Below are 106,386 nucleotides of genomic sequence, written 5' to 3' on the forward strand. Positions count from 1 at the left end.
AGGAGTTTTCCAAAGCATACTGCAAGTGATTTCCAGGGGAAAATGAAAAATAAAACTGGACATGTATTTAAAAACAAAACTATATGTCAACGTAAGCAGATGTTGGTGTACAATTTACCAGGATGGGGGAGCTAAAAAGCCTCCCTAGAGCCACCCACAGGTCATTTTAAGGCCAAGAATGCCCCCAAAATCTGTTTCTAATTTTACAGAAATCCTTTGAAATTTGGCACAGCATTCAAAAGTACGCGGAAAAAAAAATCTGGTCTTGGGTTTGGCCTCCAACTGCGAAAACAGACTGCTTCTTTTTAACTGCTCTCATAGATCCAGTGACCCACACTCCGAAGAGAGGATTTTCTTTCTTTCAGAAACATCTGGAAAAATGAAGGTTAGTAAACGGAAAGTAGATGTCTCTTAAAGAAAAAGTGCTGAACCTATTGTTAGGAGATTTTTCTGTTTAGAAGGTGATACTTTTGTCCATTAGTATTTACTTCCTGGAGGGGGCTGGGGATGGGAAATTGTGCTAAATATACTGTAGAAACATAGTTTCAGAGTTGGATAGATTCCAGCAATTACAGTCAGATCGGTGGAAGAAGACAATCAAATGCTTTGTGGGGTGGGAGCAGGAGGATTTAGGTACAAACACAGTTTTGCCGTTTCAACTTTTGAGCAGACCCTGAGAATATAACTTTTTTTTTTTTTTGGTATAGCTCTGGCTCAAAATTGTCCTTGGAGTCGTCACCTGTGTTCTACTTGCCTTGCTTGTGGTCTGTATTGTTTTACGTCCACCAAGAGGTAAGACCGTACCTTGGGTTACCCTGTCTCCTCATAATATCCAGAAACTTGTAATGTTGCTACCCATGTTCCCAAATGGTTTAAACATCTCCTGAGGCTTTATTTATCAGAGATAGCCTGTTGGAAATCACAAGGCTTTAAAAACTCAAATTATTATTAGGGTCACAGATTTAGAACTATACTAAACCAATGAAGATAGCAATATAGAGATTCAAGGTGAAATTTTAATACCCAAGACCCATCGAATCTCTCAGTATCACCCATCTCATATGCATTTTCTTTGTCTATTCTAAGTGATGTAGATTTAATGGATTCAAAAGTAATTTCTGTATGTCATCAGCCTTGTTCTCTGTTACATTTGCTTAGAAAAAAAATCATCTATGTGGGACTGAAAGTCTCAGGAATATTTGTGTATAGTATAGAGAAAATGAAAGTATTCATTTAAACAATAGAAAAATTGATTGAGTAGCCCTGTAGTACCTAGGTATTGGCTTTCTCACTGAAACACATAAATTTGGACCCAGATCAGAGAATGAGTAGGCTCTTACATTCAAAGTTGGACTAAAGAATACTAGTTTCTAAAAATGAGTGTGTATTAGGGTAATAACCAATCATGGTGGGCAGTCAGAAAACCAAAGTGTCATCAGATGAATAGCTTAGATTAAAATTTATTTTAGCCTTTCACTGGAAAGCAAATACTTTTCACTCACCCTATGAGGTAGTTTGAATTTTAAATTAAATATCCAGATAAGGATAACCTATGTATTTGGTGGCATAGGCTCCTTATATAAATCTTTTTGGAAAGAAAACCTCACCTTCTAAACAATAGGGGAAAATGCTAAAACACACCAGGATTTGGTGTTTGGGAAATATATAGATAATGCACTGTACTGGCAAAGAGATGCCTTCAGCTGGAAGTAAATTGATAGCAATAGGGACATCAGATGGAAACGGTGTGATTCTTCAAGTTAAGAAAACACACTGCCTGAATGCTCCATGAGCTTTAAGGAGTACTACAATGAAAATGGGCCTCAGAAAATACATTCCTTGCAAATATGCAAAATTTCCACAGAATTTTCACAGATTTAGAAAGGGGATAGGATTTAACAGAGGGTGAAAAGCAGTATTCAGAATGTCGTTATTAAAAATAGTTTCTCGTCTTCGATGCTTTTTGTCACTTCTTGCTGGTATCTGGTCCTAAAGGAATGTTCACAGGCTGTTTAGGTGTCCCTTTGGCACTGAGTTGCACAGAGAAAAGAAAAAGGATCAGGATTCCACCTGAGTGAGTTGGTGGCAATTTACAATTGCAGTGCTCAGGTGGTAGCTAGAACTGATTTTGACCCCGCCAAGTGCTAATCTAGTTGGAAATAGCACTTGATTTTTAATAATTCAAGAGGACATGAAAATGACCATTTCCACTTGTTCCCTCAAAATGAATATTTTGTTCTAACTCCATTCTAAAAGCATATACCTTACATACCTATAATACATGTATAGAAAAGAATAGACTATCCTTTGAGTTTGGGAATTTAGCCACCAATATCTTTTTTTAAATGAACCCATGATTTTATTAGTATAGGAAACTCCCAATGAAGAAAGTCCCTCTACCAATGCAGATGGGAACCTACTTTGAAACTTAGATTCTTAGGAAGATGCCAAGGGCACAAAGAAGTTATGTAAATTGCCTAGGATCACACAATCAGTGGCTGAGAGGTAGGATTTTGTTCCTGGTCTTCCTCACTCTCAAGCTGTTTACATCCCTCTGCTATTTGAAATTGTTCTTACCAGAGGCAGTTGGTGACACAGCAGGTAGAGCACTGGGCCTGTGAATTATAAAGACCTGAGTTCAAATTTGACTTTAGACACTAGTTGTATAACCCAGAGCAAACCATTTAACCTCAGTTTTCTCAAATGTAAAACATGAATAATAATAGCAATTCAAACTACCCAGGATTGTTGTGAGGATCAAACGAGGTAATATTTGTAAAGGCAATTAACATAGTGCCTCCATGGACTTATTTCCTTTGCCACTGTTAAAGAATATAGACATGTGTAATGATTTTCATTCACGTCAGTAAGTGTGCTGTTCAAGTTTGAGAAAGAGGAGGCTCACTCCAAAAGGGAGACATTTTCCCCAGCTCTGGCTGAGGCAAGGGTGAGGCAAAAGAGAATTTCTGAAAATTTTAATAATCCCTGAGCCTATTCATATCTCAGAATGTATTTGAACCCAGAGAGAGACTTAACAAAGAAACAAGCCACAGCAGAGGTTCAGCTAACCCCAGCATACTAATACTAAAGACCAGGTTTTACACTTCCATCCTGAGGGTTCAGTATTCCCGGTCAGTGACAAATTAGAGATCACTACAACTAAATTATATCATAGGTTAACACAAAATAGGGGGAAAATCATTTTAATTTAAAAGAGACCAAAAGTCATATGACTATAAAAATACTTAAAGGCCAAAAAGACTTAGCACCTCTGTTCTACTTCTGGATCTAGGTCCTCAGATGACAATCCATGGTTAATCTTACTAGCACAGAGGACAATAGATCCAAAGCTGAAAGGGGCCTCAGTTGCTTTCTAGTCCAATGCCAAATGCTTGTTTTAAAGATGAGGAAATTGAGAGCCAAGGACATTGTTAAATGATTTGGTCAAGGTTAGATAAACAGTAAGCACCAGAGTTACTTATGCTGCACAGCTCTTCTTCTTCTTCTTCTTCTTCTTCTTCTTCTTCTTCTTCTTCTTCTTCTTCTTCTTCTTCTTCTTCTTCTTCTTTGTTTGTTTGTTTTTTGGTGAGGCAGTTGGGGTTAAGTGACTTGCCCAGGGTCACACAGCTAGTAAGTGTCAAGTGTCTGAGGCTGGATTTGAACTCAGGTACTCCTGACTCCAGGGCCAGTGCTCTATCCACTGCACCACCTATCTTCCCCTGCACAGCTCTTCTTGCCATTACTTACCTGCAACATTCCATCTCTCTGACTGCGCAACTTGTCCACCTTGCCTAAAATGTTCTACCTGTTCTGCTTAGACAACAACTAAGGAGAAAGGGTGGGGTTTGGTTTAGTTTGATTGGAGTAGTAGCCCCAAACAGAGGCTCCCAATGTCATTAAATTCACGTCTCCCATTATTTCAAGTTGGATTAGTTTTTTAGTTTTGTTTTTTACCCTTGTGGGATTGTTTCCACCAAATGACCTTGAGGCTCAAAATATACCAAAAAATAGTACTGATAAAAGCAGTATTTTTGTATACATACAATCTGACTTGAAAATAACTGTTTTTTTAAAAACTGTTATTCAATCAAATCATAGGATCATAGATTTAGAGTTAGAAGGAATATTGAAAGAGGCCATGGAATCCCATGCCCTCATTTGATGAGGAAACTAAGACGAGGGGAGATGAATTCACTTGCCCAAAATTACACAGGGAACAAGAAGCAGAGGAAGGATTTGAACCCTGATCCTCTAGAATCTAATGTACTGATCAAACTACAGCTAACTTCTTAAATTTCAAGTCAGCCAATAGATCTCAACTCACTGGCAATCTGCATTTGAAACAGGTAGTCATGAGGAGTTCAGTAATAACTTAAGTAAAGACTTTTTGAAGTCTGGGTAAACATAAACCTTATTCCTTTTAAATTAGTTTATAAAAATTAAAAAGGAATTGTACATCATCAGTTAGTTATTTTTCCAAATTAACTTTCAAGGAAATGGTTGGTTGACTGAATGGAGTCCCCTCCCCCCAAAAGCCAATTTCATCACCCTCATTTTTATATAGAGATAGAGCATTAGTGAAATAAGTCAACTTTGGCCAAGGGGTAATTAGTAGAGGACGGTAAGTATGGCACTACTTAGGAAAATGTGAACGTAGAGTTGTAGAGAAACCAATAAGAAAGGAATAAAGTATGTTATATGTAGTGAGCCTATTTGGGTTAAATTTCTTAAATCTGTACTGCTCCCAGGAGACTAATACAAAGAATGGAAGAACTGAACTTTTATTGCCTCTTTTATCATAAACTCAGTGGAAATAGGACCACTTCTTAGACAATGTGACACAACGGAAAGAGCAAAAAGTTAGAGGACCTTGGTTCAAATCCCACCTCTGGTATTTACTGATACTACCTATGTATCCTTGGGCAAATCATATAAGCTCCCTATGCCTCAGTTTCCTCACCTGTAAAACAAAGAGATTGAACTAGATGGCCTCTGAGGTCCTTTCTATCTTTGGATCTATAAATCCTTTTGTAAAATCACTGAGGTGCTAACTCTGTAAATGGCTACACATCGGGGATGAGGTTGATGACTGTGCACAAACAGCTATTTTGTTAGTTTTACGGTGGTAGGAGATAGGTGCCATCTGTGCCCTACTCTGTGTCACTTTGTAAACAAGATAAGGAAATTTCACTTCAGTGCAGTTGTATAATCCTCATTGTATAAGAGTCAGGGAGGGATAGGGAGAAGTGATGTACCAGGTATTTGGGGACTCACCTAACTAACCATATTGTCCCCTATTATGGTGGAATATTGAAAAGGGGCGAACAACATCAGATATATTAGTAAAGTCATAACCTTTTTAAAGGTTTTGCTCTCAGCCTTTGGGCTTAGAATAATACAGTAATATCAACAGAATTCCAAGTAAGTATGATTACGAAGTTTCAAGAAAGAGTTGAAACAGAAGATGAAAGCATCATTAACTTGTTTGTGAATCATTTTTGTGAATTGTAATTTCTTGGATTCATAATTGAAACAATTTTCTGCTTTGCACTCCCATAAAAGTCAGAAAATTGCAAATAATTAAAACACAGTTAATTAGTGTTTAAGTGGCTTATGAGTAACTATGCAAAAGATGGGCCAACAAATTGAGTATAAGGGCACTGTCAAGAATTAAGTGTTAATCAAGTAAGTGCTAGATATATTTAGAAGAAGGATATGTTTTTAAAATTCATTTCAACTTCTGCTCAACCATTGGAGATCACAAATGATGGCTGCCAAAAGTATGGTTCCAGCATAAGCGAAAGATTACATTTTAATATTGAAATATTAGGAGAGGAAAGTCAAAATTCATTCATATTTATTGCATGCCTCCTATGTGCTTTGATATTATTAATATATATAAAAGAAACATAGGACACTCCTCACAATACATGAATTTGCAATATTATTATGGAGCGAGTTCTTACCTTTGTGAAAAAAATAGGGAACAACATGAAATATGGAGAACATGAGAGAAAATAATGTTTTCCTTGCCATGAAATTAAGCCATTTAAACCTACTCTGATACATAACCACTTCCTTCCCATAACCCCACACTTAAATCTTTGAGGTATGTAACGGAAAATGTGCTGGACTTAAGAGTTAGAAGAGACCTGGGTTTGAATCTTACCTCTGACATTTATTAGCTATGTGACCACAGAAAAATCATCTAACCTTTCCAAGCCTCAGGGTTTTTTTTAATCTATAAAATGGAGAGGTTAATGATACAGTTACACTTGTCCTCTCCAAATCCTACCCTGGACGGAGTGAATTTATTTTTTCTCAGACAGTAGCTACACATAAAAACAATGGCAATGGGCATTTGGGGGAGGGGTGAGGAGAGTGAGTTAAATTCATCAACCAAATATTTACTTTGAAACTTAATTTGCAAAAGTTAGCAGATATCCGATCTCAAAGGATGTTACAAAGAACAAATGAGATAACATATGAGTGCTTTGCAAATCATAAAGTGCTAAATAAATGTCAGAAATTATTATTATGCAGAGGAATTATACCTGAGGACTACTGCTATACTCACTCATAATCCCAGAAAGCCAGGGCCTGAATGAAATAATTAGTCACCATGTTGCATAAGGGACATGGCTGGCATAATTCCAGATGGCCATTCCAGGACCAAACACCTGACAAACTCCACATTCCACAGCATTTGAAAGTATCAATCTAACCAGAATTACGCTGCTTGTTTTGTAACCTGGTACATGTAGTATTATGTCTTTCAGTTAGATCTTTAAATGAAGGGAAATTACTGCCAATGTCTTCCTAGCCTAGGCTAAATCCACTTGCCACTTCTAGACCCTTTTGAACTGAGCTGACTTTATTCCATATTAGTCTCTATAAAGCTCCTTTTCTCTTGCACCAAGGAGCAGAGGACTTGGCTTGTATAAGGGAAGTCTTGATTTGCATCTAGATGCTATTTCCCCCTTTTTAAATTTTTTTTTCATTTTAAATTTTCTCCTCCTACCTACCAAGAAGGCAAGAACAACAAAACACATCGCCATGAAAAACAATTTCCACATTAGCCATGATCAAAAAAGAAAAAAAGGGAGGAAGGAGGAAAAGGAGGAAGGGAGGGAGGGATGGAAGGAGGGAGGGAGAAGGAAGGAAGGAAGGAAAAATATTTGCTTCAATCTATACTGTCCATCAGTTTACTGTCTGGAGAAGGATAGCATGCTTCATCACAAGTCCTTTGGAATTGTTCACTGGAGTTACTAAGTCTTTCAAAGTTAATTACCTTTACAATCTTACTGTTGCCTTATAGATTACTCTCTTGATTCTACTCACTTGACTTTGCCTCAGTTCATAAAAGTCTTCCCAGGTGGTATTGTTTTTTTGAAACCATCGCCATCATCATTTCTTACAGTATAATAGTATTCCATCACATTCCTATACTATAGCTTGCTCAGCCATTCCCCCAATGATGGACATCCCCTCAGTTTCCAATTCTTTGCCACCACAAAAAAGAGCTAGTAAAAATAGTTTTGTTTATATTGGTTCTTTTCCTCTTTCTTTGATCTCTTTGGGGTATAGACATCTGCCATTACCTTCTATATATACTGAGTTTCCTCAAACCTCTTAACCTCCTGGGTGTGAAGAACACAAGCTCTTTCTTCTGTCCTCCATATCCCTCCTATTTGGTTCCTAGAAACCTAACATATCCTTTGCTACAGGGGAGAAGGCCTTGAATTTGGAGTTAAAGCACCTGGGTTCAAATCCCACCTTTGGCACTTATTATCACATGAGACCTTGGGGAATGTGACTTCTGTCCTGGCAAGTTGTTTTCCCTCTTCAGGGACTTTTCTAGTTTTCTTATCTATGAAATGAGGGTTTGAACTAGATGTCCTCTAATCTACGATTCCATGATCTTAAGTAATAAGAACTAGTTACCATATTATGGAGACTTTTTCAGTCAATCCTACGCTTCTCTACATGCATTCTTTAGGAAATGTATTGCTACCCTGCCTCAGCCTAGCCTGCAATATACTCTTTTTTTTGGCAAGGCAATGAGGGTTAAGTGGCTTGCCCAGGATCACACAGCTAGTTAAGTGTCAAGTGTCTAAGGCTGGATTTGAACTCAGGTCCTCCTGAATCCAAGGCCAGTGCTTTATCCACTGCGCCACCTAGCTGCCCCTGCAATATACTCTTTTTTTTTTTTCGTGAGGCAATTGGGGTTAAGTGACTTGCCCAGGGTCACACAGCTAGTAAGTGTTAAGTGTCTAAGGCCGGATTTGAACTCAGGTACTCCTGACTCCAGGGCCAGTGCTCTATCCACTGTGCCACCTAGCTGCCCCTGCAATATACTCTTAATAAAGATATTCTACCTAACCGTTCTCAACTTATCTAGCTTGTTTTAGAGCAATTACTCAAGTGCTTCCTTGGCCATATATGTTAGTCTCTGTAATTCATCCTGCTTCTAGCATGGGGTCTCCTAATCAGCTGCCTTTCTCTTCTTTGAGACTATGGCACATCTTCTATTTTTCCCACTAGATTTCCTGTTTCTAGCTTTCTTGCACCAATGCCACTGGTGGACATTTAATTAATTTAATTAATGATGGTTAGGGTTACCCCTGCTCCCTTCCTCTTGTTCCATGCCCATAGCTTATGCTAAGGCCACTTCATTATTGTTCTACCTACATATTTACAAAGAAGCAAATAGGTGACTCAGCGGATAGTGTGCTAGGGCTAAAGTCAGGTTAGACCAGATTCTAATCCAGCCTTAGACATTTACTAGCTATGTGACTGTGAGCAAATCACCAAACCTCTGTTTACCTTAATTCACTGAAGAAGGACATGGCAAACCACTTCAGCATTTTTGCCAAGAAAACCCCATGGACAGTATGGTCCATGGGGTCACAAAGAGTTGGATGGGACTGAATAATGAACAACACATGTTTGTAATCTCTGTTGATTTGTTCCTTCCAGGTTTACAATTAGTAAAAAAAATTCATCAGCACATGTTCTAACAGTACCATGTTCTAATCCCCAGCACAGATAAGAGGAGAGCTTGGTATCTCAGATCTATTCTCATATGAAGTAGCTAGGGGATATAATGGTTAGTGTGTCAGGAAGAATGGAATTCAAATGTTGGCTCATACTTCTTGTCTATGTAGCCCTCAGCAAGTCATAACCTTTCTCAGCCTCAATTTCCCCTTTTGTAAATGAAAGGGTTAGACTGGATGCTCCCTATGATCATATATATGTATATGTATGTGTGTGTATATATATATATATACATATGTGTGTGTGTGTGTGTGTGTGTGTGTGTGTGTGTGTGTGTGTATGCAGGGCAATGAGGGCTAAGTGACTTGTCCAGGGTCACACAGCTAGTAAGTGCCAAGTGTTTGAGGTCAGATTTGAATTCAGGTCCTCCTGAATCCAGGGCTGGTGCTTGATCCACTGTGCCACCTAGCTGCCCCTAAGATCTCTTCTAGCTCTAAATCTATGGTCACTTCTTTGACCTAGTCTGGACGATAGAAGCATAACTACCAAGTTCTAGATATAAAGTCAACACAAGAAAACACAGAAAGCACCAAATTCTTCCTTTTTCTGTGAAAATGGGGGAATCCTCTACTGGCAGAAACACATTTCTCATCTGATTTCATAGCTCTTAATTTTTTTCTTATATTAATGTTCATATTCTAATTTCTTTTCTATTTATCTGTATAAATGTTTTATCATTCTGACCAGATTTTAAGTTCCTACAAAAGGAACCATGTGTAATTTATCTTTCTATCAAGTCTAACACCTATTAATGTACACTGGATATGTAGTAAGTAGTTGTTGTTGAATAAAGGAATTCAGGCGATTTTCCTAAAATGATAATAGTTTTAGAACTAGAGGGGACATTAAAGATCACCTAGTCCATCTATTTTTCTGATGAGGAAACTGAGGCCCAGAGAAGTTAATTTAACTTGCCTAAGGCACACAGGTAGGAAGGGACAGAGGCAAGATTCAAACTCAGGTCCTCTGACCCAAATCCAGCACTCTTATAACTGCTTCTCCTGCCTATCAAGCATTTCCATTAGCCTTGTGGAAGCATTAATTAAAGCCCAACCATATATAACACTCTACTAATTGTATAAGGTTACACAGTCATTAGCCCTGTTCCTGAGATTTGGCAAACTCAATGTCTACACTGATATATCATACATTTATAAAATAGAGAGTCGAATGAAAGCACTGAATGGAGGCATGAATGAACAGTTAGATACACCTATACAAAATATCAATTAAGAATAGTGTAGAGAGCAAGGACAAATATGGAAGGAAAAATGGAAGAAAACGAAACATTTTTCTCCTCAGAATCTTTTATTTACTCTAGACTACACATGTCAAGTTGGTTGTTGATACTATTTCTTTGACTGCATTAATGCAGAAAAAGCTGTCAAGTTCAATAAAAATAGATGCTAATTCAAAGGTGAAAATTTGTGTCAAGGTAAATATCGGATTAGCAATAAGCCTGTATGGGGCGTTACCATAAATATTTTTATGAAAGTCGATTCTGCTTGTAGGGTGACATTTTAGCAGACTTTTAACCATATAAAGGTGGGATAGTGGGGTTTTAAATACATTAAGCATTTTCATTTTCCCCCAAGAGAATGTGAGCTCCTTGAGAAGAGGGTCCCTTTCTTTTAGTTTTTTATCCCAAGCCTTTCAAAGGTATCCATGCATAATAAGTACTTAATAAATATTTATTGAATTAAGAGATAATAGGAATGACGACTAAGAACTAGAAATTCACTCAGTGGGTTTAACTGAGTAGTGGACTTATTTGGTCTAATGTAGAAAAGGACTATTTCTTTTTCTAGTTTTGTATTTCAACATAAAAATGGAAAGAAATAATATTCACTGTTCCCCTGGTTCGTTGCATTTATAGCATGGAAGTTCCCCAGACATGAACTGGGAAGTTAGTCTTCACAAAAAATTGAAAAATTTAGACATAGAATGTTTTGTTAGAAAGATCTTTATAGCTAGCATTAACAAACTGAAATACTACAAAATATTGACTTATACACCAAGTATAAAATGCCTACCTAAAATGCTTTCCCTTCAAGGAAGATTGACTACACTGGACTCTCTCTGGCTCTACTCCACCTCCTTACTTGGGCCTCCATGGGCACTGTAAACAGTTATATACTAGTGTAGCAGCATGCTCTAGAGTCCAGAGGAGTCACTCTTCAAGTCCCATCATGTCAATAAGCATTTACTGAGCACTTATGCTAAGCCTTGAAAATACACATATAAGCAGAAAAACAATAGCTCTTACCCTGAAGGAACTTAAATTCTAATGGGGGGAAGATGGTAAAGGTAAGCAGAGTAGATATATGGAAAAGAAAGTCTTGTGGAGATGAACCAGGAGTGTAACATGGAGAGGAATGAAGACATGGTTGGCCTGGGCATTCTCCTTACATCGGAGGTTCTGGGAGGAACCGATCAATCATGGGGAGAGACTGAAGGGGAGGAGGGTATTTCCAATGTAATTAATCCGGTGGAAGAGTAAGCTTCCAGAAGGAAGAGTTTTCTGTGGCATGAGAGAGAAAGAAAGTCCCACGGAGATGAATTAGCAAGCACACCCTGGAGAGGAATGATGACAACCCATCTGTCCTCCTTTCCCTTCTCTCCCACCTACTACTAACTGGCATAAAAAGTTTCCTGGCTTGTCAGCACATGATTTCTAAGAATCCAGTCTACCCTTTGAGGATGGAGGGATGGTGTGGACCAAACTCCTTGGAGTAAAGCCCTTTATTAATTGCTTTACAGATATTTTCTGAGTCATAGTAGAACATATGCTAAGCTCTCCATGAAGATCAATGGCATTTACAAAGACCACCCATATAAAAGAAAAGACTAGCTAGGAAAGGAAGAAGGAACATGCCCTCATGCATTATTTGCCTGGACAAGTAAGAGAAGCGAGAGCTTCTAATTTAGGACATAAAAAAAACCCTACGCCTGAGAGTGAAGTTATACTAGGGACTCTGGGATCCCCAAAATAATTATATATTTTTTAAAAAGTATTATATATTTTTTATTAATGACATGAGAGAGGAAAATAGTTAACTAGAAAGATGATTTGTAACACACTTTGTTAAAATAGATGTTAATAATGGGTACTGTTTAACATTACTATTAATTATGATTGTGCTAATAGTTTTAATGTCTCGGTTATAAAGATAGGTTGACAACCTACATTCCCAAAACAAACAAAACTTTCTGCTGCAGCAGAATCTTAATAGTTCAATGATTTCTTTCTTCATCTATCTAGGTTCCCCTTCCATATGTAGATTGTAATCACTTTGCAGTTTAATAGGTAGAGATTTTATTGCCTGATAGTCAACTCATTGATGATAAAGCTCTGAAAACCTATGCAGCTAGGAGGCACAGTAGACAGAATCCTGCACTTGAATTCAGGAAGATCTGAGTTCAAATCTGGACTCAGATACTTCCTAGCTTTGTGACCCTGAGCAAGTCACTTAGCCTCTGTCTGCCTCAATATCCTCATCTAAAAATGGGAATAAAAATAGCACCTACCTCCCAGATTTGTTATGAAAATAAAATAAAACAATATCTGTAAAGCACTTTGCAAATCTTAAAGCTCTAAATAAATATTACTATTAAATGTGACTAGTAGCATTGAAAGTTTGTTGGAGTTTACATGGTTGCACATATATAAGCTATATCAAATTGCTTACCATCTTGGGGGGGGCGGGTAAGAAGGAAGGGAGAAAATTTAAAATTAAAAATTTTATTAAAAACGAATAGGGGGCAGCTAGGTGGCTCAATGGATAAAGCACTGGCCCTGGATTCAGGAGGACCTGAGTTCAAATCCAGCCTCAGACACTTGACACTTACTAGCTGTGTGACCCTGGGCAAGTCACTTAACCCTCATTGCCCTGCCCCCCCCCCAAAAAAAAGAGAAAAATGAATGGGAGGGGGAACCTAGGTGGCGCAATGGATAAAGCACCAGCCCAGGATTTAGGAGGACCTAAATTCAAATCTGGCCTCAGACACTTGACAATTACTAGCTGTGTGACCCTGGGCAAGTCACTTAACCCTCACTGCCCCACAAAAAATAAATAAATAAAAAGTAAAAATTATAATTATATGTAATTGGAAAAAAATTAAATACTATTTAAAAGAAAGTTTCTTGAAATCTGTGTTCTACTGGTATGTCTTTGTAGATGGGTCACTACTATACTTTGATGGAACATTGGAATAAAACTTTAGTGAACAGAAAAAACAGGCTACTTTCTTCAAGGCCTCAACAGATCTCACTTAGTGTGATCTAAGTGAGATGGGCCACTGGTGCACTCATCCACACCTCATCCTTTTAAAATTCTTCTTCTTCTTCTTTTTTTTTTTTTAAGTGAGGCAATTGGGGTTAAGTGACTAGCCCAGGGTCACACAGCTAGTAAGTGTTAAGTGTCTGAGGTCAGATTTGAACTCAGGTACTCCTGATTCCAGGGCTGGTGCTCTATCCACTGCGTCACCTAGTTGCCCCCTTTTAAGATTCTTGATAATTATTCTCCCAAAGTTACTCTTCAGAGAATGTGTCCAAAACATTAGAAGTCCTCCTAATTTGTTCCTTTGTTTATTCATCTGTTTGTTTGTTTTGATGTATATCAGCACAGTGCTGAGGCTATGCATGTGCTCTCTACCTCTCTCTGCATGACCAGCCCACTTACTTTAGTCATAGACTTTCTGAAAGACAGGAGGTCATAGTGCATAGAGAGCTAACCTGGAAGTCTGGAAGACTGGGCTTCAAATCCTGCTTGACTAGCCATGTCCCCTTAGGCAAGTCACTTAACCTCTTAAGACTAAGTTGGAGATGAATTCCTGAACTGTAGCAGTAGAGGAATTTCTATGTCAGAAGTGATTCCACCTATGAAATTATAAGACCTGAACAAAATATTTAAAATTTTTTATGTCACTTCTTACTTACTCATAGGTTATCATTGGAAGTTTATTATAACCTGTTTGTGTACAGTATGTACCTCTGCATTGCCCTTTGATTCACCTGTGACTGTGATTTTTGAAAGATTCCAAGAATTGCAATCTTGTCAGATTGCTGTCGCTTCATCATAAGACTATTTGAGTTAAAAGAAAAGATTTTATCCTACAAATTACCCTGGTATCATTAAAAGCATTAAGCAGTTTCTCATATACAATTCCAGACACAATCCACATTGTAATTAAAATCTGATCAAAGTAAACTGTTTTGACTAATATACCAATTTATATGAATCTCTTGATGAACTCTGTAGTATGGTACGGTAAGGATTAAAATAATTTTTACAGATTGCTTAAAAAAAGCAAGATTACAAGTAAAGAAAATAAGCTGAAGTATCTTTATGAAGAAATAAAACTCATTATATAAGATCACAGCTATAAACCTAGGAACAGGCTTAGGTCTAAAAAAAAGGTTAGGTTTTTAAAAAATCTCTTAGACTGTCTTTACATGATGGGTGAAAATTCAGAAGTAAAGTGAAAATTTTAGTCAATTATTTATACACACACACACACACACACACACACATATACACACATATCCATACTTCCCAACATCAAAATGATTTGACTGAATTTTTCAACTTTCATCCATATGTTTCAGCATTTCAACATTGGGTAGACATAGCTCAAATATATTTCAAGTGGAAAATCATTTTGACTGCAAATTGTGTTGTGATTTTTTCCTCCTCATTACATTAGGAGCAGATTGCTATTTGTTTGTAGAATTTCTAAGAAAAATTGGATGAGGCAAATATGGAGCGTTTTTCTAATGCTATTGTTTTTGGTAAAGTGGTTTACTGTCAGTTGAATAGGGTTTATAAAACAAATGGTATGAGTTTCATGTATAACAGTTCAATTAAACAGAGGAGTTTTTGCAGTATATGATCATGGAATAAATTCAAGCTTAATTAGGATGGAGAGGAAATGTGAGAAAGCAGATTATAGGAAATTTTTTAAAAAGGAAAAATGTGTTGTTGTTGATGGTCCACTTCCTGGTTGAAAAGGAGCTAATAACCCATATCTCACTATAGCTACTGTTTGACATCACTTTCTTTGGGAAAAATATAGTATTATTAGCCGCACAGATTAACGGAACAAAACTACATTGGTCTTAACTGGTAAAATGGCTGGAGTAATCGACTGGGTGTGCTTACTATTCATCCGGTTATTTTGCTCTGATAAAGATACAAGCCCCTGTAAAATGAGGGAGTTTGATGCTAATGGCCTCCACAGTCCCTAGCCCTAAAGCTATGATTCCATCATCCCATAGGCCTTTTGGTACAAGGGATTCTAATCAAGATGCATCTTGGGGCAGCTAGGTGGTGCAGTGGATAGAGCACCGGCCCTGGAGTCAGGAGTACCTGAGTTCAAATCTGGCCTCAGACACAACACTTACTAGCTGTGTGACCCTGGGCAAGTCACTTAACCCCAATTGCCTCACTAAAAAAAAAAAAAAAAAAAACCAAGATGCATCTCAGAGTCATAGGATAACAGTAGGCCAGGACTGGAAAGGGCCTTAGAGATTGTTTAATTTAACTTGATCATTTTATGAATGAGGAAGCTGAGGATCAGAGAGATTGTTGACTTGCTAGGAAAGGTCACCCAGCTAACTAGTGACAAGGCCATCCATAAGCCATAAAGAAGGTATAAAGCTTTTTTTTTTTTACTCTGGTTAATATCATATAAAGCTATATATAAAAGTCATGCTTATATAATATATATGTATTATATATACATGTATATATATGTATAATATATATACAACTATAAAAGTCATATAAAGACTTTTAAATACAATTCAAGTTAGAGGACCTTATATCCTCATTTCTTTCCCCACTTAGATATTTTAGTGCTGTGATTTGGGGTGGGGAGAAAAGAAAAAGAAAAAGAAAGAGGAGAGGGATAGGGAATAGTTCTTTGAGGAATGATGACTAACTACACTTCTGGGGTGTATTTCTTTTTCTAAATTCAAAGAGAGTGGTGTGGATTCAGAGGACATGAGTTCAAATTCTAGCTCTGCTGCTTACTACCTGCCTGACCTTGGACAAGCTATAAATGATCTGGTCTTTAGTTTCCTCAACTGTTAAAAGGGGCTGGTTGGATGAAATTATTTCTGAGGTCCCTTCCAACTCTAAATCTAAAAACTTGGAGACTTATGAAGATGTACCATTCCTCTCACTAGTGCTGAAAATTACCCCATTATTTTTTAAAGAAAAAATATAGCTTGAGAGAATTCAAGTTTGGAATTAAATTATTGTTTGTCCTTCATTCTCAAAGAGGACCATGACGTCTAGAGGTGATGACATGGTTCCCAGTGAATTGGCTGTAAATGAAGAAGTACTGCGTAGTGTCACCAGCCTCATTGTCTTCTCCAGAGCTGTCTGGGTCCAGTGACATGACAGGACTACTGGACATGGCCCTGGGTGTATGAGGCAATTGGGGTTAAGTGATTTGTCCAGGGTCACACAGCTAGTAAATGTCAAGTGTCTGAGGCTAGATTTGAACTCAAGTCCTCCTAACTCCAGTATCCATTGTACCACCTAGCTGCCCCTTGGAATTAAATATATTCCTGTATTCTGAACAACATTATGAACAACCATAAATCCAAAGAAAAGATGATAAAGAAGGTTACTTACCTCTTGAAAGAGAGGTGATGGACTCATAGGACACAATGAGACATATATTTTTAGGAGATAACCACTAGGAGAATTTGTTTTGCTTGACCATGTATATGTATTACAAGATTTTTGGTTTTCTTCTATTTATTTCAATGGAGGGGAGGGAGGTGGGAAACAGATAAAATCATTTTTTGTTTATTAAAAAATTAATTTAAAAAAGAAATATATTCTTGCACAGTAATAATTTAACCTTGAACTGGCATGTGAGTTTCTTAGAGTAAAATCTTTACCATTTAGAGAAAAATGGGTAATCCAGATCATTTAAAGAGGCAAAATTTTGTTCCTTTTGGTTCATTTTCTCTTTCTTGCTTACTCTCTTTTTTGGAAGGGAATCTCTTTTATACATGTATTTATGCATATGCTATACACATGTACACTCATTTGTATATATATATGCTCACTTACACATATACACACATACATACACATATATGTATATACATATTTATTTATTTATTCATTAATCTAGCCCTTAAACTTTCCTTTGAGGAGGGGTAGTCTAATTGCTTTGGCCAGTTGGCATATTATAAGTGCATCTTATTTCTATAAAGAAAAGGAAGGGGATAGAAAGTGTTGGAGAAAGAACAAGGCAGATAGAGCTGGCGATGGTTTTCTTTATTGGTGTTCATTGATCTGTTCATTAATACTATCTTCATTTTGATGTTTTCTTTCTAAAGTCCACCACTCAGAAGGAAGTACAAGAGCCCTCACATTAAAGGATGTTTTGAATGGAACTTTTCATTACAAAACATTTTTTCCAAATTGGATTTCAGGCAAGTTGATTGTCTTGTTTGTGTTTTTGTCTTTCAGTTCTTAATAGGTGTAATAGGTGTTCCGTTCCTGTGTGAGTTCTCCAGGTGCCAGAACATCTTTAGCATGCCTAAAACCATATCAGTTGAAGTGAAAACAAAGGCAATTTGTCTTTTATCCCTTAGACCTCATATTAGACCTTGCTTGACACCTTTCTAATGAACTTTTTCAATTAATATTTATTAAGCTCCTACTCTGTGTAAGGTGCCAGGAACAAGAAATTTAAAGTTGGAGGAGGCCTTAGAAGTCATATTAATTTGTATTATATTTATCTTTCCATGACTTAGATCCCTCTAAGATTCACTTACCTCCACAAGGGCAGAGAGTGCTTATTATATAAATGTGCTTTTAGAGTGCTTTGCATACAGTGGCTACTTAATAATTCTTATTGCCTTAAGTTGAACTAAATTTGAAAAAAATCTAAATTAAAATAAAACCGAAAACTTTTCCCTAAACACAAAAATTCAGCATACATCTAAGTATGGATGTGGGCTAGGTTGTCTAGTAATGATGAAATCAATTGGAAGTTTGAAGTAAACTCCCATAATGATGTTTAGAATTTGGCCATGCATGATAAAAATTATAATATATAATAAAAACTGCTTTTGAGAATGGCTGATATGCACATGCTCTTCTGGTGTGTAATTATGGCAATGAGTTTTCAGATAGGGGTAGGTTTGGTTTATGAACAAGAGAATAGAATGCTACTAGATAGTTTTGGCTGTCAAAGGGATAAGTGGGGCAGCTAGGTACGCAGTGGATAAAGCACCGGCCCTGGATTCAGGAGGACCTAGGTTCAAATCCAGCCTCAGACACTTGACACTTACTAGCTGTGTGACCCTGTGCAAGTCACTTTACCCCCATTGCCCTGAAAAAAAAAAAGGATAAGCACATGTGTGTGTGTTGAAAAGGGTTAGTGAAAAGAACCTAACCTGTCCAACAATGAACTAAATGTTCATAATGTCAGTCTTTTTCCAATATATTGGTTAGTTTTGACAAACTGGTTTAACAAACTTTTAAAAGGTCATAAAGTCAGCAGCATTCAGTGATTTTTATGTTAATCATGGCTCGTTTTCCACATAATTTCCATAAAAATTGGAGATGTATAGTTGATATAGTCAAATCAGTATCCAAAGTTCACCAAAGGAATTTGTTTTGTGCTGTACTGAGTACTTCCACTGCCTGTGGAAATACAATAGTGAAAGTTAATATGGATATACTTTCACTAACAATGGAGGAGTGGAGGGGTGTTCAGGGAGGACTAGCACCTCTGGTATGAAAGCTTGCCAAGCACTTTTCGGGGTTGTTCATTCACCTTTGGTGTTCACCTGTCACCCAACTTTCACCTTTGGCTTCAAGAAGCTGTATCCTTCACAGGAGGCACACCCTGGTAAAACTCTCTTAGCAGATTGGCTAAACCAGGCTGAAGACAATCAATGGGGCTCAAACCCATGAGTGAGTTAGGGGTATGTCAACTCCAAGCATGCAAAGACTTCCCCCAGTGGCTGAAGCAGGCATTATGGAGTGCTTTGAGTTTGGTCAGACATCAAAGAAGCTAAGGGCTTCTGCATCCTAGACCATCACCAGTTATTCTGATTTTTGTCTTGCCACCGGACTTTGATGACTCTGGAAAAGAGAGTAAGGGTACTGATATCGTGCAACTTTGCCTCACCTAAAACCAATTAATGCATTAGTCAAGAAATCACCCAGTGAGGTCACTGGTCATTTCTGAAACAGACAAACAACAGCAATTAATAATGAAATGAAGTGAATGGATAAAAATGGTGTTCCAGTCACTAAACAGAGTGGAAATGGAATGAGTAATATAACTTAAGTTTAAAGTTAAAAAAGAGTGTCATTGCATTCATTTTTCAGATATGTAGGATCACCCTAAAAGATGAATAAAAACATATTTATTGATATCCTTTATTTCATAACACCTAGATTTCCTAATTTATCCTATTCCATCTCCCTCCAAGAGAGCCATCCATTACAGCAAAAACTTAAAAAAAGGAAAACACCAGTTTAGCAAAACCAACCAACATACTGAAAAAGTCTGACATGATATACAACATTCCATACCCAGATTTCTTCACCTGTGCAGAGGTGAGGAGGAAGAAGCCTGGAAGTGCCTTCTCGTATCTCTGCTTTCAGACCAAGCTTGGTCATTGTAATTTCAAAATATTCATTTTTTATTGTTTTGTTTCTGTTCCTATAAGTGAATTTTTTTAAAATGTTGTTTCCTAAAGCAGTGTGCTTATGTATCTAATGCAGCTTAGAATCCCAATCTCAATTGCATAAGAATACCTTGTTAACATTTGGACATTTCAATGGTAGCTATAACCAGAGAGGTTTGACACTAATCATAATGTATACAAACTTGTACTCTAACAAAGAGTTAGAGCTAGAAAAATCTTAATGTAGTCCAACTCTTTCATTTTGTTTTTTGTTTTTTGTTTTTTGTTTTTTTAGTGAGGCAATTGGGGTTAAGTGACTTGCCCAGGGTCACACAGCTAGTAAGTGTTAAGTGTCTCAGGCCAGATTTGAACTCAGGTACTCCTGACTCCAGGGCCGGTGCTCTATCCCCTGCGCCACCTAGCTGCCCCCAACTCTTTCATTTTACAGATGAGGAAACTGAGGACCAAGCACTTGTCCAAGTTAGCATTGGAACCTAAGTTTCTTGATTTCTAGTGAAGTGTTCATTTTAAGTAAGGTATCTCTTAAGTTACATTCTTCTTCTCCCTTCTTGTTTAAAGGACATGAATACCTCCGAAAATCTGCAGATGATAACATTATACTGTATAATATTGAAACAGGAGAAACATCTATCATCTTGAGTAATAGCACCATGGTAAAGTATCACATACATCTATACTTTTCAATAATAACATTTAAAGGTGTTTAACTTATTTAGATGCAAGGTAACCAATTTTGGTTAAATTCTCTTGTTTTCTAATCAACTTCTTTATAATTTTAGAAAAGTGTGAATGCTTCAAGTTATGGATTATCATCTGATCGGCAATTTGCATATCTAGAAAGTGATTATTCAAAGGTATTCTCTTACGTTAGCTACTTAATTTGCCTGCCTGTATGTGATTTTGTTATTATTATTCTGAAAAGCAATCAATTGGATACAAGCCAGTATTTCACAAAATAACTATGTATATATTGAATAGAATATAACTCTGAACCTTTATTCCAGAATTTTCCCTTTTCTTCATAGTATTATTCTGAGTTATCCAATGATCTTAGTTTTAACATAGGTCCATATGAGGATGAACCCAGGTACATGGTCTCAGACAAGGGTATTTGGATTTTAAATGATTCACATACTATGTTTTTTAAATTCAAAGAATGTATTGTAACGTCATGTGTAGGTATTATACAGGTGTAGATGTTGTGTAGGTATTATAAAGTTCATTTAATTCTTGGTCAAATGAATGAAAATAATGACCTTTATGACATTATTCAATAAATATTTACTTTTAAAAAATAAATAAAGAAAATTCCCCCAGTCTATTCACTAATTCAGCTTATGCTTAAGGTAAGTAATGTTATGGTATTTTGGACTTCATCTAAATTGAGAGCAGGAAAGACTAAACTAGTATCATGTGAAAGCATAACTTCATGTTTTGTGTGCTTTTTATGGGATCAGAACTTCGGAGTGTACCAAGAAGCACAAGGTGCTACAGTTTAAAAAAAAAAAAGATGCAAAGGTTATCAGTGTTGAGTATGTTATTTTTGTGTTCAATCCTGCACTATCTATATGAAAACGTTACTTTCATAATCCTGAGTTTTGTAAGATCGATTGGGGTTCCCATGATAATTATTTTCATCATAATTGTTTTTGTCTCTTTACTCAATCTGACAGCTTTGGAGATATTCCTACACAGCGACATATTATATTTTTGACCTTATAAATGGGTAAGACATGTTGTCTGTTATATTTATTGTCTATGAATGTGTGGTATTATATTGAAATATAATATATTATAGAGCATAATACAATAAAGTACAATACAGCATATTAGAGTGGAATAGGTTAGAATAATAGTATAGAATAGCTAAAGCTAACTTGTAGAGACTTCCACTGGAAATCCTAATTTGAGAATAGAACTTCTTTGTTTTGTTGCTTTTCTTAGAGGCAGATAAGTGCTAATTTTCATTAGGAAATAAAAAGAAAATATATAATTTTCTCATGTTTGCAAGCTTCATAATATTCATGCTAATTGAATACTGTTGGATTTTCATCTTGCATTCAAATCTTCCCAATTATCTTTCTCTAATCTTAAATAAATCCCTTACTTTTCTAAGCTATGCCTCAATTTCCTCGTTTTTGCAATGGGCTTTGTGAGAGCATTGATCTCTACTCAGCTCTAAAATTTTGGTTTTCTTGATTCTATATCTTCTTCCTATTTTAGCCATCTCATGTCGTTCTAATCTCTTCATCCTCTTCCCCTTTACTTTAACCCTTTTCATTTTAATTGTTCTTTGATTTAATTCCAAATTCAACTAACACTGATTAAGTATATATCATGTATAAGTCATTCAGCAACTGGAGAATGAATGAGTTTACAGGCCTAGTCATTCATTCAGTAAAAATTCGTTAAGTGACATTATATATATAATATATATTCCAGTCACTAAACAGTGTGGAAATGGAATAAGTGTAATATATCTTGAGTTTCAAGTTAAAAGGATTGCTGTTGCACTAGTCCAAATAAGGGGCCTTGAGAGATTTGAAAGAAAGATTGCATTTGAAGGAGAGATTCAGCCTGGGAATACAAAATAAGGGTAGGAGAGATTGGGGGAAGCTTTATGGAGGAATACCTAAATTGGATCTTCCTTTACTATCTTTCCAATTAAAACAGACTATTCTAAAACTGGACTATATTTGGGACAACCATCGCTATTTAACTGGAAATTCCAACCCAAAATATGTCTTCTAATTAGAAATGATTTGCCAATTATGTTTCAAAGAAGAAATCATTTTAGGGAAAAAGATATACATAGACAGTTTTCCAACACCCCTGACTATTTTTTTAGCCTATTGCTTCTGGAGAGTGGATCTGTCATATTTAAGTTTTCACAAAAAAAGAAAAGTGTAAGGGAAGGGGATGCTGATTTGACTTTTGTTATTTAAAATGGTTTTACCAGGGGCAGCTAGGTGGCGCAGTGAATAAAGGACCAGCCCTGGATTCAGGAGGACCTGAGTTCAAATCCAGCCTCAGACACTTGACACTTACTAGCTGTGTGACCCTGGGCAAGTCACTTAACCCTCATTGCCCCACAAAAATAATAATAAAATAAAATGACTTTACCTGAAAGAGGACATAGACTCTGTATATTCCTAAAGGTTTACTTATTTTGATATGATATATATTTCCCTGCTTTTTAATATAATGAAAACTATAGAGTTAGAAGGGACTGACCATATTATAGGAAGTAGTGTGCTCAATCTTAAAGGTAACTAATTGTCTATAGGGAAGCAGGGTATAGTAAAGTAGCAATGTCACTGGGCTAGTCTGAAGTCCAAAGACCTGGGCAAAAGGCCTAGAACAGTTACCTTACTAGTTAGCTGTGTGTCCTGAGGCAAATCACTTTTAAACATCTGGACTTCAGTTTCTTTATCTATAAAATGGGAATAATACTCACACTACTTGACAGGTTTGTTCTGAGGGTCAGTCAGATGACATTATTCATAAAAATTTCTATATAACTAGAAATCAATAGTTTAATCTGTGCTATTATTTAAAGAACAAAGCCTAATCTTTAAAATTTTTATTGATCTTCTGTTTTCTTATCATTTAACTTTCCCATTATAATCTTTCAACCCATTTTCCAGAGAGCTATCCCTTTTTTTTTGGGTGAGGAAATTGGGGTTAAGTGACTTGCCCAGGGTCACACAGCTAGTTAAGTGTCAAGTGTCCAAGGCCGGATTTGAACTCAGGTCCTCCTGAATCCAAGGCCCGTGCTCTATCCACTGCGCCACCTAGCTGCCTGAGCCGTCCCTTTTAACAAATAAAAAATATAATTAACAAGTTCAGCAAACTAACAAAAACAAATACAATATGATATTTATTATTCTATAGCCACAGTCCCTCATCTCAGTAAAAAAGAGAATCTGATACATTCTCATAGCTCTTATTTGAGGCCAGACTTGGTCATTATAATTTTCCAACATTCAGTTTCAATTTTTTTATTATTATTTTTTGTATCCATTTTCATCATTGTAGCCACTGTGTATGTAAGGGGAGGGGAGTCCATCCCCACCTCAATTAGTCCCAGAAAGCACAGATATCTCAACTGAATCAGTCAAAAATAAGCTAGTTGTGAATAAGCTGGATAAAGACAAATGACAAAACACAGGAAATACCTTGTGAGATGCTTCCTGGACCACATATAAAAAGTTTGGTGCTAGTCAATTGAGTGGGAAAGGATTCCACATTCAAGATCTGAGAAGTCTGAATTCCTGAGAGGGGATCACTAATGGGGGCTTTCCTACCTCCTTCCCATTCACTATTTCCACCGAATAACTACCCTATTAGGATACTACAGACCCAGCTGAGACTAGAGAAAGTCAGCTGTTAGCAAATGGAAGATCTCCCAAGAAAAGACAACTGAGAATCTAGAGATAGAATAGAGCAGATTCTGAGCTTTTAAAAATCTAAAGGTTGGAAGACCTAGATGTCTGGTCAGCTTTGGTAGCAGTGTCCACCAACCAGAGCATCATGTACCAAGAGACACACCAAGGATTGACTACATACACCAGCCTCAATTCTCTACAAGGGCACTCACTCTCAAAGCCCTGCAAAGAACTACACCTAAAGGGAACTTCATGCACTCTCCGTGAAGGGAGAAAAGGAGCTTCTTCCCACGCAGATTTTCTATACCTGCAATTTACTATCCTTTTACTACAAGGCACTTGCTCTTTAATGGAAGAGTCAGCCTCCAGTGTGGAGTATTTTTTTTTGTTAACAATTGTTCTTCCTAGAGCTGCTTAGTAAGTACTCTAGTTTTACTAAGATACACTTTCTAAAAGCTAATTAAGCTTGGCTTATAAACAGTGGGAAGCATCCCTAGGGAGAGTTCATGAGCAACAATATTAGAAACCCTGTCCTCTCAGGGTTATTCTTGGAACTCTGAGGGGAGAAGTTGTCACCCATCGTCTGGGAACCCAGTCTGTCAATATGAATGGGAGCCAGAGAAGGAGAAATAGTGTACTACACATATTTTGTTTTCCTGGTTTTGCTTACTTCTCTTTGTGTCTATTCGTTTTTTAAAATCTTCCTATACTTCTCTGCATTCATTTAATTCACTGTTTCTTATAGCAAAGAAATGTTCTATTTCATTTATTTTCTATAACCTGTTTAGTCATTCTCAATCATTTTCTTTTTAACTTCAATATTTTCCTGGTAATGTTATATGGCTGTGACACATGGAACACCACAATCTAGAGACAGTCAAAATTGTAGAGATGTGGGGTAGACATAAATAGGTTGCAGCATCTTATCAACGATAACTTACATTTGACAAGTGACATAAAAGGTCTCAATCAACAAATGTATGATCTTCTGGGGATAGCCAGTCCTATTAAGAGAAAAGAAAAAGAGATAGCTTGAGTACTATAATGGTATACACAGTAGGATAAGAATAGGTACTTGATCTTTGATTTTATTAGTATAGTAAACTCCCAGATAAGGAAATCTCCTCTGCTATTGCAGGCCAGAACTGTCTTTGCAACTTATAGTCCCAGACATTTGCCTCCAAGTATAAAGTTAAATGACATGGAAGAAAGCCTCTAATAAATATAATGAGCAGATCCTTAATAGAGGCTTCATAGCTAAGAGTCTCACATGAAGAATAGGTATGTATGGGTTGTGATCAACATCATTAAAGGGAGTATACACAAAAATGAAATTATTGATTCATTAAAGTATCTCAATATTCCTCACATCTTTTTAGAGATCCTGAGAAGAAAAAATCACAATGTTGTTTAATAGGCTGATATCTTAAAGATAAGTATTTATTTTTACTACATAGTCTAAATCCCATTGACTGATATTTCTTCATTTTATCTCCTTATGGAGTAAATATGTATAGTCATTTATTCAGAACATATATCTGAAGACTCATCAAGTTGCCCTGTAACTTCCTTATCTACATATTAAATAAATCAACACATTCTATGTTGAAGGCACTGTGATGGGAAGAGAGGGGAAAGCAAATTGTATCAGGGAATTTATAATATGTCAGGAGATGGAAAAATAAACTTACCCTTTCTCAGAGAGGCATTTTCAAATGTTTAGTCATTTTCATTGTTCTTCTCTATACCATGTCCAAATTTTCCATGTTGTGATTTACCAATAGACCTAAAAATTGAGTTCGGTTTTCAAGTAAAGTAGAAGGCAGACTGGTTCACAGTTCTGGCATCCCATGCATCTCAGCATCATGTTTAATTTTTAACTACTAAACAGTAAATTAAATCAAAAATGTTTCTCCTCAAAACCAAATTAATTGATCAGTTTTGTATCTTTAATTAGAGTCTAATTAAGATGTGAGTAATTCCAATAACCCTTGAAGAACAAAGATGACTCAACTCATCTTACGTAGGAAAAGATTCCTGAAATCACGTCTGTCATTCTAAAATTATGCACATACAAACATCAGAAACAAGAGGATGTACTGAGCTGTAAAGATGTCACCACCAGTTGGAAGAGAATTGAGGATATGAATATCAATATTTCAAAAAAGTCTACTTGAATAATTGTATAGACTACTCTTCAACATTCAGAAAAATAAGGAAGTGCCATAAAATTTCAAAAAAGGTTTACAAGCAGCCCCTTAAAGGCAAAATAAGCAAAGTTTGTCTTCAAGACCTACTTGTCTGCCTTAATGTACACAGTACTCCCATTCAACACTCTCCTTTCATGAATATCCAAGTTCCTTATGCTGAGCTTTCCAGCTTATGGTAAGAAGCCTATTCTCCAAATTTTTCTTCACTCTCTATATTCCCTTTTAAGTCATCCGACTCCACTAATGCATTATTGGTGGAGCTGTGAAATTGTTTAACCATTCTGGAAAGTAATTTGGAATTATGTGAAGAAAGTGCTAAAAATGTCCACAATTTTTGACCCAAAGTTTCTACTGCCAATAAGAGGTCAATAAGAAACAGCATACCCAAATATTTATAATAGGATTTATTTATGTAGCAAAGATATGGAACCCATGTCTGTACTCATTGTTTGGGGAATGAATAAAAATTATAGGACATGAATGTAATGGAATATTATTAGAATGGAATGCTATTAGAAATTATCAATATGGAGAAGCAAGGGGAGACTTACATGAACTGATATAAAGTGAAACAAGGACAATTAGGAAACCAATACACACAATCACCACAACAGTGTAAATGAGAATATCAACAATAATACAATTGAAACTGAATATTATAAAATTAGAATAACCAAAAGAAACATGAGAAGGAATCCCCTGCTACTTTGCAGAGGTGGGGGACTATTGGTATATAATACCATATGTAAAAATTTTTGATACGTTGGTTAGTTTTGCTGAACTTTGTTCTTTCCTTCTAAAAAATTATTTATCATAAGGTATAGGCTAGAAAATATAGGTGTTATCCAAACTTCCTGCAACATACAGTGAACACAGTGTCACCACAAACACCAGCTTTCCTTCTATGCTTTTTGGATTCTAGCTACCAGATCACTCTCTCAACCTACAAAGTGACCAACACTATCCCTGTGGTTATTTTCTGATAATCATAGAAGCCTGGGAAATGATATCTGCCTTCCTCCATAGATTCTGGGACACAGATGCTTTATCCCTCTATTCTTCTCTCTAAAGAGGGGGAAAAAGCTGTAGGCGATGAAAAAATAAAAAGTGTCAAAGATTTGTTCTTTAAAAAGTTATCTTCCCTATTCCTATAGGGGCCTAAGTTTCATAGTAACTAATCTGATAAACAAATTCAACCTAAGGTGTTAATGACTGCTAATGTATTGCTCTTTTCAGACAAGATTTGCATTTTCATAAAGTTTTCCAGCCCCTCAATTCAAAGGGAGTAAGCTAGTTGAGATTTTCAGATACAGTAGTAGGATTAGTTTGGGGTGGGGTGGGGGAGCAGAGATTGGACAATACTGGTAATCTTACTGGTGAAGGGAATTCCCAGTGAGTATACTCCTTCTACCAATGCAAAGCAATACTAACCATGCAATTTACCATCCTAGAGAATTGCTTGGAACTCAGAAAGCCGTATGGATTACCCATAGTCACACAGCTAGTGTGTGGCAAAAGAGGAACTTTAAGATCTCCTTTATTCTTTTTTGTTTTGTTTTGTTTTGGTTTTTGGTTTTTTTGTGTGTTTTTTGTGGGGCAATGGGGGTTAAGTGACTTGCCCAGGGTCACACAGCTAGTAAGTGCCAAATGTCTGAGGCTGGATTTGAACTCAGGTACTCTTGAATCCAGGACTGGTGCTTTATCTACTGCACCATCTAGTTGCCCCCTAGATTTCCTTTATTCTAAGGCCAGTTCATTTTCCACTACCCTACTCTGCTTAGATAGCTTTGAACAGGTAGGTCTTTCCGTCTGTCTCTCCACTATAAAGGCAGCATTCTGCATTGCCTCCTCATCGCCCTAGCCCAAATGCACCCATTACTACAATCTTCAAGAATTATAAATGGAAAGAAATATGACCATGGTAAACCTGGAGGCATTTCATTGTTTTCATCATTCATTAAGATCATTCCCAAAGCTTCTCTGGAGAAGTTACAATAAAAACCAGTGAACTAGTACTCCCCAAATAACACTATGACATCAATCCTTAAACCACCTTTTTTGGGGCCATAGAATGTTTGAAAGTTTCTCTTGGGTGGAGGCCTTTGTAATATGAAGGCACATTTCCCAAAATGAAAACTGGTTTTCAGTTTAGCCAGAAAGCAACTGTTCTCTTCTTTTTTTTCCTACTTGAAGTTTGACTTAAGGCAAACCCTTGTACAGATTTTCAGATAGCATCATTTTTTAAAATGTGAATTGAATATTAGCTCAAAGAGATTGGGAATTATAAATAAGGATATTGAAGATGAATTTTGGTTCTAGTACAATTTTACAAATTGCAGTCATGTACAGACATACACAGTCTCTGAAATTATTTCCAAATGTATTTTACTGTGCATCCTGGATTTCTGTGCCTTGAAAGGTAGGTTACATTATTTTATAGAATTTCAGAGCCTTAATGAGACGTTATGGACCATTAAGTCCAGCCAGTCACCATGTTTTATTGGTGGGATTACTGAGGCCCCAAAATATTAAGACATGCCCAAAGTCACCTAGCTAGTTAGGGTCAGAGCCGGAACTAGGGTCCAGAACTCCTCACTCCCAGGTCAGTGATCTTTTCAATACACCATACTCCCTCACATATGCATTTAATTTTTTCCCACTTTGGTTTTGTCTATATCTATAGATAGTCTGTTATTCATTGTATAACAAATGCTTATTTTCTTTCTAGAGATTTTACAAGGGAAAATGAACTTCCTCATCCAATTCAGTATTTGTGCTGGTCGCCTGTTGGAAGCAAATTGGTTAGTAATTGCTTAATATACAGAATAATTTTTACTGCTTAACCCACTAAAAATAGATAGTTTCAGTTTGGTGTTTGTTTAACTTACTTCCCTGGGGGAATTCATTTCAACATTTACTAGGCACCTACTATGTGCAAGGCAATAGGGTGAAAAGACAAAAAAAATTAATGGGCCCTCACCTCAAGAAACACATTATCTTCTATTAGAAAAATATCTATTTTTAATCTCTTTTGTTTTTTAAACCAGTTTTGATAAATTGAAATATCTGAAAAGCTGATAAAACCTTTGCATATAAACCAATAGCAAGTTAACACTGGGTTTCAGTAATTATCATTTTTGAAGAAAAAGCTGATTCTATTTTTCCCTCGATATTATACTTAATAACAAACTCATGTTCTTCTCTAGGCATATGTCTATCAAAACAATATCTATTTGAAACAAACCCCAACAGACCCACCTATTCAAATAACATCCACTGGGAAAGACAATCAGATTTTTAATGGAATTCCTGATTGGGTCTATGAAGGTAAGCTAGTATAATTGTTGTGGCTGTGGTTGCTTTACCTCTTATTTGAAAATAACTTCATGAGATCAGTAGAGCTGTGTTCCATCAATATTTAGGTGGGTCCTGGGCTGAAGTGGCACCAGGTGATATAGGGAATGAGAGGTAATTATTTGATAAGTGGCAACGTGGCATAATGATTCAGAAGGCCAGACTTGGAGTGACATTGGGTTTAAGTCCCACATCCAACTCATGCTGAATATGTAACTCTGGGGAAGCCACTTAACCTCTCATTGGCCCCAAACAATTCTCTAAAACTATAAATTGCAAAGAAGTTGCTGATCTGCAGTGATAAAGAGGATTTCCTCACTGGGAGTTCCCTATAACAATGAGATCCCAAGTTCCAGTCAAAACCCAGACCCCAAGATCTGTAAGCCTATGTTAGACTTCCTCTCCCTAACATTAAAACAGAGAGTCAAGGAGACTTAGCACTATGAATTATTATTAATGTCATCAACATTCACAGCAGCTGAAAATACAGATTATTTACATTAGAAAGTGAATTTGGTCTATACATTTTTCAAGTATTTATATTGAGAAACATTTTCTGTTTTCTTCAAAAAGGGGAGTAAACCTCTCAGTATCCATTTTCTCCTTTATAAGATGGGCATAATACCCATAGTACTTACCTCACAGCATGGTCATGAGGATCTTGTAAATATATAGAAAGCATTTTGCAAGTCTTAAAGTACAATGTGAATGACAACTACTAAAAGATTATTATTACTACTGTCATCACCATCATTATTATCTGGCTCGATCAATAAAGCAATCAATCAATAAACATTAAGTGCCTACTATGTGCCAGGGATCCTGCTAAGTGCTGGGTCCTTGAGTGGAAGTCCGTACTTTATTTTCCATGGTTCTCACACATTCTGCCCTTCTTTCCAGGGCAAATGCTTCCAGAAGAGACATTTACACCAAGAAAATTCTGTTGAAACCTGAGTGTAGAATCATAGAATTAGAGAATCTCAAGTTTGAAAGGGGCTTGTAGAAATATAATTAAATCCAGCTCTTTCCTGTATGAGAAATCTATCTAAACTACTGCTGTCAAAAGAAAGCTTACAAAGCAATTCCACAGCCTCCACTGGGAATCCATTCTTACCACTTTCACTAAGGCCCCACATTCCAATGGAAGCCTGTTCCCCTCAGTTCTGGCTACAGGAGAACTGTTAAAACTAGGAACTGTGCCCATAGAGAAATCACTGCTGCTGAAGTTGATCCACTATTAATAAAGAGAATATTTCTGGTTTTGGTATGGTGTAATACACAGAGTAACAGACCTGTAGTCGGGCTCACATCAGATAATGTAAGTAAGGCATTTTGGAAACTTTGAAGCCCTACATAATAGTCACATAAAATAATCTTTGTAATATAATATTAGTTGATATTTCTTGGCTGTAACTGGATTAAATTTTGACATGGGACGCAAGAATAAAATATTCCTGTTTACCAAAAATATTGGATTTTTAAACTGCTGAACCTGTTTTATGTAACATGTCAGTCCTATAAGTGAATCCTTTTAGTCAACAAAGAGCTATTTGAAAATATCTGTAATTATTTTGAAAAGTAAATTATAACAGTAATTAATATAGAGGTGCTTATTTTTCAGAGGAAATGCTTGCTATAAAATATGCTCTCTGGTGGTCTCCAAATGGAAGGTTTTTAGCATATGCAGAATTTAATGATACAGATATACCAGTTATTACATATTCTTATTATGGTGATGAACAGTATCCTAGAACAATAAATATCCCCTACCCAAAGGTATGTTGAATGCTTTTAACAGACGCTTTTATTCCCTTGGTGTAAACACGAACAATAATAACCATGAACGAAGGTGGGATCAACACATTTGGAAAACTTCTTGTCCTTATGTGTTGCAAAAGCAATGGGGTATTCTTTGTTTAAACTTCTAATACTTTGGACATCTGGGTGTGCTGCATGAGGTTCCCTTTGCAACATACATCTTGGGAAAGCATATGGTCTAAATTATTGAGGGGAAATAAGCTAAATTTCATTTTGGTCCTTTTTAACTTTCAAGCTCACAATTCAAATTCCATTTTTTTAACCCTTCTTCAAGTGTCTTACAAATGTTAATTGAAGAGGGAAACATAAATGCTGACTTCATTAATTCTTCTCTCAGGCAGGCACTAGCTTAACTCTCTCTAGATAGTGCTGTCTAAGACAGTGCTATAGACCATAGGAGAATCAGTTTCTTCATCTATGAAGTGTATGTGTTGGGGATGATGGAGACTAGAGAGAGCTAAAGTAATCTCTAAATAATCTCTTTAGTTTAAATATTCTGTGGTTCAGTTAATTCTCTGCTTTGATGTTCCATCTCAGAGAGGAATATTGAATAGAGGGTCCAACAGAGTCATGACTAGGAATTTTTGAGCTCAGATTTTGTTTAGTCATTTTTCAGTCATGTCCTAGTCTTCATGACCTCACTTGGGGTTTTCTTGGCAAAGATACTGGAGTGGTTTGTCATTTTCTTCTCCAGCTCATTTTACAGATAAGAAAACTGAAACAAACAGGGTTAAGTGACTTGCCCAGGGTCACACAGCAAGTAAGTGTCTGAGGCTAGATTTGAACTCAGAAAGATTGAGTGTTCAGGCCCAGCACTCTACCTACTGTGCCACCTAGCTGCCCTTCAGGTACTACCACCATAAACCCAAACCAGGGGAAATGGAATGAAAGACACTTTAATTGAGGGAGGCAAATATTACAGTATAAGAAATTAAAGACACTTGAATGCTGATGTGAGAAAAGTAGATTAGATGGGGTAGAGAAGGGAAGAAGTCATTTCCCTCAAGTGCAGATCTGACCACATTATTCCTCTACTCAATCAACTCCAGTGGCCCCATGCAACCTATAGGATAAAATAGGAACCCCTTCAATCAGTTTTTTTTTCAAGCAGCTTTTAAAGACCTATATACAACCTGGGCCAACTTTTTCTTTCCAGTTCTCTGGTCCTTACTCCCTTTTCTTTGCTCTGTGATCCAGTGAAAGTGGCCTTATCTCTATTCCTCACACTCAATACTCCAGTTCCATCTCTTTGCCTTTGCATTGTTAGTCCCTTATTCCTGGAAAATTCTACCACCTAACCTCTAACGCATACAGTCTCTCACCATCTTGATTAAGCCTTTTCTGATCCCCCAGTGCTTGGTGCCCAGCTTCCCAAACTACCTTGTATTTAACAGAAAATGTGTGTGTGTGTGTGTGTGTGTGTGTGTGTGTATGCATGTGTGTTGGAGAAGGAAATGGCAAACCACTCTAGTATCTTTGTCACTAAAACCCCCAAAAGGGTCACAAATAGTTGGACACGACTGAAATGACTGAACAACAAGAATATATTGGTTCACTCTATTTATATATGTACCTATTGTCTTCCCCATTAGAATGTAAGCTCAGTGTGAATATGGACTGCTTTGTTCTCTGTGCTTATCTCCCTGGCACCCAATTTAGTGCTTGGGAGTGAGAGTTGCTTACTAAGTACTTGTCTCACCTCATCTTATTGTTCCCTCTTTTGACTGTTTTGGGTAATTATTATTACAGATCTAGAGTTGGAAGCAATTATAGAGGTAAATAGAGATCATTTTGTAGTTGAGGAGATTAAGGCCTATAAAGGTTAGGTGAGTTGCCCAAGATGGCAGAGGTGGTAAGTGAAAGGGCTTTAATATGAACCCAAGTCCAGACGCTGCACCTTCAGCTTCCATGTGTAGTGTTTCTATACTTAAGTACTACGAATGCTGGCAATGCCCTTTAAATCTGTGGCCTGGGCAAAGCCCTAGTGACACTACCTTCGTTATAATTCTGAGCTTCCTAGAAATCAAAATAGGAGAAGAACTGAGCTCCTCATAGACTTCACATTTAACTATTATAAGGGAACTAAAAAAATTAAATTTCCTGTTAGATATGGAGACTGAAATGTATTTGGAAGAGCTGTTCTTAGTAGTTTTCAAAGACTAAGCATTCAAAGTACACTGTCATGGGGTCAATAAACTACTCTGGGCTCTCAAGATTAACATTTTTTTTAGGCTACACTGTCCCCGAGTACCTGTAGTAACAAAAATAATTTTTTTTAAATCTCCCCTTTTCCCCTGAATCTTATGTGGATTTAAGAATAAACCCACTCTGTCCTGAGACAAAGTACTTGAAATGTAAGGAAGTTGAAGAGGTACTAAGAGTTTTGTGAAATGATGTCAGCCAGGAACTGTGTGCCTAGATTGGGGAGTCTCTGAGAGTAGGCGTAGAGATCCAGGATGAGAGGCTGGAAACTAATGGTGCCTTCAGGGGATTGAATATGGAAGCACATGTGGCTTCGGTGACATCAGGAAGGGTTGAAAAAGCTGAGACAGCAGGAGCAGATCAGGGAAGCTGAGCTTTGCCAAGAAGAGAAAAGGGATTGAAATCGAAGAAGAAATTGGGGCTCAAATAAGGACCTTGTTTCCTTGCCGGTGAAGAGCTTTGAGAAAAGTTCAAGTACCAGAAGTGGGGGTGGGGAGTGAAAAGGGTGGACTTGCAAGGAAGGGCAAATTGATCCAAAGGATTCAGGGGTGGGAAGATTTAGCCGACCTGGTCCTGAATCCTAAATCCTGAAACAGGCTGAGCAATGTTTGAATCTGATTCAAGCCAAATTGTATAATGTGAGACTTTATATTTGAAGTTTATTGGATTCAAATATGGTTTTTTCCTCCAAGATTCCCTCTAACTAAAGTAAAATAATTTGAGGACTTGAAAAAATGTCTGTGTATGAAGAATAGTGGGCACTGTGAGGGAAGGACACAACAGGAGGGGTAAAAGGAAAAATTTGTGTATCCTGGGGCTATCCCATTTTCTTTTACTGAAATTATTATACTTTGAATTTTATTTAGGAGGAGTTCACACTTCTTTTTTGGGAAGTTGCCGCCTAGGCTCTGTAAGCCTGTGCTAACATCTTAAGAGTAGAAGACAATCAAATGACTGTTACCACAATTTTCTTTTTAATCAATCAACAAGCATGTATTAAGCAACTCTATGTGCCAGACATGGTACTAAACACAAAGGAGACCAAGATAAAATTGTTCCCATCCTCAATGAATTTACCTTCTCTCAAAAGACAGCATGTATATGTAAGCATATGCCTTCCAAAAAAGTATATGTGAAATAAATTCTTCCTGAATATTTTGTTTGGAGGCAAATCTCCCCTACTCCTAAGGGTGGTAGGTAGCAACAGCGGGACCAGCCAGGTATCCTTCTGTCTGAGAGCTGTCCTGGGGTGAATTTCATCACACAAACACAAAGCATCCTTATTTTAGTCTCCCCCAGTCACTGAGGAGAAATGTTTTCTTTTTGCAGGTAGGGAAAGAATAACAGTCAGTGTGAAAGAGTCCACTGGGAGGAAGAGATTGGCTATGGTGATACATAAAGAGAATCTTCCTTCCTCATTTTCCCCCCAAAATGAGGCTTTCCTACCTTAAGTATGAAAATATAAAAAAAAACTCACTCAAAGTTGTCACCCCAAGTGACATCTACATATACACTTTTTGATACAGTCTTCCTCATTGTCCTATAAATAAATGTAAATGAACCGTGTTGGGGGAGGGAGGTGATAAGAAGGTGGTGTTATAATGATGATATTATATGCTTCACTTTGGCTATCATATTGAAACATTCTTAGTATCCTTAAGCACTTGTGAGAAATAGAATTTTATCATCTGTAATTCATTGTTTTGACAGGCTGGGGCTAAAAATCCTATTGTTAGGGTATTTATTATTGATACCACTTACCCTGGATATGTAGGTCCCAGAGAAGTGCCAGTTCCAGCAATGATTTCATCAAGGTACTGTATTCTCTGATTCTTCTTACTTTTATTGAAGTTATTATGCTTTGAATTTTGTTGAGGAGTTCATACCTCACTTTTGAAGGTTGTAATCTAGGGTTTGTCAGTCTGTGTTTACTGCATAAAGAAGAAAACCAAATAAATCCCTGTAACCACTAAACTTCTTTTCAAATAATCAATCAATCAATCAGAAAGAATTTATTAAACTCATGATATTCTAGGTACTGTACTAAGCAATGAGGATACCAAGTCAAAACTGAAAATATTCATGGTGTAAGAGTTTAAATTCTACAAATAGAGGCTACAACATATGCATATATAAAGTATATTTTTAATTATACAAGATATATACCAAATAAATTTTCCCTAAGCATAGCACAACTCTGAGTTAACCCTCTTCCCCCTAACTTATGCTTGTTGGTTGGGTTGGGGTGAGGGACTATCCCAAGTTCAAGGTACTCTGTGAGTTGCCCTTTGAAAATTATAGTTCATGAGCCCCTATCAGTATGTTTGTCATTAGTAGTCAGTGATAAGACAGAATTAGCTCAAATTAAAACATTTGCTTATTGACATTGCAATAGCAGTAGTAACAAAACATTTTCTCCAAAATCTTGAGGTTCACTCTTTCACACCTACACAAAACATCAGTGGGAAGACTAGATACCTACATAGATTACACTAGTATGGAGGCATAGACATAGGGTTGTATTCATGTAACTTAGGTAATTCACACCTTTGATACTGCAAGAACCCTATATCCTTTATTTTCTTGTAGTTATCTTCATTCTATTCCAATTTGAGTAAAAGATTTCTGATGTATGGGATACTCATCTAAGCTCATTGGGTCAGCTCCTTAGTAGGCACAGGGAATCCATAGCTAATGAGGGAAGGAGGAGAGAGAAATGTACTCCCTCCCACCAAGAGCTGAATTCTTCTTTCAAAGCTGGTTCTCTTCTTGAAGACCAGAACTCACAGTCCTCACATATGTCTTCTGTTTCAACTGAACCTGCTGGACTTCCTGGAGAGTGCTTTTTGCTTTTTAAAGGGTTGCCAGGAGTGGGGTTAAATCTTTAGCTGTGTTCTTATTCCATCATTTGAAGAGATAACACTTTTAGGACCTTAATACCTTGTTGTCTCTGTTTTGTGCTCCTTAAATTATGCAATTTTATCACTTGGGCTTAAGGGAAATCAAAATAATGAGGGGTTATCAGATTCCCTTACTCCCCCCCTCCCCTGCTTCCACCGCCATCCCTTGGCCATCCCATGCTATGTAAGTATTTTGTGAGACAGAATAAGATAGTGGCTAAAAGGCTGGTCTTAGAATCAGGAAATCTTATGTTCCTCCTACAGATACTAATTGTGGTTCAATAAATAGAGTGCTGGACCTAGAATCAGGAAGACCTAAGTTTAAATCTTACAAGATACTTACTGGATAAAATGAGATAGTATTTGTAAATTGCTTCAGAAACCTAAAAGTGTTATATAAATATAAGCTTTTTATTATTTATTATTTGATGATGGACAGATCACTTTGCTCCTAACTGCCATAAGCAACTATCCAAAAATATAACTTTCAGAAAAGTTGGTAATCTAGATCAGTGGGCATAATTTTCATACCAGGAATTTTCCACAGGTATTAGATAACAGATTTAGATTTTTTAAAATTAAGACTATGCATTTTGATGGTAATTTTTCATAAAACAATAATTAATTGCTAATTAATGATTAACTACTAATCATTAAATATCAACCATCCTATAAAACAAGTAAAAAGATCATTGAACTAAGAGACAAGATACCAGGTTTCTAGGCCTGATTTTGCCACAAACTAGCTATATGATCTTAGGCAAGTCACAAATTCTGTAGGCCTCAGTTTCCTCAACTATAAAATGAGAGTTATACTAGATGATGCCTTATGATTCTAAAATTCTGTGATTTTCCACATCTGTATTCTCTACTGTTCTAGCTACATACAAAACAATTGCAGTGCTCTTCTTCAATTCAAAACATTTGAAATGTAGAATTTGAGAATTTCACATTGAAAAATTTGAAAACAAAACTGGAAAGCAAAACATTCAGTACCCCAACTATTACACCAAAATAACTAATTTCTTTGATTTCTTTTTATCTGCTGAATAAATCTGCAGTTTTGACATTATTTATTAAATTCTTTCCCCCCAAAAAACAACTCCTTGAAGGCAAATCGTTGGTGTAATATAGTGGTGTCAATTTCCAATAGAAAGGGATCCTGATCCCTGTGGCAGAATATTGACCTAAAAACCACAAATTAATATTATCTATGTTGTAGTATGTTTTTATTTAGTTAGTAAAACATTTCTCAATTACATTTTAATCTGGTTAAGCCTCACTGAGGAGTTTTGTTGGCCTAGTTTGACATCTCTGGTATAATAGATATAGCATTGGACTGAGACTTAGGAAAACCTGAGTCTGAAATTTCCTCTCAGATATTTACTAGCTATGTGGCCCTAAGTCATTTAACCACTCTTAGCCTCACTTTCTTCATCTGTAAAATGAGGATAATAAAAATACCTGCCCCATGGGATTGATGTAAAAATCAAATAAGACAACATATGTGACACACGTTGCAAACCTTAAAGTTCAATATGCATGCTAGCTGCTATTATTGTTGTTGCTGTTGTTATCATCATCATCGTTATGTTCTTCATTGGGCAGTTTATCAAAGAGCACAGTGCATGGCAAAAGTTTCCTATGGACATCAATTTTTCTGGCTATGCCACTTAGTCACTGTGTGACTTTGGACAAATCATTTAACTGTCTTTGGACCTTCTTTTACTCATATGCAAAAATGAGGAGGTTGAATTATAACACAGTTTTAAAACTGAAAGGGAGGGGCAGCTAGATGGCACAGTGGATAGAGCACTGGCCCTGGAGTCAGGAGTACCTGAGTTCAAATCCAGCCTCAGACACTTAACACTTACTAGCTGTGTGACCCTGGGCAAGTCACTTAACCCCAATTGCCTCACTTAAAAAGAAAAACAACTGAAAGGGAAGTTAGAGGTCATGTGTTCTGATCCTCTCCCTTTCTAGGTGAGTTGAAAGAAAAAACTTTAAAGAATAGCTGACCTTTTCAAACTCACATAGGTAATTAGTTGCCAATTAAGAATTTCAACCCAAGTCCTGTGACTTAAGAGCCATCTTGCTTTCCACTTTCCCACACTACCTCTAAGATTCGTTTCACCTTTAAGTTCATGATCCTTTGATCTTGTCATATTTAATACATATCCCATAACACCATCTTTTCAAAATGGCTATGCCAACAATAGTTAGATCATTATGTTCTCCTATGCTTATAAATATGATCTCACAATCTGGACCAAATGATGATAACTGTCCATTTTGTTTTATTTACAGTGACTATTATTTTAGTTGGATCACATGGGTAACAGATGAACGAGTATGTTTGCAATGGATAAAACGAGTCCAGAATGTTACAGTGCTGTCTATATGTGACTTCAGAGAAAACATGCAAAACTGGGAGTGTCCAAAGGTATAGTATATCAAAACCATTGCTGTATTTTCTTAAAATGAATATGCAAAACCGGAGATTTCTATAGCTAATGTTTATTATGCGGTTAATTTTAATGCTATGATTACTTGGCACGCTGCAAAAAAAAAAAAAAAAAAAGAAGGTTCAGGCTACAAATTCACTGTTATTCCAAAATAATATATAACACAAGTCCATAGCTATACTTACTCTAGCTGCTATATATTAAGCTAAAAATAGAATATATATTAAAATGGAATTTAGAAAGGTAATGAATGAAGAGATAAAATGTACTTGGACGGTTAGGACTGAAACTAGAGTCAGAAATGAAATCTTATAGAATAAGAGTAGAAAATAAAAGACAAGAAAAAGAAATTAGGGTGAGGTAGGAAAGAATAATGACAAATACATGATAATGATAAAGAGGATTGGGGAGGAGATGACATGAAGTCTCATATAAGTTTATAAGTTTGATTCAAGAGAGAAGAAGAAGAAGAAAAGGGAAAGACAGGGATATAGGAAAACCTGGAAGCAGAACGCTGTTGATAGTTCATGGAATCTTTAATTAGAAAGAAATGTTTCATTAGGCTAAATGGAATAAACCTTTTTGAAGTAAGAAAATAAAACCACTTTGAATCAAAATAAATCATTTAATTCCATCTAGAAAACAGGATGTGTTTTACAAGGGAAAAGTTATCAGAATACTATATAAAAAATTTCAGGTTCTCTAAAAGTCAAAGTGACTCAAGCTAATATATATATATATATATACATATATATACACACACACACACACATATATATATATAATCATTACTTTGCAAGATACCTGAATAAATTTTTTTTCTTAAATTTTCTATAAGTGTTTTTTAGCTCAACATTAAGTGAGATAAACATATTTCTTACACATGAGCCTCACTACTATTATGGTCTAAGTTTAAGCTTACTCCTCCCATGGATGCTGTGTGTGTGTATTTGTGGGATGGAGTGAATCAAGTTCTTAGGAGAACATTTTGTATTAACTGTCTCTACTATGTTATCTGAGAGTGGTAGTAGCTGCCCTGTGGGGATGCAACCTGCCAATTTGAGCAGAAGTTGGGGAATGCAGCTATTTCTTCTTTTCCTTCTCCTTCTATTTTTTTCCCTAAAAAGCAGGGACAATTAACTTTTTGTCCCATGTAGTTTTTATTTTAAATTTCTTGAAATATAGCTCTGAAAAGACACACTTTTTAAAAGCCCATTATATTTTAGATGGAGCTACAGGACTATATCTTTAAACCCAAATCACTCTGGCTTTCATCAAGTGGCCAATAATAGCCCCAACCCACACCTCTGTGGCTCATTGTTTAGGTTTTGGTGGCTTCCAATGAGTGTAAATAGCAATTGTTTTCTTTTCTGGTCTCACTCTCCATCCATGTCACTGATCTTCAAGAATGAAGGATAAACAACAACAAAATTGAAAGATCTTTGTTTCAACAAAAATTTCTTGACAAGGAAAGGGTATAATTGCTTGTTAGTCCGAGGTATTTTGAAAACACGCATTTCTCCTATTATGTGTTAGCAGAAATATTTATGATTTTCCTTATGGAGCTTATAGTGTGTTAAACATAAAGACATTTGGAAATATTGATGGTATTTTGGAGTTTGCATATAGATGTGTGTGGTCATTTAGTATTACATTTATTTAAAGCCTTCAGGTATGCAATAAAGACCAAAGTTTCTCAGAAAAACATTTTAAATTATAAAAATGTGTAGCACCTTTAAAAAATATTTTTCAAAGACATTTAAAACTTTTATTTAATAAGTAATAAACATTTTGAAAGGTTCATTTTAATTTTATGTCCATAAAATAGACACTAGAATTCACTAAAGGTCCCATGTTTAAGTAATGTCTATTAATGTTCAATTCATTAAATAATTCATCTTCAAAATGTAAATTTTCTGTGATCAAATCTTTGGACAGATCTGAGACAAGGGTCTTCAGGGACCCAACAAACGTTTAATTGAGTAATAAGGATATTAAGCCAATAAAGGAATTTAAGGGTTAAATGACCAATAACAATAAAATTCCATGGTTATATCTGAAGCAAAACAGAAAAGAAAGATACCAAGATAAATCATATCACAAAGTTTGCAAAATTGGCTCTTTTTCTGGGTAATTTAATCATTTTATTAATAAGACCAGCAGGTTATTAATAAAAAGATGATCATTTGGCTGTCTCAGACCAAAGGCCACAACAGTGGTTCTTTATTTTTATTTTTTTTTCTTTTTTTAGTGAGGCAATTGGGCTTAAGTGACTTGCTCAGGGTCACACAGCTAGTAAGTGTTAAGTGTCTGAGGCCAGATTTGAACTCAGGTACTCCTGACTCCAGGGCCAGTGCTGTATCCACTGTGCCACCTAGCTGCCCCACACAACATTGGTTCTTAATAAAAGTTCTAGTTGCTCTTCATCCTGGAAGTCAGACTGAGATCACACTCATAGGGCAAAAAATGTCAAAGTGATCAATTTGATGTTACTAATCTCACTGAAATGTCTTACTGTGTATAAATATGCTTTATAGATGACCTCATATATGACACTGATATATTAAAAAAAATTTTACTGGAACATTTTCCATTTTATGGTTATGTATAAAAATAAGATGACTTGTAAACCGTCAGCTATTTCCTTCTTCATAGTTCAGAGACTGAGGAAGGAAACAATCTAGCATGGTTCCCACTGTGAGACATGGCTATTCTCTAACTATTATTTAACTACTTCTCTAAACACTTACATTGTATTGGATCTCCACAGGACGTTGAAATGGACATGAGTCCTTGCCCTTTAGGAGAAAAGACGTCAAAACATTGCAGCTACAGAGAAAAAAGTAATGAAATATCTATAGTAAGAGTCAACATTTCAAATAGAATTATACTTCAAATGACTTTTTTTAATGCTCATTTAGATCATCCTCAAATTCTTATCAGAAGTTAGTCACCTAGTAAAGTGCCTTGCACACAGTCAATGAAATTGATTTAATTTCCATTTTTAAGAATGTTAAATCAAGTGATCATCCTTGTAATGAAATCCTTAATGTCTTATTTTGTTATTCAGAGCCGGCAGCACATAGAAGAAAGCAGAACTGGATGGGCTGGTGGAGTATGATTTTGCTCTTTACCTTAATATTTTCATGAAATTTGACAGATACTCAGCTATCAAAGGAATTTTTGAAATGTATCCAAACTGGCACTACTTGTTTTCATAGACACATTTAAAGGTAAAAAGCACAAAGGAAGTAATTCCTTAAGTAATTTTGTGCCAGAAAATTTCAAAATTTGAAAAGTACATTTTCAGAATGAGATCTCAGGGTCTATATTTTAAGTGCTATATTGGAAGTAAGAAAGATCTTTCATGCCCTAAAACTAATTCCTTCACCTAGACATGCATTTCTAAATTCTTCTTCCTGAACCCACCCAAAAATATTTTTAAAAGACAGAAAAATTAACAGAATTAAAATATATGAGATCCTTGGCATTCATCAGATATCTGAGATTTTTTTAATGGTTTTGATTGATAATAAGGTATAAAAAAGCAAATGGGATTTTTATAGCAATGTGATTAGACAAGTAATTTATAGAAAATAATTTTTCTTAAGAAAGCTCTTTCTGTATTAAATTCCATGCAACCTGGACTGAAAAAAATTTTTAATGAAGCCCAGAAGGAAGGTAGGCACTCTAATACTCATTACTGCTCAAAAGTAGCTTTTGTGTTTATTGTGATCTTTTTTGTCTAGCTTCTTTTTATAGTTTTTATCCCTGGATCTAAATAGATGGGGAGGGGGGAAGGGGAAATTGTGTTATAACTATCTCCATTGTATCCCATTGGAACTCACCAATCCCTGAAAAGCAGTAAAAGATAGGTTTGAACTCACCTAAAAAAAAGTATAAAGATGCTACCCACTCCCACAGAAGTGGGATTATAGTCAAATAATAGCTGGATAGGAAGGCTGCTTATCTACCACATGGACACATTAGGTTTCATAAAGGAAACTCTCAGTACCCTTAACACATTAACTCAGGCTACATAGATAATAAAGAATTATAAAAATCATTCATAGGGTGAAATGCTTTGTACAAATGGAAATATAACAGTTAAGGTGGCAATTAAATTATAAATGAATCTCTGCCAAAGTTCATTCATGTCATTTACTTATACCTTCAGATTTAATTTTTCCCATTATTTTCCTATTAAAAAGGGCACTTTCACAAAAAATTTTTTCAATTCATCTAGAGGTAGATATTTGTATATATAATAAATTCTATTTAATATATTTACAATATATCCCAAATGAACCTATGGGAAAATTATTCAGAAAAAAAAAAGAGCTACCTTATCTCAATTCATACCCTGAAACATTATGACAGAACTCCTGGCTTTTGTCAGAGTACCTGGGTTCAAATTCTGCCTCTGAAATTTACTACCTGTGTGAGTTCACACAAGTCATTTAACCTACCTGAACCTCAGTTTCCTCATCTATAAAATGGGACAAATGGACTTGCTGGACTTTGAGGTCCCTTCTAGTTCTATATCTATGTTTTTCTGATCTTAAAATGACTGTAGGGTGACTTTTGTCTTTGAATCCCCAGTGCCTAGCACAATGCTTTGCATACAGAAGACTCTTGTGCTTGGCACGTGGAATGAGAAGAACTAAGTGAAAGGATGGGTTTCTTTAAGAGGATTATATTCTTGGTCATTCTCAAATGGACTTCCTAGGTTTAGCAGACAGAGAACATATACATCCTAAGTAATCCTATCAGAAGCTCAGGATACAAGAGTATCACTTTATTAAAGACAATAGAATATAACTTCATCTTACACATTCCCATTTTTAGAACTTTGCCATATAAAGAATGGAAAGAGTTGTACTGATTGCTGGTTGACTATACACTTGAAAATTTCTTTTCATTTTATTTCTTCTATTATTAGAACATATGAATTGTGCACATGGAGTCAAATCATGAAGCATAGGAGTTAGGGTCGGAATGACCCTAAAAATTATGTAGTTCAGTCTCCTCATTCTATGGTTAACATGGCTGTTTTTAAAAAAAATTAGTCACACTCTTAGAATTTATATACACAAATGAATGCTTTGTCTTCCAAAGCTAGAGCCTACATACTCTTATTACAACTGTGTCTGTTGCTTAAAATATTTCAGAACCCCTTTTCTAGAATATATCCTGTGTGTATTTGTATCCAGACAATCACTCACATAGTGTTGTGCTTCCTTGGACATAGTAAACTTTGTTGAAAGAATGTTTGGGGGCAGCTAGGTGTCACAATGGATAGAGCACCGGCCCTGGATTCAGGAGGACCTGAGTTCAAATCTAGCCTCAGACCCTTGACACTTAATAGCTGTGTGACCCTGGGCAAATTACTTAACCCCAATTACCTCACACACAAAAAAAGAATGTTTGAAAGAATGATTTACCATCAGATTTCAGAGCACATTCTTTGAGAGGCAGTGGGATTAATGGGAAGAGGATTGGATTTGGAATTAAGAAAGACCTGAATTTAAGTTCCCCGCATAAACCACTTCATCTAAATCTCAGTCTCTTCTATGAAATGGAGATAGTCGTGCCTGTGGTGTGTACCACAAAAGGTTATTATAAAACTTTAATGAGATAGAGTATGTAAAGAGCTATAAGGGGGCAGCAGCTAGGTGGTGCAGTGGATAAAGCACTGGTCTTGGATTCAGGAAAACCTGAGTTCAAATCTGGCCTCACATATTTGACACTATCTGTTTGACCCTGGGCAAGTCACTTAACCCTCACTGTCCTGCAACAAAAACAAAAAACAAAAAAACAAAAAAACAAATAAAGAGCTGTGTATATGGCTATAGTTATTATTCTTTCCAATATCTTTAGGGATTACAAATTTCATTCTTTAACTGTAGATTTAATTCTTGGAAAAAGACAAAAGTCATTCTGAGTCCAATCTGGTGGACACAGTAGATGAGTAATAAAGCCAGGTAATCTGGCCATCCTGATGGCCTGATTTTTTTTAAAAAACCAGTTTGAGGGTGACCTATTGTTAAATCTACCTGACTGAGACATAGTAGCTCATGATTTCCAGGAGTGAAGGTCACTAGTGAATGTCTACATGTACCAGGTCCCATGTCTCATAAAAGCAAGTTCCTGGTGGTTCCCATGTGGGTGCCTCCATTTCAGGTGGTCTGGACATGTGCCAAATCCCTGTTACATCAAAAAATATCTTGAAGAATGGCAACATTCTTGGAATACGTGTATAGCTTCCCAAGAAGACCACTTTGAAAGAGAGATAACTTATTGCATGTACAAATCCTCCTATGTTTGTTTAAAAAGAAGTTGCATTTTTACATATATACTCCATATGTCATTATCTTGCATTTGACCCTGTTCACAGCCCAGAAGAATTTTTATTTTTATTTAAGCAAATTTGAAGTATCTTTTTAAATATTATATCAACATTTTGGGGGGAGGCAGGGCAGTGAGGGTTAAGTGACTTGCCTACGGTCACACAGCTAGTGTCAAGTGTCTGAGACTGAATTTGAACTCAGGTCCTCCTTAATCCAGGGTGAACTGCACCACCCAGCTGCCTTTAGATCAACAATTTTTAAACATTTTTATTTTGAGTTCAAATTTTCTCCCTCCCTCCATCTTTCCTCCAACCAGTAAGAGGGCAAGAAATATAACATCCACTATACATATGAAGTCATGCAATGACTTCTGCAATAGCAATGCAGTATTTCTGCAATAGTCACCTTCTGAGGGAAAAACAAGGAAAATAAAGAGGAAATATGCTTCAATATACAATCTGAAAGCATCAGTTCTCTATCTGGAGGTAGATGGTACTTTTCATCATGAGTCCTTCAGAGTTGCAGTGGATCATTGTATTGATCATAGTTACTAAGTCTTTCACAGCTGATTATCTTTATAATATTGCTATTGCTGTGTACATGTTCTTCTGGTTTTGCTCACTTCACTTAGTAGCAGTTCATATAAGTCTTCCCAGATTGTTAAATATTTTATTTTTCCCAATTGCATGTAAAAATAATTTTTAACATTAATTTTTTTAATTTTGAGTTTCAAATTCTCATCTCTCCCTCCCCTTGCCCCTCTCCAAGATAGTGAGCAATTTGATATAGTTCAACTTATGCAATCATGCAAAACATTTCTATATTAGTCATGTTGTAGAAGAAAACACAGATGCCTCTCCTACCCCAACCCCAAAAAACCATGAAAAAAATAAAGTGAAAGGTAGTATACTTCAATATTCATTAAGATTCCATCAGTTCTTTCTCTGGAAATGGATAGCATTTTCTTCTCATCATGAGTCCTTTGGAATTGTCTTGGATCATTATATTACTGAGAATAGCTAAGTCATTCACAGCTGGTCATTGTAAAACATTGCTGTTCCTGCATAGTGTTCTCCTGGTTCTGCTCACTTCACTCTGCATCAGTTCACGTAAGTTTTTTTTGTTTTATCTGTTTTTGTTTTTTGTGGGACAATGAGGGTTAAGTGACTTGCCCAAGGTCACACAGCTAGTAAGTGTCAAGTATCTGAGGGTAGATTTGAACTCAGGTCCTCCTGAATCCAGGTCTGGTGCTCTATCCACTGTGCCACCTAACTGCCCCCACATAAGTTTTTGCATGTTTTCTTTTTTCTGAAATCATCCTGGTCTTCATTCTTAAAGCACAATATTACTCCATTACAATTATATACCACAACTTGTTCAGCCATTCCCCAAAATGATGGGCATCCCCTCTGTTTCCAATTCTTTGCCACCACAAAGAGTTTCTATAAATATTTTTGTACAAAAAGGTCCTTTTCCCTTTTAAAAAATCTCTTTGGGATACTGACCTAGCAGTGTTATCACTGGCTCAAATGGTATGCACAGTTTTATAGCCCTTTGGGTATAGTTCCAAATTATTCTCCAGAATGGTTGGATTAATTCAGAAATTGACCAATAGTGCATCAATGTCCCAATTTTCCCACCCCCTTCAATATTTGTCATTTTCCATTTCTGTCACATTAGCTAATCTGATAGGTGTGAGGTAGTACCTCAGAGTTGTTTTAAATTGCATTTACCTATAGGGATTTAGAGTATTTTTATATGACTACAGATGATGTTGCTTTCTTTTTCTGAAAACTGCCTACTCATATCCTTTGACCATTTATCAATTGGAGACAAGATTTTGGATTTCAGAAACTTTTTTTTTTTGCGGGGCAATGGGGGTTAAGTGACTTGCCCAGGGTCACACAGCTAGTAAGTGTCAAGTGTCTGAGGCCAGATTTGAACTCAGGAACTCCTGAATCCAGGGCCAGTGCTTTATCCACTGCGCCACCTAGCTGCCCCAGATTTCAGAAACTTTTACTTACATTTATTGTCTTAAGGAAACATGCAAAGGATCATAGATTTAGATGTAGGAATCCCTTATAAGTCAACAAGTCCTGCATTCTCATTTTACAAAAGAGAATAATGAATTTCAGAAAGGACTGGCTTAGAGACTCATAGGGAATCAGAACAAGGATTCCAACTGTAAACCCAGTACATGCTTCTCCTCCATCGTATTATGTGTGTATATTCACATATATGTACATGTGTGTATGTGTGTGTATATATGTACATATACATATACTATGTTTCATCAACATTCTATTTATTATCAAACATTTTTAAATTGTCTTCCTTGATATGTCTTTAGGATGAAGCATGAAATTTTGCAACTGGAATGGATCTTAGAGGTGATTGAATATAAAGCCCTCATTTTATGTTATATTACATTGGACAGATGAGAAAATAACTCAGAGACATTAAGTTACAGGTGTATGGTCAGACAGTCATATCATAGAGTCAAGACTTGAAATCAGGTATCTTGCTTGCTGGTTCAGGGCTCCTTCCACTAATGATAATGATGATGTTAGCTAGCATTTATATAGCTGTTTAAGGATTGCAAAGCACTTTTCAAATACTGTCTGATTTTATCTTCACAGCAACCCTGGAAAGGTAGGTACTATTCAATTTTACAGATGAGGAAACTGAGAGAAATAGAATTTAAGGGATATGTCCAGGTCACATAGCTATAATAAGTGTTTAAGACTAGATTTCAACTTAGGTCTTCCTGATTCTATTCTGTCATGGAGCTCTTTGTTATCCAAGATCCCAATTTGGGGTTAGCACAATAGCAAACAATTCAGAGCAAAACCAGCTACTTTCTTCATGTTGTACTGGTGGAAAAACAAACCACAAAAATCTAGGTTATTATTTTTTTTCCAACTTTTTAGTAGGTTATTTTATTATGTGGTAACAACATAAGAAGAGGGAGGAATTAATCATGTTATCTAGAATGCCATCCCTTGAATTTGGAGAGGAGGCAACTAGGTGGTACAATCATTAGAGCACTGGCCTAAAGTCAGAAAGATCTGAGTTCAAATCCAGCCTCAGACTTTTACTAGCTGTATTACCTTAGGCAAGTCACTTAACCCTCATTGCCTCAATTTATTCATCTGTAAAATGAGCTAGAGAAGGAAATGACAAACCATTCCAGTATCTTTGCCAAGAAATGGGGTCATGAATCATTGGACATGACTGAAATAACTGAACAATAACAACAAAAAAAGGACTTGAAACCTAATGTTTAGATCGATGAAATATTTTAGATAATTTAAGCAAAACACTACTTTTGGCCTATACGTTCAACAAAACCCTTGGGTTTAAGCAAAGTAGATATTTTTCTGGATGTTTCCAAGTCTCATTTTGATTGGATATAGATTGAGGTTAGCCATTAATTGGGCTGAAAGAACTAGGACTTTTACCTCTCTTGTTTCTTTCCTTCACTTATATCAACTACAATCTTGAGCCATACCATACGTAAGCACCCCTACTTAGCAAGCAAATAATAAATAAAGGCTCATAAACTTTTATATCCAGATGCACAAATTATCAAGAAATTTGACCATGATAAATGACTCCATTGGAGAGGCTGTGTCATGGTTTGTTTTGGGTAAGATCTTGATCTGGGTGCTTATCTAGGGCACAGGTGTGACTCACTGGATAGCCACCTTTAATGCCAAATCCATTATGGACTCCTGCTCTCCAAATGTGAACTCGGAAATATTTCACACTCTCTTTACTGCACCTGATTTACTTGCTTGGCTAACATATTGTTTACTTAGATGTGTGCATTGGAAAGAGTGAAGAAGATAACACAATGTTTGCTTAACATAAATGCTCTTCCTGTTTTTTTGATTCTTAATTCTTTGCACTAAGGTCTACACCATTTTTTATTTAACAGCATTATGAAGTTATAACTAATTTTTTCACCTGCTCAGAGAAATAACTCACTGAAGGGACTACAAAAAAACCTTTAGCTCATCTTTACTACCAAATGTCCAGAAATATTTTGAGACCATTTAATATTCGAGTCAATGCTTTTTTCTCTTTCTCTTTTTTTCCTTTTTATTCTTTTGTTTTGTTTTGTTTTGTTTTTTGTGGGGCAATGAGGGTTAAGTGACTTGCCCAGGGTCACACAGCTAGTTATGTGTCAAGTGTCTGAGGCCAGTGCTTTATCCACTGTGCCACCTAGCTGCCCCTCCTTTTTATTCTTATTATAAAGGATGGCTCTTTGGATGTGAGAGGCATTATATTTGGAAATGAGGGCAATGTAAAAACATAAGATAGGAACTTTTAAAATAATTTAATAGGGGGCAGCTCGATGGTGCAGTGGATAGAGCACCGGCCCTGGAGTCAGGAGTACCTGAGTTCAAATCCGGCCTCAGACACTTAACACTTACTAGCTGTGTGACCCTGGGCAAGTCACTTAACCCCAATTGCCTCACTAAAAATAATAATAATAATTTAATAGTAAAATGTTTTGCATGATTACACATATATAACCTATATCGAGTTGCTTACCTTCTCAAGGAAGGGGAAAAGGGAAGAAGGGAGAGAATCTGGAAATCAAAGTTTTAAAAATTGATGTTAAAATGTTTTTACATGCAATTGGGGAAAAATAAAATACTAAATAAAGAAAAGAAAGCGAATATTTTTAAAAGAATTTAATAGTAAACCATTAGTCTTGATTTTTATGATGGAGCCAGTTTTGAAAGAGCCTCTAATTCTTGAGATTGTAAAATCTCTTTTAATAGTTACTGATTATAATGAAGTCATAAATAAGTAATTTCCATGATTTGGCTCAGTGGGGATTGCATATTGCAAATGAAGACTGACCATACCAGATGACCTCAATCATGAATTGATAGCCACAAAACTGCAATAACAGACATTTCTTGGGTCAGTTAAAGGATCACATAATCTAGACATTATGGGAGCATCAAGTTATAGATGGAAAATACCTTAGAGTTCATCTAATCCAACTCCATTACTTTCTAGATGTAGACTTGAGATTCAGAAAGGTTAAGTAATTTTCCCAAGGCCAGAAAGGAAGGAAGGAAACAGGTTTTAATAATAACTGCCTACTATGTGTCAGGTACCATACTAAGGACTTTACAAACACTATCTCATTTGATCTTTGAAACAATTCTGAGAGGTAGGTGTTATTATTATCCCCATTTTATAGTTGAAGACACTGAGCTGACAGAGGTTCAGTGACTTGCTCGGGGTCACATAGCTAGTAAGTGTCTGAGGCTGTATTTGAACATGGGTCTTCCTCAAGATGTAGCTAGCACTCTGTTCATTATAGTGCCACCTAGCTGCCCCCCAAGCTACTACTGCATAGGCAGCAAATGCAGATTTATTGCTTTTAGCCTCCTAGCTTTGGATTTACTCGGTAGGTGGTAGTCTTAGCATACAAAATGTTATCTGTGGGCCATTTTGTTACTTAGGAGACATTCATTAAAAGCTAACCAGAGGGGGCAGCTAGGTGACAGCTAGGTGGCGTGGTGGATAAAACAGTGGCCCTGGATTCAGGAGGACCTGAGTTCAAATTTGGCCTCAGACACTTGACACTTACTGTGTGACCCTGGGCAAGTCATTGCCCCATCAAAAAAAAAAAGCTAACCAGAGAAGATTTTTTTTTGAGGGGCAATGAGGGTTAAGTGACTTGCCCAGGGTCACACAGCTAGTAAGTGTCAAGTGTCTGAAGCTCGATTTAAACTCAGATACTCCTGAATCCAAGGCCAGTGCTTTATCCACTGCGCCACCTAGCTGCCCCCAAAGATTTTTTTAAGTGAGCTTAAAGACATTTTTTAAAAATCATCTCTGTCTGTTAGTCAGAGGATGAAGCTGAATCTTTGTGTGTGCATGTCTGTGTGTGTGCATATGCATATTTATGTACTTATATCATAGCACATACTATTTCATATTATAAATGAAAAGGTACTTTAGTTGATGTGCCTTAAGAATTTAGCATAAAATTTTTGCTTTGGGATGGATCTTAGAAGTCATTTAATATAAGTGCCTCATTTTATAGTTTATGTTACATTTTACAGATGAGAAAACAGCCCAGGGATGTTAAAGACTTGCTATGGAATTCAGTTATCTAGGTTATCTGTGCCAAGAAGTACCATTTTGTAACTTCTACCCAAGGTGGAACTGTCAGTCTAGGATTCCTGTGAAATGTGATATCTCTCTTGCAAAAGAAATCCTTAATCTATCCCAAAACCCAATAGTTTGGGGGAACCCTTTCATCTACCTATGTCCTATAGTGGTGGGTAATGGGATAAAAAAAGTTCCCAGCAGCCACAATGTAGAGTAAGAGCTGCCCCAGGAAGTTAAAATACCATGGAAAATGTTACCCTACCAGATGACCCTGTGAGAACTATAGCCTGTTTTCTTCAGTATTTTCATGTTTTGGTTTTTTTTGTTGTTGTTTGTTTGTTTTGTTTTATTTGAGGCTGTGTTTCTTTCTTAGCCACGCTAGAAGCACAACAGCCATTCATGGGCCCAGTCCTAATAAAGGAATCTTTAACCTTCTCTGTTTTTCTGACCTGACTGGTTCTCTCATCCTTAGGCAGTCTGGTGGTTCTCCATTTCCATGGGCTCACCATATTGGTTATAGATTTATTGCAGAAGGCCTATTGGTTTTAGCCCTATTGTAGTTCAGAACTTTTTTTTTGCAGGGTAATGGGGGTTAAGTGACTTGCCCAGGGTCACACAGCTTGTAAGTGTTAAGTGTCTGATGCCGGATTTGAACTCAAGTCCTCCTGAATCCAGGGCCGGTGCTTTATCCACTGCACCACCTAGCTTCTCCCAGTTCAGAACTCTTGATCTTTACTCAATCCGCCAGCATCATTCTCCCCGAACAACAGAGACTACAATATCTAGGCTTGTTTTAATGTTCCAAAACTATTTTCATGATGTAATTGCCATAGGCTTGTGACCAGCAAATTAAATGACCTGTAAGCCCTTAATGATAGTTGAGTACCATATTTGTTAGGTAAATGTATTTGAATCTTAAATTCACAACTCAAAGTATCAAAATAGAGGGAACATAACGTCAGGTAATTAAAGTGTCACCAACACAGGTGTTTAACATTTAGCAAGTAAGAGCAAGTTAGTTGTCACATATGACTGACAGCTGAAAAACCATTACAAAAAATTATCTGTATGTGAAAAACTGGACCTCTGATGTTTACCATGGAATACCAGGGAAGGCAATGGATTCTAATGGCTATAAAGCAAGTGCCCATTAATGAAATAGTCTTTATTCCCAGCTCTTTCTGATTTAACCATAATCTCTCTTCGTATCTTTCAGTTCTTTGTCTCAGCACCTGTTTTTGCTTATGACAGCATCTCGTACTACAAAATATTTAGCGATAAGGACGGTTACAAACACATTCACTACATCAATGACACTGTGGTACGTTCCTTCCAAGAACTAGCTCCTCAAAGAGCATTCATCTGAGGCTGCTCAAATAACACCGAGATTTACAGAACATAATGTTTGTCTTTTTATAGGAAAATGCGATACAAATTACAAGTGGCAAATGGGAGGCCATAAACATATTCAAAGTAACGCAGGATTCACTGTGAGTATTCTGTATAGCACGATGTGCGGCTTGTGTTTTTCTTGGTGTTAAGACTGAGCTAAAAATGCTACTGCCTGGTTTCTTTTAGTCTATACCCTTCGGGATTGATTCGTTCCTTGTCATAGTTTAGCATTCTATGGGCAGCTACCATGGAGTCTAAAAACCTCAGAGTTGGAAGGGATTTAAGAGGTCAGTAAGACAAGCTCCTCCTCCTCCTGGGGTATGACTCCTCTCAGCTGGAGCTCAGATAACTGGTCATATAATCTCCACTTGAACACTTCCAATGATGGGGAGCTTATTACTTCAAATGGCAGTTTATTCTATATTTAGACAGGTCTAATTGTTTGGAAGTTATTCCTTCCTGAATCAAAATCTGACTCCTTTTAATTTCAATCGATCAACAAGCATTTAAGTAAGTATTAGCCATGATTTCACACATTGAACCTATCTGAAGCCATATAGAAAAAGCTGTAATTTCATTAAGGTAGTTTTAATTAGAGGCTCTTAGATGCATTGGACCTGGAATCTGGAACACCTGAGATCAAATCCAGCCTTAGACACTCACTAGTTGTGTGACCCTGGGTAAGTCACTTAATCTCTATCTGCTTCAATTTCCTCATCTGTAAAATGTAGCTAATTATCACACCTACCTCCCAGGGTTGTTATAAAGATAAAATGAGATAATATTTGTTTAAAAAAAACACTTTGTAAACCTTTAAGAGCTGTATAAATGCTAGCAATTATTATTTTGTTTTGGGTCTTGATCTTTGTTTTTAAGGTCATGTTCACTCCCTGATTTGGAAACACTTCACCAGTGCAGATCAATAATTTACAGTCTTAGAGAATTAGCTGGGACATTGAGAATTTACATAACTTACCCATGCCCACAAGGCTCAATTGAGACAGAGATAGGTTTTGGACCTAGGTCTTTTTGGCACTAAGGCTGGTCCTCTCCATTTTGCTAGGCTGCCTTTAGAAAAGGGAATATTTTAAAAAGAAATATTCAAGAAATATTCTCTTTCAGAAAGAATGTTTGGTAGGTATCATTTCCCTTTTGATACTTTATAATCTGGGCTAATTGGCCATTATTTCTAGTAACTCCTGGTAATATGGAACTTAAATCATGGGGTAGAGAGAACAAACTATTGCAGACCCAAAGAAGAAAATACATTTGTATGACAATTCCTTCTAAGTGCTGCTGGTTTCCAGATGGCCACCCCCTGACTCCAGCTTTCCCTCTATTTCAAGGGTCCATGGCAGGGGCTTTTCTTAGCTGTTATGAGAATGGGTTGTTCTTCAGCATATTCATTCCATTTTCACTGCCATCTACTTCATTTAGGCCTTTCTTACTACCCACATAGATGACCACAAGTTTATTAACTGGTTTTCTTCTCTGATCTCTTCTATATACCATCAACTATGATAAGACATTTCTTTTATGGTGCCTTCATCAAAAAGCTATAATACCTCTTTGTGGTCTATCAAATCAAGTCCATACTCCTAAGTTTGGTATTCAAGGCTCTCCCCAAACCGGCCCTACCTTGCCTATTCAAATATCTTACACTACTCATTCACATATTATCCTGTACTCCAGTCCAAACAGTCTTCTCACTGCTTATATAAGCCATGCCTTGTGCTTTTGCTCAGTCCATTTCCTGCATCTGAAATATTCTCGCTTTTCCTCCCCATATGTCCACATCCTAGTAATTGTTCAAGTCCAAATTCAAGCCTCACCTCTGCCATCAAGTCTTTCTCTGAGATTCTAACCCACATAGAGCTCTTCCTTCTTTACACTCCTGTACTGCTTATCTGTCCCCTGCAATTGAAGAAGTGATTTGTCTAGGGTCACATTGCTGGGAAGTGTCTGAAATCAGATCTTCCTGACTTCAGGCCTAGCGCTGGGCCACCTCACACTTTGATGGTTCAATAAACACTTCAGAATATTTAAAAGTTTCAGCAGCATCATTATGATATCAATATAACCATATAATTGTACCATATAGGAGCAGAGTTTAAAGAAGATTTTGGTTCATAGAAAACCAAATAAAAATCTGCTTGTACTATGCTATCACTTGCATTACTCTGTACTATTAAAACTTTTTAATATATTCACAGGTTCTATTCTAGTAATGAATTTGAAGACTACCCTGGGAGAAGGAATATTTACAGGTAAAATCTGCTTGATTCTTTTTATTACATACATCCATAGATGTTTGAATAAATCTATGCCAAAAAAGCAGGACAACAAACAATAATTTAAAGGGCAATATGACAAAAAATAATAGATAAGTAACAAGAAAAAATAAACAAGTGTTGGGTGGAGCCATATCATCATAGGGAGAAAAAAATAAAAATAATTCAGCTCAAAATGGTACATTTTCAAAAATAAATAATCTTCAATCAATTAAAAAGTATATTCTGTGCCAAAATGTGCCAAGCAGTGTACTAAGCATTGGGGATAGAGAAATAAAAGTGCCCCTGTTTTCTTTCTTTTTTTTTAGTCAGGCAATTGGGGTTAAGTGACTTGCCCAGGGTCACACAGCTAGTAAGTGTTAAGTGTCTGAGGTCAGATTTGAACTCTGGTACTCCTGACTCCAGGGCCGGTGCTCTATCCACTGCACCACCTAGCTGCCCCAGTGCCCCTATTTTCTAATAGTCTTTGTTGATAATGGAAGAGACAATAATTACACATATAATTATATAAAAATAATGAATTATGGCTCTTGCTTAATCATTGATCCTGTCCCCTCTCTTGGACCTACAGCAGTCAGTGCATGTTTAGAGGGTCCAGAGACAGTCTACAGGGTATGTATATGTTGGGGGCGGGAGAGGGTAGGGAAAGGTAGGTAAGAGTAGGCAAATATTTTTGCAGGGCCCCGTCTATATATAATTTTTTTGTGTGGGGGGTGGGGCAATGAGGGTCAAGCGACTTGCCCAAGGTTGCACAGGCAGTAAGTGTCAAGTGTCTGAGGCCAGATCTGAACTCAGGTACTCCTGAATCCAGGACCAGCGCTCCACCCACTGCACCACCCAGCTGCCCCTGTATATAAATTTGATTTTAAAACGTATTGCAGGGGGCAACTAGGTGGCACAGTGGATAAAATACTGGCCCTGAGTTCAGAAAGACCTGAGTTCAAATCTGTCCTCAAACATTTGTCACTTACTAGCTCTGTGTGATCCTGGGCAAGTCACTTAACCCTCATTGCCCCACCAAAAAAAAAAAAAGTATTGCAAAATTAAAGGCCCTACATTAGGCATATTGATTTACTGATACATATTTAAAATAGGCTGAAAAGAGACATTTCCATATTTGTTTCTTGTCCAATCAATGCACATCTAAATGTTTCTTCAAAGTATCCAGGATTTGGGGCAGCTAAGTGGTACAGGGGATAAAGCATCAGCCCTGGATTCAAGAGGACCTGAGTTCAAATCCAACCTCAGATACTTGACATTTACTAGTTGTGTGACCCTGGGCAAGTCACTTAACCCTCATAGCCCCACAGAAAAAAAAAAGTGTCCAGGATTCAAGGTGCTCTGAGGGGGTGCAGCTCAGTCTTAGCCCTGTGAGAGTTGGTATAATTGACTGTTCTTTGGTCTCAGATCTGTCTCCATGGGTGGACAGGGCTCCCACTTTCAATGTGTAGATCCTAGGGTTAGTGTCATTAGGTATGTAGCTCTACGAGGGGTTCAGGGGCCACTCCCACTACCCACCTACTCTTTTAGCATTGAGGGGGTTTGGATCCCTAATCTGGAGAGCCTCTTATCTTGTTCAGTGTCCCAGAAAGATAGTGGAAGTCAATGAGGTCCCTGGAGGCTCCAGTGGTACCCCACTATGGTCAAGGGTATAGCCTATTCCCCAGTCAGCGGTTGGAAAGGTCTCTGCATAACCAAAGGCCAAAGTCATCAGGTCTTGGAGAAGCTGCTCCTGCTACCCTCCAAAGTCCACTGGGACAAGAGCCCTTCTTGCCAGAGCTTAAAGATATCATTGCCCATTACATGGAGCTAACTTTGGGGGAGGAATAAGGAGAATAAAAGAGAAGATACATCACAAATAAGTCATTATCTGAGCCAAGACACCCCACAGTGAGTGGTGGGAAGCAGAGTAAGGGAGCAAGGGCAGAATCTTCTGATAATTTTCTAATTTTACAGCCTGCCTAGGGCTCTTCTAATCCCACTACCTCATTTTCTGTAGGTTTCTATGCACAAATATAGAACAAGCAAGAATAGCTTTGAACTGATCCTTAAATTGTCTGAGGAGGAGGGATGACAGTCCTTAACTGGTCAACACCCTGAACAGAACAAAAGACCTAAGATCATGGAGAGAGTCACTTCCCTCCCATAAAAGGGATGTCAACTGTCAAAAGGCTTCTGAATACCTGGGTTTGAATCCAATTTCTGATGCTTGCCTATGTGATCATAGACAAAACGTTTCACTTTCCAGGACCTCAGTTCCTTCATATGAAGGAGTTGTTACTAGATGGCCTATGCGTTCCCTTCTAGCTCTCAGTCTATAATCCCATGATCATCAAGGTTTATACTGGTCCAGATACAAATCAGGCTATAGAAAAAAATGTATTGTTTAGAAATTACTAAAAGCCATATTGGCAGTAGAAAATGGAGTGGGTTTGGTGTCTTGATATTTAAATTAGGTGCTTTACATGATGCAATACATTTGGATAAAAACAATTGAAAAACTTTAGTTTCATGTTATTTTAATTTCCTCCTAGAATTAGCATTGGAAGCTATCCTCCAAGGAAACAGTGCCTCACTTGTGTTCTAAGGAAAGAAAGATGCCAATACTATTCAGCAAGTTTCAGCAACTTCGCTAAGTACTATTCACTTATGTGCTATGGTATGTAAAATAACTGGCAAAGCCAAGGGGATTGACCCTGTGTGAAAAGAGTTTTCTGATGGAATGGGTACTGGATTTGGGTTACCCAATGAAGGACTCTAAGCTACTTCCTTACAAGCCTCTAGATGGGTTTTTAACTGATCTTGAAACAAAATGCTTCGGTAACTGTATTTTGATATAATTGGTTTCCTTTGTAATCTTCTTTATTTTATGTATGTAAAATTATGATTCTAAGAAGATGTTCTTAGGCTTCACTAGACTGCCATAGGAGACCATGACCCAGAACAGGTTAAGAACTGCTCTAGAACAGACATCTTTCTTGGATTGTTCTGATTCCAGATTGCCCAAACATGAAAGATAAAACTGTGACCTTGGAAGTTCTGAGAAACCTTCTAGTCTTATATGTATGTGTATATGTTTATTTTAACTGGACCTATAAGAGATTACTTGTCTGGATTCCCAATAGGGAAACTATTCCCTTCAACCAAACAAGCCACAGAAAATCGATGGCATAGGCTGTGTCTACATGATATAAATATTTTCTTGACATATAGCATCTTCTGGCCTGCAATATTTTATTCACACATCACTAATAGCCAGTTTGACAAGCAAAGAAACACATCAGAAAACCCATAAAGAGATTCCCTGAGAAGTTAGATGCTACATGGTTTGAAAAGCAGATAGGAAATTCACATGACACAACAAGCTTCAAGTGAATTCCCAAACTGACTGCTGGGGATTCTTTAACCCTCCAATTGCTTCTCCTTGCATTGATCTATAGTAGGTCTCTTTGAGTTGACCTACAAGTTCCCAAGGACTATGAGGGATGGCATAGTAGATAGAGCACCGAGTCTAGAATCAGGAAGACTGAGTCCAAATTCAGTATCTGACACTTACTAGCTTGTGACTCTGAGCAAGTCGTCTAACCTCTGTTTGCCTCAGTTTCCTCAATTGTAAAATAGGAATAATAATATCACCTATCTCCCAGGATTGTTGTAAGGCTCAAATGAGATAATTGTGTAAAGTGCTTACATACTAGCTGACACACAGTAGGCATTATATAAATGCTTACTGCCTTCTCCCTCTTCCCTTAATAAGGAAACCAAAGAGTAGAACAAGGTGTTTCTCCTGGACATCTGAAAATGGAACCACAGGCTTGCTTGAGAATCTTGGGTTTGCTTTAGTTCCCAGGGTCAATCCATCAGCAAATTTCTATTAAGTGCCTACTATGAGTCAGGTAAGGTGCTAGGTGCTTGGGGGACAAGTATAAATCATAAAATAATCCCTACTAGTATGGTAAAAGACAAATACATATAAAAATATATGCAGCATAAATATAGAGGGAATAAATACAAACATAGACAATACAATTAAATATAAGGGAGTTAGGGAGGGAAGACACTAGCAGTTGAGGAGTATATAGAAGATACTGCTTGAGATGCATCTCAATGGAAGATGTGAGGCAGAAATGAGAAAGACAGGCATGTGAGATGGCCAGTGCAAAGACAGAGATAGAAGGTGGAAGGTTGTGTATGAGAAGCTGAGGCCAATATCCCTGGATCATACGGTATGGGATGAAGACACTACTAACCTACAATGGGCCTCCTCCTAGTCAGTTAAGCCAGAGAAGAGTTGCATACTGTAAATTTAAAGACCATTTTGACTACATGAGAGTAAATAAAAATTCTGCCTCAAAATATTCCCTTCAGTATGACAGAATATGCCAATTTGCATGAAACATTTTCACGAAATAATTGTTTTTTTAAAGTATTTTGGACATTAGACCCAGCTATTCAAAACCATGTCCAATATACTGTGATCTCTCAAGACATACCTTATTTATCTATCCCACCTTATATCTAACATCCTGAAAGAAATGCCTCCTTTTTATGATATTTAGTAAGAGAGGGCAGTGGTCCAGAGTGCTGGACTTGGTGTTAGAAAAGCCTGAGTTCAAATCCCACCTAATAGGACCATGGGCAAGTCATCCTAAATTTATTGATCCTCAATTTCCTCATCTGTAGGATTTTTAGAAAGATCAAATTAGATAAGGTATAAATAAGTGCTCTATAAACTGTAAACTCTTTACATCTTAGCTGTTATAATTCACAGACTCATAGAATTTTAGAGCTATAAGGAATGTTGGATATCATCGAGTCCCACTCCCTCATTTTAAAGATAAGGAAAATTAGTCCAACACAAGTGAACTGACTTACTCACAGTCACTCAACTAGTTAGCGACAGATTGGATTGGATTGGAATCCTAGTCTCGTGACTCCCAGGATAATTATCTTTCCATTTATACCATGTTTGAAAAACATTAGAAAATGGAACATCTAGCTATATCTACACATATATAACACATTTTCATATTACTCCTTTTTTAGTTCACCTTCATATTTATCATTTCTTGTCATGAGAAAACCCTTGTGATGTAGGTAAGGCAAGTATGATTAATTACCTTTTTATATAGATAAGAAAACTTCAGCACAAGGCCACGTAGCAAGTTAGTAACAAAGCCAGGACTAGAACCCAGCGGTCCTAGCTCAGTGCTCTTACCACTACCCACGCTTCCTGTTCAGTATGGTAATTTTATATTTGGCAAAAAAAATGAACCATGTGGAAAGCACCACCTCATCTGGTGTTTTTGCAAATACAGTAAAGTGATTCACTGTGCCAGTGCAGGAAAAACCCATATAGGACTGGAAGTAGATCTAAGAATCATTAAACCTGTAACTTTTACCTGTTCACAAAGATCAGTAAAAGAAATCTAAGTTGAAGGATCCAAGCATGTTGGCAAATCACACTAATAATTAGTTCCAACTATTAGGGCAGGTGGGTGGCACATTGGATAGAGCTTTGGACCTGGAGTCAGAATGACCAGAGTTCAAATATATTCTTAGACCCTTAATAACTGTGTGATCCTGGAGAAGTCACTTAACCCCCTTCAGCCTCAGTTTCCTCATCTGTAAAGTGGAGCTAATATTCACACCCACCTACATCCAAAATTTGTTGTGAGGATAGAATGAGATAACATTAAGTGCTTTTTTTTTTTTGGTAGGGCAATGAGGGTTAAATGACTTGCTCAGGGTCACACAGCTAGTAAGTGTCAAGCGTCTGAGGCCGGATTTGAACTCAGGTATTCCTGAATCTAGGACCAGTGCTTTATCCACTGTGCCACCTAGCTACCCTGATAAAAATGCTTTACATCCTTAAAGTGCTAAATAAATGCTAGCTATTGTCATTATTATTATTATTATTATTATTATCATTATTATTATTTCTGCCATTGGACTGCAAGCTCCCTTAAAGCAGAGACTGTTTTTTTTTTTTATCTTTCTTTGTATCTAGCCCTTAGCACAATAGTAGGCACTTAATAAATGCTACTTGACTGCCTTACTGACCGATAAGAATTAGACACTAACAGCACAAGAACATTCTAAAGAGGGAGCTGCTTCAAGAACTGTGAGTGGAAAAACAGTGCCTTTGTGGCTATGCCTACAGAGATGGAGTCTGTCGGGAGAAGGTGCTATACTGTTTACTAGGTTCTGATCTTTTTACTAATAAGCCACTTAGGGGGGCATCTAGGTGGTGCAGTAGATAAAGCACCGGCCCTGGATTCAGGAGGACCTGAGTTCAAATACGGCCTCAGACACTTGACACTTTCTAGCTGCATGGCCCTGGGCACGTCACTTAACCCTCATTCCCGCCCCCCCCCCAACAAAAAAATAAAAATAAAAACAAAAAAACTAATAATCCACTTACCCTCTCTTTCAGCTTTCTATTTCTCATCTGTAAAGTAGCCTTTGCTTAATAGGGTTGTTCAGGGTTAGTAATAGCTATTGCCTCACAAGGTTGCTGAGAGGGTCACAAGAGATAATCTAAAGATATCTCAAATTGCTATATAAATGTCAACTGTTCTTATGCCCTGCTCCACCCCTCCCAGATTATCAATGGCCTAAAGGACTCTGGAAGAACTTAAGATACTGGTGACATAATTCCATGCTCATGGGTTTTGTGAAGTCTTGCCCCAGTCTTGTAACTTTGAGGTATAATGTTATGCTAATTGCCACAACCCACAGAAATCATACAGAATGAAAATGATAGGCTAGGTTCTAGGAGTTCATGCTTATTTCTTCCTCCCCTAACTGACAAGAAAAAACAACAATCTATTCCAGTTTATCATTTTTAAGAGGGAGAAGGTCTTAAATACACTAAGAAAATCCTATTTATTTCATAGATATCTCCTCCATCCATCCCAAATAGAATTATATTGGCATTTAACCCATGCCCATCTGAAAATATTTATCCAATTAATGTGTTACTCACATAGTATTTTATTGTACAATAAATGAAGGTGGGATATCATTGACCTATTAACATTTATATATCAAAAATGAATTGCTAAATTCTATACATAGTTATTTTCAAATTGACAATCTAGTTTGAAGAATTATAACCTCAATCTGAAAAGTGTATATATTTGAGTGGGAAAATTTCAGATTCCTTTCTGAATTTTATCTTTACATTGAAGAAAAAAAGATGATGAGCTGGACTCACAGAAATTAACCAACTAGGCAGAGAAGCAAGTGTTCCAGAATGAAAATCCATCCCGAGCACTGTTGCGAAGATTATTCAATGTTAGCGTCACCACATAAAAACCATTCATCTTAACCAATATGATATGACACCTTCCCAGAAGCCCATTTGACATTTTTACTTCTGGGGTCACCTCAATAACAGCACCTTAACTCTTAAGGAGTACTCTTGGGAAGTGCATGAAAAGCCACTTTTCTCTCAATCTTATTCTTTGATGGAGCTCTGATCTCATGTGTTGCTTAAATGTATTTTTAAAGGTGATGTTTACTTCTCTGCAGGACAAAAAATAACTGCAAAATGAAAAGATGCCTGCAATCCTGAGACCAACCAAAGTTATTGTCAAATGTCAAAATTTTTGTTTAAAATCGAGCAATTCTTTAAATACAAATCATGTCTTTGTTCTGATTCTGCATATAGGCCCTGGAGTTCCTATTTCCACTCTGTATGATGGCCACACTGATCAAGGTACTTTATTTTACATGTTATATTATGTTATTTACCTTAAGCCTATAGTAGACATATCCCATTGCAAAATGCTACAGTCTAACTTTTTTTTAAATTAAGCACCAATTAAGTGCCAAACACTGTGCTATGGACTGGAAGAGAGTCAAAGTTTAGATAAAATACAATTCCTGGATTCCTAAAAGTTATAACCTGGTTAAAGGATAAGATACAAACCCAGATTAACTATAACATACAGTGATACTTGAACAGTGAAATACAGTTACAAACAAAGTCCTATGAAAGGTCCACGGGGAAAGGATGCCACAGATGAGAGAATCAGGGAAAGTATCATGATGGAGATAGCATTTGAACTGGGCTTTAAAAGCTGAGTAGGAATAAATTCATGAAGGAAAGACAGCGTCAACAACTGGGGAACAATCACTGCTTGAATAAATGCAGAGACAGGAAAATTCAGGGTGTGTTCAGGAGGCAACAAGTCATCTAGTTAGGCCAGACTACAGAGTGCATAAGGAGAAGGAGTCTAAGATAAGACTGAGTAAGATAGTAACAGATTATTAAGGAATTTATATTTCAAATAAAAGAGTTTGAAGTTGTAAAAAATAGGAAACAGAGAGCCTTCAAGATTTTTGAGCAGGGGAGTGATATGACTAGATTGGTGCACAAAGATTAGCCTGGCAGCATTATGAAGGGTGGATTGGGGTAGGGGAGGAGAACAGAATTAGGCATGTTTGTTAGGAAGTTACTGTACTAGTGCCCTTATATAGTCAATCACAGACTGTGGTGTAATAGAAAAAAAAGTACTAGATGTGGAGGTAAGAAGGTCTGGGTTCATATTCCATTTCTGCTACTTACTGCCTTTGTCAATTTGCAAGTCCCTTAGATATATGTAAAATAAGAGATTGAAATGGGTGGTCTCTAAAGTCCCTTGTAGCTCTTAAAATCTATGATCCTATGGAAATAAAATGGTATTCACATGGTGACCGTGGAAAGAAAGAGGAAGAGGATGGATGTGAGAGATAGTGAGGTACAATTAAGAGGACTTCGTGGCTGATGATATAGGAGATGTGAGGGAGAGAGGAGGGAAAGAAAAAACTGAGGTCAGAGCATAAGAATCTAGGTGAACCCTGGTACTACAGAGAGAAATGACCAAGTCAGAAAGAGGAGCAGGCTTAGGGGAAAGAATGAAAGAAGTACTATTAACTAAGAACTTACCATGTGCCAGGCACCATACTAAAGTCTGAGGATACAAATGCAAAACCCAAAAAAACCCTGCCCTCAAGGAGCTTATATTTTAGTAGGGAGAAACCACACACATAAAGTGGCTGTGTCTTTGAAGGATAAAGAAGAATGGTTCAAAGGTTCTAAGGTTGAAACTGATTTGCTAAGTTAGTCCATTAATCAGTAAGGATTTATTAAGTGCTTACTACTTCCAGACACTGTGTATCTGCAGAGCACACACAGGTCTGAAGAAGATATTGGTTTGGATTTGAGGTGCTGGTGGGACATTCAGGTAACTATATAAAGAAGATATCCAGGAATTCTGGAATGTAGAAAACAGACCAATACAGAGTATCCTAAAAATCTTCATACATAAAACTGCATTAAAGGAATACCCCCGTCCCAATATAGATTCAGGAGTCATTTGCCTAGAGGTGGTACCTGAAGATATAGGAATGAATGACTGAATGACATTGGCGAAGGAAAACATATAGAAAGTGAAGAGAAGAGGTCCAAGGACTCCTTGTGGGGAACACTCACCTCAGGTGAGGAAAAAGAAAGAGAAACTAGAGAATTAATACAGTATGTTTCCTCCGAAGCCAAGGGATGAGCTAATTATAAAATAGAAAGGGGGGAGGGACAGTTTCAGATGCTGCAAAGAAGTCAAGTGGGTGAAAGTTATTGAAATAAAGCCCTATAGAATCAGGAAGGCCTGAATTCAAATCCTGTCTCTGACTGTTACTTGCTTGTGTAATCATAAACAAATGACTTAATTTCTCTGGGTTGTAGTTTGCTTGTCTACAGAATAACATTGGACTTAATGCCTTCAGAGTTCCCTTTTAGCATTAAATCTAGAATCCTGTGATCTGGAGATTAATTACTTTTGAGGGAGTAGTTTTAGGAGAACGGTAGAGGTGTAAGCCAGATTTTAGGGGGACAGGGAGAAGAGGGTCAAGAAATAGCAGTATCAGGTACAATTTAGTTCATAGCATAGTGCCTGGCATATAGCAGTGGGCTTCCTAAATGCTTATTAAATTAAATCAAATGCCAAATAATGTCATTTGTCAAGGTTTACCAGACTGAAATGTTGCTTGAATAAATGCAGAGATTAGGACAATTCAGGGTGTGTTCAGGAGACAACAAGTCATCTAGTTAGGCCAGATTACAGAGTGCATGGGGAGAAAAAATCATAGTGACAGATTATTAAAGGACTTAAATTTCAAACAAAAGGGTTTGAAATTTTTAAAAATAGGAAACAGAGAGCCTTCAAGAACCTTTTATTACATAGCTCATGATTACACAAATTTTGAAACACTATAATCCCAATTATTTCCTCTGAAATATAATAAAAGCATAGCATAACAAAGTTAGATAATGTGACCAGTTCGTCAGTCAATAAACCTTTATTAACTGCCTACTATATCCCAGGCACTTTGTTAAATGCTGTGCTAAGCCCCAAAGTATGGACCCCAATCCTAGTATCAATCAAATTAAGGAGTTCCACTGTATGTTCCTTAAAGTTGTTCACAGCTATCATGAGTGTTCTTACTTCCCACAAAGGAAGCCTCATCTGGTTGGCATCCCTACAGAACCCATACTAGACCATAGAAATTAAAAGTAAAATTGGAATTGACTCTAACACAAAATATATTCAATAGTAGGTAAGGGTGTCTAATAGGGACATTTGTGTTTATTTACTTTTTACTTAGGACAGACACATATGTAAGATACATGCACATCCTTGTTTTGTACTTGTCTTCTCTAATTGAATGGGAGAAGGGATTATTTCATCCTTTGTCTTTGTATGCCCAGTGCCTGGAAGATATTTCTTGATTGATTGAAAAGAAATCAAAATTATAGTTTCCCAGGGGGCATACTCTCTGGAACTTACCTATGAAAGTATATGCCAAGAAAAAAAAAGAGAGAAGAAAACAAATGAGGACTTACAACCATTCTCATCTTCAAGGTTGTATTATTAGGCTTATACCAGATACGAAGGGAACTGAACTCCGGTGTTCTTCTCTACAGGAAAACAAAGAGAATTTACCTTTTCCATTTTATTAAATGCAAGAATGAACTTCAAAGCTGGCTTGAAGTATTTACTTTAAACTATAAATGTTCCATAATGCCTCAGTTATGATTTTCGTGGCATCATTTACTAAGCTGTACTGCATAAACCAAAGAGTTTAGGACTTATTTTGAAGTCTAACCAGTGATTCAAAATTTCACATATGTGCAGTGTGGGTTAGAGCATAAATATAGGTGTCTGCGTATCATTTTCTTGTTTGTTTTTGAGGCCAAAGTTGTAGAGATTATCATTCTTTTCAACATCCCATATGCCTTCTGTACCCAGTATGCCTTTTGAGCCAATGGCAACTCCATGTACAGAAGTCATGTTGAGGGGAATGAGAATTTAGAACTTGTGTGTTAAAATTGTGAATTCACACTCCTCTCTAGGTTATATAGCCCATTCTCAAATAATAACTTTTGGAATCACACTGATGTCATTTTCTTGGTTGGTTTAACTAACTCTGAAGTTTAAAATCCAGAAGTTTAATTATTTTTAAATTACCCACAATTCTACCTCCAAATCTTAAGTTTATTTCAAATATCTCAATGGATTTTTGTGCAAACCACCCCTACAATATTCGCATTTGGGGTAAGATTACGTATTGCATGTTTAAGCCAAAGAGGGCTATTTTATCAGAATGTTTGAAGTATACGAAAACTGAGGGCTATAATGGAAGCCTTTTGGCAAACTTAGATATAGTTGCAAATACTCCTCCGGTTCTTAATCCTCAAAGGGAATTTTAAAAAAAGAAACAGCACAAAAACAAAAGCCTACAGGATGTTCTTCTCTTGTGTCAATTGCCATTTTCCATGAGTCATCCAGACCCCCATTTAGAAAATGTGGCTAACTCTGCATAAACAGCTTCCCTAGAAAGCCTAGTTCAGAAGGGGCCATCTATTGCTGGGTACCCATGTATGTATTCCAACAACTTTGCAGGCCTGCAATAGGTCAATGGATTTATTCTGTTTCAAAGTTCAAAAGAGTGAAAGATAAATGATCTCTAGTGGAACAAGTGCCTCTTTTTTAGATTCTTTAAGCTCAAAGACAGAAAGGAAGTCTGTAGCAATTTTTGCCAAGAAATAGAACTTGCAAGAAAGATGTCTTTAGAGAAACATCTTGCAGATGGAAGTTAGCTCTACTTAAATATTTTAACATCAAATTTTCAAGGTTCTTTGATTTCACCAATGTGGCTACTCCTCTCACTGGGTCAGACAGAACCGGTATGGGCCTTAGATAGCTTAATGAATAGCTATGGCTGGAAAAATCCATCCCCTGGCAAATATTCTAATGATGAAGATGCCTATTTGACACTTGGATAGGTTGGGACAGACAACCACATCTGCTGCTTGGCTTATACTTGAAGCCTTTCCTGCTTAGTAAGACTTGCCAGAATCTCCACTCTACTTGGATAACTACTGAGAGCCAAGGGTGACTTCTACCCACAAAGACTGAGTAAAGTATAAAATCCACAAAAGCAATAGTGTGATACTAAGCACATAATAGATGCTTGTTGACTGACTGACTAACTGTTAAATCTTGTGGTAAGCACATAGCAGATCTTTTTAAGTTCCTGAAGTTTAACATCCAGGATCATTTGATTTCCAGTACCTTTTTTAAAGTGGACAGAAGGAGAAAATACAGTCAGTTCATGTCCTTAGGATGCCAGACAAACAGGTGGAAATGCGCACTCCCCACACCCCACCAAAAAGAAAAAAGTCCAAAAAAACAGTACAGTTTGTCCTTCCCCACCTGAAATGTACATAAATGAATACGAGTCTATTTTGGAATAGTTGGGCAGGTGCAGAGATCTGAGTTCTTCAGCATTGTCTTGTCATCATGCAAGTCCTCAAGCACTTTCAGTTCTTAGCATACTGTAAATCCAAAGAGTGGGCCTGGATTCAAGGAAAGGGAATTGTTTTCTTCATGGATAAAGTTAGTCATAATTAACATTTTTATTTTTTTCCCAAAGAAATTAAAATACTTGAAGAAAATAAGGATTTAGAGACGGCTCTGCAAGATATCCAAATGCCCAAAGAGGAAATTAAGAAACTTGAAGTGGATGGAATTAGTAAGACCTTTAAAAATGATAATGTACATATTCACCTCTATTGTTTGTGCGGTCATCACTTGCTTTTTTTATTTTAGCTGTGATAGAAGATATGCACAGTTGGAATACACAGTACACTTTGTGAAATCACTGTTGTGACAACCTTTATAGATTACTAATGATCTTAAAGCATCAGTGAATTGAATTAAATGGAATTCAATATTTAAGTTAAAAATTAATAGTACAGAGACACCTCCCTGGTACTCTCCCTGTGGTCAGCACAGTATTTCAATAAAACTTGGGAAACTAAAAAAAAAAAAAATTAATAGTACATTCTTCTAGGGGCAGCTAGGTGGCGCAGTGGATAAAGCACCAGCCCTGGAGTCAGGAGTACGGGAGTTCAAACCGGCCTCAGACACTTAACACTTACTAGCTGTGTGACCCTAGGCAAGTCACTTAACCCCAATTGCCTCACAAAAAAAACCAACAACAACAACAAAAAATAGTACATTCTTCTATAGTCCCAACTTTCTGTTACTACTTTTTTTAAATCCCTAATTTTAATTTTACTTGATATGACCTGAGAGTACTCATTAATTCCAGTGTCCTATATTAAGGAGCTAGTGGATAGAGTGAGTGCTAGACCTGCTGGCAAGAAGACCTGGGTTCAGAGCCCACTTCCAACACTCTACTACCTGTGTGACTGGTCACTTAACCTCTGTCTGCTTCAGTTTTCTTACCTGTGAAATGGGGATAATAATAGCATCTAACTCCCAGAGTTGTTCTAAGGATAAAATGAGATAATGTGTAGCACTTTGCAGATCATAAAGCAATAAATAAATGTTGGCTATTATTATAACTTGTTATCATAAAAATGTCTTGAGTAATTTGTAAAGAAGCTTTTTGTCTTTTTTTCAGCTTTGTGGTACAAGATGCTTCTTCCTCCTCAATTTGACAGATCAAAGAAGTATCCTCTACTAATTCAGGTGTATGTAGCACTTTATTTTGTTAGACAAATTTCAGTATTGAACATGTTTTCATTGAAGACTTTCATTTAATGAAAAATTAGTAAAGTTCTCTCTTCTTGTTAGCTGTTTGTGTTCATCTTGTTTTCAGAGATTTACCTTGATTCTCCTACAGATGAGAGCAAATAAGGGACTCTATGTGTGATTTTATTGATACAGGGAACTTCAAAGCGAGGAAATATCCTATAATAATGCAGATCTGCACTTTTTCTTCAATATATAGTTTTTAGAGGTTTCTAGAACATTTAGAGGTTAAGTAACTTTGCAAAAGGGGAGTTAGGTAGTATAGTGGAGAGAGTGCCGCATCTAGCGTCAGGAAGATTCATTTTCATCAGTTCAAATCTGGCCTCAGACACTTACTAGCTGTGTAACCCTGGGCAAATCATTTAACCCTGTTTTCTCATTTATAAATCTGGAAAATGAGCTGGAGAAGGAAAGGGCAAAAAAAAAACAACAAATGGGGTCACAAAGAGTGAGATACGATTGAAACAACACAACAACTTTCCCAAGGTTATATAGCTGACTAAGATGTGTCGCAATCAAGACTTGAACCTAACTCTTCCTGGCTTTCCAACCACTACCTTACATTGCCCCTACAGATAAAGTATATCTTTTTTTTAAAATGAATGGGATAGTGTTTGTAATTTTTAGATTGAATTGTTTCTGTTTCCACCGTTGAACCATCCTAATGTAACAACCTGCTGGGTAGATCACACTACCTTAACTATAAAAAGTTTCCTCTGAAAGTATTAGGAGCAATCATATCAGTCTTTTTGAATGGTATACTTTGAGAAGCAGTGTTTTCTAATGTAAAAAGCACTGGGTCTGAAATCAGATGGGTTCTAATCCTGGTTTCAAATCCTGATTTGCCAATTGCTACCTTTGTGAAACCAGTCAAGGACCTTTGTCTCTTTGTGTTCATAAGTCTATAAAATGAAAGGATTGGGCTAGACAACCTCTTGGGTGCCTTTCATATATAAATCTTATGAAATTATTAAACTGTGGAGACTAGAAATGGATGACATCCAACAGAATCATACATACTCCAAATTACTGCTGACCTGTACACAGTGTCCTTAAGACACCATATATTTTTAAATGCATATTTTAGAAAGAAACAGATGGTAAAAAGATACTTCTAAAACTGTATTTTTCTCCTGACATGCTAACCCCATAGGCTTCTACAATTCTTTTTTGGAGAGTGTTGTGTGCTCAAAGGGTTTCCATTTTTGAGCAAAAGTGTGGTCTTTATTTTAATTGTTTCATTTCTAATATAATTTTACTTTTATCATCTCTAGTGCTATTATATTTTTGTTATAAAAAATCATACTGTGTGATAGACATTATAGGAAGTAGATTTCAGTGATAGAAATGAAAGTCAGTAGAAAAAATTAATCTTACCTTTTTATTTAGGTATGGTGGTCCCTGCAGTCAGAGTGTAAGACCCTTATTTGCAGTTAGCTGGATAACATACCTTGCAAGTAAAGAAGACATCGTCATTGCCTTGGTGGATGGACGAGGAACAGCTTTTCAAGGTGACAAATTGCTGCATGCAGTGTATCGGAAGCTGGGAGTTTATGAAGTTGAGGATCAAATATCTGCTGTAAAGTGAGTGCTTTGCCATATGTCTATTAGTAGAGGCTTGATAAGTGTTATTTGCTGATTTTCGTTGCCTCTTTTTGGCCTTCCTGATACGCATTTTTCTAACTCAGCCTGGGCCTGCCACTCACTTTAAAGATGATGAACATTTCTTGCTCGAGATTAGAAAAAAAGATTCCAGGGAAGATAACCAATAAGCACATAACATTTGTTTTATATTGGTGGAAGGACAATGATATCCATCCTACTCTGATGGAAGCAATCTTGTAGATTTCCTATAGTTTGTTAAAGTGATCTCATGAATGACGGAACTGTCATCATTATAACGTCTATTTATAACTATAAAGATGGTCCACAGGAAACCAGAACATCTGATTTCTTTTCAGTCATTTCTAATTCCATGAGAGATAGAAGATAGATATATAGATAGATGGATGGATGGATGTATGGATGTAGAAATTGAGGCTCAAAGTTTTGCCACACTAAAGACTTTTAAAATGGTTTATTGTTGTTGTTAAACCAGTTATCTCTAGGGAATACCATGGCCTTAAAAATATTTTCTGAACCTCTATCTTTGTTTTCAGAAAGCATATTTTCAGAAAACACATATCATTGAAGAGTTAATCTTGGAAAGATAGATGGAGTTTTTAAAATATGCTTCAGAATCTAGTGTTTTCATCCAGACTCATTCCCAAATATAACTTTTGGCTCCTGTATTTTGTCAGAAATATTAAGAAAATAATCATTAGAAACATTATTCAGAAGCACCATGTATAAATATGCATTTATCTCTAGTTTCTGAGTTAATGTCACTGATTCATGTATCGGTAAATATTATTTAAAAAGTCCATTTTTGTATCATTCTCAGTGCCCAGCACAGAGCATTTTACATAGTCCGTGATCAAGGGATATTTTTTGAAAAATAAGAAATTATAACTCACAAAGCTAAGCTAATTTCAATCTTGGTCATATAAATCATACATGGGTGTTACAGCAGAAGACCAATAGCAATTCTATAGCAAGGAAGAGCAATTAAATTTTCTCAAATGAGATAATATATGCACGCTGCCTTGCAAACCTTAAAATTCTTTATAAATGTTAAATATTATTATATCATTATCATGATCATTAGTATTATTATTATCACAGTCAATATTTCATAGTAGATAGATAACCTCAAAGCCAGGAAGACGTATGTTCTAGCCTCACCGCTAACATACTGGCTGTGGTACCTTAGGTAGATCACTTATCTTTTAAGGGTTCTAGGCAATTCTCTAAGACTATAAGATGCAGAAAAGGTACGAACCTCCACCAACTGAGAGTTATATATAGGCAATGGAAATCACAGGTCCTGTCTCCATCTTTATTATTATTCAGTAATATTTTTCATTAGTTTACATTGGCTTGCTAAGAATTTTTAAGTTGTCATTATCATTTTCTTTTTTGCAGTCATGTCTGACTCTTCATGACTTCATTTGGGGTTTTCTTGCAAAGATACTAGAGTGGTTTGCCATTTCCATCTCCAGCTTATTTTACAGATGAGGAAACTAAGGCAAACAGTATTATTAGTTGTTTAGGGTCATACAGCTAGTACATATCTGAGGCCAGATTTTAATTCAGGTCTTTCCGACTCCAGGTCCAGTGATCTATCCACTATACCTCTAAAACAACTCCTTTTAAGTTAGAAGTCCTTAAAGTCATTAATGGCTGCCAGCAAAGGAAAAGCAAAATGCGTGTGTGTGTGTGTGTGTGTGTGTGTGTGTGTGTGTGTGTATTCCACACAAATTGCATTTGATAGGAATAACCTGGGATTAGAAAACATTACACCTATGTCTTAAGTATATTTAAAAAAGAAAAAAATTATCCTTAATATTAAAAAGTATAGAAGATCCTGATTCATTCATTTGTATTTATTCAGCCCTGTTGTGGAAATGAACTTTAACAAATATTCATGTTCACATAAATGATATTCCTCACATAATAAAGATTTTCTTGAATGATAAATGGAAAACTGGTTGGTAAATTAAGTACAGCCAATGCCTGGATACAATACTGAATCCCATTAGATATACCTGGACCTCACCACCTCAGATTCCTTAGATAATCTAAACTTTCATGGCAGTATTTTCCAGCTCTGAAGGCTTACTTTTAATAAGACTATTAACAGTATTAACAATGTTATAACCTTTATTCTATGGTGCATTGTGTGCTTTTTTGTCATTGTGGTTCACATTTTTGTATTCTATCATGCAATGGAAACCAACTTTTGGTTTACAAGTTCCAAATGTCTTGTAATCCTGAGGATTACATTAAAATACAAGGATGAACATTATGTCTCATTTGTAATTCAATAGGATCTTTCCCAAGGTTGGTAGAGCTAAAAACTTACTTGTTTTGGCAGTGTTCCTAGTATTTAAAAAAAAGAAAGGAAAAAAGAAAGAAACACACTCAACCACATGAACAAAATAAACCACATACAAAAAACTTCTTTGAACCATAGGTCATTCCACATTTTGTTTTTTATATATATTTACTTACAACTACAAGTGCAACATGCAAATTGAAGGAGAATGAGTTCTCTGGATGTTGCTCAAGGAATCCTTTGCATCTTCTTGTGTTCCTTGGTTAGTGTGGGCATTAAATGTGAACTCTATGGACCGGTCTTGGTGAAATGTGTTATCTCTGATCAATGGAAGAGCATAGGGTCACAGACCTAGATTTGACAGGGACCATAGAGACTATCCAACCTCCTTCATTTTTAGTATCAAAACCAGTAAAGCACAAATCTCATTGGTTACCATAACAACACCAATTAAGTATTGGGATTCATATACAGATGAGAGTAAGCCTGTCGGCTTAGTTATTGCATATCATTGCTTTCCTCAGTCTTATTGATCCAGAGTCTACAGAAGGCTTAATATCATTCATTACATCTATTCTTTCATTCCTTCATTCAATCACTCAATACATCAACACATTTTTATTAAGTTCTTACTATGTGCAAAGGCATTGTGTTAAGTACTACTGACATAAAGAAAAAGAACAAAAACAACAGTTTGAAAGTAGAAGATAGTGTGACATTGAACTGATTCCCCAAGGGGTTGAAATTTAGGAAGGTAGGGGAAGCTAGGTGGTGCAGTGGATAAAGCACCGGCCCTGGAGTCAGGAAGACCTGAGTTCAAATCCGGTCTCAGACACTTAACACTTACTAGCTGTGTGACCCTGGGCAAGTCACTTAACCCCAATTGCCTCACTAAAAAAAAAAAAAAAGAAAGAAATTTAGGAAGGGAGGAATATGTAGCCAGAGCAAGAGTGATTGCCTTGGACAGTTTTGAGGGAGATCACAGGCAAGAAGAAGAGTAGGTGTGAGAGGAATAAGTCATAAGAGAAATGGAAAGATAAAAGATTATAATTGAGTACAGGCAATTCAGAGATCTTAAACACTAAAGTGGAACATTTATGTGTGATGACCAGATAAAGGGTCATCCTATGAGTAGCTGAGGTGGAGTGGAGGAAAAGGTCATGGAGATTAATATGTTGAACCACCATATTTGAGAGACCTGTATGTTGAATGCCATTAAAATGAGGGCAGGAGTTGGGTTCCATTTGTTCATTAGTTCATTGTAAAGGTTTGTGCTTGGCACAGAGAGGGTCCCTGCTCTCAGGGAGTTTACAGTTTCACAGAAGAGATAAGAACTTTATATAATGAATAAATCCAGGAATTGTTTCCCAGGAGCTATTAGATTAGCCTCTTTTCATGAGCACTCAAAAGACTAAGAAGTGGAGGAACTTTATTAGCTACTGTGAGCATATAGGCAACAGTAGAGACTGCAGGATAACCCTGTGCTGTCTTTGCTGGAAAGCTATTGTCCTACAGAGGTGAAAGGTAAACCAGGGAATGTGATACCTTGAGAAGAAAAGAAAAATAAAAAGGATAGAATTATGATGATAATCCTGGGAAGGATTCAAACCACAGTGTCTCCCAGAGGAGTGTTTGGGAATCAGATACCAAGTTGCTCATAGTTAGCCAAGGATTAGAATCCCTCCATTGTCTCCCCCATAAATCGCCCAAAGAATAGAATTTGTCCTGCTGAATCTTATGCAAAATGAGATATGAGCCATAAAATTCTCACTATTCTAATAGAAGAAAAAAATTACGTCTGGCAACAATAAATATTCCTTTGCATCCCCTCCCCCCCAAAAAACAAACAAAACAGGGTGGGAGGTGGTTGGCAGGAATAGAATGATGGAAGCTAACATCCATCTGCTTCAGGACTTTTCATCAGAACCCTGAGATTTGTAATTGGTCTAGCCCTGAGCAAGATATGTTTCACAGGGGCAGCAAGGTGGCACAGTGGATAGAGAACCAGCCTTGGATTCAGGAGGGCCTGAGTTCAAATCCAACCTCAGACACTTGACACTTACTAGCTGTGTGACTCTGGGCAAGTCATTTAACCCCAATCGCCTCACCAAAAAAAAAAAAAAAAAAAAAAAGATATGTTTTACAATCTTCAAGTTAGCAGAGCGACATAATGGGTATGGCTTCTTTGGCTTTCAATATCCAAATATAATTCATAACTTTAAAAATTTATCTGAATAAATAATACGGTTACTAGAAGTTATATATTAATGATAAGGGGGAGGGGGTGAGGTGATATGGTGAGGAGGCTGGGGGGGGGGGGCGAGGAAGGAGAAAGAGAGGCAGGGAGTACCTGAATCTGAAATTAAAGTCCAGTGTACTCTAAATGTAGAAGCTAGGCGGTACAGTGAATAGAGCACTAGTCCTGGAATTAGGAAAACTCATCTTCCTGAGTTCAACTCTGTCCTCAGACACGTACAAGCTGTGTGACCCTGGGCAAGTCACTTAATCCTCTTTGCCTCAGTTCCACATCTGCAAGATGAGCTGAAGAAGGAAATGGCAAACCAAGTGGTATCTTTGCTAAGAAAACCCCAAAATGGGGTCACAAAGAATCTGAAATCCACTGAAATAACTGAACAGCCATATACCCTAAATAATAAATTCTATAGGTCAACTTCCTAATGAATGTTTTAAAACAGATCATATATTTTTTTCAGATATTTTATGTCAGTGAAGAGACTTCCCCCCCCCAGGGTAACATATTAATTCATTACTTGAATCCTTTTTTTTTTCAAACTTAATGGTATTTTTTCCAGTTACATGTAAAGATAGTTTTCAACATTTGTTTTTATAACATTGAGTTCCAAATTTTTCTCCCTCCTTCCCTTCCCTCCTCTCTCCCCAAGACAAAAAGAAATCTGATATAGGTTATATATGTACAATCCACATTAAACATATTTCCTCATTAGTCATATTGTGAAAGAAGAATCAGAACAAAAGGGAAAAACCTCAAAAAAGGGGAAAAATAGTAATGGTATGATTCAATCCGCATTCAGATTCCACAGTTCTTTTTTCTGGATGTGGAGAGCTTTTTCCATCATGAGTCCTGTGGAATTATCTTGGATCATTGTATTTCTGAGATGAGCTAAGTCTATCATAGTTTATCATCACACAATATTGCTGTTACTGTCATTACTTGAATCCTTATCCATTTTCATTTTAACATGAATGCATTAAAGAGGCAGAAATAAAGCACTGTGTAAGGTTGGTATATGTATAAACCAGGTCTAGCTTAGATGGACTATAAAGCATGTGATGAGTAGAAATGTGTATAAAATAAAGACCTCAGAGGTCATCTAGTCCAAACCCCTTCATTTTACATGAGAAAACTGATGCCCGAAAATGTTAAATGATTTGCCCGATGTCACAGTGGTAGTAACATTTGAACCCAGGTCCTCTGACTCCAGTCAGTATTCTTTCTACTATTATATGCTACCTCACTAAGCTGGAAAAGAAAGGTGCCACCAGATTGTAAATGCTCTTAATTTTTATGTAGCAACATTACTATGTAGAAAATAGGGAGCCATTGAAGATTGATGAGCAGTAAAATAACATGACTACATCAACACATAAGGAAGATTAGTCCAACAGTGACATAAAGGATATATTGGAGGGCAGAGAGGGTGAAGTTGGGCAGATCCATTAAGAGGACATAGCCCCAGTGGGTTGTAATTATAGCCTGTATCACAGTCTTAAAGTGGCAACAAAGGGGAACAGAGGGATATAAAAGATATTAGAAAGAATAGAAAGAACTCGGTGACCAATTAAATATCATAAATGGAGAAAGAAAAATCAAAGATTATTCCAAGATTTCAAACACAGGAAACTAGATGAATATTGGGGTCATTATCAGAATTAATAAAATCAAAAGGAGAAATAATAATAATAAATGTTAATAATAAATAACAATTAGTATTTATATAATACCACTTTCAGATTCATAAAGCACTTTACAAATATTATTTCACTTGATCCTCACAACCATCCTGGGAAACAAGAATTATCATCCCCATTTCACATATGACACAACCAAAGCAAGAAAAGTTTAAGTGATTTGCCTATGGTCACATAGCTAACAAGTGAGGCTAGATTTGAACTCAGGTCTTCCTGACTCCAGGTCCAACACTCTATCCCCTATGGCGTCTATCTGTACTTGAAAGTTTAAGGAAAAGTGCATTCTTATATAGTTCCCATTTTAAAAGTTGAATCCAGGGGCAACCAAGAACCAGGTAAAACATACTCTTAAAATTATCAATGAAGGGGGCAGCTAGATGGCGCAGTGGTTAAAGCACCAGCCCTGGATTCAGGAGTACCTGAGTTCAAATCCGGCCTCAGACACCTGACACTTACTAGCTGTGTGACCCTGGGCAAGTCACTTAACCCCCATTGCCTGCAAAAAAAAAAAAAAGTAAAAAAAAAATTATCAATGAATTTCACTAAGCTAAACATTGATATTTTTACTATCTTTTTCCAGTCCTTAACTACAATTTATCCTCTATATATCTTGTTTGTAAATAATTATTTTCATGTTGTCTTCTCCACCAGACCTCTGAGTTCCCTGAGAGCAAGGACTGACTATAGAATTTCTTTGTATCCTAAGTGCTTATTATATGTACTGGTCTATACATATTATGAGCCGGTATATATATACTGTTATATACACTTGGTATTTATACCAGTATCTGATTCAAAGTAGGTACTAACAAATGCTTGTTAATGGACTGACATAAGACAAGCATAATATTTCCATTACCTTCATCATCTTGAGGATGTAATAAATATATGTAATCTAAATCAATATCTATCCTGAAGTTCTTTAGGATTCAGGGATGGAAGAGCAAAGCCAAAATGTCAGTAAGTAAAGAAAGTGAGCATTTGGACAAAAAAAAATCAGATTGGACAGAAGCCTAATAAGAATTCCTAGAAAAACTAAAGAAAGAGGTTTGTTTTTTAAAAGCAAAAAAAAATTTTAATCAAATAAGAGCAGTGGAGGAAAAATGGGAGAAGAAATAAGGGTAATGCAAGAAAATTATGAAAAGAGAATTAACAGTAAAAGAGGCACAAGAAAATAATGAAGAAAATAACTACTTAAAAATCAGAATTGGATGAATGGAAAGAGGTACAAAAGCACACTGAAGAAAATATTTCCTTAAAAGTCAAAGCTATTGCCTCCGTGAGACATCAAGAAACAATAAAGCAAAGTCAAAAGAATGAAAAGATAGAAGAAAATGTGAACTATCTCATAGGAAAAACGACTGACCTGGGAAATAGTTTGAGGAGATATAATCTAAGAATAATTAGACTACCTGAAATTCATGATTAAAAAAAGACCCTAGACATTTTATTTCAAAAAATTATAGGGGCAGCTAGGTGGCACAGTAGATAGAGCACCGGCCCTGGAGTCAGGAGGACCTGAGTTCAAATCCAGCCTCAGACACTTAACACTTACTAGCTGTGTGACCCTGGGCAAGTCACTTAACCCTAACTGCCTCGCCAAAAAAAAAAAAGAAAGAAAGAAAGAAAAAGAAAAGAAAAGAAATTATATAGGAAAATTTCTCAGATATCTTAGAACCAGAGGACAAATTAGAAATTGAAAGAATTCACTGAACACCTCCTAAAAGATTTTCCAAAATGATAATTCTTAGGAATATTATAACCAAATTCTAGAGTTTCAAGGTCAAGGAGAAAATATTTAAAGCAATCAAAAGGAAACCATTAAAATACTGTGGAGCTACAATCAGAATTATATAAGATTATTTTATCTAGTACTATAAAGAAGTGGTGGGGGGGGCAACTAGGTGGTGCAGTGGATAAAGCACTGGCCCTGGATTCAGGAGGACCTGAGTTCAAATATGGCCTCAGACACTTGACACTAGCTGTGTGACCCCGGGCAAGTCACTTAACCCCCATTGCCCTGCAAACAAAAAAAAGAAGACGTAGGGGGCTTAGAATATGATATTCCAAAAGGCAAAAGAGCTAGGATTACAACCAAGAATAACCAACTCAACAAAAGTGAGTATAATCCTACAGGGGGGAAATAGATATTTAATGAACGAGAAGACTTCTGAGTATTCCTGATAAAAAATAGAAAATCTGACATTCAAACACAAGACTCAAAAGAAGCATGAAAAGGGATATGAGTTTTTCCCTGAGGATTTCTTTTGCTGCATCCCAGAAATGTTGCTTTATATTCATGACTTACCATCTGGACTACTACAGTAGTCTCCTAATAATCCCTGTGAAGATTGGTCTTTAGTTAGCCCCTAGCTGACAAATGTGACTCCATGTTTGACCACTCATTGACCCACCTATGCACTGAAAAAATCCTATTTAGTCAAAAGCTAGGTTAAGCCAATTTCATTTAGGCAGGGTCTTCAAGGTTGTCCTGATCATAATTAGTTTAGCAAAATTTTCTAATCAAAATGTCCTTGTGGTTAATAACCCAGAGGGTGGGGTGTGTGTGAAGAGTTGAGGTGGTAGGGGAGGAAAGGTATTACCATACATACTTGCCCATCAATTTGAAGGACTGGGGAATGATACTCTGCCTGAGCTGTGATCCTTGAACACTTGTATTTTTCTTAGTACCTCACCCACAATCTCCTCACAACTCCCTGCCTCAAGTTTCTAACTATTCATGTCTATCCTCCACACAGCTGTCAAAATGATTTTCCTAAAGCGTAGGTCTAATCATGTCATCCCCGCCCCCCCCCCCGCCCCAACCTCACATGCAATACTTTCCAATGGCTACTTCTAGTATCAAATATAAACTCTTCTGTTTGGAATTTTTAAAAAATAATTCAGAAATGTATTTTATTAAGCTTAATGCTTTTAGATTATGTAATCACCCTTTGACTTATTTTTATTACAATAAGTGTTCTCATTTAATTTCCTTGTTAACTATTACATGATCATTTCCTGTTCGAGTCATCCTTTTCAGGACAAAACAAGGAAGGGGACCATTAAGAATTCCCTCTGTTCCCAGGTGACATCTGTTATTTGCTTTTTCTCATCCATCCAAGGCAGTCTCATAGATAGCTTCTGGATAATCATAAAGCCATAAATTGCATTTTGTATCTTAGAAGTGGCCATCAAGCATCAGAGGCAAAAAAAATTTAAGATACTGAATTTTTTCCACTCCATCAAGGGCATTTAATATCTTCCACTTTAATATAGAATCTGGCCCAAGCTGTGGAGGAATGGTTAATATAAGGATCCATTTACTGCCTGTTTTCTCTGCTTTCCTTGTGACATCATTTGCATGGACACTGATGCTTTATTTCTCCCTCCAAAATCCTCAGTTGCACCTAGAGCTCCAGGTGACAGCTGTGGCTAACAGTACCTCATCCTGTTTGCTTATGCATAGAGATTATGGCAGCTTTGCTTAGATAACTGTGCCAGTCATCCACACCTTTGGAACCTACACACTGTGAGCATTAGAGTCAAAAGAGAATGTGTCTGAAATCCTTTTAAGAAACTCAGGGAGTCAACAAATCACAATTACTCACCCCTATGCCCAGATGGCAGTGAACAAAAACCTGAACGGCATGAATAAAGAACATTTTATGGCTCCATCTACATTACCTCTGTCTTTTTGCCTATTTCTGTTGGAATATGGACACTGTGCCATTGCTTTTCTGCAGGTTCATTCTGGTACTGCATCTGTTTCTTGGGAATTTTCTCAAATTTCTCCCTAACCAGCACTGAATTAAACCACAGTTGGTGTAGACCACATGCCATCACTAGGTACTTGGCAATTCTGCAATGAGGTCCTTTTAAATATGCCTAAGATCCACTCCTTTCGTGTTTGTTTCTTGACATTGACCAATAAATCCAATGAATGTCTTCTCAGAATAATGTTTTTAAATGCATAAAATAAAACGCACAGGATTATGAAGGAAATCCTTATATTGAAATTATATTGAATTACAAATTATATTGAAATACACGGATATTTAGGGGGCCTAAAATTCTTTTGCCCTTTGTAGAAAGTGAAGCTAATATCCCTGTCATCATATGTAAACTTGTCATTAGGGTCAATGAGTTTTAAAAAAGAAAAAGTTGACCTTTTAAAAATTATTTAACTCTTGAATAAATATAATTCATAATAAGCATAGTGTGTATATATTTTAACATGTGTTTCCTTTACTTTAGAAAATTCATAGAAATGGGTTTCATTGATGAAAAGAGAATAGCCATATGGGGTTGGGTAAGTTGTTTTGTATATTTCTATGCCTGATAGTCAATGTAACTATAATTATTTTCTAACATGTTTTGTATGGTTACCTTGATACTATTTTCTACCATCAAGTAAAGTGAAAATTTAGTGACGTTATTTGTTTGATCAATCTATCAATAAGAATTTATTAAGTGCCCATGTGCCAGGCATTGTGCCAGGTGCTAGAAATACAAACACAACAGTGAAACAGTCCTAAAGGAGCTTACATACTATTAGAAGAGACATATTTTGGTATATAAAACAATGACACAAAATCAAAACAAGGTGATAGAGGTTGGGGGTACTTAAAGCTGAGGGAATCAGGAGAGGTTTTATGCAAAAGGTAGCTCTTGAGAGGAGTCTTTAAAGAAACCAAGAATTGCAAGAGGTAGAAATGAGGTGGCATACATTCCAAGCATGGAGGGCATGGCAAGGAGATGAATGATGGAGTGTCCAGTTTGAGGAATAAGAAGAAAACCAGCTTGACTACATTGTAGGATGTAAAAAGGGGATGCAAGATGAAGTAATATGTCATAAGGGTGGAAAGGCATATTAGGAACAAGTCGTGAAGGTCTTTAAATGCCAAAGAGAGGAGATTTTTGCTCCTAGAGACAGTAGGGAGCCCCTGGAATTTATTGAGTAGGGGAGTGATATGGTAAGAACTTCCTTTTAGGAAAATCACTTTGGCAGCTCTGTGGAGGATGGATTGACTTGGGGACAGTCAAGTTAGATCATTTAGACCCCTCCCCTTTTTTCCTAATGAATTTCTTTCTTGTAAATTGTCTCTCTCCACTGATAAAATTAACTAATAATTCCACTACTTAAATTAACTGCCCATTACCAGATGTCTTCTACATTTTAGGGAACATTGGACAAGATTATAAAAATTGTGAAGACTGAGAAGATTTAAGTTTCTTTTCTTTTTAAATTTTAGACATCTCTCTTTTGGTGTGTCTATCTTTTTTCACTATTCACTCATGCTTCACTAACCCTCTGGTATTTTGGCATGTGGACTTTTAAAATGTAACCTCCTTAGTATACAGCCCAGTCCAGTCACATCCTGGCTTTTTCATATTTTCTTTGGCAAGCAAATTCCTTCACCAGACATAATTTCCATTTGTGTGGAAAAGAGAGGAGTAAGAAGCATTTAATTTCCTATTGTAGGTCATAGAGATAGTTTTTAACATTTGAAGAACAGTTTCAAGTATGAAAAAAATGCCCACTGACTGAAGTAGTGGCATCCTGTGTTAGGCACAGCTGGCGAGGTAATAAGAATTGATGGGAAATATTGGTGTATTCTTCGGTTTTCTGATTATAAATTATTCTAATTACCGTTCAAGAAAGTTTCCAATTTTCTTTCCCTTTCAGCTGGACTTGTACTCTGACCAGCGAATGGCTGTTACTTTATAGCTATTTGCTCTGCTTGCTTTTCTTGGCTGTCTTTTCTGTAAGGGGCCCCTATGATGTGGAGTGAGTGAAATCAAGCCTAAAACAGTTTGCAGAATTCATCTCTACCCTTAAGAGAGTGGCCAAACCACTCATATTGTGAATGAAGGGAAGGTTATCTCCTGAAACTGGCTAGTTGGTACCTCTTAAAATAGGAGAGTGTGAACTACCTAGACCAAGTGGAATGTGGTAATAAATGAAGTGTCCCAGTGAAGTATTTCAGAAATGAATTTCCTTATTGTGTATCCATGTTGAAATCCCCAAAGTAAATGATCTCAGCACCCAAATATTAGGAGTAACAATTATATGAAGTCATAGTCATTTTCCTTTGGTTGAGCTTTTAATCCTGGTTTTAAAATAATAATAATAATAGCAAACATTTTTGCTAAACTACAAACTCTATTTCCTCTTTACCTTATCTTTCTCAAGGTAAATAGGGCTCTTGGAGGGTGGCTATGGTTTAGGGTTCACTCTTTTGTACAAGTAACTCCCGTCACCTAAAATATCACCATTATAGGTCCATCCTCTATGCCAATGTACAAAAAATCCTTGGAAGAAATAATATATTAAACTCAAATGACTTAAATGTGTGTGTCTGTGTCTGTGTATATATGTGCATATATGTACAAATACATATGCATATAAGAATTTATCCCTCTATAATTTTTCTCCTGACCTCTAGTCTCTCCTCACCAACTGCCTATTAGACATTCACAACTGGATGTGCCTTGGGCCTCTCAAACTCAAATATGTCCAAAACACAACTGATTATCTTTCCCCTCAAGCACATCCCTCTTCAAAACTTCCCTGTTTCTGGCAAGGGAATTTCCATCCTTCTGGTCATCCAGTCTTGCAGCTTCCACTCCTCTCTGTCTCTCTGTCTCTCTGTCTCTCTGTCTCTCTGTCTCTCTCTCTCTCTCCCCCCCATATATCCAGACAGTTGCCAAATCTTGCCAATCCTATTCCCACAACATCTCTCACATGTGTTCCCTTCTTTCCAGTCACATAATCACCAACCTCCTTGCACCAACACTAGCTGATCTTCCTAATTCAAGTCTTCCCCAAGTCTTCCCCATCTCTGATTTCTCTTCCATACAGTTCCCAAAGCAATATTCTTAAAGTATGTCTGACCCTGTCAGTCCCTGACTAAATAAGCTACTGTAGATCCCTATTAATGCCGGTATAAAATATATACTCCTTTGTTTGGAATTGAAAGCCCTTTATACCTTGGATCCAACCTGCCTTTCCAGGCTTATTACACATTACTGCCCTCCATGCATTCTGTGGTCCACCTGAAAGGTCCTCTTTATCATTCCTCACATACAACATCTATTTCCCATCTCCATGCCTTTGCTCAGCGACTGCATTCCCTCCCTGCCTCTGCCTCTTAGAATACTTCGTTTCCTTTAAAGTTCAGCTCAAATGCTGCCTTCTATATGAGGTCTCTCCAGATCCCCTAGACGGCTGCTGCCTCCCACAAATATTGCATTGTATTCATCTTTTACATACTTTTAAATGTGCATAATGGTTCTCCTGATAGAGTGTATGCCCCTTCTTTCATTCTGGTCTCTGTACCTCCAGTACAGTTCCTGGCACAATGCATGTGCTTCATAAACTCTTGTTGATTAATTAACTGATTGAAAACACGATATCAGTTCCTGATTGATTCATGAGACGCATTTCCAAGCCAGACAGGAGCCAAGCCCTAAGCAGGAAGGAGATGAAGGAAAGGGAAAATATAGAGACATGTCTGGGTGGGCAGCCAAAATATAGCATAAATTCTGAGTGATGAGTAATGAAGTAAGAGGTGAGAGGGAACCAAGACAGATGATGCCTTGGGCCAGTTCTGCCAGAGAAGTTAATGGTTTTCCAGATCCTTTCAAGGAGCATGAAACAGAACATTCATCCAGCAGTCATTTTATCTCCTCAGGGACCTGAGCCAAAGACAGACACATCCAGCGCACAAGATACTTACTCTCGGGGCAGCTAGGTGGTGCAGTGGATAGAGCACCGGCCCTGGAGTCAGGAGTACCTGAGTTCAAATCTGGCCTCAGACACTTAACACTTACTAGCTGTGTGACCCTGGGCAAGTCACTTAACCCCAAATGCCTCACTAAAAAAAAAAAAAAAAGATACTTACTCTCACTCAGGTGTTATCCCTAGACTTCAGTATCACAGAGGAAAGTGTGTTTCCATGACTCCTAGATTCTATATACTAACTAATGTAGGGGCCAAGCCTTTATAAAGTAACTGTTTCCCTCAGCTCTAGATCTGTTTCTATATAGACATACATGATTACCTAGGCAATTTGGTCTTTAAGAAAAATTAATCCAAACACTACCTTTTCCTCAACTACCTAAACCAATGAGAAAATAAGATTTTATTGCAAAGGGTGAACAGTATTTGCTTTGCCCTAGGTTATTGGTACTAGCAGGTAAGGGTTATGGGAAAAGGTCATACCTACTTCCTGTGGTGTTTTTCACTGGTTGACTCTTGTTCCTGGAATGCGTTCTATCCTGACTTTGGCCTTTTAGCTTCCCTGGCTTTGTTCAAGGCTCAGATCAAATTCCACCTTCTTCAGGAAGCCTTTCACAGTCTCTCTCCCTCCTTCCTCCCAGAACTTCCCCTCTAAGAATACTTTTCACTTATGCCCTATGTATTTATTATATGTAAAGTTCTTCATGTTGCCTCTCCATTAGAACACAAGCTTATTGAGAGCAGGGGTTGTGGTTTTGCCCTTTTTTGTACCCCCTGTGCATAGCACAGTAATTGGCACATAGTAAACATTTTATTGTTTTGTTTTGTTTTGTTTTGGCGAAGCAATGGGGGTTAAATGACTTGCCCAGGGTCACACAGCTAGTGTCAAGTGTCTGAGGCCAGATTTGAACTCAGGTACTCCTGAATCCAGGGCTGGTGCTTTATCCACTGCACCACCTAGCTGCCCCTCATAGTAAACATTTTAAAAATGTTTAGTGGCTGATGGATCAACTGACTCTCACCACACTTGGCCTCAGTCTTCAAGGGGAGTAATATGCATCCCCACCTTTTCACACTTTTTGGCCTTAACATATAAAATGTCATGTGTCCATTGAATGTCAGAACCAGAAGGAACCTTAGCGGTCATCTTAACCCAACCCCATCAATTTCACAGTAATAATTTTTCAAAGTTAACATTTAAATAGTATTTTAATGTTTTGTAATGCCTCCTGCATTTATTTTCTCATTTGGTACACACAACAGCACTGTGAGCTCCTCAGAACCAGATCCCTTTCTACTATTCTGGCATTTTTACACCTTGCAGGCCTCTATTCTGTGATCTAGTACCTCTGGCCTCCTTGTAGCTCCTTCAACGCTACTCCATCTCCCAGCTCTGGGCATTTTCACTGGTTGTTCATCATGCCTGGAACTCTCTCCTTCATCATCCCACTTCCTGGCTTTCTTCAGTCTCAATTAATGTCTCACCTTCTGCAAGAAGGCATTTCTACTTGATCTTATTGCCTTCCCTCTGAGATTACTTACAATTTATTCTGCATATATTTTGTTTGTAGATAGTTTTTTTACATGTGTTAGCCCCTATTAGCCCATGAACTCCTTAAAAGAATTTATATTTGTATTCTATGTGCGTGACAACTAGAAATTGCTTTAAAAATGTTTCTTTGGGTTGACTTACTCATTATCAGTGTCAAAAAAAAAAGGATTCGAATTCAGGTCTGCTTGACTTCAAGTTCAGCCCTCTATCTGTTTTCCTACATAATTTATAGAGGAGAAAATGCAGAAATAAGAAGGGCAAATGATTGGCTCAATGTCACACAGCTAGAAAGGGACAGAGCTAGGGTTCTAGCTTCAGGCCTTTTCCGATTGCTATGAGCTGTCCACTTTTCCATTAAATTTAGTGTATTTGTTGATTACTTAATATGGACCCAGCACTGTATTTCATGTTGTTTGCTTAGTACATTGGAGAATGGAATCAGTTAGATAGGTGAGGTACAAGTGTAGGTTCTGTCTAAATTAGTGGACTTAGAATGTCAAGTTATGGCTTTATGTAGTTAATATAAGGAAGCCTGTCTGGTCAGGTTGTGTTGAATAAGCAGCAGTTCAAAAGATGGGTTCCTTTCTCTTCCAGTAGCTGAAGTCAATTCAGATCAATAGAGATCATCAGCAGTGAAAATGGAGGTTATACAAGAGAGATTCTGCGTCTTTGCATTTTTAAGCTTATTAGAAAAAAAGATTCCAGCACACTTATCATAGCTAGTTTGTTGCTGTTGTTGTTCAGTTGCTTAGTTGTATCTGACTCTATGTGAATGCATGGACTTTTTCCATGGGGTTTTCTTGGCAAAAATACTAGAATAGTTTGCTATTTCCTTCTCCAGTGTCTCCCTTTTTTACAGATGAAGAACTGAGCCAAATAGGGGTTTAAGTGACTTACCCAGGGTCACATACCTAGTGAGTGTCTAAAGCCAGAAATTAACTCAGATCTTACTGACTCCAAGCCTGGTGCTCTGCCCTCTGTACTACTCACCTGCCCCAATGTCATGGTTATACCAAGCCACAAATAGCATTGGACACATGAATTTTTTTGCTTCAGGGTGTTAACATTGGTGGTAGAGGGGTCTTGTGCTTCCTTCCTAATAGCACCACAAGCCCTCATAGACCTCTAAAAACATAGACTATACAAGTCCCCCTGCCACTACCATAATTTGAATTCCATTGCTTTGGCACTTCTCTCCCAGAGCTGCACCCCCCTGCCCCAAACACTTCCAAGCATGGTCTCTCTGAGGAACTGAGTGTCCCTTCTTGGGCCACCATCCCCTTTCTCTGGTCCTTCCCCGATTTTTGGTAGAACCTACAGTCTGGTTACCCTCTGGACAATCACCTAACCTTCTCCCCAACCAAGTATGCTCCAGAGCAGGCTATGTTTGCATAAAGTATTTTGTAAATCCCAACATGATTTCCTATGTAAATGAAACTATGTTTTAAATTATACTTTAAACAAAATGGCAATATGCCTCCAAGTGCAAAGGACAGCATTCTAGACTTCTCATTTCAGCTCTGCTAAGTGGGTTCTTTCTCACCTCCGGTATCCACTCTGCCTGGGAGGCACACCCACATGTCAGAGCATAAAAAGTCATCTCTACTTGCCGAATTACTTGTCCAAACTGGGTGAGATTTAAAATGTGCATCCATGGTCATTCTGTCTCTCTTAGAATTTTGACTTTTGTTTCTATATGCTGAAGATATTTAATTCACCTTAGGTTAAATCAGGAAATTTCATCTAAAATCAGTTTGATCATTCACATAGAGAGAGGGTCGATAAATTATTCCAGAAGATTCTGACCTGAAAGGCTGAAATAAATGACATTATGAGTATCATTCCATTACTTTGCAATCTCTGGTTAGTTTATACAGAAGTGAAGTGAGGTGGTACACTATTTCTCTTTGGGAAGTATGAACTATTTCAATAAAATCAAGAACAATAATGAAGATTCTAGAAGGCCCTTTGTGCAAAGAACCCAAGCTCATTCTACTGTCATTAGAAGCTAAAATTAAGAGTGAAATAGCTTCAGTTCCCAAAATAGTTGTTGTTAGTCTACTAATCAGAACAAATTATTTTTACATTTCAAATGAAAGCTCGAAATAGGTATAATATTGTCACATACCAAAATGATTTCCAAATGATTTAGTTCATTCCATCTTTAAAAAAAGATACACGCAACAAAAAATACATTTTTCTCTATCAAAGCTTCTTATTTTAAAGAGTTTCTTCCTTCTCAGACAGGGGCTGGTTATACTATAATCTAGATGACTTCTTTTTATTCAAGAGGACTTTTGCTAATGAGCATGTTCTGTAACCATGACCCATTAAAGGCATTTTTAGGAGCTGAAAATGAAGTAAAGGTCTTGATGATAATGAGTATTATTTCATTCATTTGCTCTCTGGTCAATTTCCAGATCATTTTTCAGGAGTTAAAAATATGGACTGGCCCAAAGGTGCCTCCATCAGTTGCTGACCTTAGTAAGAATTCTTGAACATACTTGTCCTTTTGCATTCAGAAATGGACTTGATGGTGACACAATCAAGAAGGACTTTCTTACCTCCTTCCTTCTTTTCTTTTGATCAGGCTTGCTAACTGGAGAGAATAAAAGGGAAGACTAAACTGTGCCCTTTCTGAGCTAAATTTCTGGCAGTATGTGGGCATAACCCACCTCCATCCATCCCTGGCAGGCATATCATAGACAAGAGATATGCCTTCTCTGTGCATGATATTAAGAGCTCCCTTAGAAGACTTGTATGAACTGATAAAGAGTGAAGTAATCAGAACCAGAGGAAAAATTTATACAATAACAACAGTGTTTAAACTGTGTGTGTGTGTGTGTGTGTGTGTGTTTGCAGAGTTTGTTCTTCCCACATATCACTCTGGACAGCATTTATGCAAACTGGATCCATTCCTTCCCTATCACCAAACAGTCAGAATCTTATTAATAAATAACATCATATTTAAGAATAGGCTTCAGGGCAGCTAGATGGTGCAGTGGATAGAGCACCAGCCCTGGATTCAGGAGGACCTGAGTTCAAATCTGGCCTCAGGCACTTGACACTTACTAACTGTGTGACCCTGGGCAGGTCACTTAACCCTCATTGCCCTGTACAAAAATAAAAAATAAAAAAAGAATACGATTCAACTTTTCCAATTAGAAAATATTAAAGTACAGATCCATTTGCAGTTTCACGTTTATACTTGTAAGGGGCCTAAATTTCTAGCTATGATGTCTAAAATCTAATGAGTGGTCGCCTTAAATTAGAAGCTTTAGCAAGGGTTTAGACTTTTATGTATTTATTAAAGTGCATCAGAAGTTGGTGAGGAGAGAGGTAAAAGGCAAACTTCTTCTAACTATCTAATAGACCCCAGCATCTGACCCGCCAAGCCGAGGTCAGGAACCCAAAAGGGTCTGTCCTCAGGGGCTTCTCCCAGAATCCCCCTTGTGAAACTAGAAAGAGGGCCATCCACACACACACACAGAGCTCTAAGCTAATTGGTTGCTAGCTCTTATTGACAGGTCCCACAGGTGGTTCTATAGATGTAACTTCCAGATGCTGGGCAACTCCCAGACGCCAGGTAACTTCTGTATGCTAAAGTCACATGGTTTCTAAATCACATGCCTTTTCTCCTCGTGGTGGAGCTTCCCTGCAATATCCCTCCCAGCAGGGGGTGTCATTCCAATTCTCACATACTGTAGTGTTTTGGGATGCTTTATTGATAACTCAGAGAAAGAAATGATGCCTAAGCAGATCCAGTGATTTACTGGAATATTTCACTCCACCACCCCATGTATTTTCCTATTCTCCTTCTACCCATAAATGTGGAGGATAATATAAAGGATTCCGAAAAAACAACAACATATTTTCCTCTTAGAACATAGGCTGATAGATTTGTCCAAAATCTTCAAAGTGGATTTTTTTAGTTCTTTATGATAATAAATTTTGCTAACATTCCAACATTCTTTTTTTGCTTTCTAAAGTTGTACAGTTTATTCTTCCTGTCCTTTCAGTGGGGATATCTATACCTATTTTGTTATTGATCAGTCATTTCAGTCATGTCTGACTCTTCATGACCCCATTTGGGGTTTTCTTGGCAAAGATACTAGAGTGATTTGCTATTTCCATCTCCAGCACATTTTACAGATGAGGAAATGGGGTAAACAGAGTTCAGTGACTTGCCCAAGGTCACACAGCTAGTAAGTATCTGAGGCCAGATTTGAACTCATAAAAATGAGTCTTCCTGATTTCAAGCCCAGTACCACCTATCTTCTCCACCTATATCAACAATATATATATATATTCACTATGTAGATATAAAGATATAGCCCCAATGAAAGAGCAGAAAGAGTAAATAATAGATACACATGCACACCCACCCATGTGTATGTGTGTGTGTGTGTGTGTGTGTGTGTGAGAGAGAGAGAGAGAGAGAGAGAGAGAGAGAGAGAGAGAGAGAGAGAGACCCCTCATGACTTCTGCAAACATATATGTTTTCCTTAGGAATATGGTTTCATTGCTTTTTGTAGTTTCTTCAAGTAAAATGACTTTTCTTGTAATGGGGTCATTGTAGGGATAGAGATGAAAAGGAAACAATTCAGAAGAGACAACAAAAATTTTCCTTTTCCTATTTTTCATAGCTCTTTAACTACTCCTATCATGTTTCAAGAGGTCCTTTTTAAATAGACCACACCCACAATTTCAAACTTCTTCCCTTTTTAGCAGTTAAATGTTTACAAAAAGGTCCAGACAAGTAAATACGAAGCTAACTTTGATTAATTTTTTTCTAGTCCTATGGTGGATATGTATCTTCATTGGCCCTTGGATCTGGAAGTGGTCTATTCAAATGTGGAATAGCAGTGGCCCCGGTCTCCAGCTGGGAATATTATGGTATGGAAATATTTCATAAATGTTAAGTTGGAAATCGTTTAGCACAAAATCACCCTGTATGTGAAGCTGCTAAAAAAAAATCAAGATATACAGCCAAATTTACCCCTATCTTGAGCAGAAAATAAGAATCCACAAATGGGTATGTTTACTTAAATCATCACAACTGCATTGCAACAATGGAAATGTTTTCTCTCAAGACTGAATTCTCAAAAAAAGAGTGAATTCTCATTCATAATTTCATAATTCTTATTTTCTCTGAAATGCCTTATGCTACCTTTGAACCTAATCTTTAAAAACCGAATCAAGTCCATAACTTTACATGATACCACATTGCAGTCATAACAAATTTCCAAGAACATCTGTTGTAAATGAACCTCTGGGGCTAAGATGTCACTGATTCTACCCTCCACAATTTGGAGGTGCCAACGTAATAGCTCAAGGAATTAAAGACATTGATTTTACTTCAGGGTTTCACCTTCCACATGCAGCTTTTTAAAATGTCAAAATTCATGTAGGATGGATTGAGTGATTTGAATTAATTCTAGTAATTGATCAAATGAGTTTTTACCAATCCATCTTCTCTTTCCTTGAGGAGGGTGGGAAGTGGTAAGAAAGGGGAGGAGCTAAGTTATTGAATAGGAGCAGAGTAAGAAAGAAAAAAAATGGTTCTGTGGTTTCAAGGGGTTTTCTCAACAACAATAACAAAGATCTCCCTTTGGATATATTTCTAGAGAATGCTACCCTGGAGATGTCATTCTTCTTTATGGCAACCCACTTTTTTTTTTTAGTGAGGCAATTGGGGTTAAGTGACTTGCCCAGGGTCACACAGCTAGTAAGTGTTAAGTGTCTGAGGCCGGATTTGAACTCAGGTACTCCTGACTCCAGGGCCGGTGCTCTATCCACTGTGCCACCTAGCTGCCCTAACCCACTTCTTTTTAATAAAGCTGCAGGTGATACCACCTCTTCTTATAGTAAAAAAAAGTTCCCGAGATGTTGAATATATCACTTTGCTTTATCACATCCTTTCCTTTCTATGCATCCAGTTTAGTAAAAAAAAAAAAAGCACCACTTCCTTTGGTCCAACAGGGGAAGCCCCCTCAACTTAAGCTCTGATGAAGATATGATCATTGGAGTATGGTTTTTTAAAAAATCACAAATTTCAACCAAACTAATCTGATGGGATGGGGAAAGCACTGGTGTGGGTTTACTGGAAAATAAAGTAACTCTCAAAAAATGTATTTCAGCATCTATCTACACTGAGCGCTTCATGGGTCTTCCCACAGAATCAGATAATCTTGAACACTATAAAGTAAGAATTTTCTATTTTCTTCATTCTGTGATTTTTATTTTGACTGTACTAAGGAATTTTGAAGTGATCATTTAGGGATGCATGTTTTAAACTCAGGAAAACTAATCAAAGATTCTGACTCTTTGTAACTTGTAAAGCAGAATATTATCAAAGAAGACAATGTTCCTTGACTATAATGGATGCCAAATGTAACTGTTTGTTGAATTAAATAGCATTTAGCTGTTCTTTTTTTGTGGTGCCCTCTGCCTCTACTTCAGACATAAATTGTCAAGGCATTGCTTATGTCTACAGTTAAAGTTCAGTCAATAAACATTTATTAATCACCTACTTACACATGGGTGAGCACTGGGCAGTAAAGGAAAAATATAGAGATACAAAAGTCTCTACCCTCCTAGAACTTATAATCTAGTAAGGAGAGAAGACAAGAACAGATAGCTATATCACAAAAAATTACGTAAAATGTGCACTGAAGAATTATGACAAAATATTATATAAGGTTGAAGAGGGAAGATGGGGGGAGATCTTTTTTTTTTGGTGAGGCAATTGGGGTTAAGTGACTTGTCCAGGGTTACACAGCTAGTAAGTGTCAAGTGTCTGAGGCCAGATTTGAACTCAGGTCCTCCTGACTCCAGTGCCAGTGCTCATTAACAAAAAAAATGGTGATCTAGGAAGCTTTCATGGCATCTGAGTTTGACTATAAAGTATAAGTAGAAATTCAACAGGCAAAGGGGAAGAAATGATATCCTAGTCAATGAAGTGTCACTAGAGTATGAAGAAAAGCATAGATACAGCAATATTATGGGATGAGACTTATATGAGACTTAGGCTGGACCATCACAGATATAGAAGGGACTAATATAAGATAAGACTGACAAAATGGGGAGGTGTCAGATTGCAGAGGGTCTTGAATATGGAACAAAAGAATTTGGATTTACTCATTGAACAACTGGGAGCCATTGGATATTTTTAGTAGAGATTATTAATTGACCAGATAGATCTTTGGTTTCAGTATGAATTAGTGATTTCATTATTACAAGGGTTTTTTGTCCAACATTATTTTTTCTCCCTCTTCTCTCCCCATCCCTCTGAATAACAATTAAAAGAGGAAAAATAAAACCTTCATAACTAATACACATAACTCAAGCACCAAAATGATTGAATTGGCCATGTTAAAAAATGAACAACTTATTCTATACCTTGCTACTCTTGTAGTTTGACAAGCTAAGAATCTTTTAGGCTTACATTATTTTAATTGAAGTAATTTAAGAGGTGATGAAAATGTGATACTTTAATTCCTAAACATTTTTCAGCCAATGTAATAAATAATTCCAATAGTGGTGCCTGGTCCTCTGGCTGCTAATTTAGGTGGTTTTCTATGGGCACAATGTGTTAGAACTTGAAGCTACTGAACTGATAATATTCTTTCTTTTTCAGAATTCAACAGTGATGGCAAGGGCAGAATATTTCAAAAATGTCGACTATCTTCTCATCCACGGAACAGCAGATGGTGAGGTTTTAAGAAAGACTCTTACACATAAAAATACTGAGCCAGCATCACTTTGTTTGAGCAACATTAAGCATCCTCCTATGCCTGTGCTCAGGGTCAGTACAGAGGTGTCAAGGACATTTCCATATAGAAGTTCGCTTACTCACTGCTGACGGTGTCATCTCTATGACTAGATAATTGTTGGTGTTCATTTCCAGTCAGTGTATTGTCACTCCATGCTTTCTGATATTTACCAGGTTTTAATAGCACTTCAAATCTCTCTCTTGCAGATAATGTACACTTTCAGAACTCAGCACAGATTGCTAAAGCTCTGGTGAACGCACAAGTGGATTTCCAAGCAATGGTACATAATTTCTTATTGTTTGTTCTCAGCACTATGGGTCCAAGGCAAAAATCAGAATATTTGGTGAAACCCAATAGAAAAAGTACAGGATATGGGGTTGGGAGACTAGGTTCTAGTTTCTATTTTGTTATTCAATTTTTGACAAATGATTTGAAGGACTTGATCAAGTCACTTCTGTCTGGGCCTCAGGTTCCTGATCTATAAAAAGAGAAGTCCAGATAAGATTGTTTCTAAGACCTATTTCAGCACTAACATGCTAAGCCTCTGTTATTTTTGTACAACATTTTTAGGTTTGGCCACAATCTCAGAGTGGCACAATAACTCATAGAAAGTCATATAATGAGTTAGTTTAGAAATAGATCCCAGGTCTTCTAACATTTAGTACTGTATCCTTTTAACCACATTGTGCTACTAACCCAACATTATTAATCCCTTCTCTCAATAAGCATACCAGATGTTATACTTACAAAAAAGGTTAGAGAATACAGGATACCCCATTTTCTGGTACCACAAAGTATGGTACAGATAGGAAGTGTCGTTTGAGTCAAGAGGAAGGAACACATAGGAAGAATGTGGAGCATCGCAGGTCAGTGTTTCCATACCTCGAGAATTAATCTGCTCCTGGTTTACTTAGAACCATCGTGCACCATCCATATCATGCCTTACACTTACCAGTTTTCACAGTGCTATTGCCTTGGTTACATAATTTGACCCTTACAATGACCATATCAGCTAGTTAGGGCAGGAATTATTATCATCATTTTAGAGATGAGAAAGCTAAAGCTGAAATAGGTAACAATGACCAGTTCTGTGGTCTTCTGCCTCCTACTTTCCTGTCTAGCCATGATCCAAATTTAGCTATAGACACAAGCAAATCATCTTTTTTATTGGAATCTTCTCCTTTTGGCTGTAAATTTAAGATAGAAATAGAAGGCAAGAAAAAATAGAATAACAGAAATGAAATCTAGGATAGGGCACTTTTTAGTGGCCCACAGAGTCTTATATCAGAATTCTTTCACCTGAGGTCAAACAGGTGGCGTGGTTGCACAGGGGACATTGCCAATACAGATTTAGCCATGCTGGGACAGAAAGGTCATCCTCCAGAGAGCCCAATTCAAATCCCCAAAGGGATTAGTTAGGAAAAACAAGCCCCCAAAAGAGAGTGATGGGACCCTCAGAGTGGTAGGTAGCCTAGGGCCAAATTAGAGAGGGGCATGTGCCATGTGACACAGGTCAGGGAAGGATTGGGAAGTAGAAGGTATGAAGTCATGTTTTCAAACCACTGTGGGGAGGAAGCTTGTATCACCTGAGAACCCTCCTCCAAGAGATTTCAGTATCCTACACAAAGCCTTAACTCTACCTAACTCTACCTAAAGACTAATTACTCATTTGACTTTAGCCTTCATGAAGATAATGGGCAGTGAAGTAGAGAGGAACTAGAATCTGAGCAAGGATGAAGAGTTCTTTTAGTTTCCTTTATTTTATTTTCTCCACAGACCTAAATATTGCCCTATTTTCCCTTTTATCAAAAAAGTGCACACACACATACACACACACACACACACACACACACACACACAGGATTCTCTATTTTGGAGATCTGCTAAATTTATAATTAACAAATGACAAAGAGGGTCCATTCTAAAATCTTTATTTTGCAGACAAGAAACCAAAACTTACATAGTCACCTAAGCCCAAAGTAGTAATTTTGGTTCCTAAGGAAAATAGTACAAAATGTTTCCAGGGAAAGCAGCAAAAACACTGCCCTCAAATCCTTTGTAATTCATGATGTAAAAATAATAAAAGAAATAATCTAGACAAATTTCATTGGGAGTTGGGGGGCGGATTATCAGAATCTTAGTTACCATAATGGCTTCTAGGTGATAAAGGAGTATGTGCATTAAATTTTTGTACTTTCTAAGTTTTGGTGTAGCGGGACAAAGAACCTCTGGCCTCAACCTCGTTATGTCTCTGTAACACATGCATTGCATAGACTTACGAAAAACTCGATCTCTTTATGGATATATTATAATTTAATGCACGTTGAAGTTTAAAATTATCAAGTTCTCCCATGATGTAATTTCTTTAAGCATCATTATTTTCTAGGGTGATTGGCATTTATATTAGATTTACGTTTCTTCCAACTAGGAAAAATCTAATATATTGTGGATTCAAAAATAGCAAAATAGTTATTTAAAGAATATGGAAGTCATTTATTAAGGTTTAAAAGAGCTACTGAAAAATTTCCTAGCCTAAATGGCTTACTTAAAAATAATTTGTTAATATTTTTATTGTTTTAGGAAAGCACTTTGAAAAACTATAAAGAACTATACAAATATGAGATATTATTAGAATTATTATTCTTTTGAAAATACATAGTCAAAATGTTACAAAAATAGTCAAAATACTTCTTTTTACCAAGAGAAGGAAAACAAATTCAAAGCTCATTTATTTTCTGGATAAATAAGTTTCTTTCTTTTCTATTTCAGTGGTATTCGGACCAGAACCATGGCTTGTCAGGCCTGTCAACTAATCATCTCTATATTCACATGACCCACTTCCTAAAGCAGTGTTTTTCTTTATCAGATTAACAGTGGGAAGGGGGAGTGGAGGGAAGAATAAATCCATGTCAGTGTCTTCAAAATCTTAATGTAAACTTCTTAACCCCTTTGCTTGTTTCTGTGAGAACGTTAAGGGTGTGCTCTTGTAGCCACTTCAACGAATTATATTCTAAAGGCTGGTTACCGATTAGGGGCCTGAGATGTTTAAATTAAATTGTGTTTACATATATCTTTTGATACTGTACAAGAGGATGGAGTCTTAAATTTTGCTTTGAACTGATGCAGGATTTTGATAACCTGTTTCAGTAGGCATGAATACATGTTCTCCAGCAGAATAAATAAATGCTTGTTGAACTGAATTCAGGTTAAGATGTTCCTGTGTCAACGTCTATGAAATTTAAGTCCCAGGTCCTATGTCAGAAAGAAGTACTTGGCTGGAGAGAACAAATAAAATCAAGCTGTCTGTGAGAAAATAGAAAGAGTAGAATAATTGACCTGAGCGTCTCATTAAAGCTCCAAACAGCAAGAAAAGCAAAATGGGCATAAAAGCACTATTCAAGAAAAGTTTGTTGTTGTTTGTGTCTGGACCTTGTTTCTTTGGTGTAGGGAATTCTTTGGTATGGCACCTCCCTCCAATGATGTAGATTACCAACTTTCTGTAATTTATGGCTTTGGTGACTTACTAGTGCACTAAGAATAACTTGCCACTTCGTCCCACAGTTATCTGTCGGAGGCATGGCTTCCTGACTCCTAGGCCGGCCCTCTATTCATCATGTGAAATGGGCCAGATTTAAGACTGGATTCAGCAAAGTATCCTGAAATTTGAATTATCTGAAGTATTTGCTATTTTCTCTTCAAGGAATTAAATTCCCATAAAAGGATTTCCCTTCAGCATCATAATAATTAATATAATTAATATTATTATTAATAATAATGTTAGAACTTATATAGTCTTTAAGGTTTTTAAAAGGCTACATAGGGACAGCTAGGTGGTGCAGTGGATAGAGCGCTGGCCTTGGAATCAGGAGGACCTGAGTTCAAATCCAGCCTCAGACACTTGACACTTACTAGCTGTGTGACACTTAACCCCAACTGCCTCACCAAAGAAAGGCTACATATATAGTATATTATTTAATATTTTACATATATATGTAATCTCTTATTTGATCCTCACCACAACAATGGGAGATAGGTTCTATCACTATCTCCATTTCACTGATAAGGAAACTGAGACAGAAGTTAAGTGATTTTCCCTTGTTACATAGCTGGTGTCTGACCTAGCTATCTCTATAATATTATTTATCCATGATATACATATATCTATACTCAGATGCCCCCAAATATTAGATATTCATACTACATTTGATAATACATATTTTATCAATATTACCAGGTAAGGATTAGACCTAGATTTTGTACTTAGGCTTGTTTAAGGAATGATTCCTGGCTTCTAAGAGCAGCTCCTCTCATTCACAGCCGTGTTTAGCATGACTATTATAATGATCTAGGTTTCCAAATCTAAGAAAAGAATGGTCAAAACTAAGGAGTAGAAAAACTCCATTGGACTATGTACTGAGAGTTTAAGTTCTGTAGTCTGGAATAAATTTTAAAAGTGAATGTAATAACCATAATCCCTATTGCCAATAGCTGACACCATCGATTGGAAACATATGGGCTGTCTGATTTTCAAGGAACCAAACAATTTACTCAAGACTAGGTAAAGTAATTTCCCAGAAACCACAAGGCCACCCTTGTGAGGACTTATCATTGACACTGTTGCCTTGGACACAGATTTGGCCTGGAGGTTATACTGTAATCAGCTGATTTTTTTTTTCCTTTTGGTACTCAGAAGGCAGAGAAAATATTCATTCCCAGAGGCAAGGGGAAAATCTATTTGGCTCTTCATGAAATGCTGTAGCCAGAATAGACCAAATGGCTGAAATCTGGCCTATCCCACAAACCCACACCCACACCTACTCTCATGGAGCAGCTTCTAGACAAGCAGCTTCTACCTATAAATAAGTAAGAAGCTCACCTTGAATCAAGGAAGTTGTGTAGGTCATTCCAAAGAAACAAACATGAATAACTGATTTCCCTTAAATCCCAAATATGGCACATCTCGACAGGTTCACAGTGGAATCAGAGGATCTGGGTTGAAATCCCACTCCTGATGATCATTACCTATGTAACCTTAAGTAAGCCACTCTTTGGGCCTCAGAGGCCTCATCTAGGGTAAGGGGAGAAATGGTATTGACTTAGACGGTCTCTGAGCTCGCTTCCAACTCTAAATTGATGGTCCTATCAGGTCTATAAGGATATTATAAAGGTGGAGCAACACAAGGGACAACACAAGAGAGACACTGTCTCCCTTTATATAAATTACCCCAGAAAGGCCAATGTAGAATTCTTCTTTAAAGTATGATCACAAACTCATCCTTCCCTTGAACAGGAACTGTAGTAGAGGCCAGAAACAGAATTAAATAACAGATTTTCTAGGAGTATAAACTAAGAATTATTTAAAATAGAGTCTTACAAGAAATGTTGTATTAATTTTCTTCTTGTAACATAGGTTAAAGTGGCCTGTAGGAACCATCCCAGCGAGTTCATTACCTCTGATATAGCCAAATGCAAGGACAGTGGAGCCAGAGCTTCCCTGGAAAATTCCCAGAACTCTAGGGACAAAGTGAATGTTTTAGTGCATCAGAGATGACAAACTCCTGGGGATGACCCTGATAAGCCAATTCAATCTTCTCTACACTCAAAATGAAAAAACAACCAAACAACCTATTGAATTGAGTCAACTTATTTTCTTTCCCTGAGAAAATTACATGTTAGTACCTAATAAAACATATAGCAGATATAATATTTTGATTGCTACAAATATGTAATAAATCTTCATTTATTATATTACTCTGTTTTTAGAACTACTGAAGAATGCCTAGCGGATAAAGAATAAGGCACACGGGGGGGCAGCTAGGTGGCGCAGTGGTTAAAACACTGGCCTTGGATTCAGGAGGACCCAAAATCCAGCCTCAGACACTTGACACTAGCTGTGTGACCCTGGGCAAGTCACTTAACCCTCACTGCCCCACAAACAAACAAAAAAGAATAAGGCTCACGATAGACTAATGATGGGTTTTCAGATTTGAGAAAAGCATGCTATAAGAAAAAAAAAAGATTGTGTATTATATTAATATGCCTAACTACGATTCAGTAAATTGGCTAACAAGTTTAGTAAGGGACCTTGGTGTAGTTAGCTTTATTGGATTCTCCTTCTGGGTTGGAATCCACAGCTAAAGTGCAAACAAACTGGAACAATATCAAAGGGAAAACGTGCCAAATGATAATAAGGGGGGGTTAAAAGGATCACACATTTTCTATTTTCAGGAAAGATGGATATCATGCAAACTAAGTGATAAGAATAATTCTCCATCATTACATTTTCCTTTAGGCTTTTTTGTGGGAGAGAGTTAGGGAGGGTGAAGGAAGGGAAAGAGTTCAAAGCACAAATTAGTGCTTTTAGAAATATCATCCTTTGTAAATAATACAAATTTTGTCCATTCATTCATTCATTCAATAAACATTTATTTTCTTCTATAAAGCAATAGATTGGTATATAAAGATACATGTTGGGGGATGGGATCTGTCCTTGAGAAGCTTTCAAACTAGTGAAAGACATAAGTCATGTTCCCAGCTACCTGCAATACAAGGCAGTACAAGGAGAGACAGGAATATAAGGAATGAGATAAGGAGAAAAAGATTCTATCACTCCAGAGCCCCACAGTGGTGGCCTCTCTGAGCTATGGGAAAGGTTTCAGGTGTCAACATTGGGGGAATCAAAATCTACACAGGATTGCATAGGGCTTTTGATCCAGTATTTTAAAATACTGAATGGGAAGGAAAGGCCTGGCACAGAGAGACAGGAGCAGAGGGAGGGAAGCCCCTTTTGGGGCTTTTTGAATAGGAAACTTTTCAAACATGTGAGCTCAGGTTAATTATGGCTATAAAAGGATGGCAAAGTGTAAACCCTATGATATGTAACATCTCTCCCTCCCCTTCCCACCCTCCTAGTCTGTTTCATTAAAGGAGATGTGTGAGTAACGAATCTGATTTTCCCAACATTTGAGCATTTTTCAGAGACTGACAGATCTTTATGCAAATGTTGTTGCCAAGCTGTTTGTAATGGTTAAATTATACTTTGACAGGAACTCTTTAAAATATATTAAACTCAGCTAAGGTTTTTTTGGAAATGTTGCCAATTAAGTGACTTTAATGAGCTTCTTGATGGTAATGTAATTAAAATTCAGATGTTCTAATTGTAAAAAAAAAATTACAGTTCTGGGAAAGTTAACAGTAAAATAAGCAAATGTAAAATGAATTAGGGCTAATTAAAATGGTGATTATGTGGCCTTCTGAGAGGATTCAACGAAGAACAATACTTTCAATTAGGTTGTAATTTTTCAAGTCGAAGAGAGGTTCTTTATTTTACCAAGTAGAATAAGAGAGGCCGTCCTCAGATATCTTGAGTATGGCCAATAAAATTCTGGAAAAGTGCAGCTGAGTGAGTCACTTTCCAACGGACTATGAGAGGTAGGCTGCCAAACAGCCCTGGGCATGATGGGTACTGTGTTCCTGGGCCACTAGGAATGAACTAACGATCTAATTTAGGGTGATAGAAGCAGTGCGCTTTATCAAAGCATTCCTATTTTAAAAGAAAAGAATTTGGTATTCAGAAAAAAAGTCAATAGTTTTTAAATATATTTAGGGCATCTCCATATAGGTTCCTAACATCATATATTTGGATTCAGAAGGAAACTCAATATCCTATTCTACAGGACACTAAGGTTTCCTAGGTGATTTGACCAAAGTTACAGAGATAGTAAATAAACAGAGGTAGGATTTAAACTCAGGTACCCTTGACTCCAGGGACAGCTAGGTGGCACAGTGGACAGAGAGCCAGACCTGGAGTCAGGAGGACCTGAGTTCAATTTCAGCCTGATACTTACTAGCTGTGAGACCCTGGGCAAGTCAATTTTCCTCAACTTTAAAATGAGCTAGAGAAGGAAATGGCTAAGCAGCCCAGTATCTTTATCAAGAAAACCCCAAATGAGGCCATTACTGAAATAACTGAACAACAATAACCCTGACTCCAGATCTGGTACTTGTTTCTTTATGCTATTTTCCTCCTTTGGCTTCCTTTTCCACGGTTACATAAATGAGGGGATTGGATTAAATATAATGCTTTATTTAATTTGTTGCTAATAATACCTTCTGCCTTATTAATAATTAAAATTTACATAGCATTAAACCTTAAAAATCTTTTTATGTTACTTCATATGATCTTCACAACAACCTGTGTGATAAGTGCTTTGGAACTCAGCCCTAGGTCATCTTGGTTTTAGGTGCAGCATTCTCCCCACTGGGCAGCTGGGTGGTACAGAGAATGGAGCACTGGATTTAGAATCAGGAATTCACCTTTATGAGTTCAAATCTGGTCTCAGACACTTACTGGCTATGTGACCCTGAGCAAGTCACTTCACTGTTTGCTCCAGTTTCCTTATCCACAAAATGAGCTGGAGGAGGAAATGGCAAACCACTCTAGTATCTTAGCCAAGAAAACCCCAAATGGGGTCATGAAGAGTCCAACATGACTGAACCACAACAAATCTTTCCACTATATTCTCTAGATCCCTTAGACTTTAAAAGTATACAAGAATATGCTGCTCTTCAGTTTTTCAAACTTAACTAGACTTCCTGACAGAGTTTGGACTACAAATGAAAACAGTCATTTAACTCATGTTCAGTGACTATTTATTACCTTTTTTTTTTTTAGTGAGGCAATTGGGGTTAAGTGACTTGCCCAGGGTCACACAGCTAGTTAAGTATTAAGTGTCTGAGGTCAGATTTGAACTCAGGTACTCCTGACTCCAGGGCCGGTGCTCTATCCACTGCGCCATCTAGCTGCCCCTATTTATTACCTTTTATGATTTTTATACCTATATAGCCCATTGACAGGCAAAGTCAGATGTACCTTAACTTGGAATTAGTAAAAATTTGGGGTCAGACATTTCTCAATACAACAGAAAATTATTTGAAGCAAATGTTTTGTTCAGATATTGAATAAGAAAAAATCTGCATTCCAGCATATTACTAAAATATTCATTAGCCTTCATGTAAATCAGAGGTGTAGATTATGTGGCCCATGTGGCCCACAACAGTACTGAGTGCAGCCTGAACCAGATGAAAGTGTAATTGTAAAATATTTAATAAAATTAGTTTAAAAGAAAACAATAACACATAGATAATGGTAATATGCATTTTTTCTAACACACACCCATAAAGATTCTTATATTTTGTTTAGTTGTCTCTGTTTCTATGAGTTTGACACCACTGATGTAGAACATTAAATCGCTAAATTTAGATCTGTAAGGGATTCTAGAGATTAGCTCTAGGCCAAATTCCCCTAGTTTTGCCAAATGAAGAAAATAGAGCCCAAAGAGGGGAGGTGACTTTTCCCAGATCACACAAGTAGTTAAGTAGTAAACCTGTTGTATAAGTCCAGGTCCTCTGACTTCTAGTGCTCTTAGACATGCATTCTTATGTCTAAAACTGCATCATTTATCTTTTCCCAAAACTCTCCCCTCTTCCTAACTTTACTATTACTATCTAGGGCAGGGCTTCTTAAAATTTTTCCACTTGTGACCCCTTTTCACCCAAAGAAATTTGTATGCGACCCTGGGTATATAGATATGTAAAATAGGTATGCAATTCAAACATCTACTGCCAAATTTTTCATGACCCTCACATTCAGTTATGCAACCCTATATGGGGCCTAGACCCACACTGTTTAAGAAACATTCATCTAGGAAACCACCATCCTCCCAGACACCTGGATTTGCAACCTGGTGGTCATCCTTGACTCCTCACTATCTTTCACCACCATATCCATTCAGTTGTCAAATCTTGTCATTTCTATCTTCATCCCATCTCTTTGTATAAGTTCCCTTCTCTCCTCTGAAATCAACACCACCCTGATCCTGTCCTTCATTACCTCACAACTGAACTATTGCAATAGACAGCTAGTTGGTCTCCTTGCCTCAAATATTTCAGCACTCCAACCTATCCTCTTAGCTATCAAATTGATCTTCCTAAAATTCAGGCCTCACTGTATCACCTCCTCTATTCCATAAAGTCCAGTGGCTCCTGTTCCCCTCGAGATCAAATATAAAATCTTGTTGTTTGGTTTTTAAAGACTTTCACAACTTGACCCCTTTCTACTTCTCTGGTCTTTTTATACCTTACCTTCCTCCATACATCCTATGATTCAATGACAGAGGACTCCTTAATGCTCCCCACACACAACACTCCATCTCCCAATTCCAGGCATTTTCACTCACTGTCCCCCTCCCCGCAACCACAACACTCTCTCCTCATCTCTACCTCGTGGCTTCTTTGGCTTACTTCAAATCTCAGCTAAAAGTCCTACTTTTGCAAGAAGCCTTTCCCAGTCCTCCTTAATCTTAGGGCTTTCTTTCCCTCTGAGACTACACCCAATTTATCCTTTCTCTATCTTGTTTGTACATAGTTGTTTGCATGTTGTCTTCCAGAGTGGCATGTGAATTCCTTGAGTGCAGAGACTGTTTGGTTTTTACCTTTATTTACATCACCAATGCTTAGCACACTGTCTGGAACATAGTAGGTGTTTAATAAATGCTAGATGACCAACTGACAGGCTCCATTAGACAAATTAATGGGATCATAGATTTAGGGTTGGAATGGGTCTCAGAGATCACCTAGCTGAACCTTGTCATTTTGTAGATAAGAAGGGGGCATCTACCGGGGCAGCTAGGTGGTGCAGTGGATAAAGCACCGGCCCTGGAATCAGGAGTATCTGAGTTCAAATCCGGCCTCAGACACTTAACACTTACTAGCTGTGTGACCCTGGGCAAGTCACTTAACCCCAATTGCCTCACCAAAAAAATAAAATAAATAAATAAAAAGAAGGGAGTATCTAGGTGGCGCAGTAGATAAAGCACCTTCCCTGGATTCAGGAGTACCTGAGTTCAAATCTGGTCTCAGACACTTGACACTTACTAGCTGTGTGACCCTAGGCAAGTCACTTAACCCTCATTGCCCCACAAAAAAAGGAATGTAGATAAGAAAACTTATCCCTAAGGTCTCAAATGACTTGCCCAAGGTCACAGAGGTATTGTTGGAGTTGGAATTTGAACCCATGCCTTCTGACTCTAGAGGCAACACTCTTTTTACTGTACTACATGACATTAATTAGGACAGATTACGCCACAAAATTTAGTTTTGTATCAAAATAAAACAGTCAAAAAACTTTTTAAAAATTTAAAATAAAACAGTCAAATTTTCTTATTCAAAATAGAATATAACATATATAATACCCATCTTTCAAAACTTAACAAAAGGTACCCTGTCATCCATGTCATTCCATTCATTTCTATTCAGTAGGTATGCTTTATGTGCTTCCTCAAATATTTCACTGTCTGCTTCATTGGCCATTTTAAGTTTCTTTCTCATGTCAGTGAATTCTTCTTTTGTAAGAGACCAAATTCTTGTTCACTTAAAATAAATGATGATTGGTCCCTATTTCTTCCCCTTAAGAAATTATTTATTTTGGACCTGTAGGTATCAAGCTTAATGTCTCCTTTCCTTGAGTGTATTACCACGGTTGTCAGACAATCACTGTCAAAGGAATAGCAAATAATTCTTGGGGAAAATGCAATTTATCACAACTTGACAAGAAAATGCTAAAAATAGAAATCTCTGTTCACACAAAGGATTGGGGTTCTTGGTAGAGATGAAAACAAACTTTCTCTAACCCTGAAACTCATGCAAACGGGTCGACAATAACAAATGTTGTTATATAGAATATTAGAGGGAGCAGCATGGTGTAATGAATAAAGCAGCAGCCTTCTAACCTCAGAGACCTACCTGGATTCAAGATCTCCTTCTGATATATACCTGGCTATGTGACCATGTGCAATTCATTTAACCTGTCAATGACCAAAGAAATCCTTAAGATTATAGGTAACATATTAGCAGCTGATCTGCATTAGAGTAGAGGAGTTTCTACACTGGAATTGGCCACATGGATGAACTTAGTTAAACTTCTGATTAGGTCTTTTTTTCCTTTTGTCTGCTCCCTCTCTCTTACACTTAAGGCTATGGGAGAACTTTAATTCTT

General features: G+C 37.0%; 1 protein-coding gene across 1 annotated transcript; it reads left to right on the plus strand.

The window, feature by feature from the left end:
- The first annotated feature begins 16,347 nt into the window (after positions 1 to 16,347).
- On the plus strand, positions 16,348 to 97,418 carry LOC122747778 (fibroblast activation protein alpha). The gene is made up of 25 exons (XM_043993619.1): positions 16,348 to 16,408; positions 17,420 to 17,515; positions 20,309 to 20,403; positions 20,530 to 20,604; positions 21,424 to 21,476; positions 29,077 to 29,149; positions 29,555 to 29,675; positions 31,324 to 31,478; positions 35,433 to 35,536; positions 38,930 to 39,065; positions 42,158 to 42,202; positions 52,798 to 52,902; positions 53,001 to 53,071; positions 55,187 to 55,240; positions 57,799 to 57,923; positions 62,940 to 62,987; positions 68,246 to 68,344; positions 69,242 to 69,311; positions 70,762 to 70,956; positions 81,518 to 81,572; positions 91,353 to 91,452; positions 92,697 to 92,761; positions 94,196 to 94,268; positions 94,538 to 94,611; positions 97,101 to 97,418. Exons 1-25 carry the CDS (start codon positions 16,348 to 16,350, stop codon positions 97,200 to 97,202), a joined length of 2,250 nt encoding a protein of 749 aa, XP_043849554.1. The 3' UTR covers positions 97,203 to 97,418.
- The last annotated feature ends 8,968 nt before the right edge of the window (positions 97,419 to 106,386 follow it).

The sequence above is a fragment of the Dromiciops gliroides genome, chromosome 3 (assembly GCF_019393635.1).
Source record: "Dromiciops gliroides isolate mDroGli1 chromosome 3, mDroGli1.pri, whole genome shotgun sequence".
Lineage (NCBI taxonomy): Eukaryota > Metazoa > Chordata > Mammalia > Microbiotheria > Microbiotheriidae > Dromiciops > Dromiciops gliroides.

Excerpts from the sequence above, each read along its gene's own strand:
- LOC122747778 (XM_043993619.1), top strand. The coding sequence starts at position 16,348 with ATGACGTCTAGAGGTGATGACATGGTTCCCAGTGAATTGGCTGTAAAT. Across the intron at positions 16,409-17,419 it reads TGTAAATGAAGAAGTACTGC|TCCACCACTCAGAAGGAAGT; the intron begins GTAGTGTCACCA and ends TTCTTTCTAAAG. Across the intron at positions 81,573-91,352 it reads GAATAGCCATATGGGGTTGG|TCCTATGGTGGATATGTATC; the intron begins GTAAGTTGTTTT and ends ATTTTTTTCTAG.